Source organism: Musa acuminata, chromosome BXJ2-4, assembly GCF_036884655.1.
Source record: "Musa acuminata AAA Group cultivar baxijiao chromosome BXJ2-4, Cavendish_Baxijiao_AAA, whole genome shotgun sequence".
Classification (NCBI taxonomy): domain Eukaryota; kingdom Viridiplantae; phylum Streptophyta; class Magnoliopsida; order Zingiberales; family Musaceae; genus Musa; species Musa acuminata.
The window spans coordinates 40,819-166,741 of NC_088341.1; the positions used below are offsets into that span (position 1 = coordinate 40,819).

At 36.9% G+C, this 125,923-nt stretch overlaps 5 protein-coding genes across 17 annotated transcripts; 3 read left to right on the plus strand and 2 right to left on the minus strand.

Moving 5' to 3' along the window:
* The first annotated feature begins 3,303 nt into the window (after nt 1-3,303).
* LOC135609328 (uncharacterized) lies at nt 3,304-46,856 on the plus strand. 9 transcript variants are annotated; one of them, XM_065102446.1, is made up of 16 exons: nt 3,304-3,486; nt 4,634-5,064; nt 26,440-26,612; nt 26,694-26,776; nt 28,645-28,912; nt 29,212-29,555; nt 33,710-33,995; nt 34,713-34,780; nt 37,237-37,488; nt 40,156-40,231; nt 40,679-40,755; nt 40,826-40,875; nt 43,030-43,114; nt 44,958-45,056; nt 45,599-45,811; nt 46,538-46,856. In XM_065102446.1, exons 3-15 carry the CDS (start codon nt 26,465-26,467, stop codon nt 45,797-45,799), a joined length of 2,037 nt encoding a protein of 678 aa, XP_064958518.1. In that variant the 5' UTR covers nt 3,304-3,486; nt 4,634-5,064; nt 26,440-26,464; the 3' UTR covers nt 45,800-45,811; nt 46,538-46,856. The 9 variants fall into 9 exon arrangements, 7 of the variants coding, with proteins under 7 accessions (XP_064958518.1, XP_064958517.1, XP_064958521.1 ...); XM_065102445.1 differs by lacking the exon at nt 46,538-46,856 and adding an exon at nt 45,974-46,220; XM_065102449.1 differs by lacking the exon at nt 46,538-46,856 and adding an exon at nt 45,974-46,220 and having other exon boundaries at nt 26,440-26,588.
* A 3,409-nt stretch (nt 46,857-50,265) lies between these two features.
* Nucleotides 50,266-58,675, plus strand: LOC135584634 (E3 ubiquitin-protein ligase At3g02290-like). Of its 2 annotated transcripts, none has more exons than XM_065102456.1 (6): nt 50,266-50,410; nt 53,067-53,287; nt 53,367-53,497; nt 55,215-55,650; nt 56,228-56,337; nt 58,472-58,675. In XM_065102456.1, exons 3-6 carry the CDS (start codon nt 53,378-53,380, stop codon nt 58,496-58,498), a joined length of 693 nt encoding a protein of 230 aa, XP_064958528.1. In that variant the 5' UTR covers nt 50,266-50,410; nt 53,067-53,287; nt 53,367-53,377; the 3' UTR covers nt 58,499-58,675. The 2 variants fall into 2 exon arrangements, with proteins under 2 accessions (XP_064958528.1, XP_064958527.1); XM_065102455.1 differs by having other exon boundaries at nt 53,067-53,270.
* A 1,448-nt stretch (nt 58,676-60,123) lies between these two features.
* On the minus strand, nt 60,124-68,406 carry LOC135581333 (glycine--tRNA ligase, mitochondrial 1-like). 2 transcript variants are annotated; one of them, XM_065102452.1, is made up of 9 exons: nt 67,891-68,406; nt 67,202-67,584; nt 66,976-67,093; nt 63,591-63,785; nt 61,979-62,203; nt 61,625-61,684; nt 61,360-61,440; nt 60,859-61,264; nt 60,124-60,543 (listed from the first exon to the last, which is right to left on the minus strand). In XM_065102452.1, exons 1-9 carry the CDS (start codon nt 68,389-68,391, stop codon nt 60,308-60,310), a joined length of 2,205 nt encoding a protein of 734 aa, XP_064958524.1. In that variant the 5' UTR covers nt 68,392-68,406; the 3' UTR covers nt 60,124-60,307. The 2 variants fall into 2 exon arrangements, with proteins under 2 accessions (XP_064958524.1, XP_064958526.1); XM_065102454.1 differs by lacking the exon at nt 61,979-62,203.
* A 14,051-nt stretch (nt 68,407-82,457) lies between these two features.
* On the plus strand, nt 82,458-104,576 carry LOC135609329 (ADP-ribosylation factor GTPase-activating protein AGD3-like). Of its 3 annotated transcripts, XM_065102457.1 has the most exons (19): nt 82,458-82,886; nt 85,731-85,807; nt 87,734-87,834; nt 88,303-88,373; nt 93,748-93,810; nt 94,061-94,105; nt 94,584-94,649; nt 94,769-94,816; nt 94,929-95,024; nt 95,102-95,143; nt 96,901-97,116; nt 97,234-97,365; nt 97,485-97,709; nt 97,952-98,038; nt 98,120-98,461; nt 100,678-100,820; nt 100,898-100,994; nt 102,834-103,333; nt 104,100-104,576. In XM_065102457.1, exons 1-19 carry the CDS (start codon nt 82,842-82,844, stop codon nt 104,215-104,217), a joined length of 2,514 nt encoding a protein of 837 aa, XP_064958529.1. In that variant the 5' UTR covers nt 82,458-82,841; the 3' UTR covers nt 104,218-104,576. The 3 variants fall into 3 exon arrangements, with proteins under 3 accessions (XP_064958529.1, XP_064958531.1, XP_064958532.1); XM_065102459.1 differs by lacking the exon at nt 88,303-88,373; XM_065102460.1 differs by lacking the exons at nt 82,458-82,886; nt 85,731-85,807; nt 87,734-87,834 and adding an exon at nt 90,657-90,817.
* Nucleotides 104,577-105,602: 1,026 nt separating this feature from the next.
* Nucleotides 105,603-119,887, minus strand: LOC135609330 (coiled-coil domain-containing protein SCD2-like). Its single transcript, XM_065102461.1, has 16 exons — nt 119,319-119,887; nt 118,942-119,111; nt 116,356-116,431; nt 116,175-116,216; nt 116,034-116,096; nt 114,799-114,848; nt 114,697-114,724; nt 112,448-112,522; nt 112,215-112,325; nt 112,059-112,119; nt 109,179-109,295; nt 108,933-109,054; nt 108,684-108,753; nt 108,506-108,546; nt 106,449-106,575; nt 105,603-105,960 (listed from the first exon to the last, which is right to left on the minus strand). The coding sequence occupies exons 1-16, from the start codon at nt 119,691-119,693 to the stop codon at nt 105,872-105,874; spliced, it is 1,617 nt and encodes a 538-aa protein (XP_064958533.1). The 5' UTR covers nt 119,694-119,887; the 3' UTR covers nt 105,603-105,871.
* Nucleotides 119,888-125,923: the final 6,036 nt, after the last annotated feature.

Below are 125,923 nucleotides of genomic sequence, written 5' to 3' on the forward strand. Positions count from 1 at the left end.
CGGTTCAAACGGGCGAGAGAAATAGTTAGATGAGGTCGAGTTTTGCCGGAGCCTGGATGAGATGCGGGAGCAAGCTCAGAAGCAAGAAGATCGACAGAAAGGAGCGTTTCTAAACTCTCCAACCGATGCAAGGAGTGTCTCTTTGGCGGATGAGAAAGGTGGAGCGTGAAGAGTGGCAGCTTTTCCACAGAGGAAGGGGAAGTTCAAGTACACGATTTATGGGCTGGATTTGTCGGACCCCCAAATGGGCGGAGTTGGTATAAAGGTGGCGGAGGCTGAGAACCATTTTGTGACACACAAGCTCAGAGAGTCTAAAAGCAAAGAAACACTGTTATAATTTTTTTAGAAATTTTCTCCTCCAAGTCTAAGTATTAGAATTCTATTTAGAGAAGAGAGTGAGTGCTTGTAAGGGTTATCTCTTAAACCCGGTAAAAGGAGAAGAGGGTTGTAAAAGGTAGTTTGTCTTTGCCTATTGAAGGAAGACACATAGTGGATGTTGGTGGCCTCGACGGAAGAGGAATCAGTGGAGTGGATGTAGGTCACGACGATCGAATCACTATAAAAATCTGGTTTGCGTTTATGTCTTGAGTAATTTACTTTAATTGCAAATATGTTTAATTGCTTACTGCTTTCAATTCATTTACGAACGTGTTTCAAGTTAAGTTCTTTACGAAAAGATTTTTGTCGAAACCGGTTTTATCGTACGAAAGTTTATGAAGACGTGATTTTTACCGCTGCACTAAGTCACCCCCCCTCTTAGTGTCGAACCCATTCCTAACATTCTTCGAACGACATCGGTGAGTCGCATGCCCGAATTACTACCACCAATTTCTTGTATTTATCTCTTAGGTTATTGAGAGTATAGACTATTGTTGGGAAATCTGGAGGCGATATCACATGCGCAGCGAAATAACATAACAAAAATAAAATCCCCAATTCCTAAAGATGTGTTCGTCGTCGTGCGAAGATTGATGCGCAAAATCCGTGAAACAGAATACTGTGTATATTAAAGATTGTATTACCTAGGGAGATCGTATATCCTTGAATCCATACAGATCTTTAAGAGATGGTGAAGGAGGTCAAGCATCCTCCTCTTCAGCGGTGATTCACACAGCAGGGCTGTGCTGATGCTCTTCAAAACTCTAAGCCTACTCTAAAGTGGAGAGAGGGTGGAGAATAGGAGAAGCAACTAAAAAACTTTAGCCTATGACTCATCAGTTCCCTCCTATTTATAGAGACCCCTTGTCAACTTAACCCTAATGATTAATGCCATATTGGGTATTGGATCTTGATCCAACTACCCAAGCCTCTTAGATTAATGGATCTCTATCAAATAATCTCTCATTGTTTCTTATAGTATCTCACCCTTAGGATCCAATAATTCAGAGGCTTATTAAATATAAAATATGATAGCGGCTCCATCGGATATCTCATATCTGAACTTCTACTCATCGCAATGCCTACCATATATATGTGACCCTCTAGGCCCAATATCGAGCTGGCCGTGAGTCATACCTATCAGAACCCCTTCTAGCTCAGTGTATTATTATCTCTATAATAATTCACTCGACTCATCGACTACGGACGTAGTAGGCCACTACGTTGTAGTCTCCAAACGATATAGAGGAATATAATCTATTAGACATATCTATTCTTAGTTACCGTATACCTATAATCACTCATAAATGTAGTATCTCATAGATCGTATACCTGGCATGGTGCTGTCAAACCTATACGGTTTCTACTATGGTCTCGCTCTAATCCAATTCTCCCGAAGAACTCTTTTTCTTTCAATTCGAATGACTCTAACCAAAGATTTATTTGAGCAAGAACATATGAAATATTCCTCTCATGACATCGAGAGTTGATGATTCTATATCGAAACTTAATAGTCCTCGTAAGGTTGGCTACCACTCTCGATGACCGGTCGTGCTAGATTTGGAACCTTCAGACCTATAAGTCTGGTATCAAAGAATGAAGTACTCATACATGATATCTTTAGTGTCTCAAGTCTAAGGACTAGACACTCCATTCGGACTACGAAATCACTATATGATAATAAGACATCATCAACCATCAAGCATTCCGTAAATGGATCAATTAATGAACTCATTCTCTAATGAGCATCTATACTATATCCCTAGTGTCTCCACATGAGCAGCTATGAGACTTGTTGCATCTATCATATGGATGGGTATACAACACACTAGTATTTCCGATTATCTCGATCTCCCTCTCAAGTAACTTATAATCGATATTATTTAGAATATGTATTTAAAGGCAAGTCGATCTCATTATCGTGATCTTATCACGATTTAATTCTCATTGCACAGATCCATATACATCAAAATATATTCAAGCAACATGCAATATATAGTGATAAAATACCAAATAATAATAATAAGAAAAAAATTGTATGTTAAGTCACACGTGTCATCATTCACGTGATTGGTTTATAGGGCACCTATGACTAACAACTACGACTTGTTCATCACTAAGGGAATGACATATGAAAGCTAAGTCATTGATGATAATATTGCTTCTCCGGCAGCGTACCACTCTATTGACAGTGGTAATATTGCTTGTTCCGTACGTGCATGCAATTAAACGAGATTTTATACGGTCAATATTTAAATTTGGTTCAATCGAAAGTAGGATATAAAGTCGCCCGATAAAGTTTTAACCTGTAACGATTGAATCAGGCCGGTGCCTGAGCCGAGCCCCTTACCCACCGCCCAATACACACCGGGTCACCCTAAACCCTAAACCCTAAAACCCTAAAACCCTAAAACCTAAACCCTAAACCCTAAACCCTAAGCCCTAAACCCTAAACCCTAAACCCTAAACACTAAACCTAAACCCTAAACACTAAACCTAAACCCTAAACCCTAAATCCTAAATCCTAAAACCCTAAACCCTAAACTCTAAACCCTAAAATCCTAAACCCTAAACCCTAAACCCTATTTTATTTTAAATCTCAATTAGTTAAATCTTAATTATTTTTTTTATTGCCAATGTGTCCTGTATCAATTATTTTAAATCTTAATTTTTTTTATTATTTAGTAATATCTATTTTTCAATTGGAAATATGATGTCATGGCGAGGAGGGCCTCCACTGGGCAGGGGCGAGGACCTTTTGGCCGTTAGGGCCCATGCAGGGCTCGGCTCAGGCACCGACCTGATTCAATCGTTACCGGGTTAAAACTTTATCGGGCTAATTTATATCCTACTTTCGATTGAACCAAATTTAAATATTGACTGTATAAAATCCCGCCCCTTACCCACCGCCCAATGCACACCGGGTCACCCGTGCCCTAAACCCAGCGACTCTTTCTCCCGTGCGACGACTGCGGCGTTTCCTCGGCGATCGTCTGTCTTCCTCCCCATCGGCGAACAGCGGACGCAACGGCGGTGTCTTCCTCCGCTGAGTTCCTGTCGCTGCGGCGTTTTCCTCTCCATCGGCGAAACAGAGTCTCCGCCTCCCCGGTATCTCTCTCTTTCTTTTCCTCTTCCTCCTTCGCCGTTGCAGCCCCCCCTTCCCCGATCCCTCCTCTCTCCCCCTCCCTCTTCCATTGTCGCAGCTCCGCTCCTTCCGCCGACACCTTCCTCCCCCTCCCTTCTCCTCCCTCTTTACCCTTTACCCCTCTCTCGCTGCTCCTCCCTTCGCCGGCAACATCCTCCCCTTCCCTTCTCCTCCCTCCTTCTTCTCCCTTCGTCGCGGTTCCTCCCCGATCCTCGACACCATCCTCCCCTCCCCTTCCCATCCCGGACCACAGCTCCTCCTCCCTCTTCCATCCCTTCCTCGCAGCGCACTCCCAACACCACACACACGGCGGTGCCCCTTCCTGCACCCTTAGCCGATAGAGTTGGTTGCTGATGATGAAAATCTCGATATTCTAGGTTATCGTATGCGATCTTGGCAATTGTTGTTTTTCATCTCGATAGAGTAGGTTATTTTTTACATTCTCTGATTCCTGGTAGAATTTTATAGTTATTGGGTTTGCTGATAATCTTCTTGACACCATCAATTTTAGTGTAGTATTACTTATTGATAATTTGGTGAATAAATAATATGTTGAAAGTCCCTGTGGTAGCTCATAGTTCTTTTTAAAAGAACTAAAATCATAGAAAGTTTATACATTAAAGGTACTATCTGATTTTTTACTTAGTATTGTTGAAGCATCTGAACACATATTGGATTTTAACTTAACTACAGTTTTTGTAAACTAATTTTTGTAATTTTGGGTTTCATATTAAGTGTTTCTTTGCACATATGGCTAACCTACTTACACAGTATCATTGTCATATGAGTAAATTAAGGTATTTTACATTTGTTAGAGTGTTTTTAAACTGTTCTGGGTGACTTGATAAAGTGTGATTGGCATTAAACACTAGAAGCAAGTCATTTAACTGAGATTTATGTTTCTTTTTCTGCGTCCTTAATTTGCCCGTCTTTTACTCATTGTGCATCTGACATTATCCCTAAACCCGAAAACCATAAACTCTAAACCCTTAATTATTTTAAATCTTAATTATTTAAATTGTCAATTATTATATTATTGCCAATATCGCCTGTTCAATTATTTTAAATCTCAATTATTTATATTATTTAGTAATATTTATTTTTCCATAGGAAATATGATGTCATGGCGAGGATCGCCTTCACTGGGCGGGCGCGGGGCCCATGCGGTCGTTTGGGTCAAGCAACGGTCTGCTCAGTACCAGCCTGATGCAATCATTACTGGGTGAAACCTTATTCGAGTTAGTTTATATCTTTAGTTCGATTGAACCAAATGAGAATATGGACAGCTTAAATACCCGCCCCTTACCATCCCGCACAATGGACACCGCGGGCACCCGTGCCCTAAACCCAGCGACTCTTTCTCCCGAGCGACGACTACGGCGTTTCCTCGGCGATCGGCTGTCTTCCTCCCTATCGGCGAACAGCGGAAGCAACGGCGGTGTCTTCATCCGCTTAGTTCCTGGCGCTGCGGCGTTTTCCTCGGTGAACGGCGGCTGCCGCGTCTTCCTCTCCATCGGCGAAACAGCGTCTCCGCCCCCCCGGTATCTCTCTCTTTCTTTTCTTCCTCCTTCGCCGTTGCAGCCCCCCCTTCCCCGATCCCTCCTCTCTCCCCCTCCCTCTTCCACTGTCGCAGCTCCGCTCCTTCCGCCGACACCTTCCTCCCCCTCCCTTCTCCTCCCTCTTTACCCTTTACCCCTCTCTCGCTGCTCCTCCCTTCGCCGGCAACATCCTCCCCTTCCCTTCTCCTCCCTCCTTCTTCTCCCTTCGTCGCGGTTCCTCCCCGATCCTCGACACCATCCTCCCCTCCCCTTCCCATCCGGGACCACAGCTCCTCCTCCCTCTTCCATCCCTTCCTCGCAGCGCACTCCCAACACCACAAACACACCCCCCCCCCCCCGCCACGGGGTTCGTCCCCTTCCTCCTGCTAAATAGATCTCTAGGTCTTTTTTATCTTTTATATCTCCTCTGACTACTCTATGTTATATTTGATATTACTGATTCTGAGGTATCAAATTTAGTTTATTATTTAATTTTTAAAGAAGAATAGAGTGATTTGCTTAATAAAGTTCCAACAAGTCACATATGTAGTACCTGGTATTGAAGACTTTGACCACATTGATATCTCTGAATTTGTTCAAAAAGCTCAGGGTCTCTTAGTAAGTTTCAGAAAATTAGAACTTGGAGACAGTGACAACTGTGGAATTAGCTGTGGTACCTATTTTGCAGAATCAACTTTCCATGCTTGAACACTGCTCATCTTTCATTCTTCAAATTATATATGGCAGCAAGGAATCTCTTTAAAGCTACTGTTCCCTTCTCTTGTTGTCTAGAGATAACATATTTTATTGTGGTTGATGGCAAGGGATATTCTTCTCTATATGAACAACGACCAAGCATTAAGGGTCAATACGAGGATTCATTAGGAAAGATTCTTTTGGTCAATTTTCGTGGCTGCCCAACCACTTACTCGATGGTGGCGACAGGCTCCTTTTCATGGACGAGGTGGAGGTGGGTTTTCTCTCGTTGCAATGGTCTTCGATGACGATGGCATGCTTTTGCTTGCTTCCATCCTATTGTCATCGTTCCGTCATAAGTTCTTGATCCTTGGTCCAAAGATGGTTCGGTACAGGGATTCTATGGGAAAGATTCTTTTGCTCTATTTCTTGACCGCGCCTTCCTCGACGATGGTGGAAACCTAGCCGTAGACAACATCATCAGCTTAGATTCCTTGGTAGAGGCTAGGGTTTAGGGTTTAGGGTTTAGATCAAAATATTGATTTTAAAATAAAAGAACAGTATTTTCGTAGTTTATAAATATATAATGTATTCATTATATATAATGATTGATTGACATGTCAGTGTGAGATATAATGTAGAACTTCCAGTTTAGCAAAGACGAAGTTCCATTCTCTCACACTGACATGCTTACAATTATGACTGATTTAATCCTGTGCTAATTTTTTACATCCTCGTCTTGCCAACCTCCCCATGTTGGCATATAAATATCACCACACACACGAGCTCTCACAGCTGCACTACTCTCTCATGCACCAATAATTAACATCTAATCCTTTTTCTTGGTTTCTTAGACAACAATAATTAACATATTAGTGTTAATTATTGGTGCAAGAGAAAGAAATAAAGCATTAGGCGGAGGATGATACTGAAACCCTAAAATTTTCGAGCTTGCAGGAAAATATCATTGTCGTCCCGGAGGGGAAGGGTAGGGAGGAGGATGGTGTCAGGGAAGGGGAGGAACTGCGACGAAGGGGGAAGGAGGAGTGAGGAGAAGGGAAGGGGAGGATGGTGTCGGGGAAGGGGAGGAGCTACGACAAAGGGGGGAAGCAGGAAGAGGGAGGAGAAGGGAGGGGGAGGATGGTGTCGGGGAAGGAGGGGAGCAGCGATGGTGGATGGGGTTTAGGGCTTAGCCTAAACCCTAAACTGTAAACCCTAAACCCTAACCCTAAACCTTAGGGCTTAGCCTAAACCCGAAACCTAAACCCTAAACCCTAACCCTAACCCTATATCCTAAACCCTAAGCCCCAAACCCTAAACCGACAATTAACTAGGTTGGCGTTCGTCCTGTGCGCTAGTTTGGGCCCAAGCATTGCTGGGCTTTTGTTCCGGCGTGATTCAACTATTCTGAGTCGAACTTGAGTCAAGCTAAATTGGCAATAATCACCCTGAAACCCGCCCCACAACACACTTGCTGGTCGTTCCCGTGCCCTAAGCGGTGGTTGTTCTCCCACCGGGCACTCTCTCTCTCCCCAGCGGCGATTGCTGTGTTTCCTCAGCGAACGCCGGCCATCTTCCTCTTCATAAGTGAATAGCGGAGCAACAGCGTTGTCTTCCTACCGGGGGTTCTTGTCGCTGCAGCTTTTTCATCGGTGAATGGCAGTTGCTGCGTCTTCTTCTTCATCTAACGACAGAGTTGGGTGGCGTCTTTGCCCCCTGGTATCTCTCTCTTTCTTATTTTCTTCGTCCTTCGTCATCGCAGCCCCCCCCTTCCCCGATTCCTCGTCCCTCCCCCTCCCTCTTCCACCTTGTCGCTAGGCAAGCTATTAGGTTTCTCCTCGAGCGTTTCTCTTGCTCTTGGCAGCCCCCAGCTCACGGCCCTGTTGTTTCGGATCAATTGCTTCGGTTCGTATTCAATCTTGTTCTCTAGTTTTGATTCATGATTGGGTTTTTTTTGTCGTCTTCAATCTTGCCTTAGCTCTCGGTCGCTCTCGTTTCGGATCAATTAGTGCTACTTAAAGTTATCCTTATCTTAAATTGTATTATTTGTCTATTTTGTAAAAAAAGAAGTGACACTATGCACTTAACAGTATACATGAAACTAATTGGATTGTCTAGTCTCATGATTGTGTCTTGATCTTTTGAAATATTGCATAGTTCTTCCACTTTGTTTTAATCTTATTCTATTTATGGATACTAACGCCAACCCTAAATCTGTATTTGGGTCTCATTACTAGGGTCTTGTGGTTCATATGGCTTTAGAAAATGGTGGAGTGTTGTGTTCTTTTCTCTTCATTATTTCTCTGTGGAATTGACGGAGGAATTAGATTGTGATGAAGATGGGAAGTAAGGTTTCGATACTTGATTCTTGGTTTTACTCTAAGCTGATCTTATAAACATTACTGCATTGGTGTTGTTGTTGATCTTAGAAACTGTGTGGGCATGCTTTGTTTTTGATAATTTTAACGAATTATAGATAGAATGGAAACAGACCTTGGTGATGTCCTTATTAAATTTATTCATGTTTTAGCAAGAGTAGAGTTTTGTATTCTCCTCTTCCTTCCTTTTTGAAAGAAGGAAGCGGACAATTTGTAGGGCATTTCTTTGGTTATGGGTTGTGTAAAGAAACGGATCTGCCAGCCATGCCAAACAAGGAACATTAATTGACTATGTTAGGTTGTGCTTCCCAAGTTAATTATAGGTACAAATAGTTTTGTGCTATATTCTGCGTAGACACACATTAAGCAAGTTCAAATGTACAATTACCATGATATGTTATTTTGTAATATTTTTGTTTTGAAGTTTATATTATACTTTAAATTATTCTTTTTTGCAAACTAAAAAGAATTAATATTATGGGTATAAGTCAAGGTTTGCAATTTAGTATCGTACTGGAGTATCGAGATCAGCTTAGTATGGTACGGTATGAGTATGCCGAATGGTATGCTCTGACGTACCACTCGGTATATATGTATGTATGTATATATATAAAATAAAAAAGTGAAAAAATAACAAAATGGCTACGTCGTCAAGGCGACGTCGCCTCGTTTCTTCTCCTCGTGTGAGGAGAAGACATTTCTTTTCCCCGCGAAGCCTCCATGACGTCGTCGCAGAGGTTTCTTCTCCCCATACGAATGAGAAGTCGTCAACGACGCCGAGGCCTCGTTGCCTTAAACTAGGAGGCGACATCGCCTCTGCGATGCCTGGTGAGGGAGGGTGACGACGAATTGGGATCGTCAATGGAGAGTGGCATCAGATCTCCAAGTTGTCCTTTTTCTTCTCTCTCTTCTTCCTTCTCCCTCGGCTAATACCGTCCTGTAGCGGGCAGCAACGATCGACCGTCCCTAAACCCTAAACCCTAAACAAGTTTTGATTTATTTTTCTTTTTTCCCATTAATATTTTATAACTGATCAATTTTAAGCACTTATTTGCCGCCTCCATACAGTAATTGGTTGATCATTTATTGTTTCGAACGTGTGTTGCTTCAATTATTTTAAATCTCAATTTTTTTTATATATTTATAATATTTATGTTTCATTAGAAATATAATGTCACGGCCAGGAGCGTCTCCTGGCCCATGGGCTCGTTTTGGCCAATTCGGCTCACGCGTCTACCTTGTCCGGTTATAACTGGGTTAAGCCTGAGTCGAGCTAGTTTGGAACCTGAACCAAATGAGAATAGTGACCCCTAGCGCACGCGTGCTCTAGACACAACGACTATCTCCCCATCGGCGACTCTCTTTCCCTCCTAACGGCGACTGCGGTATTAACTCGGCGAGCGGCTGTATTCCTCCATCGGCGAACAGCAACTGTGGTGTCTTCCACCGGGGAGTTCTTGTCGATGCGGCGTTTTCCTCGGTGAACGACGGCTGCTGCGTCTTCCTGTCCATCGGCGAAACGACGTCTCTGCCCCCACGATATCTCTCTCTTTCTCCTCCTCATCCTCTTTCGCAGTGGCCGCCCATCGTCTTGCATCTCTGCGCCTTATTGTCAATGTGGTCAATTATTTTAAATCGTAATTATTTTTCTATTTTACTAATATTTATTTTTTCATAGAATATATGATGTCATGGCGAAGAGCGTGTGCGGGCGCGTAGCCCATGCGCTCGTTTGGGCCCAAGCAGGCCTCAACTCACATCGATCTAATTCAATTCCAAACGGGTCAAACATGCGTCAACTTGATTTGGATGTCTAGTTTGAACCAAATAATAATTGTGTTACCGCAAAAACCCGCCCATTATCCACCCCATAACAAATGCCCGAGCGCACCTGTGCCCTAAACACAACTCCTGTCTCCCTCGCGGCGACTCTCTTCTCCCCAGCAGCAACTACGGTGTTTCCTTGGCGAGCGGCTGTCTTCCTCTCTATCGCCGAATAGCGGAAGCAATGGCGGTGTCTTCCTTCGGGGAGTTCTTGGCTGTGTGTTTTCCTCCGTGTACGGCGGCTTCTGCGTCTTCCTCTTCATCGGCGAAACGACGTCTCCCCCCCGGTATCTCTCTCTGTCTCCTCCTCTTACTCTTTCTACTTGAGCGTTTCACTTGCTCTTGTCGGCCCCCAGCTCACGGCCCTGTTGTTTCGGATCAATTGCTTCGGTTCGTATTCAATCTTGTCCTCTAGTTTTGATTCTTGATCGATTTTTGTGTCGTCTTCAATCTTGTCCTAGCTCTCCGTCGCTCTCGTTTCAGATCCATTTTTCATCTTCCCTTGCTCTTTAATCTGGACTTACAGTTTGATTCTAGAAGGTATCTTTTCTCTTGTTGAATCTTGCCTCGACGCCTTCCTTGTTTTCCCGTCATTTCGATTCTTGAAAGGATCTTTAGAAGTCAGTTGGATTCTTGTTTTTCCGCCTTACAGTTTGATTCTTGAAGATATCTTCTCATTTGTTTAGAATCTGATTTTGGTCTTCCACTTATTGGCGATAACAAGAACGATCCAATAGGGTCCCCTACCGAGCCTTTTGGCACAATATGGTCCAACATGGCCCTTTTCGAGCCATCATTGAAGTGCTCCTTGATGGGTCTCTTCCTTCTGGTGATGACCTTATCGGCATACATCTTGATCATAACCTAAACCAGGAGAGGAGCTGCGACAAAAGGTGGAAGAGGTAGGAGGGAGGAGGATCGGGGAAGGGATGTCGTCGTTGTCTTTTCACTAAGCAAAATGTCGCAACGCCAAGAGCTACTTGGAGGATCCAAAATAACCTAGATTGAAGATGAGGTGGTGGAGAGAGGATTCGGGATAGGAGATAGAATCTTCGGAGGGTGAAACGAATCATCGGAAGATCCTAGGAATTCGATTTGGCTACTATTGAATATTATCTACTAATCCACACACAAAACAAAATCTACCGAGGAAAACACCACAGTCGAGAACTCCCCGGAGGAAGACACTGTCGTTGCTTCCGCTTTTCGCCGATGGAGAGGAAGACAACCGCTCGTCGAGGAAACGCCGCAGTCGCCGTTGGGGAGAAAGAGAGTCGCCGCTGGTGAGAGAGTCGCAGTGTTTAGGGCACGGGTGCACCCGGGCGCTTGTTGTGAGGTAGGTAAGGGTCGGGGTTTTGTGGTGTCGTGATTCTTATTTGGTTCAAACTAGAGATCCATACTAACTCGACTGAGGTTAGACCCAATTGTAATTGAATCAGACCCGTGTTCGCACCGAGCCCTGCCTCGGCCCAACTAAATATTACTAAAATAGAAAAATAATTGAGATTTAAAATAATTGACATAGACCACGTTGTCAAAAATAAATGATCAAATAATTAGATAAATGCTCATAATTGAATCAGGCCGATGCCTGAGCCGAGCCCATCTTGGGCCCATGGGCCACGCGCTCACCCGTGCTCGAGATTCCATGGAAAAATAAATCTTAAGCCCCTGAGTTATATAACCCGGATTCCATCGTAGTCACTCACGAACAGCCCATTGCGATTCCATACCCAACTCAGGGGCTTAATATTTATTTTTCCATAGAATATAAGATCTCGAGCACGGGAGGGCGCGTGGCCCATGGGTCCAAGCTGGGCATGGCTCAGGCATCGTCCTGATTCAATTATGAGCATTTATCTCATTATTTGATCATTTATTATTGGCAACGTGGACTGTTTCAATTATTTTAAATCTCAATTATTTTTTTATTTTAGTAATATTTAGTTGGGCCGAGGCAGGGCTCGGTGCGAACACGGGTCTGATTCAATTACAATTGGGTCCAACCTGAGTCGAGTTAGTTTGGATCTCTAGTTTGAACCAAATAAGAATCATGACACCACAAAACCCCGACCCTTACTGACCTCACAACAAGCGCCTGGGTGAACCCGTGCCCTAAACACTGCGACTCTCTCCCCAGCGGTGACGATGGCCTTTTTGCGTTTTGGGATAGAATATATGTTATAAATGACCCAATTATCAATAACCAAATCGTGAAGCAAGGTCATATTCAAAGTATGTGATAATTTGGATTAGATTGTTGATTACATTTTAATTTTATGGATTTTTAGACAAGGTCACACCTCTTGTATATGATAATTTTGGGGGCGTGACAAAGGTGGTATCGGAGCATGATTTAAGGATTACTAAGATATTTGATTCATTTGATGTGTAAAATTATATTGAGGTTTAGTAAATTATATAGAGATCGATGAAAATTATATTTGATGTCTTCTACGAATCTAGGATGACATTGACATTTGGTCTTCTTGCTTATGAATTGAGGATTATGGGTGTGAATTATGACTTGATCGATTTTTGGTGTTCTAAAATTTAGTTTCGATTTTGTATTAGATTGTTGATTAAATTTTAATATTATGGATTTTAAGACAGGTTCACACCTCCTAAATGTGATAATTCGGGGGGCGTGACAGAGGTGGTATCAGAACATTATTTGAGGATCACTATAAGATATTTGATACATTTGATGTGCCAAATTATATTACGATTTAGTAAATTAAATAGAGAGCGATAAAAAATTTCTTTGATATCTTTTAGGAACCTAGGATGCCCAGGACATCTGGTCCTCTTGAGGAATGAAGTAGGAAATGTAATGAAATCGAATTTTTAAATTTTAGAGGATGGCTTATTGCGATTTGGGATATAGTGTGTGTTCGAAATGACCCAAATTATGATTTGAATATTAAGAGAAAAGGGCATGACTCAATGATATCGATAGCTCTATCTATGTGCAATCTGATCTCATTCAACAAATTTAGTAAGGGCAACTATGAGATCCACATATAATCTACTTGAGGAATGAAGTAGAAAAGGAATTTAAATCGAATTTTTAAATTTTGGAGGATGGCCTTTTGAGTTTTTGAATAGAATATGTGTTCTAAATAATCCAATTATCAATAACCTAATCCTGAAGCTGGGTAATAATTCAAAGTATGTGATAATCCGGATTAGATTGTTGATTACATTTTAATTTTATGGATTTTAAGACATGGTCGCACCTCTTGTATGTGATAATTTGGGGGGCGTGACAAAGGTCGTATCGGAGCGTGATTTAAGGATTACTAAGATATTTGATTCATTTGATGTGCAAAATTATATTGAGGTTTAGTAAAGACATCTGGTCCTCTTGAGGAATTAAGTAGGAAAGGTAGTGAAGTCGAAATTTTAAATTTTCGTGGATGGCTTAGTGAGATTTGAGATTGAGTGTTTGTTCGAACTGACCCAAATTATGATTTGTATATTATGATAAAAGGGCATGACTTAATGATATTGATGGCCTCTATCTATGTGCAATCTGATATCTTTCAACAAATTTAGAAACGACAACTAAGGGATACACATTTAATCTACTTGAGGAAAGAACTAGAAAATTGATTGAAGTCGAATTTTTAAATTTTGGACGATGGCTTTTTGTGTTTTGGGAAAGAGTATGTGTTCTAAATGAACCAATTATCAATAACCAAATCTTGAAGCAAGGTCATAATTCAAAATATGTGATAATTTGGATTAGATTATTGATTACATTTTAATTTTATGGATTTATAGACAAGGTGTCACTTCTTGTATATAATAAATTGGGGGGCTTGTCAAAGGTGGTATCGGAGCATGATTTAAGGATTATTAAGATATTTGATTCATTTGATGTGCAAAAGTATATTGAGTTTTAGTAAAGACATCTGGTCTTCTTGAGGAATGAAGTAGGAAAGGTAGTGAAGTCGAATTTTTAAATTTTAGAGGATGGCTTTTATAGATTTGGGATAGGCTGTGTGTTCGAACTGAACCAAATTATGATTTGAATATTATGATAAAAGGGCATGATTTAATGATATTGATGGCTCTATCTATGTGCAATCTGATCTCATTCAACAAATTTAGATAGGGCAACTATGAGATCCACATATAATCTACTTGAGGAATGAAGTAGAAAAGGGATTTAAGTCGAATTTTCAATTTTTGGAGGATGTCCTTTTGAGTTTTGGAATAGTGTATGTGTTCTAAATGACCCAATTATCAATAACCAAATCCTGAAACATGGTAATATTTCAAAGTATGTGATAATCCGGATTAGATTGTTGATTACATTTTAATTTTATGTATTTTAAGACAAGCTCGCACCTTTTGTATTTGATAATTGGGGGGCGTGACAAGGGTGGTATTGGAGCATTATTTAAGGATTACTAAGATATTTGATTCATTTGAAATGCCAAATTATATTGAGGTTTAGTAAAGACATCTGGTCTTCTTGTCGAATGAAGATGGCTTTTTCAGATTTGGGATAGACTATGTGTTCGAACTGACCTAGTTTATCATTTGGATATTATGATAAAAGGTCTTGATTTAATGATATTGATGGCCTCTATCTATGTGCAATCTGACCTTTTCAACAAATTTAGAAACCGCAACTAAGAGATACACATTTAATCTACTTGAGGAATGAACTAGAAAAGGGATTGAAGTCGAATTTTTAAATTTTGGATGATGGCCTTTTTTGTTTTGGGATAGAGTATGTGTTCTAAATGACCCAATTATCAATAACCAAATCCTGAAGCAAGGTGATAATTCAAAGTATATGATAATTTGGATTAGATTGTTGATTAAATTTTAATTTTATGGATTTTCAGACAAGGTAACACCTTTTGTATATGATAATTTGAGGAATGATGTAGGAAAGGTAGTGAAGTCGAATTTTAAATTTTAGATGATGGCTTATTGCGATTTGGGATAGAGTGTGTGTTCGAAATGACCTAAATTATGATTTGAATATTAAGAGAAAAGGGCATGACTCAATGATATTGATGGCTCTATCTATGTGAAATCTGATCTCATTCAACAAATTTAGAAAGGGCAACTATGAGATCAACATTTAATCTATTTGAGTAATGAACTAGAAAAGGGATTAAAGTCGAATTTTTAAATTTTGGACGATTGCCTTTTGTATTTTGGGATAGAGTATGTTTTCTAATTAAAGCAATTATCAATAACAAAATCCTGAAGCAAGGTAATAATTCAAAGTATGTGATGATCCGGATTAGATTGCTAATTACATTTTATTTTTATGGATTTTAAGATAAGGTCGCACCTCTTGTATGTGATAATTTGGGGGGCTTGACAAAGGTGGTATCGGACCATGATTTAAGGATTACTAAGATATTTGATTTATTTGATGTGCGAAATTATATTGAGGTTTAGTAAAGACATCTGGTCTTCTTGAGGAATGAAGTTGGAAAGGTAGTGAAGTCGAATTTTTAAATTTTAGATGATGGCTTTTTGAGATTTGTGATAGACTGTGTGTTCGAACTGACCTAAATTTTGACTTGAATATTATGATAAAAGGGCATGATTTAATGATATTGATGGCCTCTATATTTGTGCAATATGATCTCTGTCAACAAATTTAGAAAGGGCAACTATGAGATCTACATATAATATACTTGAGGAATGAAGTAGAAAAAGGATTGAAGTCGAATTTTTAAATTTTGGATGATGGCCTTTTATGTTTTGGGAGAGAGTATGTATTCTAAATGACCCAATTATCAATAACCAAATCCTGAAGCAAGGTCATAATTCAAAGTCTGTGATAATTTGGATTAGATTGTTGATTATATTTTAATTTTATGGATTTTCACACAAAGTTACACCTCTTGTTAATGTTAATTTGGGGGACTTGATAAAGGTGGTATCAGAGCATGATTTAATTATTACTAAGATATTTGATTCATTTGATGTGCAAAATTATATTGAGGTTTAGTAAATTATATAGAGATCGATGAAAATTATATTTGATGTCTTCTAGGAATCTAGGATGACATCGACATTTGGTCTTCTTGCTTATGAATTGAGGATTATGGGTGTGAATTATGACTTGAACGATTTTTGGTGTCTTCAAATTTAGTTTTGATTTTGTATTAGATTGTTGATTAAATTTTAATATTATGAATTTTATGACAGGGTCACACCTCCTAAATATCATAATTCGGGGGGTGTGACAGAGGTGGTATCAGAATATTATTTGAGGATCACTGTACGATATTTGATACATTTATTGTGCCAGATTATATTGCGATTTAGTAAATTAAATAGAGAGCGATGAAAGTTTTCTTTGATATCGTTTAGGAATCTAGGATGCCAAGGACATCTGGTCCTTTTGAGGAATGAAGTAGGAAAGGTAAAGAAGTCGAATTTTTAAATTTTAGAGGCTGACTTATTGTGATTTGGGATAAAGAGTGTGTTCGAAATGACCCAAATTATGATTTGAATATTAAGAGAAAAGTTCATGACTCAATAATATTGATGGCTCTATTTATGTGCAATCTGATCTCATTCTACAAATTTAGATAGGGCTACTATGAGATCGACATTTAATCTACTTGAGTAATGAACTAGAAAAGGGATTAAAGTCGGATTTTTAAATTTTGGACGATTGCCTTTTGTGTTTTGGGATAGAGTATGTGTTTTAAATGACCTAATTATCAAATGTGATAATTCGGGGGGCGTGAGAGAGGTGGTATTAGAACATTATTTGGGGATCACTGTAAGATATTTGATACATTTGATGTGCCAAATTATATTACGATTTAGTAAATTAAATAGAGAGCGATGAAAAATTTCTTTGATATCTTTTAGAAATCTAAGATGCTAAGGACATCTGGTCCTCTTGTGGAATGAATTAGGAAAGGTAATGAAGTCGAATTTTTAAATTTTAGACGATGGATTATTGTGATTTGGGATAGAGAGTGTGTTCGAAATGATCCAAATTATGATTTGAATATTAAGAGAAAAGTGAATGACTCAATGATATTGATGGCTCTATCTATGTGCAATCTGATCTCATTCAACAAATTTAGATAGGGCTACTATGAGATCGACATTTAATCTACTTGAGTAATGAACGAGAAAAGGGATTAAAGTCGAATTTTTAAATTTTGGACGAATGCCTTTTGAGTTTTGGGATAGAGTATGTGTTCTAAATGACCCAATTATCAATAACAAAATCCTAAAGCAAGGTAATAATTCAAAGTATGTGATGATCCAGATTAGATTGTTGATTACATTTTAATTTTATAGATTTTAAGATAAGTTCGATAATTTGGGGGGCTTGACAAAGGTGGTATCGGACCATGATTTAAGGATTACTAAGATATTTTATTCATTTGATGTGCGAAATTATATTGAGGTTTAGTAATGACATCTATTCTTCTTGAAAAATGAAGTAGGAAAGGTAGTGAAGTCGAATTTTTAAATTTTAGAGGATGGCATTTTGAGATTTGTGATAGACTGTGTGTTCGAACTGACCCAAATTATGATTTGAATATTATGATAAAAGGGCATGATTTAATGATATTGATGGCCTCTATCTTTGTTTAATATGATCTCTTTCAACAAATTTAGAAAGGGCAACTATGAGATCTACATATAATCTACTTGAGGAATAATGTAGAAAAGGGATTGAAGTCGAATTTTTAAATTTTGGACGATGGCCTTTTGTGTTTTGGGAGAGAGTATGTATTCTAAATGACTCAATTATCAATAACTAAATCCTGAAGCAAGGTCATAATTCAAAGTATGTGATAATTTGGATTAGATTGTTGATTACATTTTAATTTTATGGATTTTCAGACAAGGTCACCCCTCTTGTATATGATAATTTGGGGGGTGTGACAAAGGTGGTATCGGAGCATGATTTAAAGATTACTAAGATATTTGATTCATTTGATTTGCAAAATTATATTGAGGTTTAGTAAATTATATAAAGATAGATGAAAATTATATTTGTTGTCTTCTAGGAATCTATGATGACATCGACATTTGGTCTTCTTGCTAATGAATTGAGGATTATGGGTGTGAATTATGTCTTGATCGATTTTTGGTGTCCTCAAATTTAGTTTGGAATTTGTATTAGATTGTTGATTAAAATTTAATGGAATTTAAGACGGTCACACCTCCTAAATGTGATAATTCGGGGGCGTGAAAGCTGTGGTATTAGAACATTACTTGAGGATCACTATAAGATATTTGATACATTTTATTTGCCAAATTATATTGCGATTTAGTAAATTAAATAGAGAGCGATGAAAAATTTCTGTGATATATTTTAGGAATCTAAGATGCCAAGGATATCTGGTCCTATTGAGGAATGAAGCAGGAAAGGTAATTAAGTCGAATTTTAAAATTTTAGAGGATGGCTTATTGCGTTTTGTGATAGAGTGTGTATTTGAAATGTCCCAAATTATGATTTGAATATTAAAAGAAAAGTGCATGACTCAATGATATTGATGGCTCTATCTATGTGCAATCTGATCTCATTCAACAAATTTAGATAGGGCTACTATGAGATCGACATTTAATCTACTTGAGTAATGAACTAGAAAAGGGATTAAAGTCGGATTTTTAAATTTTGGACGATTGCCTTTTGTGTTTTGGGATAGAGTATGTGTTTTAAATGACCTAATTATCAATTACAAAATCCTGAAGCAAGGTAATAATTCAAAGTATGTGATGATCCAGATTAGATTGTTGATTACATTTTAATTTTATGGATTTTAAGATAAGGTCGCACCTCTTGTATGTGATAATTTGTGGGGCTTTACAAAGGTGGTATCGGAACAAGATTTAAGGATTACTAAGATATTTGAATTATTTGTTGTGCGAAATTATATTGAAGTTTAGTAAAGAAATCTGGTCTTCTTGAGGAATGAAGTTCGAAAGGTAGTGAAATCGAATTTTTAAATTTTAGAGGATGGCTATTTGAGATTTGTATTAGATTGTGTTCGAACTGACCCAAATTATGATTTGAATATTTTGATAAAAGGTCATGATTTAATGATATTGATGGCCTCTATCTTTGTGCAATATGATCTCTTTCAACAAATTTAGAAAGGGCATCTATGAGATCTACATATAATCTACTTGAGGAATTGATGTAGAAAAGGGATTGAAGTCTAATTTTTAAATTTTGGACGATGACCTTTTGTGTTTTGGGAGAGAGTATGTATTCTAAATGATCCAATTATCAATAACCAAATCCTGAAGCAAGGTCATAATTCAAAGTATGTGATAATTTGGATTATATTGTTGATTAAATTTTAATTTTATGGATTTTCAGACAAGGTCACACCTCTTGTATATGATAATTTGGGGGGCGTGACAAAGGTGGTATCGGAGCATGATTTAAAGATTACTAAGATATTTGATTCATTTGATGTGCAAAATTATATTGTGGTTTAGTAAATTATATAAAGATCGATGAAAATTATATTTGATGTCTTCTAGGAATCTAGGATGACATCGAAATTTGGTCTTCTTGCCTATGAATTGTGGATTATGGGTGTGAATTATGGCTTGAACTATTTTTGGTGTCCTCAAATTTAGTTTGGATTTTGTATTAGATTGATGATTAAATTTTAATATTATGGATTTTAAGGCAGGGTCACACCTCCTAAATATCATAATTCGGGGGGCGTGACAGAGGTGGTATCAGAACATTATTTGAGGATCACTGTACGATATTTGATACATTTGTTGTGCCAGTTTATATTGCGATTTAGTAAATTAAATAGAGAGCGATGAAATTTTTTTTTTATATCTTTTAGGAATCTAGGAAGCCAAGTACATCTGGTCCTTTTGAGGAATGAATTAGGAAAGGTAATGAAGTCGAATTTTTAAATTTTAGAGGATGGCTTATTGCGATTTGGTATAGAGAGTGTGTTCGAAATGACCCAAATTATGATTTGAATTTTAAGAGAAAAGTGAATGACTCAATGATATTGATGGCTCTATCTATGTGCAATCTGATCTCATTCAACAAATTTAGATATGGCTACTATGAGATCGACATTTAATCTACTTGAGTAATGAACTAAAAAAGGGATTAAAGTCGAATTTTTAAATTTTTGACGATTGCCTTTTGTGTTTTGGGATAGAGTATGTGTTCTAAATGACCCCATTATCAATAACAAAATCCTAAAGCAAGGTAATAATTCAAAGTATGTGATGATCCGGATTAGATTGTTGGTTACATTTTAATTTTATGGATTTTAAGATAAGGTCGCACCTCTTGTATGTGATAATTTGTGGGGCTTTACAAAGGTGGTATCGGAACATGATTTAAGGATTACTAAGATATTTGAATTATTTGATGTGCGAAATTATATTGAGGTTTTGTAAAGACATCTGGCCTTTTTGAGGAATTAAGTAGGAAAGGTGGTGAAGTCAAATTTTTAAATATTAGATGATGGCTTTTTGATATTTGTGATAGACTGTGTGTTCGAACTGACCCAAATTATGATTTGAATATTATGATAAAAGGGCATGATTTAATGATATTGATGGCCTCTATCTTTGTGCAATATGATCTCTTTCAACATATTTAGAAAGGGCAACTATGAGATCTACTAATAATCTACTTGAGGAATGAAGTATAAAAGGGATTGAAGTCGAATTTTTAAATTTTTTACGATGGCCTTTTGTGTTATGGGAGAGAGTATGTATTCTAAATGACCCAATTATCAATAACCAAATCCTGAAGCAAGGTCATAATTCAAAGTATGTGATAATATGGATTATATTGTTGATTACATTTTAATTTTATGGATTTTCAGACAAGGTTACACCTCTTGTATATGATAATTTGGGGGGCGTGACAAAGTTGGTATCGGAGAATGATTGAAAGATTACTAAGATATTTCATTCATTTGATGTGCAAAATTATATTGAGGTTTAGTAAATTATATAAAGATAGATGAAAATTATATTTGTTGTCTTCTTGGAATCTATGATGACATCGACATTTGGTCTTCTTGCTAATGAATTGAGGATTATGGGTGTGAATTATGACTTGATCGATTTTTGGTGTCCTCAAATTTACTTTGGATTTTGTATTAGATTGTTGATTAAAATTTAAAAGTATTTAAGACATGGTCACACCTCCTAAATGTGATAATTCGGGGGGCGTGAGAGAGGTGGTATTAGAACATTATTTGGGGATCACTGTAAGATATTTGATTAATTTGATTTGCCAAATTATATTACGATTTATTAAATTAAATAGAGAGCGATGAAATTTTTTTTTGATATATTTTAGGAATCTAGGATGCCAAGGACATTTGGTCCTATTGTGGAATGAAGTAGGAAAGGTAGTGAAGTCGAATTTTTAAATTTTAGATGATGGCTTATTGCGATTTCGGATAGAGTCTGTGTTCGAAATGACCCAAATTATGATTTGAATATTAAGAGAAAAGGGCATTACTCAATGATATTGATGGCTTTATCTATGAGCAATCTGAACTCATTCAACAAATTTAGATATGGCAACTATGAGATCCTAATATAATCTACTTGAGGAATGAAGTAGAAAAGAGATTTAAGTCGAATTTTCAAATTTTGGAGGATGGCCTTTTGAGTTTTGGAATAGAGTATGTGTTCTAAATGACCCAATTATCAATAACCAAATCCTAAAATAAGGTAATAATTCAAAGTATGTGATAATCCGGATTAGATTGTTGATTACATTTTATTTTTATGGATTTTAAAATAAGGTCGCACCTCTTGTATGTGATAATTTGGGGGGCGTGACAAAGGTCGTATCGGAGCGTGATTTAAGGATTACTAAGATATTTGATTCATTTGATTTGCGAAATTATATTGAGGTTTAGTCAAGACATCTGGTACTCTTGTGGAATGAAGTAGGAATGTTAGTGAAGTCGAATTTTTAAATTTTTGAGGATGACTTATTAAGATTTGGGATAGAGTGTGTGTTCGAACTGACCCAAATTATGATTTGAATATTATGATAAAAGGGCATGACTTAATGATATTGATGGCCTCTATATATTTGCAATCTGATATCTTTCAACAATTTCCAAACTGCAACTAAGAGATACACATTTAATCTACTTATGGAATAAACTAGAAAAGGGATTGAAGTCGAATATTTAAATTTTGGACGATGGCCTTTTTTGTTTTGGGATAGAATATGTGTTCTAAATGATCCAATTATCAATAACCAAATCCTGAAGCAAGGTTATAATTCAAAGTATGTGATAATTTAGATTAGATTGTTGATTACATTTTAATTTTATGGATTTTCAGACAAGGTCACACCTCTTGTATATAATAACTTGGGTTGCGTCAAAGGTTATATCGGAGCATGATTTAAGGATTACTAAGATATTTGATTCATTTGATGTGTAAAATTATATTTAGGTTTTGTAAATTATATAGAGATAGATGAAAATTTTATTTGATGTCTTTTAGGAATCTAGAATGACATCGACATTTGGTCTTTTTGCTTATCTTCTCATGGGTCATATTGTCACCTTCATGCTCTCGTTGCGTGTCGTCGTGTAATTACATCATAATCATATTCATGCAAACCCTAATAATAATAATGTCAGCAATGATATTATGATTATTAGATATAAATTACGATTTGATTATTATAAGAAATGGGAAAGACGTAATGAAGAAGGTGAGAAGGTTTGAAGAATTTGGGTTTTGGGATAGAGTATGTGTTCGAAATGACCCAATTATAAATAACCAAATCCTAAAGCTAGGTCATAATTCAAAGTATATCATGCATTCTCGTAGCACTACGATGTATAGAGCTCTCCAAAGTCATTATTCGTGAGAAGGTTTGAAGAAGGTGATTGCGTGCAAAGTCATTATTCGTGACTTCTAGGCAAATCAAAGCAGAAACTTGCCACAACCAACGTAGGCTTGATAAGAGAAGAGAAGAGGAATTGAAGTAGAATAAGTTTTACTTTGGCTTAATGTTTTGGATCAAATCCTCACATTTGTGATTCAAATGTTTTTCAGGCTAGTGTTAAATGTTTTTGTTGTGTGAGTACACTTTGCGCCTAACTAAATGTTGAAGGTAAATATGAACTTATGTGTTTTGTAGAGGTTTTAAAAGACTTCTCATGTTTAGGATTTTGGAATGTTAAGTTTAATTTGTAAAATCTTATGACCTTGTGATCAATGTCAGTTTTGTTTTTGTATAGATTCGGTTAAAAGCACAATTGGAAGCATTGGAAATCAGAATTGAGAGTCGGTTGTAAGAAACACTTAATGATTTCAAAAAGAGCCTACTAGAGAGTCTCAACAAATTTCAACAATCACGGGGCTCAACTTCTCTGATGCATAGATCTGGAAATACAGGCGCTAAAATTTGTCAAACTTCTACAGTGTTAGAATATTAAAACAGATTTGAACGATTGTCAAATCTAGCCAGAGATTGGTCTGAACGGCAAATTGTAAGTATATTTATTGAACGGCTTAATCCAAATATCCGATTTGAAGTTAATGCTCGTCAACTCCGTACTATGATTGCTACGATATCATTTACATGTTTACTTGAGGAAAAAATTATTAGGGAAAATCATGGAAACAGGAGTGACAACAACTAGATGATCAACAAGCCACCCGCCCCATCTATTCCCAACCAAAACCCTGACACTCAAAGACTAACCCTAGAAGAACTCAAGGAAAGATCAGCAAAGGGTTTGTACTATGATATAAAGTGGAGTATGGAGCACCAATGTAAATAATTGCAACTTCTGATAATTGAGCCAATTGGAGAGGAACCGGAAGCTATGAATGTAGACTCCGATCATGAAGGTATAGATTCTAAAGAAGATGTTGGATCTACCATACATACAATGAATGCATTAACCGGTTACTCTAACCTGCAAAAGTTGGCGAACTTTGGAACATCAGCATGCTATAGTTTTGAATGATACTAGTAGCACTAATAATTTTATAGACAATGAGATTATCGATCGATTAGCCCACCACTTTGAAGGTTGTGACAGATTCGAAGTCAAGATCGCTGATGGACGAATATTAACTTATGATAGCAAATGTTCAAAGATAAAATTTATTATAAAAGGCCAGGAGTTTCTTGCAATGATTACTACACTTAAAGACCGACCTATTGCTTACACTGTCAAATTGTGCAGATAGCCTATGATTGAAGTGCTGAATGAGAAGCTCCTCGTGTTTGATGCTGCTCAACTTTGAGGACAAGGCTGATTTGAAGAGGGAGGAATTGTTAGGACCCTTTTATTTTATGAGTTTTGAATAATATTTATTGAGTCTGTTTAGTTTAGTTTAGTTAAAGTCAGATAGAGTTTTATTTAATATTTATTTATTATTAAGAGTCTAAGTCCCGGTGGAACTCTATAAATAGTGATGTAACCCTTTCTTTTCAGAATAAATCAATCAATGAAGTATTATTTCAGTCTGTGAACAAACCCTAGGAGGCCAATCCCCTCAAAGTGATCAAGGAGGACGATCCCCTCGAAGCGTTCATTCTCATTCCTCTTCTTTCATCCCCGATAAGACCTTAAGGTCTTATCACTCCCAGACGCAGGAGACTTATGTCTGGTGGGATGAACTATATTATGTTATGATCCTATTGCACTTTCTATATGTTTGATATGATATTCAGAGCTTTGGTTATGTGTTTCTATATGTGCTTTAGATAAGTATGATACGAATACAACATCAAATACGACGTTTGAGCTTCTGTTTCGTATTTGTTCTTTGATATGCTTCGAAATGGTTCATATGCCATTGATATGCACTGAAATATTTTATATTCCATTGATAAGTTTCGAAATGTTTCCTATGCCTCTGAAATGTTTATACGTCATTAATACGCTTTTAAATATTTCATATGCCATTGATATGTTTAGAAATGTTTCCTTCGTTATTGATATGTTACGAAATATTTCATATGCCATTGATATGTTCCGAAATGTTTCATCTGCTTTTGTTATACTCTGAAATGTTCTATATGCTGTTGATATGTTACGAAATATTTCATACGCTATTGATATTCTCCAATTACACTGTGCTCCATTTGTTATGAACCAAATGTGTTTTGAATGAAATGACATATGTGATTCTATATCTAATGAGATGATACCCTGGGATTTCTTGTATTCTGCCTTGCATTGTGATACCTTGTTTGTTAGGGCTCTCTTTTCGTTCTGGATATGTTTTGTCTTTTGCTATATTTTTTTAGGCCTACTCCGTTGCTATATAAATCTTTCGGGTCAACTTGTCACTCTCTGAGATGTTTGTATTGAGCTGAGGCTGTGGAGAGCTATTCAGAATTGTAGGTAAATCTTATTGGTTGATATATTGTGGTTATTGTTGTATAAGAAAATTTTGTATGTAATGATGTGTGTCGATGAACCTGAATGAATATAGCGTATAAAAGGTGTTAAAAGATCTCTTTTATTTGGAATTTTGGAATCTTAAGTTTAGTTTACAATGATATGATCTGGTGGTAATTGGTTGGATTTCTGAGTGTATAAATTGTTTAGCTTGTGGATTTATAAGTGTTGTTAATGTTTTGTTAAGTTGGCTTGGATTTTTATAAATGTGAATTATTGAGTGATGTGCTATATGATTATAAACTGCATAGATTATAAACCCCAAATGTTAGTTTGGATCCTGAATTGATTTGTGATGAAAAATTTTAATATTATCGATTCGTGAGACATGACAGTTCTTTTTTCCTAGTTTGAAATTTCCACTGTCAGAGTGTCTCACTCCGCTTGAGCGAGCACTTAGCACCTAGCGCCTCGGTCATTTTGGAATGTGCTTTTTAATTTGTTTGCAAAATAGAAGCAAAATAAATGTTATAGACTTCCACTAGGATCATGATAGGTTATAGATTTAAGTTCCAATTGAATATGAAAGAGGAATTGATGCAAAAACCTCAGTTCAGGTCCCACATTGTCTTATCGGTAGACAAATTTAGTGATCAATAGTTCTTACTATATCTTAGATTCATAGATCATTTATAATTTTGTTGGACGTATCACACTTTCTTCTTTACAGAAATTTTATGAAAATTCAAGCTCCAAAATTAAACCACATTTTATTGGTAGAATATTTTCTCAGTGTTATCGTTCAAAAATGTATATTAGCTTATTGTTGTAGCCTGTAGGTGAAAACAATACTAGATCATTTGTTTTTTGGAAAGCTTGTATTGTAGATTTGAGGTAGCTACTTTTGCTTTTCCTCTCTTGTTGCACTTTTTGTGTGAGAATTCTGACACTTGAATGCTTATATCCAGTCATCAGGATACTTGTGTGTAAAGATCCTTTGCTTATGCTAGGTTCATCTCTGCTGTAGTTAGTACAATAGATGCATCATGCATTTTCTTAAGAATTAAGATTATGATTTAGTGACTTCTACTGTCATCATAACAATTTTTTAAATTTTGAAGTTTTGGAGTGGCATAAGTCAGCCTCATGATGCTTCAAGCTTCAAGTTCCATTCATCGATCTCAGTATCATTTTGACTCTTCACTACCACTCAAGTCATTGATGTTCCGTCAAGCAAATCCAAGCCACACTATTTCAAGGCCACAGAGTTGTAGGTGGATTGATTTCTTATCTGGTGTGTGTAGTGGCAAAATGATAATCCCTTTTGCTTTGAGAATTTTTACTAAAGGTTTTTGTTTGGTCCTTGTACTTTTAGGCAGCTGGAGATCTTCCTGTTCACAGTTCAAATCTTTTTGCTCGCAAGTGCTAGATTCTTGTAATACATGTGATATTAAAAAGGTCTGTATTATTTTGAACTTGATGATTGTAAAATGTTTTTAAAATTGTACATTCTATTTGATTGTACATATTTTTGTTGATTATCATGGATTCTCATATAGTTTGATGAACATTTGAAACTGCTTTCAAAATGATATCATCACAATTATTATAATTTGTGATGAAACCCAGCTTTATGTTGCACCAATAATTGCATAGAGATAAGAAAAGATCTAGGAGTTAGTTGCATGATAAAAGAGCCCAATGTTGTAATATTTTCTTCTTAAATAATAGAGTGGCTCTTATCAACTTGTTTGGCTTGTGCTGAAAATTTACTAATTTGATGTTACTATATGATGGCATATAGTCGGTACTTTAAATAAGTTTTGAACAAAGAATGCTTTGACATGCAAGATTTTTTTGAATTATTCAAATTTTAAAGTAAACTAAGACTCCAAATTGTCAGAAACCAAGGGAACTGCATTCCCTTGCATAGCCTACAGGTCCCATCTAACATTTTGTTGGTGCATTAAAATTTTTATTTTTTTCCCTCTCACTTCTTTACAATTTATGGGTAGATAACCATTTTGTCAAAAAGTTATTGAAGTTGATCGATATTTGCAGACAAAGTTTCAATGTATTGTTTCATATCTTAGATCTATCTTCTTATATTTATTTTAGTTGCATTTGAATCCTTGTCAAGTAGTTGACTCTCCTACCTAAAAATAGCTAATCTGATATGGGTCTTTATGTGAGTTTGACTCTTTTACAATTTTTGATATTTTTAAAATTATTTGATGTTTTTATAGAATATTTAGTTCATATGTTGAACCTTATTGTAAAATAGTGAACATTTTATTGAGAATTCCTTTGTGGGTATGTGCAGCTGCTTGTTATGAAGATTCAGTTGTACTACATAGACTATATAGGCCATCAAAACAGTTATATGAATGCATCAGCATCTGCAGCTGCATGAACTGGAAGCACTTTGTTAAGCCTTCTAATGGAATGTTTTTCTTGTTACTTGAAGTTATACATTTGCCCAGATTTGTCTTTGTTCTCTTGCTTACTGATTGTCATAGTTTAATTTTCTCCAGCTGTATTTTGTGTTATATTTTATTGGATACTCTTAGTTTAGTTGGATCAGTGATTTAAAAAGGCGCTCGGGCGCTCGCCTAGGCGCTCAGGCGAGGCGAGGCAAAGCCTAAGCCCCTCGCTTCATTTCCAGGTGTCTCGCTTCAAAGAGGTGCCGCATAGGTGCTCGCCCGAGCCCAGTCGTCGAGAGCTTCGGGCGAGCACCTGGGTTAAACCAGGCGACCGAACCAGTGGTTTAGGTCTGGTCCGGTCTCCGGTGCTTTAGTTGGTTCAATCGAACCAACTAAAGCATCGATATCAGCGCCACTTCCCCAACCCTAACCTTGCTCCCCGTTCATGCTGCTCGCTGCCACTGTCGCTGCTCGTCGCTCCCACTCTCTCAGCCGCTGTAGCTGCTCGTTGCTGTCGTTGTCTCTGTCGCCGCTCCCGCTCCCGCTTTTCTCAGCACCCTCGGTCTTCCCTTACACTCTTCTCTTCTCTTTCGCTTCTCCTCATTCGAAATTGAAAGTATACTGTTAACAGTATACAGTATGCTGTTATACTATATTACTGTTAACAGTATAACACTATTATTTTGATTTTAATATTATTAATTTTAATATTATTAATTTTTAGCGTCTCACTTCGCTTGGGCAAGCGCATGGGCGAGCGCCTCGGGCGTTTTTGGACCGTGGCGTCTTTTAGCGCCTAGCGTTTTTTAAATCACTGATTTGGATACTTGGATATCAGGATATGTCAGTTTCATTTACTAGATGTTGATTTTCGTAAGTATATAACTGATGACATTTCTTCAGGATAAAGACACCAACATTGATAGATTAGATTCAGTGTTACCTGTGCAAACTCTTCGAAATTTTCCCATTGAGAAACTTTATGGAGAAGTTGTCATGGTTCGGCTTGATTCTGCTCTTCTGCTGAATTTAAGGGTTTCTGATGATCTCTCTTTAAATAGAGCAATTTTAACTATCAAGTATCTATACAATGCTGGGGCTAAAGTAATTTTAGCAAGCAACTGGCCTCAGGCCAATGCTTCAAGGCTTCTTTCAAAAGAGGCCTTTGCAGGTTAGTAGCATTTCAGACCTAATGTATACACTGTTGCTTTTATCATGTTATCTTAAGAGAAGATATTAAGTAACCATACTAGTTCTCTGCAGCATTCTAATATTAGCTTTCAATTTATCATGTATTAGTTTATTGACATACAGGAAGAAAGACAGTTTCTTAATATATATGCACTAGACTATCTTGCTTCAGTAGTTTAGAGATTTGGTCTCTTTAATTGAAGTTCTGCTTGAATGATGATGGTTTTCCGCTGTGGTCTTTTAGTTAAGTGTTCTGCTTGAAATGTCATTGTTGAACAGATCACTTGTCAGCGCTTCTCAAGGTTAAAGTTGTGCCTGCAAATGATGCTTCTGCCATCTTGCAATTCAAGATGAAAAACGTGGAAAATGCAGATGTACTTCTTCTTGACAACTTGACAAATAATAAAGAAGAAGTTGCAAATTCCTACGAGTTTTCCAAGACATTGTCATCTGGTGTCTCCATCTTTGTTAATGATGCCTTCTCACTATCACATAGGGTTCTTGCTTCAACTGTTGGTGTTGCCCGCTTTTGCCATGCATCTGTTGCTGGTTTTCATTTTGAGGAGGAATTGTTGCAACTAATGAAGATCAGTGAGACCAAAAAACAACCTTACGTTGCAATAGTATCCTCTTCTATCCTATTTCTGTTTGATGCTACTTTCATTTAAACTCTTCAGGGATAATCTTAAACATGTTTCTGATGTTTTTTCCTAATAAGAAATTATTACAACATGAGCTTGGTTGTTATTCAAGTTGGTGCAACAGTGTACTGTATGTAATGGATTTATTTTGCAAGATGCTAATTTGATTTTAAAGAAGGAATTATGAAAAACTTGGACTATTTTATTTCTTTTTTCAAATTGGTGGTGTTGGAGATCAATCTGCGCCTCATTTATTTAATTATCTGATGGATATGGTTCCTGCTTTTGATTTGCATCAAGATGTATGTCTTTATTTGTGCTAAACATATTAGGAATAACTTTGAAGTGCTAAATGTGGTGAACTGTAGTTTTTTCCTGTTAGCTCTTTCTCATAATCTTAGCAGATTTTTTTACGGACTGCAAGTTGTACATGACATATGGTAGGCATTTGATTATTGTAGTGATCATGTCCACATAACAAGTGTTGTATTGCTAGCAAGGTCAAAAGCATTTGTAACTCAAATTGTTAGCTTCCTATGTATTTGTTTCACTTTGTTATCTTCATATTTTAGTTGGTAGTATGCTCCCATGCAGCTTAGGTTGTGGCCCAAGCCTTTGTCTGGATAGCGCATTAGTTGGTGATGGCATGAACGTGTGCCTATTGGAAATGCTAAGTAGTTTTATAGGGGTACAATTAAAGAAAAGAATAAGAATAGCAGAAAGATGAAAGTGAAAAAAGGCGTATCCATAATTTTATAAAATTTTTGCTTTGTCCTTAAAATCACTTGAGAACTGAAATGTTGATCTAAATTTTCCAAAATAGTCAAAACATATATACAGTTGTCTTTACTTTAAGGAGTTTTGCATCAAGTAATGAGCTCGACTTCAACTCAAATCCAAGGAAGATATATTACATTTACTATAAGAGGAGTCAAATAGTGTTGTGCAAATCAGATTGAAATACATGAAAAGCAGGTGCTAATATTTTTTTTTCTAGGATGGATATATTCTTTTGCTTCTTCATTGGTTTCATGATCTTTGTAGTTTTTTCCTGAACATCTAGCTATTTTAATGGGGCAGTCTTAGTAGTAGCTTATATAACAATGAATGAAATTTTGTATCATACCGGAGTTTCGAGCTTTGTTCAGTATGGTACAGTACAATGTATTGGGCGGTACGCCAAGGCATATAAGCGGTAAACCTAATTTAGGCATAAAATCCTCTAAAAACACTTCAAAATAAAAAAAAAAGTTATAATAGGATTTTTAAGTTTGAAATAAATATAGTAATGGTATAAATTTAGCAAAATCAATGTAAATTAGGTAAGAATAGTATCATAAATCTTTTTCGGACTTTGAGGAATAACCTTGTGCAAGTTTCATATTTTTGTCCGTTACGTATTGTCTTTCTGTAAATATTAAAATATCTACAGAAAAATTATTTGAATTATTAGATTATTTTGTTATAATATAAACTTTAAAATTCAAATGAATTAAATAATCGCATATATATATATATCTGATTGCAGATTCTACCACCAAAATGAATGGTAGGCCTCCACTGGTGGTGAATCGAGTCCTCAATCCTATACATCTGCATATTAATATGATATGCTTGTTGAACCTAATCATGAAATTTATCCCACGACTTAGTGTATTGAGCATAATAATTTATACAATTAGAACTCCAACCATTTCTACAAGTTCATATTATACATTTTATTACATACAAAATACATTTATACAACAATAACATCACAACCAACAAAGACTTGCCCATAATCTAAATAGATTTCCACTGCCTCAGCTCAATTATAACATTTCAGTGAGTGATAAACTAACATGAAAAAGGGTTATATAGCAACGGAGTGAGTTACAAAGCTCAGCAAGTGGGAAACATATTCAGAATAAGAAATGGTAGTTTCAAACAAACTTGGTATCAAAATACAAGTCAGAGATACAATAATTCATGGATATTAACTCATTAGATACAGAATCACAAATGTCATTTCATTCAAAACATATTTCATTCATAACAAATGGAGTAAAGAATAATTGGAGCATATCAATAACGTAAGAAGTGTTTCAAAGTATATCAACGGCCTATGAAACATTACGAAGCATATCAATGACATATGGAATGTTTTGGAGCATATAAAAGCATATGAAACATTTCGGAGCATATCAATGACGTGTAAAATGTTTCGGAGGATATCAAAGGCATACGAAACATTTTGGAGCATATCAGTGACGTATGAAATGTTTCGGAGCATATCAATGGCGTTTAAAATGTTTCGAAGTATATCAAAGACATATGAAACATTTTGAAATATATCAATTACGTTACATTCATTTTATTTTCATCCAAAGCGCACATATAAACACAGAGGGTGCAGTCGGATCTTGAACAAAATATAGTCCATCTATTTCTGGTTGACCACCTAACAGAAGTCTCCTACGTTTGGGAGCTCAATCCACCCACGTCTGGGTGAAGTTAGAAGGGGCCGGCAATGCATCACAGGCTCTAAGCAGGTACCCTTTACCATTTCTAACGAAGGTCCAGACAATCCCATAGCCACCAGAGTACAAAAGGATATGTGAACAATAAAACTCGTATATATCAGAAAGCACATGTGAAACAACGAAATATGCATGTGCTTGTACGAAACAATATAATTTAAACATAAACGTTACATTACAGATTTATATATACAAATTATTTTGGGATAAGAGCATTTAGGATTTCGAAATAATAATGTGCAGCTCAATAGAAGTAAGGATTTCAGCTAAAATATACACCGTATGCCATTGGTGCATCAATATGGTGATGATTGTAGGTTAATCGTGATAAATCACATTTGTTCGAGGCGGCTCCTAAGGTATATATTGGTGAATGTCAGAGCTTCTACTTTCGCTACTAATCTGCTGCTTTGTATCATACTGTTGCTCGGAGAAGTATGACCAACTATCACCGTACTAGTGATTTAAAAAGCGCTAGGCGTCAAAAGGCGCCAAGGTCCAAAAACGCCTGAGATGCTAGGCGCTCGTCGGAGCGAAACGAGGCGCTAAAATATAAAAATATATAATATAATTAATAAATTTAATTATTTAAATAAAAAATATGCTACTAAATTAAAAAAATTAGGTACAAAATCACATTAAATAAATAAATCATAATAGTATATTTTTTAATTTTAAATAAAAATTAATAGTATTAAAATCAAAATAATATATTATTAATCTAATAAATAAAAAATACTATTATTAGTATACAGGTAGCAGTATACTGTTAACAGTATAGTGAGAAGAGTGTGAGAAGACCGAGGTTGTTGAGGCAACGGCAATGGTAGCAGGCGACAACCGTAGCTGGAGCGGGAGCGGCAAGCGTCGGTGACAGCGGGAGTGGCGAGTGATAGCGGGAGTTGGAGCGAGGAGCGACAACGAGAGCGGCGAGCGATGACAGCAGCGGCGAGTAGCGATAGTAGAGAGTACCAACAACGAAGAAATTGCGATCGCGAGTGTTAGGGTTGGGGAAGTCGGGGAAATCGCGAGAGGGGGCCTAATATCGATGATTTAGTTGGTTCGATTGAACCAACTAAAGCATCGAAAACCAACTAGACCTAAAAATTTAGTTTGGTAGCCTAGTTTAGCCCTGGGGCACACCTGAAGCGCCTGGTATTGGGCGAGCGCCCAAGCAGCTCGTCTTTGAAGCGAGGCGCTTGGGCCTCACCTCGCCCGAGCACCTATTGAAATCACTGTGTCGTACTGTTGTTCCCCGTATGATTCTCCATAATACGATGTTTATGAGAGTGAAATGGAGTGAAATATGGGGGAGTATGGGTTTAAAAACCTATGACAAAATATTCCAACGGTCATTTTGACCGTTGGAGCACTATTATGGACTGTTACCGATCTCTTCATTCTACGCAAACCTTTTGAGTTGGAGCAACATGTTGCCAAACTGGTGCTAACTAGATACGTTCTGCTTTTATTGCATTTGAATCATAGTCTGATTCCATTTTTAGATAATTGATTTAAAATAACAGTTTCATTGCCCAGATTTTCTTGTTTTTTTAATTCTAAATTTTTGGCATTCTGCATGCTGTTTCCTTCTGATGGGAGCTAAATATGTTGCAGATTGGAGGGAGTAATTTCCTGAAAAAAGCTAATACATTGCATGTTTTAGCTTCTACATGTGATGGACTGATTTTCATTGGAAAGCTAGCATTTCAGATAATGAATGGTTTCGGACTTTCGGTACCTACCCACTTAGTGGAACATGATGCTGTTAAAGAAGCACTAGAACTGATCAAACTTACACAACAAAGAAAGATTCCAATTTATTTTCAGAAAGATTTTGTGTGTGTCAAAGTTGGCAAGCCTGAGCTGGTGGAGATATACGCTTATAATGAAATCTTGGCAGGTTAGTATGATGAATTGTACATGTAAAATCATTTGAAAATTAATTTTTAAGCTTGGATTGGCCCTTTTGAACCTTTGTCCTTTTAATCTTTCCCTTTACTTTCCATTTGTAGTTCACACTTTCATTTTGGCTTATCTGAGTCCTGGAAAGCATGCTAATGCTTTCCTATTTATTTATTTTATGTATTATTATTTCTTAAATTTTTTTCTTTTTTTTTTCATAAGCCACAACGTATTCTTTGTTTGTTTCTTTCTTTCATTTTAGTTTTTTCTAGTGAAACTTCTTAAATTTTTTTTATGAATTTGTTAAATTTTATAACATGGACTTGGTACAAGCTTTGATTAGAATCCTAATTAATCGTGTCACAAATTATATGTGTTCTATCACTTTTCTCTCATCACTTGAACATATCAAGATCCATTTTGGACTTGGCCTTTTGTACTCAACTTGGTCCTGGTCCCCTTATTGTTGAAAGGAGAGGGTCCAAGTCCAATTTCCTACTTGTTGCCTATACCACGTCTGTGGGTCTAGGATAACTGGTAGCTGAACCTAACCTGGCTATCATTGCTGGTTATAGCTCCACTTACATCTTTCCAAATGATCCCTTGATGATCTAATGCATTAAAAGATTGTGAAACATATGTAACTGGATCTTCATAGTGTAGGCATTTCTAACCTAAACAGTGAGACATTTTACTGATTATCTTTAATATTCAGGTTGGGTGCCTGTGGATCTAGGGCCAGTTTCAATGAAAGAAACCTCTTCTATGCTCTCAACATGCAAGGTCTGTGGCATCATAATTTACTTTCTGTGCCATGTTTGAAATCTAATTGAGGTTAAATGTTTGTGTTTTACAAGGTACTCTTTGTCTTTCATTAACATCTAAGCCATAACCGGTTCAAAACCAAGTGACAAATGCATCTCAGAATGTCCATTAAGCCATTATGATAATTATATTTTTCTTCTGTTTCTTCTATAGATAAAAATGGTCAAGTACATGCAGCTATGGAAGATCAACTAATAGAAAAAAATTGTTTATTGGATGGTATTGCTTGTTGTCCCCCGTTTTTTATCATAAAAGTGGTCACTAAGTTCTTTATATAATAGAAGATCATGAATATCTACTTTAAAATATCATTTTAATATTCCCTAGTTTCAATCACTGATTACAGCACTAATGTATCCAATCAGTGGTCCATGCCAGCATAATGAACAGATTTAACATCTTAGTTGCAAAACACTGAAGTAAAAAAGAACTATCATAGTCGATATGCTTGATTTCTCCTTGTACAGCTGCATCAACTCTGAGATAGGTTGTGCTACAATTTTATTGAGAATGAAATTTAATTTGGCATGTTTTCATTCTTATTAAGTCTGTTAGTGATCATCATGCCGCAAGTGTAGTTACTTTAGCAGACTGAGTTTTGGTGGAGTATATAAATGTATCAAGACATAGTTCAGTTTAAGCTAAAATAGTAGATCAAGTTAGCATTTTTCCTCTTAGCAGTTTTGTATGATCATTTTTAGTCTCGAGGTCCAAATAACTTATCAGACCAATATGTACTGATTAGTATTTACTCATCTGATTGGTTCTGGCACGTGGACCGAGTGATTTTGCTCGATCTGGTTTGAAACTAGTTGTTTTAATTTTTTTATTTTTTTAAATTTTAACAGCTTATAACAGTTGTTCAAAGCTGTTGTCTGTTTTAGATTACAAAAAAAAAAAAACAAAAGGTGTCAGGGACTGCTCTCTTGCATTTGAATCCTTGCATTTGAATCGATCAATTTTGGCTTCATTACCTGCTACAATGATGTTTGGTTGGGCAAATACTTTCTCAATTTGGTATGCTTATCTTTCTTTATCTTTCACAAACTTGAACTTTTAATTCAATTTATTAGAAATCAATCAAACAATTTCTTTATCTTTCACAAAATTTTTGTTGTTGTGGTTCTATTTTCTGTAGTCTTGGTTTAACTTTCTGATTATTGTGATTTTTACTTTTTGATTGAATATGTTGAGTTTGGTGCTTAAGCAAACCAAATGGAGATGAACTAACTTTCATGGCGTATACACTGCACATTATGTTTTTATTTGAAAATATGGGATGTTCATTCAATATTGTATCTATCATAGAGAGCATCACAATATTAGTGACAACTTGTCGTATTAACACAAGGCAGTTGACTTAGATGTGTTTTGCAAAAGTTATCTGGTTAATGCATGTCCTTGACATGTAAGTATTATTTTTTTTCGTGGTTTAGTGATTTGATTTTTTAGATAATTAAGAAGATTTGACCAGCCAACCCAGTATTTGTTCTCTGTCATTTTCATGTCCTAGCATTCTTTTCAGAACTAGCTATCTTATACAATATTGTTAATGCCTTGATATTTGAACTGTACCTTGTTCATTGAATTATGGTGTAACTTTTGTCATTTTATGTGATTTGAACTTGCTTTTAGAGTAACAATGAACCAACTATAGATTATTTAATGCAAGTCCATTTTTTGCTTATGTTATCTTTGTTTGGGATTACTTAACAAACTTAGAGGGTTTCCTGGTTGATTTGTGATCTTTAGCTGATATTGATGAATGAGGACTTTAAAAATGATGAGTAACCAATTAGGTAATCAAAATAATGCTGAGCTGATAGAATGCTATGCAAAAAATATGGCTTGCACAAAGAAGAAGATTTTCAGGTTTATGGTGGGTGAGTGGTGACTTAGAAAGTAGCCAAAGATACTATGACTATTGTCACTTTAGGGTGATGCAATTGCAACCAAATCTGACCTTTTTAGATGGGTAAACATGACAAAGCTTTATATATAATGACTTAAGTAGATCATGAGAAACTTGGTCAGCAAAGTTGCTCAAATACTTGCAGAATTGATATTTTAGCATACTGAAAATGTCTAGCTACTTAGTTATACGGATGAAATTTATAGTATTGCTAATTGGAAAAGACATCTACATTGCGAAAGATGGATATTTTTGTGATGCTTGATGGCGCTATTATTCAAAATTTCAAGCAAGGTTTCTTTTTTACCTATGAACCCTAATTGTTAAACTTGAGTGGATATTTTTCTTTGTTTAGTTTTTTCCTTATAGTAGTGCTTCTTAACCTAGCTTTTATATCTTATTGCTTTTTTTTTTTTTTTTATGCCTTATAATTTGACACTTTTGTGTTTTGTGAATTATTTTGTACATATCTGCTTCCGTAATAAATATTCACATCTTACAGAAAGTCATATTGATTGGTTCAGTAAGTTTTGGTTCTTTAGAGGAAGATAACGTAAGAACATCTCAATTGGTATCCGTACTTGAAAGAATAAGCAAAAATGGCAGTGAGGTGATTCTTATTGGGAATGCAGCCTGCAAAGCGTTTGCAGGAAAATCAAGTTATTCTAATCAGTATTCAGTGTTTAGAAATGCATCAGTTGCTTGGGAGTTTCTCAGAGGAACAAAGTTGCCAGGTGTGGCAATATTAGATAAAGTATGCACACCTCTACTCTTTATATTTGAATTTCCCTTTTGGTTTTTTATATTACTTGCCAATTATATGAAGTCAAACATAATCAATTATCTGTAACCTTGAGGCTGCAATTTGTAACTTTTACTATAATTTGTGTGTTTACATACTGTTGTATCCAAATGTGTGAATGCTTAGATTTATTTTAGTTTTTTTCCAGCATATATATTTTAGAAACTCATGCTATATGTATATATCCAGTTAGTAATTTTCCATTTATGGCTGTTTAGATTTATTCTGGTGCCTTGTTTATTCTAGCTTATGCAATTAAAATGTCCTTGCTAATTGTTCCATTTGAATATTCATATTGTAAGAAAATGGTTTCCAAAATGTTGTGATATAGATCTAGATTTAACCGAACACACTCTGCTAGTTGGTCACTGAAGGGTCACTATTCTTGCTAATGTATTGGGCTGGCTGGGATCTCTACCTCTATAAGGCTCACAAACTGCAGAAAGGATTGTATATAGAGGATGAGCTGAGGCCATATTAGGTGTCCAATGAATACTATAGCCATCTTCATATGGTGGGTCATGAGGGCTTATTGTTGGTGTTGTTAGGTGAGTATTCTGTACAACAATGATCACAAATGGCATATCTAATGCATGGTGGCTATAGGTTATGTCACATACCTTTTGACAAGAAACAAGAATTTTGGAAATATAAGCACACATGCCACTTCCATAAAATGTTACAGGGGCATTAAAACTTTATCTATATCTTTTTGGTCAATCAATCACTTCTAATCATCTAACTGGCCATGGTAATATTGTGATATCATTGAGATGGAATATCCAATTCTCAGTCAGATTCTTCTTTTTCATGGATTTCTAATTGTTTAGGTCAATCCAAAAGCTAAAGTTTATAAATCTTGTTGAGTTAGCTTGTGATTTAACTTTCATATCTAACATTATAGCCACGCGATACAACACATGTACTAGCCTTTTTATCTTTAACCTGGCATCAATTATTTTCCATAAGTAATCCACTATGCTTGTTGATTGGCAGAATAGTTTTTCTAGAGAACTTGGTTTAGATAATAGTTATGAGGCATGGAAGAGAATTTCTTGTTTTAGTATGAAGCATGAACAGATTCTCTGTTTGCTGCATGATAAAATTTGTCATGTAATCATGAACGTTAGATGGTGTAGCTGATCATATTGTGATCCTTGCTCTCTTGTTTTCTCAAATGGTTTAATACATGATAAACTAGAGAAAGAAAGCAATTGTAGCTGAAGGAGAGGGAAGGATGTTGTGTGGAACTTTATAATCTGAGAATTAGCATGGAAAAACTTGATGGAAATGATGATTTGACAATTAGCTCGGGGTCTTTGGTAAGGATTTCTATTTTCTATTTGTTTCTAGGAATTACATTTTCGCCATCATCTATTTTTTGTCCTTGTTTCTAGGATATCATATTGTGACATATCAGTTTCTTTTTTTTTTTAACAGTACAACTTGGTTTTGCAAAGTGTGTCCAGTAAACAAAGTTTTGGTCTTTGATGGTCTTGATTAACAATGTATTTCTGTTAATTGTCAAAAACACGATAAGTGTCATTGTAATATGTATCATCTATGAAAATGTAACTTGGGCATAATGTCTAATAAAAATAATAATATTTGTTTACTTAAATGAGTGAGGCAAAAAATTGGTTTTGAATAGTAACATAGAATTTATGGTACTTGTCTAAAAGAATATTATCAATGGTCTCAAGAAAACAATCATGTGTTATGTCATGTTGGTAGACCAAACTGTGGACAAGCTCCCAATAGAGTTGTTGGCCAGATCTATGACTAGCTCATGTAAGGTATTGGTCTCTATCAACTCTTATCGAATTCATACCAACCCATACCGATTTGGAGCAGTCGACATACCCATCTATGAAAATGTAACATGGGCATAATGTCTAATAAAAATAATAATATTTGTTTACTTAAATGAGTGAGGCAAAAAATTGGTTTTGAATAGTAACATAGAATTTATGGTACTTGTCTAAAAGAATATTATCAATGGTCTCAAGAAAACAATCATGTGTTATGTCATGTTGGTAGACCAAACTGTGGACAAGCTCCCAATAGAGTTATTGGCCTGATCTATGACTAGCTCATGTAAGGTATTGGTCTCTATCAACTCTTATCGAATTCATACCAACCCATACCGATTTGGAGCAGTCGACATACCCATGGTTTAATTCAGGATGGGCTGTACCACTGTGTCAGGCTAACTGTCTACCACTGTTTCGTTGGATAGTACATGTCATACTGGCTGGTTTGAATTGTTATGATTATCTGTGGGAAAGGGTTTAGCTTATTTGCAACCTACAGTAACACCAACAAAAACAACAACACATGCAAGCCAAATTAGGAAAGGCAAAACATGATCCTCATTATTTCTTCTGATGCATTTGTGTCATTTCATTCTTTGGCATATGCTACATGCTCTTCATTTGTTTAGCTCTATATGGCTGCGTGTTTGATTTAATTTCGTGGATACTGCCGCATATTTGCTTTTCCATTTATATGCATAAGAAACCTTCAATTTGAATTATATATTTCAGATGATCGCAAGTGAGTTATCATTCATATTTAGCATATATTTATTTGTTATACTTCAACATGTTCTTCTTGTAGGCCTTTCAATACAATCTCAATTGGCATGCCATATTTGCAGATCCCACTAAACCTATAGCAGTCGATATTGGCAGCGGTACCTTTCTCTTCCATTACTTATTTGAAACAGGTTTTAAGTTTTACCATCTTGTGGTGTTTTGGATCAAGTTTCATCAAATATCATATTAGAAGAAATACTTGGACATGTTATTTCAGTTACATACCAAAAAATTTAGTTATCATCAGCACTGTTCAGTCCCTTTCCTAGTAATGCTTAGGAGCATTTGGGCTGCATCAAGTTATTATGATTGCAGTTGTTCAAATATTAACTTTAGAAATATTGTGAAATAGCTGGAGCATTAAGAATCTTTAACTAGTAACATGAGTGGAGGAATAACATTAAAGTTATAAGTGATTTACTATTAAAGATGAATGACACCATGAGAATCCTGGCTGCGCTTCATTTTCTTATGTCCTAGCTTATGATTCTGAAGTTATTTCCATAACGTATACATGTAAATACTTAATTTTCTTTCCTTGATAGGAAATGGCTTGTTTATTTTGAAGGTGGCTAGAAAATGCACAGATTTAAACTTTCTTGGGCTTGAGATTAACAGGAAGGTAATCCTCATTTTTTTTTATTGCATAGAGATGTTTGTAGTTTTGCTAATGTTTTCTCAATTGTCTGCAGCTTGTTCAGAGATGCTTAGATAATTTGCATCAATCTGAGTTCAAAAATGGGTGAGTGTCTTTAATGCAACTTGCAGTTACACGTGAAAGTTACCTAGTGTTAATAGTTCTAGTTCAGAAACACTTGTTTGAAGTCTTGTATATTGGTCATTTATCTTAAATAATAAATTTATCTTTATGCATGCAAATGTTTCTTAAAATTTGTAGTTCTATCCAAGGTTCGCAATACCGTACCGTACCGGTATTTCGACCTGGGCTCGGTACCGGTATGGTATGGTGTATCGAGTGGTACACCCAGGTGTGTCGAGTACTGTAGTACTGCTACGGTGCACTGCTATAGTGCTACAGTGCACTCGGATCGGTAACAAGCGGTCCGCGTACCGACAACCTGTCGGACCGGTACATACCGCCCGTACCGGGCAGTACGGTTCGATACGGCAGACCCTACTTCTATCAAGGATTAAAATCTTAATTCAGTATGTGCTAGGACAGACTAGTATGGTGCCATTATGTCTCCATTTCCATGTGTTGGTGTAGGTTTGTATTGATTGATTGGTCAGACCAATTTCAAAAGTTACTTTTAATTTTAAACTAATTAAAATTTTTGTCTGCCCCATAATGCATCAAAATAAGCTTGTAGGCCCTATCTTAATGTTTATATATCAAGAAGTATATGTAAACAAAGCTTGTAAAGGTTCTGAGATAAGGAAGTACATGTCAAAAATTCAATAATTTTAAACTAATTAAAATATTTTTCTGCCCAAGAATGCATTAAAATAAGTTTTTAGGTCCTATCTTAATGTTCATATATCTTGAAAATATATATAAACATATCTTGTAAAGGTTCTGAGGTAAGGAAGTACATATCAAAAATTCAATTATAAGTGTCATACTATTATTTGGTAGTACCAAAAATCTTATCATATCAAGTGTGTCACATGTTGAGGTTGCAATTGTTAGACTCTTATAGATAGAAATTATAAGTCCGCAGAACCCACTGATAATATTCTTCCTGCAGCACCCAAAACTAATATATTATGTGTAACATGTGAAATAAATTTGCAAGTGTTGCAAAGATACATGGATTAAGAACAGCTGGCATATTAGTCACTATGGGAGAAATTGTTCTGGGATTGGGTAAGCGCAACTGCACAAGCATGACTTTGTCGCTGTTAAGCAGTAGAACTATTATTGTCATCACTATACTAATATTGAGTTGTATGGAGCCTTGAATTCGATGAACTGGGGCTAATCATCAACATTATATTGTGACCCATGAAATTTTGTTGGTAATAAGGCTGGAACAACAAGAAACTCCAATATGACTCAATCTTATGTAAGCTCTCTCTTTGACTTTAATACATCAATTGTCTTTGCCCCTTTCTTTTTGGTCATAAACTAATAAGGTGAGCTTCCTTTGCCCCTATCTTTTCAGTATGAATGAGAATTTGATTTTCGTTATGTTCTCTCTTTGCTATTTCTACATACTAGAAACATGACTTTAGCCACTGTTATTGTAAACACATTACTACCAGTCTCACTGTAGTTTTTTGCAGACCTCTCAACGAGCAAAATATGAAGCCTCGTCATCATTAAACTGTTTCTCTGGCCAGACATGATTAAAGTCGAGCTAATTATTTTTCACCATATTTTGTTTGACATAAGTGATGCATCTTTTATGTTACACAGCTCAGAACTTGTTTATATTCTCAAACTTACACGAATGTAGACCTGGGACCTTAACTGCTTTGAATATTCTTTTCCACAAATATTAGTGACAATATACCTTTTTAACATTGTTGGAATATGCTGGTTGAACTTTCTGGACAGACCAAGCCCCACACTCACTGTATTTGCTTTGACATAAGTTAGTGTTTTTTAAATTATAACTTCATTTGTTTTGGATAGACCAAGCCCCACACTAAATTAAATATATATACATATGAGATGGGAGCTGGACATGATAACTAGTTTGCGAAGTCTATATGGCGGTACTTCTAAGTTCTACCATTGATGCAAAACTATTTTGGTCCATATCGAGTAACTTTATTGCGAGTCTCTGTAGCCTACAATGTAGGCTTACTCTCCTGATGGTTCTTTAGAGAGTTGTGATTTGTTTTTGACTTCATCATTCTTGAACACATTATTTTAGGCCTTCTTTTTCTCTGTGGTTAATTTTTCTAATTTTGTTTGCATTCTTACTAGATATTTTATATCAACAAATGCAACCTCTACATTCCGTTCTATAGTTTCTAGTTATCCTGGAGATTTGGTACTTGTCGCAATACAGGTACAAGTTTCATACGCTAAATCTTTCCTGCAATTATTTTGTTGCATCTTCTACTGTCTGGAACTGATCTATAGTATGAGATGCCCGTTAAGTGCATTTCTTAGGTCGAGTCAGGAGTGAACTTGATTGATGGACCGAGAAAGTGCAATTCTAAAATGAACATTGAACCAAGTGGATAAAAGTAATAAAAGCATGAAAGTAAGAATTTAATGTTCATGTTACGGAAAAGAAAATCAGTTGCATGACACACCCCATGTTGTTCACCGGCTGTCATGATACATACTGTCATTATCACAAGGTACACTGTCAAACCAACATGGGTGTGCTGGCAAATATGTAAAACAAAAAGAATAGGGGGAGAGACAGAACACAGAAGGAAAGAAAAATGAGTCATTTGCAACCCGGCATCAATAATTCTTTTCTTAGCCGACCATATGTGTTTATTTTCTCCTACAATAACCTGACATGGTTTCTGGTCGAATCCTGAGAAACCTTAAAAAAGTTAGTCAACTGACCTTGCAGGTTCAGTCTGTTGTAATTGTGACACCTTGATTCCACATTTCTTGCTCCATGTTGGATGCCACACATGGAACAGCAAATGTGAGGTGTCATATCCTTGATCGAGATAATTGTTCAGGATAACACTTCAGTTGGCAGTCATCATCATTCTCTACTCAATTTTACTTGGTACAACTAGAAGTGCTAGCAGTCAGTCATAGTTCTCAACTCAATTTTACTTGGTGGTAACTAACATGCAGGACATGCTTAATGATTTATTTTCTCTGTCACTACAACTCAAATTGGCATACTATGTCAAGAAAGCACTTCATTGGACGGATCTTGATCATTGCTTGTTATAAGGCATGTGATTGTTATGACATTTTCCATGTAACTCTGACTGAAGTTGACATATTCTACATTACTCATAGTTCAAATCGTGGTTCATCTTATCAGCTCGTACTAGTGTACCGACCGATCATTCGTATGGTACGTACCGACAGACTAGTTTGTACCACCCATAACAGGTGATATGTTGCAGTACGATGAACATTGGTTTAGACTTTGATAATGCATGTTAATGAGGTAGATTCGTTTATTAGATTATTGGCAAAGATGAAAATGTTACATCGTATACTACAGTATTTAATTTTTATGATGTTCCACTACCTCAAACGTTGTTAGTAAAATTTTTAGAATTGGGGAACCAACATTGTAGGCCTATACGCAAGACTTAATAACTAATAAATTAGAAAATGAGTTTACTGATCGCCAAATGCTGCTGCCATGGTATGGATAATGTAGCAGCGGTAAGTTAATGTACTTAACTATGCTTTTGTACTCATTGCCAATCTATCAAAGAATAGGCTTCTGTCCTTGAAATTTTTGTGATGTAAATTAATGTACTTAACTATGCTTATGTGTTTTCTCAAGATCTGATTTATATCTTATGTGATATATGGAATCGAGTTAAGTTGGTTTCTGACACCAATTTGTGCTTATTTAGCTTGTTAGTTTGATTTGCAGTGATATAATTCTTCAATAATCATCACAAAATCCATTTGTCCTTGGACATGGTACTTTGCTGCATGCATTAAACTCATTGACCATAATTGATAGTGATCTTTATCATGTGACTTAATTCTAAAACTCCAATATGCATCGTTTTTCAATAGATAGTGGCATCGTAAATCATTCTCAATTTCTTCATAGGCTTATATTCCTTATCTTCAGCTATTCCCATTTATTTATGGATATTCTACCTTATTATGTGCATAGCATGTTTACAAAGTATGCAGATAACATTTATGAGATACAACTTGCTCAGCAGCATCCTTTTGTCTAGTGCCCGAATCCTGATTTTAACAGAGAGGACCAAAGATGGAGGATGGTACAGAGAGGACTTGTTGAAGCAATCTTGGATCTGCTTATTACAAATGGAAAGGTACACTCCACATTTCATGTTTGGAGTATCTTTACCTGCAATCTTTGTATTTTTGCCTACATGTTGTTAAGTTTTAACTTTTGAGAATGTGTTTATGTTCATAGGTCAACCTTTTTAATCACCACTAGTTTAACTGCCTCTTCACAGTGATCAACATGAACCTGATAAAACTAGGAAGCAGGGTTTGCCGTACCGAGCCCGTACCACTGTAGCACACTGTAGCATTGCTACAGTGCTCGGTACACCCGTACCGTACCGTACCGAGCACGAGTCGAAACGCCGGTACGGTACGGTACGGCGAACCTTGCTAGGAAGACAATTGCCATGCATTTGCCTAGTCAGAAATAAAGCAATCAATTGAAAATGGAAACCACTACTACACTATGATCTAGTGCTCTAGTCAGAAATAAAGCAGTCAATTGAAAATGGAAACCACTGCTTTACTATTATCTAGTGCTTTGATGAACACATGTAGACTTTCCTGGTTCTGTTGTTTTGATAATATAATGCATTCCGTGAGTCGGCTCTTTGTGGTGGGGCAGGTGTTTTTACAGTCTGATATCAAGACTGTTACAACGAGAATGAAACATCTGTTCATTACTTATGGAAAGGGTAAACTAGTAGTGGATGGGGATGACAGGGATTGGATGGAGGAGAATCCTTTTGGTGTTCAGACTGACTGGGAGCAGCATGTGATTGAACGTGGAGCTCCTATGTATAGAATTATTCTCAAAAAGGTTTGATCGCTTGCAAAGGTACCAATCACATTTACTCTTGTTGCCTTTTCTTGCCCTTTTATTGGAGCATGTTGGATACTTGGCTATGACCAATTGGCTTAAGCAGTTCTATAACTGCTTAGATGCATTTCTATAACCAGTTTCTACTTGATAATTTTGGATGAATCCAAATCATTGCAGGTGGAGTATCCTTGAAATCATGGCAGCTACTTGCTATCAATTAAAACTTTGGGTAGTCTTTAAATACGGGCGTCTACCAAGATTGAAAAAATCAGAGACTATCTTTACCTTCAATTTTTGTATTTTGCCTACCAAGATGGCTTCCACATTATGACATCATGGTCTGACTCTTTTACTCAAGTTTGTGTTACCATAAACTAGGACAAAATATGATCTTAATTATATGGAATAAGCTGCATTTGTCATATCTCTAGGTCAACCTTTTTAATCGCCACTAGCTTAACTGCCTCTTCACAGTGATCAACATGAACCAGATAAAACTAGGAAGACAAACTTGCCATGCATTTGCCTTGTCAGAAATAAAGCAGCAATTGAAAATGGAAGCCACTACTTCACTATAATCTAGTGCTCTAGTCAGAAATAAAGCAGTCACCTGAAAATGGAAACCACTGCTTCACTGCTTTACTATGATCTAGTGCTTTGATGAACACCTGTAGGCTTTCCTGGTTCCGTTGTGTTGATAATATAATGCATTCCGTGAGTCGGCCCTTTGTGGTGTGGCAGGTGTTTTTACGGTCTGATATCGAGACTGTTTCAACGAGAATGAAACATCTGTTCATTACTTATGGAAAGGGTAAACTAGTAGTGGATGGGGATGACAGGGATTGGGAGCAGCATATGAATGAATGTGGAGCTCATATGTTTAGAATTTATGCTAAAAAAGGTTTGATCGCTTGCCAAGGTACCAATCACATTTACTCTTGTTGCCTTTTTTCTTTTTTTTTAACTTTTAATGATGCATGTTAGATACTTGGCTATGACCAAATGGCTTAAGCTATCACAGCATTTGGGGTGTCTTTAATTTATTCAAAGTTGTTTGAAAGTGACCAACTTATGGGAATTGGGAAGCTACTTGCTATCATGAGTATCCTTGAAACGTTCGGCAGCTACTTGCTATCAATGAAAAATCAGAGAGTTGTCAAGTGACAGATGAGTCTGTTTATAAAATAATAAAATCATTTTTGTGGGAAGAATTATAGCAAAATATGTAACAATTGGAATGATTAAACGTTTTTTCCTCTTAATAGGTAAGTAAAAGACAAATTTTCTTTGTTTTCTTAGAAGAAATGACATGGCTTTTCATTGGATGTGATAAAATAATCGGTGACGGACAACACAAATAATTTTGCAGTAAATTTTAATAATAAAAATAAAAAAGAAGAGAAAAAAAAAGCGTAAAATTAGAATTGTAGCAACAGCATCCCTAGTTATGATCCTACAAAATGATATTGTAGAGGTGAGATTTTCGTAGAATAATCGATCCATTGTTCTCATGAAGGATAGAGTGTATGATTGGGAAAGGTGATCAACGAGATGAAAATTTTAAAACCAAATATCGAGATAAGATCAAAAGGCAAATTTAAAAAAAAATTTCTTATCAAGATAGTTAAAAGTATGAGATTTTAAGTAGATGCATAAGTACTCGATCAAGAAATGAAATAAGTAGTGTATGGTGTAATACTTTTTTTACTCCAAGGAGTAGTGGTAGAAATGATAAAGTATGAACCATCCTACAAATTATCAAAACTATCTAAGACTTGGAATCTAAGTTAGGTGTAATATAAAAAGTTTTATTTGAAAAGAATATAATTTCGCTCTTAACAAATTCTTGCAAATGCGTTTTCGCAGCTACCCGAGCAAGTTAAAGTTTTGGCCATTTCACTTCCGACCAGCGATTTCCTTGAGGATATTAAAATAAAATGGCAGGAAGATTCAGAGACTAGTAAGATCATAAAAAAATTGGAGGAAGCATCAAGTCTCGTGGCTCATTACAGTTGCGACTTAAAAGAATTATACTATAAGGGTACTAAATTCAAAAGGAGTACGATATATCACCTAAAAATCAACGATCAGACGGAAGTTGTAAATAGAGACAGTCTAAAGTCACCCACCAAATATGACTATCCAATGAGAACTCCAGACCCAGCCAAGTGTCATTATTGATCGACAGATCGTGACTCGCCGATAACGACCCACTACTAAAGTGCTAATACAGTGGATGAACCTACCAACAAAAGATATCACTTGGGAGAACTATGACGACTTGAAAATCAAATTCTCAAAATTCATGAATCGTCGGCCTCGAGGACAAGGTTGATTTGAAGAGGGCGGGTTTGTTATGACGACTTGAAAAGAATACAATTTCGCTCTATGTTACTTTAGGAGGAACAACGTGGCTTATAATTCCCTTTATTCGGAAGAAAAGGAGGATCCGAACAAAATAGATGAAATGGAAGATATCCAAGTGAATCGAAAGTAAAAAACAAAGCATGAATTTCACTTTCACTTTAAAGACACATGCGATAAAGATAGTTGTTTACGAAGATAATTGTTTACGAAGATTCTTATCTTGATACCTATCAAGATAATTGGGAATTGGGAAGACAAAGAAGAGAAAAATGAAAAGATTTTTTTCCGCTTTGACTTTGATAAACCTATTGTAACTTTTCTTTTCAATTATAAGCGATGGAATGGTCCATTACGATATATAAAAAATAATTGATTTGAAATTAGTGTACAAAATGAAATGTCACAATTTTTTTGTGTTTAGAAAACAAATAATATCTTTTACATATCCACTTAGTTTATCAATTTTTTTTTAAAATGATAGAACGCAAAATACCTTTGTACATGATAAAAAAAATTTCCCATGAAGTCCTATATGATTAAATACCAATAAGCAAAAAAATACAACTTGAGCAATGAATTGATAAGTCGAATAAAAACTCTAGAAGAAGAGGAAGAAAAAGAAGAGGATATCTCTTACTCTAGATATTCTTGAAAAAAGGACCATGCAACGATGAGAATGAGGAATACTTGCTAAAAGCGTACTATCCTTTTTTGAATGGATCATACTGCGGAACAATAAAAAAATTCTTTTTACATACAATCATGATTGATTTAATTACTTCTAAAGAAGAAGAAGATGTAGATTCCATAGAAATGTTTTGGATAAATAAGATTCACGGGCTCTTTCCTATTTCTAAAAATTCTCGAGAATTTGAACATGAAAAGAATTTGTTTGATGAGAAATCATCATTTAATTATATTGTTAATTTCTTAACGTCAATCTGTGAATCTTCTTTATTTTTATTGGAAGAAGAAGGAAGAATTTAAAGCAAAATCCTTGAGATTTGTATTTGATATAATTACAACCAATCCAAATGATCAAACAACAATTGAAAAAAAATCTATTGAAATAAAAGAAATCAGTAAAAACGATCCTTGATGGTCATACAAATTAGCCGATGAATTAGAACGACTGGATTAAGAAAATAGAGAACATAAGGAAGATTATGAAATTAGTTCAAGAAAAACAAAATGGGTGGTGATATAATGAAATTAGTTCAAGAAAAACAAAATAGGTGGTGATATATACTGATAACAATTCGGATATCGATACTAATTAGAAACAACATGCCAACTATTAAACAACTTATTAGAAACGCAATACACCCAATAAGAAATGCTATGAAATCTTTCGCTCTTAGAGGATATCCTTAGCGTCAAGGAACATGTACCATGGTGTTTGTGCGACTCGTTACCAATGAATAGGGTAAATAAAAAAGATTTATCATATCCTTAGCTCTTAGACAATTTTTTCAGTGTCAATGATCGGTACCAATGAATAGGGTAAATGAAAAAGATTTATCATATACCTATATTGTGTATGGAATTTATGGTTTGCATTGGTGCACATCCAATCACCTAGATTTCAGATGAAAAGTAATTCCCCATTGCTAGCAAATAGTTATCCGAGGAAATAGTATTATAAGAAGCAAAAAGATTGTGCTGCTATTGTTAAAAGTGAAGAGGGTCAGCTACCTAGCCAACTTTCCTAATTAAATGTTATCACTGTATAGATCATTCTTATTGTGAAAAGAGTTATTACATGGGTAGAGCCAAGAGTGTGAACTATACAAGTTCACAAGACAATTTGGTTGAATGAAGAAGAGGCTCCGGTGTACAGAGAGTAGGCTGTGATGAAATAGTCGGTGACGGACGGCACAAATAGTTTTGCAGCGAATTTGATTATAAAAAAAAAGGGACAAAACAAGAATTGCAGCAGTGCACACACCTTGTTCTCACTCAACCCACGCATAATTGCACGAGTAGGCGACCACATGATCCACAGCTCATCTCATCCCGCGTCGCGTCTCTCGCCCTCGCTCGATGCGCCACGTCGAAGGAACGAGTCGACGTATTATGCGGTCGTACGGACGGCCATGGGCCCTTCGCGGAAAGGAAAGCGACACGCCACCAAGACCCACACCTCCCCTCCCCCATCTTCCCCTCTCTCTCTCTCTCTCTCTCGAGTCCCCTCCTTTCGCCCCAATTTTGAGGGTGATCAAGCCCGGCTCCGTTGCTCCTGGCCAGGTACGAATCCTTTCTTCTTCAGTTCTTCTGCACCCGAGACCTCCACCTTCGTTTGACGCTCGCTCGATTGCTTGAAGACGTTATATTATCTGGCCGCTCGCCGTCTCTTTCTGTAAATTATGAACGATCCTTGCGAATTCGTGGAACGGATGTTTCATTTTTGGCGTTTTGGGTAGTATAATGGAAAATGACCAGTTTCTTCTGTGCTTTGTTTTTCCTGATTGGAAATATTGGATTGGGAAAACGTTATGTTTTTCGCTAATCACGTTTGCTTCGTAACAGAAGTCCCTTTTTTATCATTAATTATATTATTGTTGAAAAGGGATCGATGATGTTTTGTTCATGTCTTTCATTTGGTGACGATCTCGCGCTTAAATTTGGAAGTCGAAGAAAAGGTCTGCTACTTTGTATGTCATGGTTATAGAATAATTAGATCGATGACGATCAAAACTAAATAAAAAATTGTATTAAATTATCTCAGATTTGGAAGCTGAAAATTACACTTTGACGCTTTTTTTTCTTTTATCCCTGCTTCTGAACAGAATTTGTTTATGTTGCACATTTAGGAGATTGTGACAGAGGAACCATGCTGAGCCTTATGGTCGACTGGATTTCTCGACTAGCTGAAACATGGATTTTAGAGATAGCTAGCTGGTCAACAATTTAATTCTTGGGAAAAGCTTCTGGCAAATGGTGTCAAAGGGATAAGATAAAAACAAAAGAAAATTATTATAAATTCATAGTGTATCTTGTGCTGAAAAATTGGAATGAATGCTGTGAAAAGATTAAAAAGGTGTGAAACGTTAAGAAGAGCATATTTGGCATGGATGAGAGCTAGATGAAGTAATCTTGGCTTGCAGCTGATCTTGACTACAATGGGTAGACAATAATGATAGGGAAGAGAAAAGCAATTGAAAATCGATCATTTAAGATTACTTGAGTAACTAATTGTCGTTTAGCCTACTGGTTGGTAGCATTGAGTTGTGGAGAATTTCAGTGAGTTTCAACGATACCATAATAACATTGTGATGGCAAAAGTCCATTTCATTCCAATGGTGTTTTGACACGCTCTTATGTGCTCTATTTCTTTTTGCTGGCCTGGAACCCTATGATATTGAGCTTTTTGATATATATTAGGTTACCATGCCATATAGTTATCAGCTTAGAGTGTACTGGCAAAATAAAGATGCATACATCCATACAACATAAGGTTCCATGTTTAAAATTTGTTGAGGTGTTTCCTCAATTATTTGGTACTCTTAACTATATCTTGAACAATTCTCCTGTATTCAAGTATCAGCACCGCCCTTTTTTATTTTGTTGGTTCTTATGTATCTTGGAGGTGACTGTAGATACAATTTCCTTTTCTACAAGTTTCTATCCAACCTTATTGAAGTGTTGAAAGCAAGGATTCCAATTTTATAGCTGGGTACTATACCCAACCTTTATGTACTGACCAGTTATTGCATACCAACACATGGTACACCTATGTGTAGCAAAGAGGAAGGAAGAAGAGCAGGCAATGGAGAAAAGGAAGAAACAGGAGGAAGAAGAGGATTTGCTGGAGGAACCGGAAGGAGGAAGAAGAGAAGTGTACTCCATCAGTGACACACTGAGCTGGGAGACGGGGAGGTCGCATGTTGAGGTAGGCAACGATAGATAGCATGTTGGGCAGCAGGGAGGTAGTCAACGGCGGGCAGCAAGGAGGTCACACATCGAGGCTCATGATTAGGATGAGTCGGGCTAGTGATTAGGATGATTAGGGCGAGATTATTCTTTCTTTTTATTTTTTAATATATGACCCAGTTTGGACCACCCGAAATGGGTTGGGGTTTACACCTGGACCGATAAATATCGATCATCAGTAAATAAGATCTAGGCGAAAAAGAGTTCCTTGGTTGAAACTTGAAAGTTTATTCTTTAGTTGAATGAATTTAAATGGTAGCAAGTTGGTTTCCATATGCTACAATATCAGTGTTGCTTAGCTATGCCTTTAATAAGAATTTACTACAATTGGATACAAGTTCATACAACTATTGGTAGAATCATTGCTGGTTGTGAAAGTCTCTTAAGTCTTTGTTGGTGTGTTTCAGTGTTATAGTTTGCACCAGAGCTGATTCTGTACTGGTGGATATGATGAAAATGTTTATGATGACTTTGATAAGCTTTTGTCCTAGATTAACAATGTGAGATTCATGTGACTGCAGTCCTTGGTTCGAACCCCGACACTTTTCTAATGGTGATTCTGTAAGTTCAGACCAGATGTTGATGTTTATAGTTAACCTTGCCCATAGGATTGATCGAACAGTATGGTTCCTGAATTTGTGGTCACTTGATTTTGTTCCATGCTTATGGAGAACATCTTAAACTAAATGCTCCTGGTAAAATTTGTGCATGATGCCACTGTAAATAGATGTCCAATTTAAAACACATGAGCAAGGTAGTGAACTTTGATGGTATGCATATTTTCATTCTAACCATATTTGGTTTGTTACTATTGTTCTTTTTTCTTTTTGTAGTAAAGCAGTGTATTTTGGTTTAGGCTCACATTCCATTGTCATGATTGTCTGATTACTATATTTTGCATATTACTGTATTTTACTGTATTTTATTTTTCTTCATTTGCTTAACTGAATTTTGCATTTTTTTTTTACAGCCAGGAGGAGCAAATACCACTGTGGTGCTTTTCCATTATGAATAACAGAACATTTATTCTCTTGTAAATTACCCAATGGATATGATGTCATGATTTCATGGATGCTATTAGGGCTTTTTTTATTTTAATCACAGTTTGAAGATTCTATTGGAGGATGCAGAAAAGTATTTGTCCTTGATAAGTTTCTATAAAGTTTTAGCAGGAGTAAGATACTTTTGCAGGTTTGACAACCTGCTCAATTAGATTCTATTTAACCTGTCTTCGAACTCTTAACTATTTGTGTTTTGCCTGAGTTGCTAGGAACCAGATTTATGGGTGCATTCTGTTGCTGTCTATGTCCAGAGGACTTTGAAGAACATGCCTACTCAAGCAATTCCATATATCGGCACTGCATATGCTTAAGATATTTCTTTCATCGGCTCCTGGATGGGGTAATATTGGACTTTTCAGTTTATTATACTTCTTTGAAAAAAACATATAAATCTCTAATTGTATTGCTATTGGAGAGCTATGGAAGTGATGCCATATATCCTGTGACAGAATTGGTCTCTTTGTGACAGAATAGGCCTCTTTGTCTCAGCAATTCAAAGAGAGTTTAGTGTCACCAAGAGAACAAGATAGGGAAAGAACAAACCAAGTTATATTTTATTGCAAACAAAGACAAGGGAGCTAGAGTTGATTATGTCACCCTACAAAAACTCATTAGAAGAAGCATGCAGAATTTCACAATAGGAAAAGACTTGCCCAACCTAGACTATAACCACACAAGGACTCTAGGATGCTATTAGTTCAAAATAGGATTCTTCTGACCAACTAAACTATATACTATAAATAAGGACGAATTTCTATCTAAAATGTTTTTTTCTTAAAAGAGAATGTAGGGTTGCTAGAAGTGGGACATAATTAGAAGGCCTGGTCAGCCTCTCGTTTCCTAATTTGACAATAAATGGGTTGGGGAGGTCTTTTCCAACTCCTCCTTCGATTATAATGTTGCAAAAGTTCCCTTGTTTAGCTGGCTTCTTACCTCGACCCTCTTTTACATCTAGTAGGACTCTTTCTTGAGCTAGAAAGAAGGCTCTCCAAGCTTGACTGGACCTTCTCCTTGCTGTTCTGGACTGATCAAAGCTTCAATGGAGATGGATCAATGCATAAACAAAGATGAACTTGTCTGTCGTAAGCTGTAATAGGTTCAAGTATGCTCCAACAAGCTAATATGAGCTGCTTTGGGGCATATGGGGATGTCACTTGAAGTTATATAGGTTTTCATAGGTGGCCAGCCAAGATTTGTCTGGAATCGACCAAATATGGACCAGTGCTGATTGTATGTATGTTGGGTCAGGTTTGGTTTGCAGTAGCTTGTTTTGTGAGAATCAATTGGCAAGAGAGTGTGTTAAGATGAAATAATGGTTGGACGTGTATTTTCTTTGTTTTCCTCTATAGAAGTTGCATTTAAAATTGAGATTAGGGTATTGCACTGGCCTAACCAACTTTATATTGCATCACTAATTGCATACATTTTTTCCTTCAGACTAGGACTATAAAACTTCTAAGGATTTCATAGAACTTTAGCAAATAATGCCTAACTAATTTCTTATGAGTTATACTTCTACCCATAATCAAGGTTAACTCGAAACAGTCAAACTAACATCTGAAACAGCCACAAACAGATTATCAAAATACGATGATGACCACCATCAGAGTACCCAAAAGAAAATTTTCAAAATAATATTTCATGTACCATTCCGATGGAAAAGTGACTCAATGTGCAACTAATCTAGCCCTGACTAACTCGAAACTTGGTCAAACATAACTGACATAGAAAAATCTAGAATCTGTGGTGTAACTAGACTCAGTTTGATGTCTCACTCTCAACAATGGGACTCCTGCTGTTCCACCAATCCGAATCATTGTCTCAGATTTGAGGATCAATTTGAAGCTGCCTCATGCATCTTTTTTTTTTTAGTTAGCATTATTTTTTAATGTTAATACAAATCTTTTCAAGTTAAGCATATTAGCGACTTCCCTTGGATCTCTGAAATTGCCAACTTTAGTGGAATACTAAGTCTTCCAAATAGTCATAATAGTTTTGGTTGTTGTTAATGCTTATTTGATGGTGAGTTCATAATCAAGTTTCTTTTACCTTTACAGTATGGTGCAACATTTCAAAGACTTGATGGACGCTCGGTACCATCCCAGATTCAGATAACAACTCCATCGTCGTTGTCGACAGCAACTGGAAATGCTCCTGATAATTCAGCATGTGAGACTTACCACGTTGTGCCTTTACCTCAACCATATGATGCAGATCCTAGGTATTCCCGCTTACAGCGTGAAGGATTGGTCTCGAGACGTGAGAAGTCTATGAACCACACACAAGAAGAGCTGCACACTCTTAGAAGAAATGGTAGCAGTTCTGCTGTCGAAACCTTGGGTGCCATTAAAAAGCGAAACATTGCAGAATCTGAAGAAGGATTTAAACTTACCCATCCTGAATCTGAGAAATATCTGTCTGCAAAAGCATGTGATACAAGTTTTGTTATTACAACCTCAGAAGATGAAGATGTCTGCCCTACATGTCTGGAGGGTAAACTCTCTACAGACCGAAACTCAACCTTTCATCATGCAGCTTCACTCTCCACATTCTAAAGTTTCATTTTATAATAACCAATGCAATGTGCTAACCTCAAAAGCTACCATTTTTACTTTACATTTCAATGGTTCAAAAGACTTTCAATCTTTTGGTTGATCAATATTTGAAAACCAAAAGCCATTTCTTCATTTCATTTTCTTCCAATTATGTTATATCTCGCACTTAGTTGAAACCAATTAATGTTGACATAATATTCCAAAAGAAAGAAAAAAGAAAAACCTGAATTAATGCTCTAATAAAGGCTTTAAAGTTTAAGCTGAAGACCAAACTTTGATGATGGTAGGAGAACCGTAATTAATTCTCTGGAGTTGATTTTGTACAAGTATGATATAAAGTTTAAGACAAAGGTCACCAAGCATGTGTAGCCATAAGTGTTACAAAGTATAAATTATTTTTTTGCCCTTTAATTCTGGTAATTCCTTTCATTTGTTGTGTGTTTGCAAGAGTACAAAATTTATACCCGTTCACTGTCAGTTGGAAGTAATCTAAATGTATTGGCTGCTCTTTGCAGAGTATACTCCAGAAAATCCAAAAATTGTGGCAAATTGTTCTCATCATTTTCATCTGAGCTGTATATATGAATGGATGGAAAGAAGTGACACTTGTCCAGTATGTGGCAAGGTATCAAATAATTTCTGACTTCTCTACATTATGCTACCTTTTCAAGATACAGTAATTTGCTTTTGTAGATTGGAGGAGTGATTTTATACAAAGTTTAGGAATTTCTTATTTGTCATTTTAGGTTGCCAATATTATATATATATCCATGTACATTGTGTTAGGATCAAGTCCGACACTAAGAGGGGGGGTGAATTAGTGCAGCGGTTAAAAATGACGATTTCATAGATTTTGGAAAACTGTTTCGATGGAAGATTCGTTCGACGATTAAATCCGTATCGGAAATATGTTTAACTTGAAAGCGTTTGTAAGTGAATGATGTAGAGAAGAAGTAGGGCAGTGGGCAAGTTAAATGGTTTGCAGCAAAGATAAACAGCAAAGTAAAATGCAAACCAATTTATAGTGGTTCGGTCGTCCGACCTACGTCCACTCCCGATTCGTCCTTCATCGAGGCCACCGACTTTCACTATTAGTCTTCTTTCAACCGGGTGAAGACTAACTACCCTTACAACTCAATTCTCCTTTTACAGGTTCCAGAGTTAACCTTTACAGGACCTCTCACCCCTCTCTTAGACTAAACCAATACTAAACTAGAGGGGAGGATTTCTCAAGTGATTACAGTAGAATTTTTCCTCTTTTTGTTCTCGGTGTATAGTTTAACCATAGATGAGATGGGTATTTATAGGCCTCAAGATTATTCAAATTTGGAGCCCAAATTTGAATCACCCCGGTTTTCAAGGTACTGGCGGTACCACCACCAGTTGACTCTGACATTGGGCGATACCACCGCCTAGTTTAGTGGTACCACCGCCCAGGCAGAGTCTCGACTACTAGACTTAGGCGGTACCACCGCCCAGACTCAACCTTGGAGGCTGAGCCTTCAAGCGGTTCCATCGCCAACCCTGGTGGTGCCACCACTTGACGTGGCACCAGGGCATTGTTTGGGCCTTTCATCCAGCCCAACATAGCCCTAATTCGAGCCCAGTTGGCCCCTAATTGAGTTGGCCCAATTTCAACCCAATTAAACCTAATCCGACTTCGATCGATACCATTATTACAAAGCTTAATCGAATTTGTTGCTCGACATGTCATTGGTCCATCGACGCTTCATCCGATTCTTAGGTGCATCGTCCTCTCTTGCGGCATGTTGCCCAATCGGTAGTTGTCCTCCGCAACTCCGATCTCCTTGCCTCCACTCTTCTTGGCTCGATGCCCGAATCCTTTGTTCGAAGTCTTCTGCCGATACGTCCATCGATCATCTGGCTTGACGTACAATCTTCTGACATGTTCTCCTCCGGCGTAACGTCAATTCTTCCTGCTTCAATTGTCTAATCCTGATCGAAGGTAGTCCTGCGTCACTCAAAACGCAGTTAAATCATAATCATTATCAATTGGTTTCATCATCAAAATCCGAGATTCAATACATTGGTACCTTGAAATATGTCCATGCCTTTAACTCTTGTCAAATATCATGTTCTTTGAACCTAATAGTTATGATTAAAGTATGGATGAATGTTTGACATCTTTCTGAATACACAAAAAGGCACATTCATCCTATCCTCAGTTGTTGACCCTCTGAACTTCCCGTTGATCTATTCTCTTGAAGTACCAAACAGAACCAAAGAGAGAAACAATTACAAAGGAAGACAAAAGAAAGGTAAATAAAATGGGAGAGAAACATGAAAAGTAATGTGAAAATGATAATTTTGTTACTCACTAGCTAGATTGGAACTGCTGAAATACTTGTAGAATGCTTGCATAAGTTAAATGAGTTTATACAACTATGTGTGATGGTTGCCAGTTGCCACTATTGGAGATGAATTAGTTAAATAAGGATTATTGCAGTATAAGATATGCAATTTTCCCTAGATTTAATCTCTTGTTTCTCCTTTTCTGTGCCTGATCCAAAAAGGTCCCGTCTATTGCATTCAAATAGTTGGAACTTCATTGAGTTTGTTGATACTGGTTTCACAAATCTTGCTTGGGTTTATTCTTTACTCTTATTCCTTCTTTTAGCTACTTGCACAAAAATAATTTCAGCAACGAGTTATTAAATAGCTAAACTTAGTACAACTTATCAGAATCCATGGTATCATGCAATTTGTTACTTATTATCTTTGTGGGTTATCAATCTCAGGAGATGGAATTTTGTGAGAGCCCGTGATAAAGACAGTATATATATTCTGGAGCATGCAATACTGGACAATGTTTATAAATAAATTTTATGTCACCACTGTAAGAACTATCAACAAAATGAGCGCTGTATCTACCCAGAAAGTGTTTGAAATTAAAAGATCGTGTAGCTCAAAAATAACAAAGTGTTTTATGATTTTGTTTTCTATTTTGCTGTTTTGCATGATGAATTGAGTTAGAGACTTCTGCAATATCTCCCACAAGTCTAATGGTCACTTGCTGCTGCCTATTGCATTGATGTACTCTCTAAGAAGAACGAAATACATTCATCAATTACACATACAGCTAATGCGAAAACTTGGATCAGGGATTGGTTATGATTATGGTCATGTTTCTACTTTGTTTTCAGTTCCTAATGCTTTTGAGTCCCCAAAAAGTGTTTAGTTTACTCACGTGTTTATTGTGTATTCTTGCGCTGTCAATTTCATATACAGTTAATGCAAGCTTTTGAGTTTCTAGCATTTTGAGTTTTCTAAAGGCGTCTAACTTACCAGTGTAGTTGATGAAATAGTTCTATCTGGGAATGATTAATACATATGCTGTTGATATTGTATAATGAACTGTCATTCTATCGCCTTTACGGCATTAGAATTACCTAATCCTGTTTCCCTCTACTTTTCCATGTTTCGGCATCTTGTGATTGTGTTTTCTTATTGGCTGCAATGTGAATGATTCAAAGCTTTCAAAGATGTGCATATTCATGGCGTCCAAATCTCATATATTAGTGTCTCTACAACCAGAATTCTGACGTAGACGTGCATCAATATGCAGCCATTTTTTTAGGACTCAAGTTATCCTCCCACTGGAATTAGGGAGCAAGAAGTGGGAACTCCATCCGCTTCAAAGGATGGATCATGGATAAATGTTGAGCCTTTCATTATGAAACAGTGGACGACATCAACCAATACAAGGAGGATTCTTCTAACCGGTACATGTAAATTAACACAAATCAAAAACTAAATCGATGCCGAAGAAAAGCCAAAAAACACAATTTTTTTCCCCTCGAGTTCCAGCAGTAATCAAAGAAATAAAACACGACCAGATCTCATTTGTGTTGAAGTGTTGATATTAAGGTTGGGACACTAACATTTCTCCACAAGTTCAAGCCGATTTCCCAGCAGCCTTGTGCTTATGAATGTTGTGGTCTATGAATCAAGAATCAAAAATTGGAAACTGCTGCAGAACATATTCCGCAAGCTAGCAGAGCAAAGCAAGCAGACATTGAAACATCCTGAGACGGAAAAGTCTTGAACCTTTTTATCATGCGATTAGCATCTCGCATGCAGTCTTACCTTTTAGGATGAATACTGATGGCTTACCGCTGTACCAAGATACATCCTCACTTTCACAATGACCTGGAGCATGCTGAAAATTGGGGTGTTAATGATAGGTTTTGATATATGAGGAAGGCCGACCACAATTTATATGATAAGTTTGAAATATGAGAAGGCCAACCACAATTTATAATGATCCATAAGTCCAAAGCAAATGTTTGTAAATGAATACTGATGGCTTACCGTTGTACCAAGATATGTCCTCACTTTCACAATGACCTGGACCATGCTGCAAATTGGGTTGTTAATGATAAGCTTCATATTCGAGAAAGCCAACCACAATTTATAATAATGATGGCAGCAAGTTATGTAATCCATATGTCCAAAGTAAATGTTTGTAAATGTCAGCGGTCAAGCCATCTCAATACTTGATGCAATAAGAAATTCCAAGTTTAGCAATAATCACTCTGGTAAAAACACAATGAACTGAAAGTGTAATTACTGGTTCATTCCTCTTCAGTATGTGCAGCCGAATGTGTTGGATATCTCCACATCACATCGCCCCAGGTGCTCTGTCCATCTGTTACCTCCTTCACGACCGAAGCTACCTCATCAATGCTTACACGGATCTGCTGCTTACTATCCCTCTCTCGTATCGTCACACTTGTCGTCGAGTCGACAGTAATGGCAAAGGGGACACCAATCTCATCTGTCCTTGCATACCTTTTTCCTATGGAGGTACCTGAAAAAATCCCAACAATCGGCAAATATATGAAACTGATTTTAATGTCCACCCATATGATCTAAAATTACTTGAATCACCATGCAAAACAGTGGTATTTATGTGATTGTCATGTTATCGATTTCATGTATATATGATCAGAAGATTATTCTAGCCAGCATAGATAAACAAACACACATCTATTATAACGAGTGAACAGTAAATTCTTCAACCAGTAGCTGACCAAGATGTATGGCATGTGAAGATAAATTTAATCAAAACTGAATATGGTGGACCTAGTTTGTTTTATTTTGATATTTTTTCCAATAAGCATACCTGTGATGTCAATAATATGAGAAATCCCAGCTGCTGTAAGTGATTTTGCAATTATTTTGGCCACATCATCAAACTTTTGGGTCTTGATCAATGGGAAGACGGTGCACTTGATGGGAGCCACAAGTGGAGGAAAACTGAAGACATTCAGCTGTTCATCCTCTGCTTTGCTTTGTCTTGTGTAAAAAGAATGCTCAAACAGACAGTATATTATTCGTCCAATGCCAAAAGATGGCTCAATAACAGATGGTGTAAAGACCCTTTGGTGCTCCTTCTTCTTGTCCATACTAATTGACACCATTTTTTTCATAATGGAAACAGTTTTTCCAAGAGTGCAGACATGGAAATCCATTTCACCTTTAGATTCCAAAGTGGCCTTCATTTCCAGTGCTTCCTTTTCACTCATAGCCTGTCCATGGAGAGATGTGGCATAAACAAATGCAAAAATAAATGTCTGTCACAGAAATTAACAGGTAGTTAGAGGCAAGCAATCTTTGCACTCACCTCCAGTGCTTCAACCACCATCTTTTGGCTGCCCTTAAATGCAAGACCAAGTTCTTTCTTTGATGGGACAATAACTAGTTTCTGAGATATAAACACCAACAATCAAACAAACTTTCTATGAAAGCTTGAGTGGCAGCATCTAAAGGAAGTATATTTACAAAAATATTATAATTTCCATACTTCTCTTGGTGGCAAAATCTCAAGTTTTCATACGTAAAATTCCAAAAGAAAGGGAATAAAGACAAAGTAAAACAAAGAAGCTTACCTCTACCTCCCTAGGTTCTGGGAACTTCTCGTGAGCAACAAGAGGAACACCACTTTTCTCCTGTCAACAACTCGGGATTAAATATCCATCCATAAAGTTTGTGTTTGATACTAAACCTTGAACAAATAATCAAAATGAAGCAATATAGTTGAATAAGTATTTTCCAAGTACAGTCAGACATGCATTGAGAATGCAGTTGAGACAATACAATATCAAAATTCTTACTTTCCATTAAATACCTCTTATGAATTGTCTTAAAATAGGTAATGGTTATGACAAATATATAGCACGTAGGAAGTCTATTATTAGAACTTGCTAGAGCAATTATGATTAAATGAGATATACGTAACTTACTGAATGAGCCCGTAAATCATAAGCAGATCTATCAGCAATCCCTACACATTCAATCCAGCCATAGGAGCACTCTATCTCTGCATCCCAACAGTCGGCAGCATAGTGAGCCATCTCATTTGGCAAGTGCTGCCTGAAGCGCAATCGATCTTTATCAATTCCAAGCCGTGTCAAAAAGAGGAAGACTCTCCCTATGAAATAGCCCAGTGTTTCATTGTTGACAACTCCCTGTGTAAATGGTATTAGATACTTCAGATGTAAGATATCCAAAGATGGAACAAATATATATATATATATATATATATATATATATATATATATATATATATATATATATATATATATATATATGTTGGACCGGTATGTACCGCCCAGTGATTTCAATAGGCGCTCGGGCGCTCGCCTAGGCGCTCGGGCGAGGCGAGGCGAGGCCTGAGCGCCTCGCTTCATGTCCAGGCGCCTCACTTCAAAGAGGCGCCGCCTAGGCGCTCGCCCGAGCCCAGGCGTCGGGCGCTTCGGGCGAGCGCCTGGGTTAAACCAGGCGACCGAACCAGATTTTTAGGTCTGGTTCGGTTGTTAGTTGGTTCAATCGAACCAACTAAACCGATATACCCCCAACCCTAACCCTTACCCAACCCTAACCTGCCGCCGCTACCGCTGCCGATCCCGATCCCGATCGCGATCTCCCTGCTCGTCGCTCCTGCTCCCGCTACCGCTGCTCGCCGCTGTCGCTGCTCGCGCCTCCCGCGAGCCTTCCCGCTGCTCGCGCCTCCCGCGAGCCTTCCCGTTGCTCGCGCCTCTCTCGAGCCCTCCCGCTGCTCGCGCCTCCCGCGAGCCCTCTCGCTGCTCGCGCCTCCTGCGAGCCCTCCCGCAAGCCTTCCCGCTGCTCGCGCCTCCCTCGAGCCCTCCCGCTGCTCGCGCCTCCCGCGAGCCCTCTCGCTGCTCGTGCCTTCCGCTCCCTTTCCCTTTCCCGCTGTCGCTGCCGTCGCTCGCCGCTGCTGTTGCCGCCGCTCGCCGCTGTTGCTGCCGCCGCTCGCCGCTGCTTCCTCGATGATTAATTTTTTGTTAATAGATTAATAATATATTATTTTGATTTTAATGTTGTTAATTTTTATTTATTTGAAATTATTAATTATATTATATATTTTTATATTTTAGCGCCTCGCTTCGCTCGGGCGAGCGCCTGGGCGAGCGCCTAGCGCCTCGGGCGTTTGTGGACCTTGGCGCCTTTTGGCGCCTAGCGCTTTTTAAATCACTGGTACCGCCCGATACGGGCGATATGCTTCGGTATGACGGACCTTGTACATACATATGTATGTATGTACATACATATGTATGCATGTACATACATATATATATATATATGTGTGTGTGTATGAATACATATATGTACATGTATGTATGTATATACTTATGTATGTATATACATACATATATATATACATACATATATATATATATACATACATATATATATATGTACATGTATACATATATATATTTATACATGTATACATATACATGTATATATACATGTATATACATATATATATATATATATATATATATAATCTAGAACAGGGAAGAACTCATAATGATAGCTAAAAAAACAAACCTTCAAGACTGCCTCACCAAGAATCATTGGTTTGGCAGATTTTCCTGCCAATTGCTCCTCCCTAGGGAACATCAAAAACTCCAAGTTGGCAACATCAACAAATTTAGGGTGAGACTTGTCATCAGGATCCACAAAATGTTCAATCTCCGCTAGAGTGAATTCACGGACTCTTAGAAGACCTTGGCGAGGTGAAATCTGGTCACCATAGATAAGCAAATAGAATTAGATTGACAATTCAATTATAATGAAAAAAAAACTCATGCAACAAAATCGACATGGAAGTTCCAACTATTTGGCATGGACTATTTTATTCAGTGAAAGGAACCCTCATGCAGTGAGCAAAATAATGATAATTAGCCAAAGATGAAATTCCTACTTATGAAAAAGGAACAATTATAGTCAATTCTAGAAGTAAACTGGAAAAAAGTGAATCATCACTGTAATCACCAATAATTCTTCTCCCTTAATATAAATTAATTAACATAAATAATGCACTGCTTTATTTACATTATTAACTTCCTTGTTTGTGTAGTATAGTTAAGGAAATGAATAAAATTAATTACCTTAGTTACGTGGACAAATTAGAAATTTCATCAATCAATTAAATTATTAATTGATTTATTTCCTAATGAGTGATGTGGATTTTAAAAAGTAAATAGTTTAAATTTCATTTTTGTGTACGAACCATAAGAAATAAATATTACAATTCTATCTTTATGTGTGAAAGCAAAATAAAAATAAAAATTAAAGCATTGTTTACCTTTCAGGAAAAGTTCATCTTCTTCTATATAAGGGAGGTTTCTCCTCTCTCATTCCTCAAAGTTTGAAAGCGGGAGAATTGAGATTTGAGAAAAGGATTCCTCTATTCTTGTCTAACCAACTTCGATTTATATCTTGAAATCTTTGATATTGGGATTATTAGGAGATGTAGGATCCTCTATTCTTGTCTAACCAGCTTTGATTTATATTTTGAAATCTTTGATATTGGGATTATTAGAATTTTATGATACATAATAATATTTTAATTTCAAAATTTTATGATTAATAAATAATGATAATTGATTTATAATGTTAAAATGATTATTTGACTTATAATGATCTCATAATCTTAAATGAATTTCAAGATTATTTAAATTGTTAAAATTCTTATTTTTGGATCAACATAGTAGTTCTGATTCATTTAATTAGATATATCTATGTTTCAAGAATTATATGTGAATTTTTATTAATTAGTTAGTTTTAAATTTAAGACCATAAATCAAAATTATTTATTTCATGAATTTAAGTTATTCTCTAATAATTAAAAATATTAAAATCTAATTTAATAAGAGGGGTCAAATTAGGTGGTCTGGCGTGAGTTAAGTTGATTAACCAAACCAACCAATGTGGTCAAGTACGACCTAGCACATATGATCAAGCAAAACCGAGCTCATGTGGCCAGAAATGATATAACTCATGTGGTTAAACATGACCCAATCCATGTGGCCAAGTATGGTCCAACCCATATGGTTAGGCATAGCCCAGTCTATGCGGCCAGGTACGATCCAGCTTATGTGGCCAAGCATGACCCAACCCATGCAGCCAGGCACAAATCAATCCATGTGACTAGGCATGACCCAGCCCATGTGGTCAGGTATAGCGCAACCCATGTGGCCAAGTACAACACAACTTATATGGCCAAGCACGATCCAGCTCATGTGACTAGGCACGACCCAACCCATGTAGTCAAGCATGGCCAAACTCATATAGCTAAGCACGAACTAACTCGTGAGCCAAGCGTGGTCTAGTTCAGTGGTAAGGCTCAACCAAACTTGTGAAGCTAGGCCGTCAGTTATGCAACTGGCATTAAACACATAGTCACCCCTCCATCCAACCCCTCAACCCAAACTGTTACCTGAGACAAACATATGCGATGCCCATGACCCATCCATGACTCTGGTGGGTCGGCTCGTCTGGGCTAGCACTATATGACATAGTCCAATAGCCTCAGCCTTCATTGATTTGAGCTTGTTAATTAACTGAATCAGATAAATTTGATTGGTTTAAGCCGATTTAGGGTGATTCCATACCAACTTAACTAGTTCAAACCTACTTAACCAAAATAAAATCAATCAACTCTAAATTAGACCAATCTAAGATGATTTCGGACCGATTCTATAAGGATTTGAGGTTGGTTCCATTAGGTCCAAATTTATTTGAGTTTCGTTTAAGTAAATTGAGTTATTGCAATTAGGGTTCTAGTTGATAGAGGATTCTTGAAAGATTAATGTCTCATGTTTTTATGATTTGATTAACTTAAAAATTTTATATGAATGTGTCGTTTGAAAATGATTATTTAAAATGATTAGTTATTTTCTATTATTTCTTTTAAATTAAGTTTATGATATTAATGTGATTGTTATCATGTAGTATATATGCCTATGCTAGTGGTCTACATTAGAAGTGCAACTTATGAAAGGAGCTACGAGTCCATCTCTATGTGGAGCCACTAATAAAGATAGTCTAGCAGATTATATATACATCAAGCATAGTCCCTAGTCTTAGGTGGAGGACACTTTTTATCACCTGTGGTCCTACCAAGAAGATATGATTCTTTTTTAGTAAAAAATATTTAACGTTGTAAATACAAGAATTCGAATTCAAAAATACAAAAAAGATTCTTTTGTAAACGAAGTTAATGGTTTATTTTTTTAAATATGGGATGTGACAATCATATATTAAGTAACATGTATGATAAAAGAATGGTGGTTGAGATATAAAATTTTGTTTATGCTTTCAAGTCAATCTTATACTAAAGAAATTAAGATAATTGACTAGATCCATATATCATAGACCATATATGCAATAATAAATGCTTTGTGTATGGCATTAATTATGTTTTGTTATTCAACTGGAGAATCATGATTAAAGATTGGAAGTTTGAAACCTTGACTGTCAGAAGCCCCTTAGTTTTCCACTTAGATAATGCCTACAGGTGATTACTGAGACAGATTGTCTATCCACAATATAAAAAAAACAGGCTCAATTATTACTGACTGGAGTTTGTAACTTTTTACCATTGAATCAATCAGCATTGAGCTTGATCAGAGTAGATTAGGGCCATAAGATAAATTGTAACAAAACCATGTCTCTGAATCATGAAACTTAATCAGGTTGAGCTAAGGCAAACCTGGCAATTCCAAGGAAACCAAACATAAATTTGGGAGGAGCCTTCTGAACTAGGTTTGATCTTTAAGGGAAAATACTGAATGTGTCTTATAGGGACAATTTATTTAACTTTGACCAAAAACAAATACGATGAAATACGGATGTTGAACTTCTGGTGAAACAATAAAAAAAAGAAGCAACCAAGACCATTGGCAAAGTAAAAGGGGGGGAACCACACCTCATTTCTAAATGCCTGACCAATCTGAGCTGCTGCAAATGGAAGTTTATTCCCGTTATAATAGTACAGGTCTTTAAAATTCACGAAGATGCCCTGTGCTGTCTCTGGCCTCATATACCTATAGCCATAGACGATGCAAAGTAGAGGTAAATTTAAAAAATCCTAATTGATAACCTAGAAATCTACAATCTACATATTCATTTAAAATATGTCAATTATATCTCACCCAGGGCTCAGGCCTGATGGGCCAATGGAGGTCTGAAACATAAGATTGAACGGGTACAGATCAGAGAGAGGGTTCTTGGTATCAGGGGCTGTGATCCCGTACTCCTTCAGTTTTGCTCCCAATTCCTCAGCAGATAGGTCATCCAACACCATGATAACATGCTTGAGCTCTGCGGCTTTCTCAGGTGATAAAGTGAGGTCCTTCTCGAGCTTCTCCTTGCAGAAATCCTTGAGCAAGTGATCGGCTCGGTAGCACGTCCCCGTCTTCTCATCTTTAACCATCAGATCAGTGAACTTCTCCACGTGCCCAGATGCCTTGAGGACAACCTCAGGGGTGACACAGGGACAATCGACCTCCAACATGTTCTCCTCTAGAACAAAATGCTGAGACAAGAAACAAACAGATGGAGATAGTAACTGTTAGAATAAATGTCTTTGATCATTACCATGGCTATCATTATGAAATGTAAGAACTTTACCCTATAAAGCATAATTAAAAGCAAAAGAGTGACATATATCTGAGTGTAAAGATCTAAAATTGCCTCAATTCTTTATTGCTGGAAGTCCTCAATTAAACTTATCTGGAAGAGAATGTCAGAATAGCATTGGGTTATGTACTTCCACAGATCAGATCAATATGGGATCTTCTACACCTTCTGCTGCTAAAGATCAACGGATGTGGCTTCTCACCTGGCGCCAGAAGGCAAGCACGTTGGACTTGACAGCGCACCCGGGCGGGCCATAATCGTAGAGCCCAGCGACGCCGCGGTAGATCTTGAAGGACGGGATGTAGAACAGCCTCCTCTCGAGGGTGTTGACGACGGCCTGGCGGAAGGCTTCCCTGCTGCTGGCGGCCGCCCCGTCGCCGTTGTTGGAGAGGGCGGCCTGGAGGCGCCTGGCGGCGGCGCCAGCATCGACCTTGAGGGCCTTGAGAGCCTCGACGGCGGCGTCGATCTCGGCCTGGGCGGCGCCGCCAGGGCGGGCCTTGAGGGCCCGGAGGGCGTGGGCCTGAGCGTCGACGGCGGACTGCTTCTCAGCCAAGGCCTGCCGTAAGGACTCCTCGGAGGCGGCCATCGGAGGAGGAATCCGGGCAGCGATGGAGGAGGAGAGGAAGCGGCGGAGGTGGAGTAGGGTTTTGGGACGGGCAGGCGATATCGAAATGGTGGCGAAGCGTAGGGAACGGAAGCGCATAAGCTATCGGAAATAACGGAGTGTAGAATATAAAGTATTTATTGCATCCTATGTCACGTTACCGTGTGACTGGGTTGGGCTCGAATGTTAGACTGCGGAGTCGGGCTTAACGAAGGAGACAACAATGAGCTGGTTCATTTTGACGGGGGAACAAGTCAAACCCTGTTTGACTCCAGCGCTTGTGAATTTGGATCTTCAATATGATCATCCGACTGTCAGTGCATGATTTGAAGATTCGTGTCACAAGAACAATTCCACTGAATCCACGCTTAAGCTTTCCTATCATGCAAGGAGGTTATGAAAAATGATTCAAGTTAAGTGGATATGAAAAGAAGACACTAGGTATGAAGCTTTCTTAACCATGGGTCAAATAATTAGTTGCCTTTTGATTTTTTTTTTCAGATAATAAGAATGGCGATATTTGAAAGCAGCTTCATGCAATTTTCTTAATCATTACTATCGGTGTAAACAACTTTTTTAGCCGTGACCTCGGGATCGACGCGGCTTGTTCAAGGGTCCGAATGACAGGGATCTTGCATGGCGTCCCTCGAGGCCTCCTGGTGGCCGATTACGGTGGTCTGGTCGGGATGTCCCGGCAGGAGGAGAGCTTCATCGCAGCGCCGGGGAAGAGGCGACCTCGTCTCGCACCTGCACACAGGTCGGGTCGAAAGCTCGGCCCGACCCCTCCGACGATCAAGTCAGTGACATAGAGGGGGTTGTGGAAGAGGGAGTGCCTCTGTGTGAGTTCGTCCTCCCCATTCGTATAGAACTCTAGGGTATTTATAGATGAGTTTGATGTTACCTGATGTGGCTGCCTGCAGGAGCAGGACTGTACCTCCGATGGCATCTGACATTGCCATTGGGGTTGCGTGGAGAACTGGCTGCTGCAGGGTATGGGCGAGCCTCAGTCGACGTCCTCCTCTGCATCGGCTGAGCGCGCTGTCATGGACTTAGTGTACAAGGCATGAACATGACAAAAGACACGGACATACATAAGCATTACATCAAACATCTTGTTTCGAAGTTTGTTCGTGACAGCGCGGGGTCAGCCGGTGGAGTCGTTGACTGGGAGCCAGTGACGCTGGCGCATATCAAGTCGGCGTTAATGCTTATTTCCTCGGGCAGTGTGTTGTCCAGGCATGGCTAACGTCAGGACGTGTCATGTTGCCATTTTTATCCTTATCATATTCCCCCCCCCCCCGGAAAGGAGCTATGCGTCGGTTGTTGTACAAGGGGGGACCGATGCATGGCTTCTGTCTTCAGGCGGGCGGGTCACGCGGACGCGGTCTCGGGGAACATGGAGCCGAGGAGCACGACGCAGGCGGGCTGGCCGCGCAGGTGTGTCTCGGGAGGGCACAAAGCTGAAGGGCCGAGGAGCACGACGCAGGCGGGCTAGCCGCGCAGGTGTGCCTCGGGAGGGCACAGAGCCGAAGGGCCGAGGAGCACGACGCAGGCGGGCTAGCCGCGCAGGTGTGCCTTGGGAGGGCACAGAGCCGAAGGGCCGAGGAGCACGACGCAGGCGGGCTGACCGCGCAGGTGTGTCTCGGGAGGGCACAGAGCCGAAAGGCCGAGGAGCATGACGCATGCGAGCTGGTTGCGCAGGTGTGGTCTCGGGCACCATGCTATCGAGGATCACGACGCAAGCGAGCAGACCGCGCAAGCGTTGTCGCGAGGGCCATGCGGCCGAGTAGCACGACGTAGGCGGGCAGGACGCGCAGGCGTGGTCTTGGGCACCATGTGGCCGAGGTGTTCGGCGTAGGCAGACTGTGGCCGCGCAGACGCCGCTCAGGCGGGCAGGCCACGCTGAGGTGGGCTCGGTCATCTATGGCTGAGGGATATGGCAAAAGCCGGGGGACTCGATTCAGGCGGGCAGGTCGCGCTGTACCTCTCGGCGGTGTGGCCGAGGGACTCCGCTCAGGCGGGCAGACCGCGCTGAGGTGAACTCGGCGCAGGCAGGCTGCGGCCGAGGGACGTGACCCAGGTGGGCAAGCCGCCTTGAGATGGACTCGTTAGTGAATGGCCGAGGAGCTCAGCGCGCAGGTTGGCCACGCAGGCGTGTCTCGGAGAGTATGGAGCCGAGGGGCACGACGCAGGCGGGCTGGCCGCGCTAGTGTGTCTCGGGAACATCGAGCCAAGGAGCACGACGCAGGCGGGCTGGCCGCGCAGGTGTGTCTCGGGGATGATGGGACCAAGGAGCATGTTGCAGGCGGGAAGGCCGCACAGGTGTGGCCAAGGAGCACGACGCAGGTGGGCAGACCGCGCAGGCGTGGTCGCGAGGGCCATGCGGCCGAGTAGCACGACGCAGGCGGGCAGGACGCGCAGGCGTGGTCTCGGGCACCATGCGACCGAGTAGCACGACACAGGCGGGCAGGCCACGCCGAGGTGGATCTCGGCAGTGTATGGTCGTGAAGCTCGGCGCAGGCAGGCTGCGGCCGAGGGACACCACTCAGGCGGGCTGGCCGCACAGGGGTGGACTCGGGCAGTCTACGACCGAGCCATGCGAATGCAAAAAAGAGGGGGGTTAGGCCGAAGCTAACCGTGAGCCAAGAGGCGGTCAGGTAAACATGGAGCCTTCGCTTGGAAGAGACTAAGGTAGGGGCTAGATTCCTTGCACGAGGATTACACCGGATAGCAACCGCGGGTGCTTGACCGCTGCTACGGGGCCCGCCGCCCAGAGTCACTCCTCTTCCTTGCGGTCACCCAATCTTCCGCCGTGATGTACCGATTAGCTCGCTGGAACATATCTGGTACTGTGGTGGGGGGTCACTCTACGAGGGACCAGTAGAATCTGGAAGGTCGCAAGCCTACCATAAATGCCTACACTAACAGAGAGGGGTGAGTGTCCGGTAAGCTCCGAATTTGCGTGGCAAAGCGATCCACGAAATGTGAGAGGGGCTCGTCCTCTTTTTGTTTGAGTCCGAGGAGCAGTGCCACGGAGGGCTTTGGCCGGGCATGGGCAACGAAGTGGAACTCAAAGTCCTTGGCGAGTTGGCCGAAGGAAGTGATCGTTCCGGTCTTCAGGCCGCTGTACCATGTGCGGGCCGAACCCCTCAGGGTCGTGGGAAACGCCCTGCACATTAAAGTGTCAGACGTTCCGTACATTGCCAATTGGGCACGGAAAGCGGCGACATGGTTCGCTGGGCCAATGGAGCCGTCGTATGCGCCCAAAGAAGGGAGCTAGAAGTTCAGGGGAACCGTGTGATCTCGTATCTCTGGTGCGAACGGAGATCCTCGATATGCGTTCATCCCGAGCTCTCCCTTTGAGTTGCGAAACTCCTTCTCTAGTTTGTCGAGCCGCTGACTAAGAAAGCATAGTTGGGCTCGTAGGGAGTCCATTGACTCCGGAGATAATACCTCGGGCTTTGGGCGGCCGCTCGGGTCTACCATCACTGGATCCCCGAGTGGGGTCGGTCGGACCCGAGGCGAAGTGGGAGGCTCCGGAAGCGTCATGTGGGCCCGGGCGGGCGGCTCTTGTTGCCGTAGCGGCTGAGTCATAAGCGGGGGTGTCGGTTGGGAGACGAGCGGGATGATGGTTTGCACCATATCCGTCAGAGCTCGGACTTGACGAGCGAGGCTGTGAAAGACCTCGGATGACACCGGTGAGGGGACGTTCGGAGCGCCCTCAGGCGGAAGCAAATCCGGGTTGTCGAATGAACGCCAGTAGCGTTCCGAGGTTGCGGGGAGGTCGTCAGCCCGCGGCCCGTCACGCAAGGGACGCACGGCCTGCGCCCCTGCTAAGAACGATCCCTCGGCAGGGAGTTCGTCGGGATCAGTCTGAGGATCCCTCGACATTCGGGCCCTCCTTCTAGCGCCAATCTGTTGGTGTAAACAATTTTTTTAGCCGTGGCCTCGGGGTCGACGCGGCTTGTTCAGGGGTCCGAATGGAAGGGATCTTGCGTGGCGTCCCTCGGGGCCTCCTGGTGGTCGATTACGGTGGTCTGGTCGGGATGTCCCGGCAGGAGGAGAGCTTCGTCGCAGCGCCGGGGAAGAGGCGACCTCGTCTCGCACCTGCACACAGGTCGGGTCGGAAGCTCGGCCCGACCCCTCCGACGATCAAGTCAGTGACGTAGATGGGGTTGTGGAAGAGGGAGTGCCTCTGTGTGAGTTCATCCTCCCCATTCGTATAGAACTCTAGGGTATTTATAGATGAGTTTGATGTTACCTGATGTGGCTGCCTACAGGAGCAGGACCGTACCTCCGATGGCGTCTGACATTGCCATTGGGGTTGCGTGGAGAATCGGCTGTCGTAGGGTATGGGCGAGCCTCGGTCGACGTCCTCCTCTGCATCGGCTGAGCGCGCGGGGTTAGACGGTGGAGTCGTTGACTGGGAGCCGGTGACGCTGGCGCATATCAAGTCGGCGTTAATGCCCATTTCCTCGGGCAGTGTATTGTCCAGGCATGGCTAACGTCAGGACGTGTCATGTTACCATTTTTACCCTTATCAATTACTATATTGGACGATCATTAATATAAAAGATTAAATTATTAAGAATAAAAAAAAATTATGCACAATGAAAAAAGAAAACAGTAGATATGACCAAATATGATATCGTCTTAAATATTGAATTAGGTGACCGTTAGCCTTTGAGCTTGATAAGGAGGATTGGCATGTGGACAAACCGATATGTCATATCCAACTAGGCACTAAGCACTAAGCACTCGAGCTAATGTCGACTCAACACCAATATATATACTCACTTGAAAATATGAGACAAGTTGGAAGCAAGTGTTTGTAGTCCCAGCATCTAAATATTACTTGACGGAGAAGTGCCACTAACATATTCAAACACAATAGCGTATTCCCACACAGGTGTAACACTTTCTTTCGGAGTTGGAAGCTTACACATCACAGTTATAGTAAACTGTGATTATGATTCCACTACTGTTAATACAAGAATTTATTAACTTAGTAAACAAGAAAGAAAACAAGAGTAGAAAGCACATCTCAGCACAAAATATAATAAAACAGTGACTTATTAACTTAGTAAATATCAGTAAACAGGAGTTTGAAAGCACATCTCAGCACACAGAATCTTAACACAAATACCTATTATCAAATATTTTAATTAAGATATAACAAAAGAGTACCTTTGATCAGTAAAATCAATTGCTTTAAGATAAATAAAATTAAATATATCGTTTTCATAAATGTCAACATAAATTTATTAAGTCCAAAGATCAAGATATTAAAGGCATCTTTAGTTAGATAATATATACTTATCTCACAAAACAATTAGTAATCTTGATTGGGCATTGAGACATAGGCAATGCAAGAAACGTGGAAGCTACCTTGGGAGTCAGACCTCACCAAAATCAAATGGCTTCGGAAGGCCTTCCAAGTCTCCTTGCATTTCATCAACTAACCCTATAAAGACATGTGTATCCTACAATGTCTTTCTTGTTTGTAATCAGGTGAGTGAGAGTTAATTCTAATAATTTATCATTTCTTAATATTTCCTTTTTTCACTTTCTTGTATGGTTGTAGCTTTACCAATAACACAAAATTTAAATGATCTTATTTTTATTATTCTAATATTATCTTATGTTGTGGACTCAATTTATCTTACCTAATCTAGATACTTATGACACCTACTTGTAAAGTGTTAACCTCCCTGACATTATCTCATGTGGACTTCTAACAGCCCCAAAATAAAGGATCAATGAATAAGTGAATGTATGACAAACTTTTGTTACCATTTCACTGAAGCACCACTTTGGATCACACCAAGCACAACTCAACAAAACACTTTATTTAGTAACTAAGATATGATTTGCTCATTCCGAACTATCATTCGAGAAAGGGTCCAATGCTACCTTGCCACACGCAAAATTCCTATATTGAGTGCTCAGACTATAGGATTAGATAATCATCCAACCCCAAACATTGTCCTGGAGTTCCATCCCCATACTGATAAGTTATTGGACTAATGTAATATCTGTATGATTCGAATGATACAGTAGTTTCAATCCCATTAATACTTTAAAGCTCAAAAAGTTTCACGTGGTCGACTAACACAAAAACCAAAACCAAAACCAAAACCAGTAAAAGCAAGTAGTTTAGTCAACCAGTACTAAACACACCGTCATAGCACAGAAATCGAGAATTTTAATAGGTGATAGGCACCTCTCACCTGGCATCAAGGAATAAGTAACACTATGATACCAGCTACTGCTGCTACTAGAGCTGCTAACCATGGTTTGCTTTTCGGTGAGCATGCAACTGTTGGCTTGGTTTCAGCGACCAGACAAAGAGTGTTTGGGGTCACAAACTGTTGGCTTGGTTTCAGCGACAGACAAAGAGTGTTTGGATACACAATGAGTTGGTGGATCATAATTAAACCTAATCGTCATGTGATCAAGAAATCAATGCGGCAGTAATGAAGCCGAACAAATAGAGAGAGAGACACTTCATGTTTGAGGAACTCATGGTGTGACGAATATTTCGTAGGCCATAGCTTCATAGACAAAATTGTTTGAGAGTAGGCCAGACGGTGGCCATGGATATGTCACTACAACAATTTTGGAACTACAATATCTTCTTTTCTTCTACTTTTTTTTTCTTATTTTTTGAGGCAAGAAATATTTGATCTCCAATCCTGGATTGATACCGGACAAGGTTCTAACGAAAATCTCGATTTTCAACTATGTGCCCTATAAACGCATCCGAAGTCTCTCTCTATGTTTTCCAATTTATTCTTGAACGTTATGAATTGGTGATGATAAATGTTCTTGATGGGAAAACATCTATATAAATGAGGATTTTGATCCCCGGGCTCAATCATCTCTTTGGAGCAAAAAGACTTTCCTACATCATTTAAAGCGAGAGTTCTGAGTTGAGAAGTGCCAAAGTTCAAGAAGAAATCTTTGCAGAAATTCTTGACAACAATGGCTGGAGGTACGCTATTTTGTTTCCGCATTAGTTTTTATTGTGTTTCTATTATAATGATTTAGAAACACAAGTTGGTTTCAGTGATTTCTTACATTTAGTATCAGCCTTTTGACCTCTTCCTTGATACGAAATAGTTTTCATTTTTTTTTTGTCATGAAAATAATTTGATCTTGGTTTCTTCTTAGAAACTTCTTGATATATTTTATTAAAAATCATGAGGAAATATCATTTTCAACATTTTAATCGGTAAAATGCTCATATTATGTGTGCATATTTAGTTATATAAAATTATGTTTATGAGCAAATTTTTTATGTTTAAAATGTCTAGTGATCCATATAATCTTAATTAATTAAGAATTAGTCACAACATCCTTAATTAATTAAAATTATATATAAAGTTAAAATAAGGATCACATAAGTAATTAGACAGCATATTGTGATTGATTATATTTTATATAATAATTATTATCCCACAAGTTCTTTTATTATATTTAATATAATTAATCAGGATAAAATATCAGATTATTTTCATAATTTACCCACGGGGATTATGAAATGGAATATAATTTGATAGTTTTATCATAAAGATTATATCAATCTATTTGAATTAAGAATTTAGCCCATAGGCAAATTTTATGTCATGAGATTCATATTTTTTTGACATGTTTCACATTGGTAAAACATGTAATTTAGTCTATTAAGCTTCAAATTTTGACATAAACATATTTAATTTTATGTAGTTTCTCAAACTGTTAATTTCTCTTATATTCGATGTGATATTCCCGAACTTAATGGTGATAACTATAAGATATGGAAAGAGAAAGTTCTCCTCGATTTAGGGTGGATGGATATTGATTATGCTATTAGGAAAGACGAACCACCTATAGTCACTAATACCAGCACTCCAACTGAGATCGCATTATATGAGCGATGGGAGCGATCCAATCGGCTCAGCATGATGTTTATCAAAACTAAGATGACTGCTGGCATACGTGGTTCTATTGACCAGCATGAAAATGTCCGAGACTTGCTAAAAGTTATTGATAAACAATTTGTCACTTCGGATAACGCACTAGCAAGTACCCTAATAATGAAATTATCATCCCTTATACTCACCAACATAAAGGGTGTGCGTGAGCACATAATACAAATGCGAGATATTGCAGCTCAACTTAAGAAATTTGAGGTTAATATGTCAAAATCCTTCCTGGTGTACTATATTCTGAACACCCTTCCACCTCAATATGGCTATTTTAAAATTTCATACAATACACGTAAGGATAAATGGTCAATCAATGAATTAATAATCATGTGTGTTCAAGAAGAAGAGAGGCTAGTAATGGAATTAGGTGAGAATGCATCGGTAGTAACCACTCGCGGAAAGAACAAAACTAACAAACATCAAGCTAATCAGAAAGCTCATCAGTAGGGAAAAAGTAAAATACCACCCCAAGCTAATATCAAGAAAGAAGCAATGTGTTTTTTTTGTAAAAAAAAGAGACACGTGAAGAAGGAATGCACGAAATTTCAACAGTAGCTTGAAAAGAAAGGTAAACCAACCTCATATGTATGTTATGAATCTAATATGGTCAATGTTAATATTAACACCTAGTGGATTGACTATGGATCAACAATCTATATTGCAAACTTTTACAAGGTATGCAAAACCTAAGGAAGCCAGTGGGAAGTAAGCAAAATATTTTATCAGGAAATAAGATGAGCTCACATGTGGAGGCAATTGGAACATGCATTTTAACTTTAAGTAGTGGTTTTGTTTTAAAATTAGAAAAAATCTTTTATGTACCAAGTTTCTCATAAAACTTAATTTCTGTTTCTAGACTCGTACTATTTGGATATTCCTTTAATTTTAAAGACACATCATTTCGTTTATTACATAAATCTGATTGTATTGGGAATAGGATTTTGTTTGATGGTCTTTACCGTATTTTATTACAAAATGATAATACTCAAAGTTTAATGCATGTTCATGCTGGCATTAAGAGGTGTAATATTAATGTTGACTCTTCTATATTATGGCATCGGAGATTATGACATATCTCCATAGAGAGAATTAAGAGATTAGTTAAAGATGGGATACTTAGTACTCTTAATTTTACTAATTTTAAGACTTGTGTGGACTGTATTAAGGGAAAGCAAATCAATAAGTCTAAAAAAGGTACTAATATGAGTTCAGACTTATTAGATATAATTCATAGTGATATATGTTGTCCAGAAATGGACATACATGGTCAGAAATACTTTATCTCCTTTATAGATGATTACTCACGATATATGTATATATAGTTGCTTCATAACAAAAATGAAGCATTGGATGCCTTCAAAGTCTTTAAGGTTGAAGTTGAGAACCAATGTGGTAAGCAAATTAAAATTGTGAGATCAGATAGGGATGGAGAATATTATGGTAGATATACTGAAAATGGATAAGCACTTGGTCCTTTTGCTAAGTTTCTTCAAGAATATGAGATTGTTGCCCAATACACTATACCTGGTTCTCCAGACCAAAATGGTGTTGCAGAAAGAAGAAACCGAACATTATTAGACATGGTGTGGAGTATGCTCAGCAACTCCAATCTTCCTAAGTTCTTGTGGACCGAAGCACTAAAGACGATTGTGTATATATTAAACCGAGTTCCAACCAAGGCTGTCCAAAAGACACCATTTGAATTATGGAAAGGTTGGAAACCGAGTTTGCGACATATGTGCATTTGGGAATATCCGTCTGAAGTCAGGATATATAATCCACAAGAGAAGAAACTGGACCCGAGGACTATTAGTGGGTATTTCATTGGATATGCGAAAAGTCCAACGGTTACAAGTTCTATTGTCTTTTACACAACTAGGATTGTGGAATCAAGAAATGCTAAATTTCTTGAGGATTATGTAATTAGTGGGAGCGATCATTTCAAGAACATATTTTTCGCACATGATCATATAGAATCTCAACCTTCCACATCAAATGATAGATTGATTATAGTTCATAGCACTCCTCAAGTACAAACTAGTGCTGAACAACCAATCATTGAAATTCCACAAGTTGTTGATAATATTCTAATAGATCAAGCAGTTCAGGAATTACAACAAGCTCAACAATTAGTTGAACCACAAGTTTCTTAAAGAACCATTGGTACAACATTAAGAAGATCTACTAGAAATAAAAGATTAGTAATTCCTACTGATTATGTTGTATATTTACAAGAATCTGATTATAATATTAGAGCAAAAAATGATCCTGAAACATTTTCACAAGCCATGAGTTGCAAAGAATCAAATTTGTGGCATGATGCCATGAAAGAAGAGATGAATTCCATGATGAGCAATGGAGTTTGAGATCTTGTAGAGTTGCCTAATGAAGCAAAGACTATTGGTTACAAATGGGTCTTTAAAACTAAGAAAGATTTGTTATGCAACATTGAGAGGTATAAGGTAAGACTTGTTGCAAAGGGATTTACTCAAAAAGAGGGAATCGATTATACGAAGACGTTTGCTCTAGTATCCAAGAAAGATTCTTTACATTTAATTTTGGCATTAGTTGCTCATTTTGACCTTGAATTGCAACAAATGGATGTGAAAATAATATTTCTTAATGGAGATCTAGAGGAAGAGGTTTATATGAAACAACCTGAAGGTTTCTCCTTTAGTGCTGGTGAACACTTGGTTTGCAAGCTTAGGAAGTCTATATACGGCTTAAAACAAGCCTCCCACCAATGGTATTTTAAATTTCATGAAGTGATTTCTTCATTCGGATTTGTTGAAAATCTCATGGATCAATGCATATACCAAAAGGTTAGTGGGAGTAAAATATGTTTCCTTGTTTTATACGTAGATGATATTTTGCTTGCAACCAACGATAAGGGTTTGCTATATGAGGTGAAACAATTCCTTTCTAAAAATTTTGACATGAGGGATATGGGTGAAGCATCTTATGTCATTGGCATTAAGATCCATAGAGATAGACATCGAGGCATTTTAGGTCTATCACAAGAAACCTATATCGATAAACTTTTAGAAAGATTTCGGATGAAGAATTATTCACCAAGTGTTGCTCCTATTGTGAAAGGTGATAGGTTCAATTTGAACCAATGCCCAAAGAACAACTTTGAAAGGGAATAAATGAAAAACATCCCATATGCTTCTGTCGTAGGAAGCCTTATGTATGCTCAGGTCTGTACTAGACCTGATATTGCATTTATTGTACGGATACTAGGTCAATATCAGAGTAATCCAAGTATGGACCACTAGAGAGCTACAAAGAAAGTGATGAGATATCTACAAGGAACCAAATATTACATGCTTATGTATAGACATACAAACAATCTGGATGTGATTGGTTACTTAGATTCAGACTTCGCCGGTTGTATTGATTCTCGTAAATCAACATCAAGATATATTTTTATGATGACTGGTGTAGTTATTTCTTGGAGAAGCGCTAAGCAAAACTTGACTGCTACTTCTACCATGGAAGTTGAGTTTGTCTCATGTTTTGAGGCTACTTCAAATGGTGTATGGATTAAGAGTTTCATTTTTGGGCTTAGAATCATGGATTCTATTTCTATGCCATTAAGAATTTTCTGTGACAATTCAATTGCTGCCTTTATGGCTAAAAATAATAAAAGTGGAAGTCAAAGTAAATATATCGATATTAAGTATTTAGCTATAAGAGAACGTGTAAAATAAAAGAAAGTGGTCATTGATTGATGATTGCTGATCCTTTGACTAAAGGCATACTACCTCCGAAGTTCAAGGATCATGTAGAGAAAATGAGACTTGGTTCCACTTTGTAATGATATTGAAACTCTTATATATTGTGAAATTTTCTCATTCATGTGCATGTTATTTTGAGAAAATATATTGTTACTGGACAAAGAATAAACATAAGGTTTATTCATTAACTAATATTGCCTCATTAAGATTAAGAAACTAAATACATCGTGATACATGGAAGATAATACTCGCTCTTAGAGGACTTATCGCTATGATTCGTGTATTTATTTCTTAAGAAAGTTGTTCGAGAAAAATTAATTCAAATTATTAAGATAAACGTATGGACCAAATGGGAGAATGTAATCGTTATTATTAAATATCTAATTTAATAATAATATAACTGTTCTCATTAAGATTCATAATTCATTATCATGAATTTCTTCATTTATTATGATTTAAATGATTTCAGTTTTTTATTCTTTATACATGAAACCGTTATTATTAAATTAAATATTTAATATCATTAAAGTTATTCATTATGGTCCAACATTATAAATTTGAATTAATTCTTGAACGTTATGAATTGGTGATGATAAATGTTCTTAATGGGAGAACATCTATATATATGAGGATTTTGGTCCCTGGGCTCAATCATCTCTCTGAAGCAAAAAGACTTTTCTACACCATCTAAAGCAAGAGTTCTGAGTCGAGAAGTGCCAAAGTTCAAGAAGAAACCTTCGCAGAAATTCTTGACAACAATGGTTGGAGGTACGCTATTTTGTTTTCGCATTAGTTTTTATTATATTTTTGTTATTATGATTTAGAAACACAAGTTGGTTTCAGTGATTTCTTACATAATCCTATCAATTCATATTCATATCCTTCACCAATCAAAAGATAAATGGATTCTAATTTTTTTTCTAGAAAAATGATGAAAAAAGAATTCGAATCTAAGATCTTACGATAAGTTATCAAAGTCTTTATCAGTTAAACTAATTGATATATTCAAAAAATTAATCTAATCATGTGATGTTGCCAAAATAAACTAATGACACAGGCCATATTAGTATTGAATTATAACAGAAAATATCATTTGAATAAATAATAATATGGTGAATATTCTTTTTAATAATATATGGTTAAGATCAATGCATATTGAATAGAAGTTTCTCCTTGTCCAATACAAGTTCTTTCTCATATTTAATATCTCACTCTCACATCTAATGTTTGCTGATTTAAAACTTTGTAAGAACCTCTCAAGTTGGGCGTTCGAATCAAGATAGACATCAAGTTTGCATTTCAAATATAATTTCATTTAAAAAAAAAGAGATCAGAACCGATCAATTTTGATACATTGGATTTATGATCCGATTTGTTATTAACATATACGTATTTTTTTCTGAAGTATAAGAATTAGAAAAAATTCATTTGCAACTTTTTCTCTGGAGCCAAATGGAAGCTTCACCCTCAATTATACTACTCAACAGCGTGGTCAACCCTAGCTAGCTGCAATAGCCACAGCCCATAGGGATCAATAAGTAGGCTCTTCACCACATGGTTCAAATTGCGTCTCTCACCTACTTAATCCAAGGTGCTCCGCCATATATATATATATATATATATATATATATATATATATATATATATATATATATATTCAACTATTTTTTTGTTTTAGATATTGAAAGCGACACGAAACATTTTGTTTTCTTTTGAACTATCAGCATCTTTCTTGTACTCCTTTTTGTTTTTGTACCATCAAACTTTTGTTTGTTTCACTCCTGTAAGAGGGTCGTGTATATATATAAATATAAATATAAATCATATATATATATATATATATACCTAAAAAAACCATATATATATTTTTTTCCTTTTTTACTACAAAATAGTACTGCTATACGATCTGTGCTATGGTCCATTGCGGTGGGGGCGGATAAACGGACAGTCGTGATCCGCTCTTCTAATCACAATTATTGTTGACACCCAATGATTCCTGTCCCATCGCGCTTAAAGGGAGGGGAAAAAGATCCGAAAAAAAAAATTATAATAATATACGATAATCATAAGATTCGTGTTTTATATTTTCGCAACTTTTTATTATTATTTTTTAAAAAAAATTTCGAAAAATTGAAGGAGAAGACAAGGAGGTCGGATCAATAAAAAATTAACATTTTAAAAGATTAAAAAAATTTATGATAGACAACAAAAAGAAAAGGGTGGGGCGGGCGGGGGCGGGGGGGGGTGCGAAAACAGTAACAGTAACAATGCCTTTTTTTTTTGGGTCTTTTTTTGTTTATTTTAAATGACCTTAAAATCGGCTCATAATACTACTGTTTTCTCACAACTCCTCCCTTGTATTTTCTTTTTGTTTATTTTTAAATCAACTTAAAATCCGCTCATAAGACTATTAATTATTTTCTCGCAAAAAAATATAAAAGAGAACTCTTTCCTTTTCTTTCTTTTTTTTCTTTCCCTCCCCAAATCCCTTCGATCGAGTCCGCTTCGCTTCTTTGTTCTCCGCTTTTCTCGTCCAGTCTCCCGACGTCGTCTCCCTTCTCTCTTCCAGTCTCGGGTAAGAGCTCGCTTTCCAGGGGTGGGGAGATCTGGCTGGTCGCGAGTTGCAATCGTCGGATTCGCCGGAGGAGCGTTTGGAAATGCTCGGAGATGCGATCTCTGAGCGCGTTCTGGAGAATCTTTTATGCCCAGGAGAGGCGGATCCATGACGTGGGAGACCGATCTCGCTTGATCCTCTGTGTTCTTGGAGAATCACGGGGCGATCGGTGCGGGAGAGTGTGAGGGTTTGGTGCGGCGAGGGAGGGAAGATCGCGGATTCGCTATGTATTTCGCCAAGCTCGACGATTCTCCAATGTTCCGGAAGCAGGTGCGGGCCCTTTAGCTGATTCCGCCCATATCTTTTAATGCTACATGTCCTTCGTACTTTAGGGAAATGCATCTATCTTGCTCAACGGGATCCAAAACTTCATTGGCATTGACAACTGTATAGATGTGTCCTCTGCAGTTGGTTTTGTTGTCGAAACGTAAATAAGCAGCTCGTAGTAAAATTTGGGCTAGATTTAGATGTTTGCGACTAGGTGTCATGCATAGATTTGTTGGCAGTATATTTGCTTTGGTCTGTTGTATGTTACCATGTCAATCATAAGGGAATGAGATGAACAAAGCAATGTCGATGCTGGTGAGGACTGAGGATAACGTTTTACCCTTTATAAAGCATGTCCCTGTTCTTCTATCTACGTCAGGATGCTATTCTGTTCCTGGTTGATAATGTTCAGTGCCAAGCTGACCCTAATTTTGCAGTTGGATTTTTGACAATATCACCTTTCCTATCTATCTTTTTTTTCCGTCATTTAGATGGTCATAAATGTATCTCGTGCAAAGTACACCAACTTTCATATTGTGCATCCGCATTCTGCATTTCATTCATTTATATAGGTTAAAACTCTCTGAGTTTGGCATGCACCTAAATGTTTTATGTGTTTATTATGTAGTGAACCCGTAGGTCCTGTGTTTGCTGTGTCCTCTGATTCATGAAATTAAGAGTATGCTTATCTTAGGTCTAGTTTAAGTCTAACTTGGCCAAGTTGTCAGTTCTATCTGCTGTTTCAAAAGTCAAATTGGCTGGAACCCTTGGAAATTTATCATGCATCCAAATTAAAGGGGCCCATGTGCTTTAAATTAATTTAATGGGAAGATGATTTTGCGTAGAGTCCTTATTTTATCCATAGATCTCTTTGTCCATGGGCAAAAGAGTTTAAAGAGGATTAGAAATATAAGGCGAGGCTGATGCAGAATCCAAAAAGTCCAGATTTAACAAATTATCTTATTTTATCAGTTCTGAATTCCCAGATTGGTTCAAGGATATTGTGGATATTGATTTGCGGAGGCCTGTATGGTTGTGATGAAAACTGAGAAGGTTGTATAACATTTTTCATAGATTAAAAATTTCCTAGTTGACCACGGGCTTTTTCCTTTATATTCTCTCCTCCAATCTCGAAAATTGTTCTTTGTGTTCTCGTCTAATCTCAATACTGCTTTCTCTATCGTGGAACTGTCAAGAAGCTGGTTAGCATCTTGTTTCAGCTGAAATAGCTCTTATCACTGATTATTGTGTTCGTTTCTGCTTGGTGTGACCTTCTGAAAGCCAGGTTATTCATATTCAGATTCGTGAAGTTGTGCATCAGTTATAAATTGTCACATGTTCAATGTTATATTTGACCATCTTGCCTGCATATCAATTCTGGCATTGCTGTAGAATCAAACACATTTAGAGAAATGTTGTTGAAGATACACAAAATTATGAATATTTATGACTTGTTGTTGTTAGACAAATTATTAATATTATGCATAAATATATAATCCTCTGTTGCTAGCTTCAGATATGCTATAAAATTTGCTATTCCATCAATGAACACTTAGTGGAGAACATAAAAGCCGATTAGTTTGTCAGGTTTGCACAAGCCTATAGAGTAGATATAATACTTTCAGAATTTGGATATCTCCTTCAGTATTTCTGCTTTGTTCTAAATGTTGTAATCCATGGAGATTTGTCTGTCTATGGCTGCGAATAAAATACACAAAAATCACCTTGCTTATGTGAATAATCCTCTAATGTGGCAAAAACATCTGTCGGACACTTGTATGCAAGACACAAGCCTTTGGAAACATTTGATTGCTATCCTATGCCAAAAAAAACTGGTCATTAGCAAGGTGTGTTAGTCAACATTTGAAGAACCAAATCGGTCCTTTGTAATCTTTGACGTAATCTTATTGCAGGTTACCGATGGTCCATCATGGACTGGTAGGTACACCTAGTATGTAACTGTACAACCTTCCTTGGTTGAAGATTTTAGACAGAACATGTTGAAGAAAATGAGGAAAAGGCATCAACATATATAAAAAAAATGTAACCAGATGTGCCAGTGAATCTATAGAGAACCAAGTTGCATTATTTTTGCAATGGACCAGCAGACTTACAGATAAGAATCAGTACATGAACCGTCGGGTTCTCGCCTGGTCTGGATCCATACTAGACTTACTGGCCGGTATGGTTACGTTTCCATGCCTACCTCTGGTTTTATTAGCTAAAACCAGGGATACCTGATGCTATCCTGTCATTTCCTGGTAGTTATCACTTATCAGTTCTTTTTTACTTTCTCTTTTGTCATGCTCTCTCTCTTTTACACAAGTCTCTCTCCCTTCATCGTTCGCTTCCTCCTCATCATTTCGCCTGCCTCCTCAACCCACTGTGTTGTCGCCGTTGCCACCTCATCCTTGTAAGGGTTGCCACTTTCTCGGCTTCTGGTACACCTCCTCCTGCACTTTCTCCTCCTTTGCTTCTTCCCTTCATTGAAAATTGACATCCATGGTAGAACAACAAGGTGGGGGTGAAGTACCTAGTATGGTACTATGGTTATGCAGCATTATATTCGGGTATGAAATTATTCAAGTTATTTGGACATGAAAGAAAAAAATATTTGGTCTGCATAAGCTATAGTTTGATCTTCTGCCATCTTTTTGGATACTAAGCTATCTTATCATGTCTAATATGTTATATCTCATTAGAGTTTTATTTGTTAGATCTTGTGATAGAAGAACTTTCAACCGTCTTCATATATATGCATTAGGAAACATGAGTATGTTATTCATTTTTCTCTGATTTGTACTTTTTTCTTCTCATATCTGGTTTTTCTCTCTTCATGATAAACAGATTCAATCACTTGAAGAAAGTGCAGAATCATTGAGAGAGAGATGTCTAAAGTTTTATAAGGGATGTCGCAAATATACGTATGTTGAGATTTATATTGCTTTCACTTTTTTTGGTCCGACTGCTATCCTTATGAATAATTTACATGAGAAAACACACATTATGCAATCTTTATGTTGGCTGCATTTTTAGACTGGTAAGACTTGTCTTAAGAGAATATGATCAATTAGTTTGATTTAATAATTTTAGAGAAATATTGGATATATATCTTTTCTTTGTTAGCCTATTTTTTGAGTTGTAACGAGCTTAGTGTACTAAACTTTCATATCCCTACTTTGTTGATAGTCAGTTTTTCGGATATAATGAGTCAAATACCAAATAGCCTAATATTAGCATTAAAATTTATTACCAGCTTAATATTTGTATTTTAGATTACTTCATGAAGTTTGTTCTGGATTTATTGCTCGATTCTGAAATTTGCTTGAAACCCTGATTGATATATTTCACACAGCGAAGCTGTTTGTTAATCAGTACCTGTATCAAGATGCAAGATTTCAGTGTAATACTGATCTGCATTGATGAGGAGGATATTGTGAAAAGACAAAAGATGAATAGTTTATGGAGAAAAAGAACTTGCCAAACAAGAAATGCTTGATGGCTGATGGAACTTGGATAATGGTTGAGGTATAGGTTCAAAATCTGTTGTTCAAGTAGTTCAATGAGAGGATTGTTTGATAGTTCAAGAAATTGATATTGGTGTTACTATAATGAGCCACTGCTATTGCTATCCAAGCTTTTGCTATCGAGGTGAGTGTTAGCGTAGAGACATGAGGAGAGCGAGAAAACGAGACTGGTTGAAGAGAGAGTTTATGGTGGAGATGGATGGACAATTTAATAAGTGCCCGAAATCTTTATCCATTTTCAACATTTGAGTGTGAACCTGATCACTAGATTTAGCATCGTATCTCATATCTATTACTAAATCCAGATTAGGAATCTAACTTTGGTTGGAAAAATGAATTGGTGACAAGGCAAAACCTTAAATAAGCCATACAAATCTTTTTTATTTTACATTTTTATTCTGCAAGCAGCTTTAATGCTATTTGAATTCAATCAAGTAAACATTTAATATCATAAGTGAAGTATACTGACTTCCAACAGGGCTTTTTATCTTATATTCAGACATTTATCTGTTTATTTGTTTCTGTCACAGAGGTACTTTTGCTCCTGGTCATGATTTAAAATTGCTGAGTAATACACCATGGTTAACATTTAAGGAGCCACAGTGACCAAAACTTCCTAAATTTAAAATTATAATCTTTGAGTTGTAAAATTTTCCAACTAGCTGATATATAGCTCAAAAATATATATGACATAAGCTATGGCAGTGAAGCTGGAGCAGAAACAAGATAATGGATAATGACTTTAGGGTCTGTTTGAATGTTTGAAAATGAAACACATTAATACCTTGTGACAGCTAGGAGGATTGGCAATAACCAAAATTTGATTGATACTGGGAAATCAAGTCACATTATTCCAACTTGTGGAAATTAATATTTACCAAAACCTGCAACTAGGTGTGGTCTATGATTTGTGATTTCATTTCATATGCTTCCATCGTTTTGCAACCATGTGCTAAAGACTCCAGTCTAAAACAGAGAAAACCCTCGGTGGACTGTCAGTATGCAAAGATGCTCTTTAACTTTCCTAATAAGTTAGAGGATTTGTCATTCTGTCATCTTTGTTTTTGCCTGAACTGAGGAATTAAATCTCAATCAGATACCGGTTTCAGCAACCAGAGGAACTGGTACAGCACCAGTAACCTTTCTTTGGTAGGATCTGTAAATTCCAGTTGTTTTTTATTGGTTTTAATTGGCATTTGAAACATAGGTGTCAATGCCATGATCTAAATGCAATGTGACCTAGTATATCTATGACCAAGTGAAGCCCTTGTGTTGCTTCTGTCATGCTGTCTGTTGTGTTATGAGGTTGTTATTGATTTGCAGGGAAGGACTTGGAGAGGGATATGATGGGGATATTGCTTTTGCAAGCTCTCTTGAAATGTTTGGAGGGGGGCATAATGACCCCATTAGTGTTGCGTTTGGAGGTTTGTCCATGTTATTGTTCACCCTTCAGTATTTCTTTTAAGCAGCTGATGGTTCTTTTTCATTGGTGGATATTTTGCTTTGGGCGTAGTACACTGAGAAAATAACACAACAATATTTTTGCCACTCTTTGTACAAGTCAATATCTTTTGAGTTTACAGCTACTATTCATTTATGCATCCTTTTGGATGGGAATGTGATGTTAACTGAGTGAAAGTATGCATATATTGCTTTCTTACCCGCTTTGGCGATATATCATCTCTTCCAGCTAGTTTGTGCTATAATTATGTCTCATTACAATTTTAACATGACCATGAAATTGAAAATGAACTTGGTTACCCTGGTTTTATTCTTCTGGTGACAAGATTACTTCCAATATTTTCCTATGATTTTGTTGTTTGTACACTTTAACATACAGATTGAGAATCAGAGCTTATGTCCTTGATTTTTTATGAGCTATTCTTTCATAGGGCCTGTTATGACCAAATTTACCATCGCTTTGAGAGAAATAGGAACCTACAAAGAGGTATTACGTTCCCAGGTAAGATGCATATTTTTGTTTACTATGCGATATGCACATTGTATCAAGAGGTTACAATTGATAGTTTGATCATCCGTGATATTATTTAAACAAAAAATCTTACATGTACATCTAGATGATATTGTGCACTTCTATGTTTAGACTTCTAAATGCCCGCTTAACTTAGAAATATGTTTATGCTTGTATTTGCTTTCAGTAGTCATATGAACACCATAACAGTATAATAGTATATGAAGTAAGCGGGCCATATATTAGGGGTATAATAGTAATTTAAAAAGTGCTAAACGCCAAGGTCCTAAATTGCTCGAGGCACTAGGTGCTCGCCTAGGCGTTCGCTCGAGCGAAGCGAGATGCTCTGAAATATTAAAATATAAAAATATATAATATAATTAATAAATATGATTATATAAATAAAAATATAATATTAAATTAAAAAGATCTAAAGTACCAAGCCACATTATCTATCTTCTAATTACAAAAATATCAAAATACTCAAAACAATAAAGTTTTACATTAAATTCATTCATCATTGTAATCAACATTCGTTATTCTCAAACATATCATCATCTTTCTCTTCCTCCCATCCTTCTTCATCAAAATATGTTTCCTCCTCTTCAACAATGTCAGGAGATGAGCTTGAGGCTTTTGCACTTATTTTTCCCTTCAACAATGTCTTGTATATGTCTGTAATTCTCCAATACCTGAGGCTCTTGTCACATCTCCTCATGCTCAAGTTGTCAAATTTAGATACAAGCTCGCCTTTGGTATCTTGCAAGTTCGCAATCATTTCTACCAACAACCACTCATTTGAATCATCAATGTCTTCTAATGAGATTGGATCAATATTATTTCGCAAATCTTGACAAGCTTTCAATGCTTGATTATACTTTATATAAACAAGATCATATGATCATTGATGCTCTAATCGATTTTTTTTCTTTGTGTGAATTTGTTATGTCATATAATTTAAAAATATATTAATACATCTATCTAAAAATGAATATATTAATTAAAATAAAAATGTTTTGTGATACTTACATGCTTAAAGACATTCTAGTCTCGCTCATAACTCGTAGCACTACATACCAAACTAAGAATTTTGATAATCAATTGCTATAAGTTCGAGGTGGAATTTCCAAATAGACTCCATCATTCACTTGTAAAACTTATTTTATTATTAGCAATAACATAGTAACCAGTGATTTCAATAGGCGCTCGCCTAAGCGCTCGGGCGAGGCGAGGCGAGACGAGGCCCGAGCGCCTCGCTTCATTTTCAGGCCGCGTGCTTCAAAGAGGCCCTTGCTTCATTCTAGGCAGCGCGCTTTAAAGAGGCGCTGCCTAGGCGCTCGCCAGTTGGTTTGATCGAACCAACTGTCGCCGCTCCCACTCCCGTCGCTGCTGCTCGCTGCTGTCATTGCTGCTGCCACTGTTGCCGCTCCCATTGTCGTTGCTCGCTATTACCACTGTTGTTGCTTGCTACTACCGCTGCCACTTTCGTTGCTCTCGGTCCCATTGTCGTTGCCACTGTCGCCACTCCTGTTGCCGTTGTAGCTGCCACTATCGCCGCTGTCGCTGCTACTGCTACCGCTATCGCCGCTCACTGCTCTCGCTCCCACTGCTCACTGCTACCATTGCCGCTACCACTGCTCTCAGTCATCACCCTCGGTCGTCCCTTACACTCTTCTCACTTTGATAACACTATTAACAATATGTTAACAGTATTTTTATTTATTAGATTAATAATGTTTTTTTTTTTTTAATTTTAATACTATTAATTTTTATTTATTTAAAATTATTGTTAGGTTTCAGGATAAATGATATATTTTTATTTAAATAATTATATTTATTAATTATATTATATATTTTTATATTTTAGCATCTCGTTTCGTTCGGGTGTGCGCCTAGCGCCTAACGCTTTTTAAATCACTTATAGTAACATACTATAGATGAAATTAATTATATCAATTTATTAACATCTCAGTATTCTTATATAAAGATAATTCACGTACGATCTTATCTTGCACTCAAGGCTTGAAACCAATCTTGCAATGCACTGATATAACCCATTTATAACTTATACATCAAATCCAACGAAGGTGTTCTTATAAAAGAATTTCGGGTTCCAATAATGTCCTATTGCATGTAATGGACGATGAAGTTGATAATTTCATCTTTCGTCAATGATTGCAAATATTTTCTTATACTTTTCTTCATTTCCATCAAAAGACTTTTGAATCGTCTCATTTGCTTTATCCATAGCCTCATAATTATATCTCATTGCAGGCTTAGTTTTATTATTCGTCAACCGAAGGACTTGAACAAGAGGGCTCATTACCTTTAATATATAAACTACAAGATTCTAAAAGGAAGACATTTAGATGATATCATTGGCCCTCTTGCCTTTCGCTTCTTTTGCTCATTTGGTTGTCACTCATTTCTTCAAGGTAAATATATTTCTCAGATTAAGTTTTTGATGATGCATGCTCTGTAATATCAAGAAGGAAGCAGCAAATCGGGTGACATCATATCTCACAAATTCTTTGTTGCTTGTGAATTCTCTCATCATATTTAAAGCCTTAGTATGATTATAGAGAAATCCAATGACAAAGATTGCCCTTTCTAAAGTCTTCTTGATTTCAGGAATCTGTTTAATATCTTCCAACATTAAATCAATATAATATGTCGCACATAGAGTCTAATATAAGTGGTCTTTTTGCTTCAAGTAGTTTACTTAAGACAAAGGATAATAAAATTGATAGGACTTAGGAGTTATATAATTCTTCTATTCAAATTGGAGACAAAGTAATCGAAATATTAAAATATTCAAAAGATAAATCTTACTAGCTAATACGTAGTTACTTCCATTGTTGGTTATAACTTAGACGATATTTTGTTCATCAATTTCTTCCATAAATTTGTCATGTAAATCATATATCTTTTCTCTAGATTTCACAAAAGATGTTGCATCTATTGACTTTGCAAACATGGTTCCTAAAGAACAGTTGACCATAAAATTAATTATACTCCTATATCTCCTGTCGGTCCAAGCATTTGACATAATAGAGCAATCGTGCTTTACTTATGATTCTTTGTGGCTCTTTAATAAATCATTTATATAATCCAACTCTTTTTTTAGTAATGGAACTCTCATCTTATAATAACTTAGAGGCTTTAAATCCCCATCATGTCTTCTAATAGCTTCAATCATCTCCTCAAAACTGTCTACATGAGTTGTACTAAGGGGAAGGCCAGCCTAATAGAAGAAACGAGCAATGTGCGAAATTATTCTTCCCCTTATTTCCTTATCACAAGCATAACTTATATTTGTTTGTCTTTTTTCACTTGATATATATATAAGTTTATCAGTCCCTTTTTTCCCTTCTTAACAACTATTGCTTCTTTTCCTTTTCTGTCACATGCTCTTTTTTCATTTGGATGGATACTTTTAGAATAATCTTCTTTATCATCTCTAATATATGCAACATTATCCTCTCGTAAAATCTCATAAGATTCATTCTTTTGTATCTTTTTTTCAGTCATATAAGCCAACAGTTTTTCTTTTACATCAGGTGGACACTTCTCGTAGGCTGATGCATTCTTGAAATTTTTTACTAGATGCTGCTTTGCACGAAAAATATCACCTCTAGTAGTCTTATCACAAAAGATGCAAGTAACTGCATTAGAATCTTTAGGATCATTCAGAAAATTGTATTTTCAGACAATATCCTTTTTTGAAGTTTTTGAATAATCTTCTGAATTGCTTTGTGCACTTGTCATTAATCCTAAAACCTTAATAATAATTTTAAATAAATAAAGATTAGCAATGTTAAAATCTAAGTAGTATATTATCAATCTAAATATAGATTGCTTTGTACAGTAGTTAACAATCTACTATTAATAGTATATTATTTACTGTTAATAATAGTTAGTGGGAGAGAAAAGAATTGTTAACAGTAGTAGAGGAGGAGAAAAGTGTCACCGATAATGGAAAGTGGCGAAGGAGAGGGTAGCAGTGATGGAGGAAGCTATAGACGACAACAGTGGCGACAGAGGAAGCTATGGATGATAGCAGCGGTAGCAAAAGAAGCTGCGGATGGCAGCAGTAGTGACGAGGTCGGAAGTTGCGGACGGCGATGTCGTGGGCGGAGGAAGCTTAAGAGTTATCCATCGGTGGAAGAGGAAGTTGCGGTCCTCTCCCTCGACGATGAAAGGAACTGAACATGGAAGCAACTGCGGCGAAAGGAAGGTACAGACAAAGGCTAGGCCGTCGGACCTGTATATCGATGACAAAGGAAGCCTCGGTCCACTGCGTTTACGATGGAGGCAGTGTTTGAAAGCGTCAACGGCGGAGGCAACAACAAAAAGCATTGGCGGCAAAGGCAGAAGCAGTGCTAAGGTTGATGGCTTGGGCGTGTGGGGGTGGCTTTTACGGGTTAAGAAACCAGTTAGTTGTTAAGCACTTAAACCAAACCAGACTTCAAAGTCTGGTGCGGTTGCTTCGTTTAAACCTGGTGCTCACCTAAGGCGTTCGATATCTGTGTTTAGGAGAGTGACCAGGCAGCGCTTCATTGAAGTGCACCTCATGGTCCACTCTTGAGGCGCTCGGGCCTCGCCTCACCTCACCTCACCTCACCTCGGAGCGCGTAGGCGCACCTGAGCGCCTATTTAAACCGCTGGGGTACAATTGTTTATCAACATGAAATTAATTTAATATGATTTTCATTAAATAGTCACTTGGTCCACCCTTGAGGTGCTTGGGCCTCGCATTGCCTTGCCCGAGCATGTAGGCGAGCACTCGGGCGCCTATTTAAACCGCTAGGGTACAATTGTTTACCAACAGGAAATTAATTTAACATGATTTCCATTAATGTTCTATATGTCCTTGATAGAAAGGAATTGAGGGACATTATGTTTAATTAATCTGTTTGCCTAACTGGGATTAAGTGGACAATCTTGCCTGAAAAGCTGATATAGTTAGTTTGTTAACAACTTTTTAGAGTAATGGCTCTTTGTAATGCATCTGGGCTTACACAAGCTGCTTCATGCTGCCTAGCATTCACATGCTAATTATTTAATAAATTCAAACTGAACTTAACAAACTCTTTTTGTTAATTCTTAACCAAACTCTACCCTTTATCTCCTATATAGAATGTATTTCTCCTTATTCATATGATGGTACTTGAGGGTGAGTTTGGTGTCACAGTAAGGTTGCTCCTTTGTTATCCAAGTTACTAAGGTTTGAGTTGTAAGGGTAAGACTGTTTATTGATGCCTCTCAAGCCCTGCACTGGCAGGCGCTTTGTGCACCAGGCTGCCTTTTCTTAATATGAAGCTTTTATTCTTTTCATGCTGACCTTTTCTCCCCTTTGATCCAGGTTGAGCAAATGTTGAATGAGAGATTACTCCAATTTGTAGACACAGATTTGCATGATGTTAAGGTACTTTTATTTCCTGCTACTTTCCTTTAAATTCACATTTTTTCTAAGCTCTTGTAACCAAGGTTCAAGGTGTTGTTTCTTTTATTCTGGCATTCACTCTGTTGTTTGACATGCCACATGGTAACTTTTATATGCACCATGCCTTGTCGCACAGTGACAATGTATGCACTTTTGTGCTTGCTGTAACTAAATGGTATGTACCTTTAATTTCTGCTTCTATTATAGTTTAATGGGTATCACCTTGCTGCAGGATGCTCGCAAGCGGTTTGATAGGGCTAGTCTGCTATATGACCAGGTGTGTATTTCGGATGACATTGATATATATTAAGACCTCATGGCCTTGTGAAGATAGCCATTGCTCCAGTTTGATATGAAGAGCTTGCACATCCATACAACTAATTGATAATGTCTTAGAACTAATATTTTGTGTATAGTTGTTTGACACTCTGATTCTGATATTTTATAGGATTGGTGATATCATTTAGCTTGGTGTCTATGTAACCATAAATTAGGCTAGTCATTGAAAATATCTTGGTTCTTAAGAACCATTCCTCCATCTATAATGTGGCCTGTGGCTGGTTGTATATACATAATATGTATATGTCCCTGTGTGTGTACATATAGATATGGTTTGTATATCTATATGTGTATATGTAGATATGCTATACATATGAAAGTAAAATTAGTAAATTTAATGGACTTATCGATGGTTAATTATTCTTGACATTGCATCATTACTTTGGAAATTGACTACTTGCTTTTTTTTGCCACAGGCACGTGAGAAGTATCTAGCGCTCAAGAAAGGGACAAAAGCAGATATCACAACAGTTTTAGAGGATGTAATCATTGTCACCTTTTTTGTACTGAAAAGATTTTCTAATACATGATGATCTATTCATTTTGTGCATAGTTTTCATCTGAGTGGCCATAAGGTAGTACCTCCATTTGTGGGTTGCAGGAGCTCCATAGTGCAAGATCTTCATTTGAGCAAGCCCGTTTCGATCTGGTAAAACGTCTTCATACATTTTTTTTTCTTTTAATCCTCATGATCATGGATTGTTACCATGTTTTTATTTATAAATGCATGGCATCATAACATGAATTCTTATTATTTCCAGGTTACTGCTCTTTCTAACATAGAGGCAAAAAAGAGATATGAACTTCTGGAGGCTGTTAGTGGAACTATGGATGCCCATCTTCGTTATTTCAAACAAGTAATGAATATGATGGTTTTTTATTTGATTTTTCATCATATTTATAAATGGTTAGATTCCTTCTGTGGTCATTTCAGGGATATGAGCTACTGCATCAGATGGAGCCATATATCCACCAGGTTCCTCTATATGATATACCTTCTGATCATAATTGTGCTTTTTATTTGCTTTTGCATATTCTGTTAGCGATCTATGCTTTTAAGAAAAATACACGTACTGTATTATGACCTTCACTGTGGACCATCTTCAACATTTATAAAGTTGTTGATGATATTGAAGTCTATTCATGTGGTAGAAAACACATTTCATTCAAAGGAAGTAAAACAATGACTAATTTTCTGCAGGTTTCATGCTAAATCTTTGAAAGGATAAGTAATCTATGTTAAGAACTGCATGTCCGTTCCCCTTCTAGGCCTTTCTGAAGAGTAGGAATATTGTTTTTTCCTGCATGAACTTGAACTACAGCAATTAAGTTATATTTCTCTTCTCACCAACTATTCTTCTATCATATTCAAGGTAAGCCTCCATCTTTCATAAACTTGTTCTCAGTGAGGATTTCAGAACCAAATAGATGGTTAATCCCAGATATTTCGAAGTATTAGTTTTTGTTCAAAAGTTTCTTGATTTGAAGACTTATCTGTACCTGCCTTTATTTGATGGAAAAATAAAATGAACAATAGTAACATTAAGATCATGTATATCTGCAATTTGTTTTTTAATCTTTGGTGTAGCTATTAGTCATGTCCAAATTTATTCAAATTACACATCAAAGTCAAGGAAATTGTCTTTTATGTGTTTTATCTTTGGCTACTTTTGATGTTGACTCTCAAATCTCTGTCCTTACCAGTAAGCTTAACACTGACTTCTGCCAAGGGATTTCTTAGGAGTAGCATGCAAGTTTCTGTCATTCACATCATTCAAATAAAGTACTGGTTCTCATTGTTCTTAATTATGCTTAAAAGAATTACTGCTCATCAGTGATGGCAATTTCACCTGGTTCAACTTGTACCTAGCTGCTTTTACTGGTGCAAGGCCAAGCCGAGACATGGACCACCCCTATTTCAGGCAGTCTGGTTCATTAGGAAACAATTGTTTAAAGAGAAGTCAGAATTCATGATTAGGGCTTGTGACTTCTCCCTCTCCACTCTCAACTTCTCCCTCTCCACACACCCAAGCTTGTCGCCTCTTCACTGCCCACCATGCACTGCCAGCATGGTTTCAGCCTTTCAGGTACACTTCCTCTTCTCTTCTCTCCCTCGTCCTCCATTGCCTCCTCTTCTTCTCCTTCTTCCTTCTTCCTCCTCTTCTTCCATCTTCTTCTTCTTCTTCCTCTGCTTTCTCTTCCTTTTTCCTCCCTTTCTCTCCCTCCCCCAACTTTTGCGGTTCGTTCGGTGTTTGTGCATTATGTAATTTTGGTTACCAGACCCGTACCAGTCTGGCCATAGACCGGCACGGGCCTGGTAACCTAAACTGCAAACCTTGCTGCTCATATTCCTTGCCATAAATTTATGGACTTTACATGTATCTCTTGGACATCTATTTACTTTCTGGTCTATTGCATGGTAAAGATAAAAGTTTTACTTCAACTGCCCTTTGTAGCCATCAACTCCTGATATCTAAGATTATATATCTATCAATGTTTTAGATACTGATTGGTATATACTGACAAGTATTTGCTAGTCCAAGTACCGGTATTTAAATGTACAGCTCGATACAAATACATATCAGTTCACTTTTATGTTTTTATTATTTTATTTGATGGTATACCATCCATTATACAGGTACTTACATGGTTACTGATCTGACCAGTACTTAAAATCCTTGATATCTATTAGCTGAAATGTTGATGACACCCTGATGTACACTTTTTTTGAAGGTTCTGGCTTATGCCCAGCAATCAAGGGAGAGATCTAGCTATGAACAAGCAGCGCTTATAGAAAGAATGCAAGAGTTCAAAAGACAGATTGATCGAGAAAGTAGATGGTCTGCAAATGGGTCAAACGATTCTCCCAATGGAGATGGCATACAAGCTATTGGAAGGAGTTCTCATAAAATGATAGAGGCAGTGATGCAGACAGCTGCAAAAGGGAAGGTAACATACTTGATTATGTTCCATTTTGCATAGCTTTATTTATTAAATTGTAGAAAATCGAGAGCAACTTTTGAAACTTATGGATTTTAAAGATTCATGTCACTTTCCTGTTCTCAGGTTCAAACTATTAGACAAGGTTATCTCTCAAAGCGCTCTTCAAATCTAAGAGGTGATTGGAAGAGAAGGTTCTTTGTTCTTGATAGTCGGGGCATGTTATATTATTATCGTAAACAGTGGAGCAGATCATCTGTAAGTTTATCTCAGTTGAATGTAACACTGAGAACAGTGGTTAAATTAGCAACCATGTGCATAACTTGACTAGGGTGCTTTCATTTGATCTTACCCTTTGAATATGCTTCATAATTTAGGGAGGTCACCATCCTAACCAGAGAGGTCATAATTCCTCTGAACATGGTCCCGGACTGCTGAGTCGATGGTTTTCTTCTCACTATCATGGTGGTGTACATGATGAGAAATGTGTTGCACGTCATACTGTAAACTTGCTAACATCAACAATAAAAGTTGATGCAGACCAGTCAGATCTGCGTTTCTGCTTCAGGATTATATCACCGACAAAGAATTACACTTTGCAGGTAGATTGTTAGACCTCCAAGAAGAGTGAACTTGTAATTCAATTTCATTTTCTTGTGACATTTGCAAAACGTGCCTCAAGCAGGGGAGTTACATTGTGTAATGTGGTTTCTTAAAATGAGCTTTTTTCGCCACTTGTTTCTGAACTTAATGTCTAGGTTGTTTTTATCATTGTTATACATCAAAAGCTAGTTTCTCTTGTGGACTACTCAATACATTTTCTTTTTTTCTTTGGTTACTACAGGCAGAGAGTGCCATGGATCAAATGGATTGGATTGAAAAAATAACTGGTGTTATTGCTTCTCTGCTAAGCTCTCAGTCACCTGAACAGGTTGGTGAGGAAACATTTATTTGCTAGCATGTCTGGTAGTAAATGGGTTCATCTATGAAGTTGCTCTTGAATTTATTTCAGCGCCTTCTCACAAGCCCCATGAGCGGTGGCCACCATCGAGCAGCCAGTGAGAGTAGCTCATTTGGTAGCTCATGTGATCTTGATCATTTAGCAAATGAAGAATCATCATTGGAAAAATGCAGCATCGGTGGCCATTTTGACTGTTCTATTAGGAGCTCACAACAGTATAGGTTCAACTCAAAGCATGAGAAGCCAATTGATGTGTTACGAAAAGTCTGTGGAAATGATATATGTGCTGACTGTGGTGCTCCTGAACCTGACTGGGCATCCCTGAACCTTGGAATTCTGCTTTGCATTGAGTGTTCTGGGGTTCACCGCAATCTTGGTGTGCATATATCAAAGGTAAGCCTTCGATTGGTAGTATGCCTACATGTATGACTATTCTGTCTTGCTATTTTGGATGCAGAAACCTGTCTGGTATCTCGGGAATTTGTACATTAGAAAAGCATGAATTTATTGGCACACTTAAATGTCTACATGCTTTAGTTGTTCTTCTGCTGAAATTCAAATTATTTTTTACTAGGAAAACTGTTACTTTATCTTTATTGGTGAAACTTCAAGGAACTCATTAATTTTCTAGAGAAAAGTATTTAGTGGCTAATCCATGTGAAACTTGTGTCATATATGACTCTTGGTTATTTAGTTGCTTTGAGATGATCAGTGCCCCTAATAGTAAAGCATACCATTTCCCTGTTCTGGAACTTTTTATATGTGTGAAATCAGTTATGGAAAAAAATAATGGATAAATAATTGAGGATCAATTACTAATTTATTAAGTCATGAAAAGTACATTGGACATCACAGAGGGACAAACTGTCTGACCTCATAAACCAAATCCAACTTGATTGTTTTGTTTGAACAAAAGACAAACACATCTATTTCTATAATGATTAATGTCGACTCTGGTCCTGAATCTGAAATTCGAACAACCTTTGGACTAATTTTGACTCCTTAAACTTGAGTTGTGTTTTGGATCATGATTGTGCAAATTCTTATGCATTATATTATCATCTCAACTTTCATTTATACAGTTCTGTTTTTCTTTAGTTTATTACACATTCCAAATCTTAGAGAGTTAAATGGTAGCATGGTACAACTCAATTACTCATGAGGATCTATAAATTTTTCCAAGAGCTAATGCTTCTGCCATTTTAGAATCGCTTGTCTGGGAAAATCATGTGCCTACTGCATTAAGAGGAATTGAATAGTTGGAAATTGATTTTATGACGATCGCTTGCAGGAGTCATCTTGACTGATATATACAGTGGTTGCTGATACATAATAGCAAGATGTATTTGGGACCAGCGTTAATGGGCTCGCTCCATGTTAATGACAGTTTGTAAAATTATGTTTTCCATGGATCCTATTAACTTTGAATTTTGCTAGATGACTGACCACATATGAAGACTATGATGATGGGTCAAATACACCAACACCTAGTGATTTTTAGTTTACTAGGAGCTGTAACAATGCGACTGTAAACTACTTGTTCAACAATTGATCATTGTAGATGCTCATATGTGGAGGAGACTTTGACCTTATGTATTAAGTCTTTGTCGGAGACTGATAATTGACAATTTTGCTTGGAGAGTTGGATAAGTAGTGATCCTTGTGGAGATATGATAATTTTTTTTACCATTGCCTATTTATATGGATTAGTGGGCTGGTTGGACCCCATATATTTGCAATTGAAACTTGAGTGTCTAGCTTTGCCAAGCCAGAATGAGTACATAACTATGTTATACTTGGTTATTTTTATTAGATGGAACGCTATTTAACTAAAGCCCCTTAGAAAATTGTATGTTATGAACCAACCTTGCTTTTTGGGGTTTGAGGCTTGGCCTATGGGCAACCCTGACTGCAGTATATTTTATTTTGTTCTGCAACATTTTGTAGGTATCTTTTCCAGGCTAAATGGTTTTAGTAAGTTCATTCATTTGCATGTTCATGGGTTTTCACCAAGGCACTGCAAAGTGACAGTGATTTAACAAATCTGAAATTGCACATTTCAATTAGGCCAACTGCAACTAGCTATGCTCAAAATTACTGTGGAAGCTTTTAAAAGTCCAAATACTTGTGAATACTTGCAAACACCATAAATAGAGATGCCATATATAAAGGTCCAGGCCTTGACCACCTCACAATGAAGCTCTGAATAACTCAATCCCTTTGAGTAATTGATTATCTGAAGTTACACTCAGAACTTGTATTTGAACATAATGCACCTAGTTAGAAACTTTGTTAATGCAACAAATATAACTTGCTTTTTATTGTCTTGGTTGGAGGGAGTATGAAATTTACCTTGCCTAGGAAAATAGATACTTTGTCAATTATATCCTCTGTGGTTCCTTAAATTTCAATTAGGACAAATACTATGCAAGAAAAATAAAAGAAGAGTACCTGCAGTTAGTTTTGATCTTCTTTTAACTGTTAATTAGCTTATGCTGAAGAATTTAGGTTAGCTGATTTCTGATTAATCATTATAATGTTTGTTGTCAGTTTTCTTTTCAATTTTTGGATAGCTTTAAATATTTATAATTATGTTCTGTTTCTTACAGGTGAGATCTCTAACTCTTGATGTTAGAGTATGGGAGCCTTCTGTTATCAATCTATTTCAATCACTGGGCAATACGGTTGCCAACACCATCTGGGAAGAATCATTTCCATCGACAAGCAACGGCAAATGTGAGAATGTCTCAAGGTACCAATAAAACCTGGCAGAAATTTTCTAGCAATTCTTGCTTAAATTTTAAAAACTTGTAAATGTGTGTTATGCAGTTTCTGTATTGTTGACAAGACTCAAGGATATTACTGTATCAATAAGCCTAAACATTCAGATCCAATTACAGTGAAGGAGAAGTTCATTCAAGCAAAGGTATTATACCATTTATTTGTCAGTCTCAGAGTTCAATCAATCAAGGCCCCTTTGTGTTTGTTGATGACAAACAGCACAGATTATTGGAAGGAGGCTTTGTGTTCTACCCCTTTTTTGCATATGTTCAAATCTTTGAGGCAAATGCAAATTTTTCTTTAATTTAACTTTGATCTTCTGGAGAAGGCAGAGGTTGTCTGTGGGAATTAGCAAGAACATGAAGCTTTTGGGACATGCTGACGAAATATTAGATGATGCAAAGATGTTAGTTAATCAGCTACTTTTTAGCAGATAATAGATTTACACTATGATGATGGGACTGAATTATTTTTATGTTGGGCATAATCAACAACGCTTCCCTGAAGTAATTGCATATCTTAAAAGAAGTTGGAAGTTCACTAAAATCTTTAACATCATCAGCCTTCGTTAAATCAGTCTACGTTTTGTGAATTATGTAATAATGGATTGAGAAATTCCATCAACGTACAGAGCAGTTGTCACGATTAGATGTGACTTGGATAAGCAACATCCATATTGATATCTCGTATCAGTAAGGATTTGATATATGCTATCACATTGTTCTAATAGTGTATAAAAATGAATGTTATTCAGATTGCATAAGCAAAGCTTTTGAGTAATTATTTTCTTTTGACAGCATAATTAGTCTGGAGGCGTGCAAGAGCTAAATTTTCTTGTTTTTGTGTGTTGATATATTTCCATGGTACATATTACGTCTCTGTGTTCTGTGCAATAGACCATTTAGCTTGGAGTCTATTTGATTGCAGGGAAAATGTTGAAGTATGTCCAAACTCAAAAATAAATAAGTGTGTGAAAAGAAAAGGAAAATTGACTTTAAACTTCTTCTCTTTTCCCTAGTAGGAACTAGTACAACTTGATTTTTCTTGTAAAAGTGGGTTGAAAATTAATGCAAAGAGGAATTTGGTGAACTTATATCTTTGTGTGTTGCTAGCTTTTCTAGAAATTCTGGAACTCTTTTTGGTTCTATTTTTTTGGTTTTCTATCACACTGATATTGGGAAAAAAAATTTGTAGGAACTTTTTTTGCAGGAAATCTGGCATATAACCAGATATGAGAAAGTTGGTCTCCTTAAAAATGAACTTTTTCCAATGAAAAGGAGAAGAAAAGGAATAATAAAAAAGAAAAAAAAGAAAAAGGAAAAACGAAAAGGGTTGGGGGGATATTTGCTTCTCAGTTTGTATGCCAAGTAGCTTATATTGCATTTCTGATCTTTGGAGTCTAGGAAAAGGTGAAGAGTTTACTTTGTTGCTTTTATTGCATGACATAATGAAGCCTGATGATACACTGGTACTTGAAAAGAATTGTCAGGAAAATGCCAGATCCTGAAGACATCTCTGTGCAATTCAATAAATGCTATGCAGAGGCTGCTGCATCTGTGCAATTCTATAAGATCAACTTACTTCTGTAATTGAGTTTTCTGTAGCAAGACATCATTGTCTAAAGCCAATGTTGTGTGTGCTCAGTTTATGTTCATTGTTCATTTACTTTCTTCTCTTTGTTGCTCAGACATGTTATCAATAGTAATGGTTTAGGTCTATATGCTTGTGATATTTGACTCAAATTTACTTGCCCTTTTATAATCTGATGTAGCTTTCACATAAAAGATTCTCACAGAATATGATTGATGAAGATCTATGTGCATACAGTAGGGTTTGTCAATTCTTGTATTGTTCTTTGTTTCGTTTCAAATATCTATTTCCATGTTTAGAGTCTTTAGACTACAAAATCTAAATCCAACCAAAAACCTGTGATTTGACTTTGGAGATTTGTTCCTTGGATACTGAAATGTGTCTTTTCTCCCAGTACGTGGAGAAGCTTTTTGTTCATAAAACAGCAGCAGATCAGCTTTCAGTTGCACAAAAAATGTGGGAAAGTGTTCGTGCCAATGACATGAAAGCAGTATATCACCATATTGTGGCATCGAATGCTGATGTCAACATCATCTATGGACAGGCATCCGTAAATTCTTCTGTAACTCTTGCAAAAGCTATGCTTCTACAAGATCAGCCAACTGCAGTGCTCGATTATAGTTCTAGCTGCTTATTAGGTGATTCTTTGCAAAAGTCTTCCACCATGAGTTCATTTAGCTCAGTGGGCACCAGCGACAACATAAACGAAGTGGATGATTGCTTTGAAGGCTTCACTCTACTTCATCTTGCTTGCTTGACTTCAGATATGGCCATGGTAGAGCTACTCTTACAGTATGGTGCAAATGTAAATTCTATCGATTTGAAGGGAAGGACACCACTTCACCATTGTATTCTCAGAGGCAAACATTTATTTGCCAAACTGCTGTTGACAAGGTGATTTATCTTATCCATATACTTCAGCATGTTCATGGAGGAAATTTTATTTAAAGTATAAACTCCATGCAGATACTTGTTTTTAGAAAGTAGTTCCATTTTGTTTTGTTACTGACTGCAGAGACTAGTATCCGAACTTGGTTTTCTGAAAATGTAGGTGTCCTAAGCTTGTTTTACTGACTCAAAAAATTTGAGCTGAAATCCTGGGAAAACTTTAAGAACCATTTTCAAGATTGTTTACAACTTTGCAGATGCTATGCACTGTTTTTCTCCTACTTCCCCATTCCTCATTTGGCCTTCTTTGCACTCACTAGAAATAGCATAAACATTTTCGAATCAGAGGGTTCTTTATTAAAATTGTTTTCACTGGAATAGCCAAATTATATATATATATATATATGTGTGTGTGTGTGTGTGTGTGTATATATGTGTGTATATATGTGTGTATATATATGTATATATATGTGTATGTGTATATGTATATGTATGTATATATATATATATATATATATATATATATATATATATATATATATATATATATATATATATATATATATATATATATATATATATATATATATATATATATATATATATATATATATATATATATATATTGGTTACTTGGATAGTAAAATGGGTTTACATTATCCATCTAAGGTTTTTCTGCTTATGCTACATGTTAGTTTTGGGCTCTAAGGCAAGTTTCACGACTAACTTTTTGTTGACACAAGTTCACTGTTGTGTGCAACTCTTCATGTAGGGGTGCTGACCCACATGCTACCGATGAGGATGGTAAAACTGCCCTACAATATGCGATAGAAGCTGGTAACATCAAAGACGAAGAAATTATTGTTCTCCTTGGGGACCCTAATAGATAGTTAAGATCAAAAGGGAACGAAGCAGTTGGGAACTTCTAGCGGATTGCTGTCTTCATGTTCCAGCTAAAGTATCTATCATAACTGATAAATTATTCCTTGTACCAATCGATGCTTGCGATCATGAGCCAGAGACAGGTTGATCCTTTTCTGAATCTCAATAGTGGTGCTTTTACGTTATCTGATATCTGCCTATTTATTCAGTTTGATGGTGCTCGGATTTATATGAGTGGTGTCAGTTTTGTACAATTTCTTCCTGTTATTTAAAAGTTACTGCTCCCATTTTATTAGAGATCATTTTGATCATGGAAGTTGTATATAGATCAGTTCCATGAAAATTTTAGATTTCGAGTGGTGTAATATATGCCGTAACTTGGAGAACTATTTTGCACGAAATACCAGCTTTACAATATTCCTCAAATACCATGTGAGCCTAAATTTCTTGAAGGATAGTATCTGCCAGGCCATCCTTCTTCTTGCAAAGCCCAAGAAGAAAGATGAAATCTGATATTAGCATTTTACTCTCAGTAGTTCAAATTTATAGATTGACATTTTCAAAAAAATTAGTCAGATGAGTTGAAGAGTTTTTAACATTTGGTAAATGATTTTGAACCATGTCATTTTTTTAAAAGTTCACTTATTTTTTGTGATCGAATAGTAAGTACTCTAGTTGATTCTCAAGAAAATTGAATACTGTAGAGAAAAAGATAATAATAAATACATTGCTTTCTTACCAAAAATCTATTCTGCCTGTAAGAAAAAAAGCTTTGTACCTCGTAGCTAAATAGAAATGGCTGACTACCGAAGGTAATATAACTGCGTGGGTTACTAACGACCAACAGCTAGTGTGATGCCAAATTGATCGAAGGCTTTGAGGATGTTGCAAGGAATTAATGTTTCCCAAAAGAATTCATTTGGAGAACCGATCAAAAGTTGAGGATGCAACCAAAAAATATGTTATTTAATGCGATATGTAGAATTTATCCTGTGTCGTAAAAACCATATAAGCATCGTATATAATAAATACCACATCAAAATATTGGTCTATGCTGATACCACTTGTTAAGAGCTTGACGATTCAACCAAGCATGACATTTAACCTACTCACAATAAGACAGCCTACTTAATTCTCGTATGACTGCGAAAAGGGAAAATTAATGTATCACCAATGGCATGAATAAGTTACCGCTAAAAGGCTTGATGCCATCCAACAATTAACACACAACGCACTGAAAGCTTTACTTAGGCAATATAGTACAAGATCGATGCAAACAAGCTCACTTGACGCCTTTTCACTCATGGATGCGGTATTGTGCTTATGCAGATTTTAGAACGATGATGTTTAGTCTTGGGCTAGAATTTGCAAATGATTTAAAAGACAGATGGGATGGAATACAGCAAAGCAAAATACTCTTGACAATCTACATTACAAACCAAAGGTCGGACCACGTTCCAAACATCAATGTTTACGCTAATAGATAAATCACCAGAAGTACAGAAACTATCAAAATCATACAAAATCTGCCTGCAGCTACACATGACAAGAACTTAGTTGGATGTACTTAATGAACTCAAAACACTTGATACGTAACAAGAAGCTTAAGCATACAGCAACAGAAAGGTTTAGTGGCCATTCCTAGGAATGCTCTCTTTTGTTCTATGTATCCAGCTCTATCTCTCTCCGAGATGCTTCCCATAGTTGCTGTTCAATACCCAGCTTCTTAAGCTCTATCAGACCTCTCTCCACTGCGGTAGCATAGGGTACACAAGTTTTGCATTAGATAATAGTACTTCAGCTTAATTTAAACTTATATAAAACAATCAAAACCCAAAACCAGGGCAATAATTATAATAATTTGCTAGACCACCAAACTAAGCAAAAAATTGTAAGCAGTTCTTGTGTACAGCATATTTCCTAGTGAAATGGATAAGTTATTTGGGGCTACTAACAAAAGTTGAAGCTGGAGGCTCTTTCATTTGGAGTTATTTGGGAAGCTACAAAACTCCTTTTCCATACCATATCAAAGTGACAGTTGAGATCACAAACCACCAAACTTCAGGAATTAGTAGGAAATGAACTGAAAATGAAGCTTTCTAGAATTTTTCATCTTTCCAACTTTTATGTAGCTTTCAGAATTCACAACTTCCATTTTCCTTGAAATTACAGTTTATAGTGAAAATCCAAGGGAAGCAATTCCTGGAATGCATTGGTGTGGAACAGAAGACCAATTTACCATCAACAACATCGTGAGAAGTTGGAGGTTGTCCAATGCGACCAATCCAAGACTGCAGCCGTTCATCAGCAATATCTTCTTCTACACCATGAGCTTTGGCTCTTCTCCAGAAATATATAAGCCACGCCTGCAAAATATGTATAATCTCTAAGATCTGAAAGGATTCACTTCAATGAAGTACATGAACTTAGCCCAAAAAAATGCTTTTGGTCTTGAGCTCCTAGAGGATAGAAAGTGCTTAGTTACGGGACATCCAAAGTAAGAATCCAGTTAAAATAAATGATGTGATTAAATACCTTCTTATGGGTCGATGATCACAAACACTAGGAAGTATACATAATATCTGACAAGAAGTAAAAGAGACTACATACAGATAGTTTGCGCGATTGGTATTATGATTAGGATCCAATAGGAATGATATGACTAGGATTGGCAAAATCGATCAGATTGATAGGACTGAAATCAACCTAGAAAATAACTTTAAAAAATAACAGAAAATTAAAATTAAAAATAAAATTTAAGATACAATTATGATATTATATGCTAAAAAACCTTCAAAGAACACCAACATATGCATTCATCTTTTGCAGTCTACCATATCAGGAGTGATAAAAATATTATTGATACTAGAATGCGGCAGGTTCTCTGTTTTATCAATTTAAACTTTCCGATAGAACAGATTCTTTCAAGCTTTTATAATTTAAACCTAGAAAAGATGTATAATAGCCACATCAGATATCAAAGGCCCTTATAATTGGATGAAAGCCTGAGCAATGCATCACAAGCAGCCATCAACGGTTCAAGTTCAACCGGTGGCATAAGCAATGCTGAAATTTTCATGGAGAATTCATTGTTCTCAATGATGGAGATGAATGTTTGATCCCAAGTAGAATTAATCATAAGCAGAAAGTGAATTCTATTTTTGCATTAAAGAGTACTTCAGATTATCAGAAATTGCAACTAATAAGCACAATGGAATGTTTGTATGGTACATATACTTCAGATAGATAATAACCAAATAACAATCACCAAAACATAAATCTAGGGCAATAAATACATTAACTGATCATAGGCAGAAAAGTGAATTATGATGCTTTCAAAATGCAATATGAAAAAAAAATGGTCGGTCATCTTCCATGCATACATTCATCGGCAGAAAGGTGAATTCTGATATTTGTTAAAATGCAGTGTAAAAAAAATGATTGATCAAGGTTCAGGCATAAATTCATGTCTCACCAAGCGCAACATCTTGCACTAGATGTGAAACTGGAGGAGAAATGAACATTACAGACTGGATATTAGGAAAGACATTTGTATCTAATCAGTGGACGCATTCCAATATGGATATTATGCAGATACTATATTGTAACATCAGTTGTTCATAACAGATCCAGATACAGGTACAACTATGAAATATGATGAATGCAATTCAAACAGGATTTCAGAAAGATATCGATGCCAATATTGCATTTCAACAAATAACTATGACACTAGCTCATACTGATATAATTCATTTATAAGAAAACTTAAGTGTGATTAAATAAAAAGCAAAGGGGTGGAGAAAAGGATATACTGTCATTAGGAAAACCAGTAAAATGAAATATTTTCCTTATGTTAATACAAATCTTTTGATATTTTGGAAAATATTAGAATGTTTGAATATCTGTATAAAGGTAAAACTCGAACTATCTCCATACCATATCCCATGGATCTCAGCGAGATTCAGATATGAATACAAATATGTGGTGCATACATATTTATGAAAAAGAGCACATGAGGCTCATGCCAATGTGGAACCTGAGGAGTTAATATCTGTACCCTTATATTTAGAGATGTTGTTTCTATTACTCAAACCCTACGCTACCAAGTTGCAAAGAAGCAACCTTATCATATTTATGCGATCAATACATATTTATCTGATTAAAAAATGAATCAGATGGCCTTCACCGCCAATCAATTGCGAACAGAACTAAATGATAGTTTGTAAACCAGGAGTAAACAATGCCATAAACAAAAAGACGCATTCAGTAAACACTTCTAGAAAAACTAAGACTGACCTGCTTAAAGGTAACATCTTCTATCTCCTCTTGGCTTAGTTCTGCAAGAGCATAAACTTAAGCTGTGAGGGTAATTATGCAAAGTAATATAAAATAAAATTATCAAAATTATTCAAGAACATGAAAAATTGAAAAAAACAAAAAATTATGAGGATATCAAAACAAGGTAGTTACAAACCTGAAGAAAATTGCCGAACAAAATTTGGTCGCCAATGTTGAGCTAATGCAAGGACAACAGCATCCTCCACCTTAAAGTATTCACCAAGGTATTAATAGATGGCTACCATATTCAGCTAAGGCAGACAAATAATTTAGCATGGAAATAGAAAGAGTTTAAGGGGAAAAATGAGAACATAAAAGGAAGTGTAACAAAAGACAATGACAGACAAAAAGAACAGCTTTAACGAAGTAAAGATGAAAAAAGAACCTTCAAAGATGCTAGTTCCCTTAGGCCCTTCTCAACCGAAAGCATGCTCTCTATGTTGCCTTCTCCAGTTATATCACTTAAATCACGCACAAACTTATTTCTTCTTTCAGATTCATGATTTCCTATTCAACATTCAATGTTGAAATACACTAAGCAACAGGGATGAATATGCAAAGACGGACTATTTGCACAATTTTATGATCATATCATTGGCATATGGTCATATTAGCAGTATTTATCTCTTGCCTCGGTTTCTTGATTCTTCTTTAGCCTTTTGACCAGCAGAAATAACAACCTCGAGAGGAAGAGGAGCTAATGAAGACCAGTGCTCATGTTTCGTAACAGCAATCTCCGGATAGATTCCTATAAGTGGAAACATCTAATTCAGATCAAAAGACATGAACAAAGTAGTACAGTTTATGTAGATTGAGAAATAATAAAAATGAATGTAAACTATTTGGTGCAAGACATAAAAAATGATGAATATTGAAGTTACTTGAGCGTTCATTATCAAACATAAAAAAAGTGGGAATGAGGATCACTATATCAGTTTGCTTCTTCATTGTCTTATGAAGTTAATTGTAGAAAGCAGAAAGATTGCACGATGATGTCAGATTAAAGATCCTCCAAAAGCTTGATTACCTACAAGAATTTTCTTTCATGCAATTGTCCAAAAGGGTTTCAGTCAAGGAATACAGTTTCGAATAATACAGGACGGTATGTACCAGTCCGATAGGATACCGGTACACGGACCGCCCGCTACCGGGCGGAACGCATAACATTGCCCCATATTAGACGATACAAGGTTATATCGGGTGGCAACAATCAAAATTTCGACCGTTACCGCCCAGCACAGCTTGGTAACGGCCAATTTCAACCGTTACCGATTGGTTGACCGTTGGAGCCCTTTCACATCTGTTTTTAAACTCTTCTTCCCCATTATTTCATTGCATTTCACTCTCATACTTCTTAAACTATCTCAAACTCTCTTTTTCTCACATTTGTGCTCTCCTAAACTCTACAAAACAACGATTTGTGAATTGAATCGAAACTAATTTGGGATGACTAAGAGGAAGAAGTTTCTAATCAAAAGATATGTATTCTCTTTCTTTAATTAGAGAGTAATTAAGATCTTTAATATTATGATTAGTGTGTTTAATATTGATTAATTCGAAATGACACTTAACAGATCAAATATTTATATTCCATGCATATTAAATATTGAAAGATATTTATGATAGTAAAATAAATTTAATTAAGTTTTATTAAAGTTATTGAATGCTACGATTAGTCATTTTAATAATGATTTAATCAAAATTTGATCGTATTATGGAGAATCATATGGCCAACAGCAGTTCGATGATAGTTGATCATACTTCTCCAAGCAACAATATGATACAGAGCAGCAGATCAATAGCAAAAGTAGAAGCTCTGACATTCACCAATATATACCTCAGGAGCTGCCTCGGACAAATGTGATTCATGATGATCAGCATACGATCATCACCACATTGATGCACCAATAACATACGGTGTATCAATACACTATGTCGTGGGATCAATTTCATGATTGGGTCCAACAAACATATCATATTGATATGCAGATGTATAGGATCGAGGACCCCAATCCACCACCTGTGGAGGCTCGTCGTTCGTTTTAGTGGTAAAATCAACAATCAAATATATCTACATATGTGATTATTTAATTCATTTGAATTTTAGTGTTTATATTATAACAAAATAATCTAACAATTCAAATGATTTTTCTATAGATATTTTAATATTTACAGAAGGACAATCCGTAACGTACTGAAATATGAACCTCACACAAAACTATTCCTCAGAGTCCTGAAAAAGATATATGATACTATTCTTACCTAATTTATATTGATTTTGCTAAACTTATACTATTACTATATTTATTTATAACTTAAAAACCCTATCCTAACTTTTTTTTCAGGTATTTTTGGAGGATTTTACTCCTAATTTAGGTGTACCGCTCGGTACATGGTACCGTACCATACCGAGCCTATCTCGAAACATCGGTACAATACGATATTTTAATCCTTGGTTTCAGTAATATGATATATGGGCCTATCTTTGCTGTTTTTCAGTGTTATCCGTAACTTAATACCTAATGACAATAAAACCTTATCTCTTATGCAAAGGATTAAAATCTAATGAACTAAATGTCCATAAAGATTGCTTCCCATCCCGCGGGCAAGTTGGCAATCCTGGTTCAGTAAGTATTAGCATCTTTATAAAGGATTCTTTGGCCCATGAAAACTAGAAGATTAGTTCACAGCAAGAAATCCTACCAGATATCCAACCGTATCTCATGCAACTGAGAAACATCTGCGATTTTATATTTTTTGTAGCATTTGCCATGCTACAATAACAAAGTAATCATCTGATAGGATGCTGTCAAGGTCTCTGCTTATGTCTATCAAGTTTGGCAATTTCATGTATGGTTATGTACCAATAACCGCTCGGACCAATACCGCAGGTCCCTATGGGTGTATGAGTGTTGATAATGTTGGTACATACCCAGTTCCAAAAAAGGCACAAAAAATATTGAAACAACAAAAATATGCACAGTATAGAACCTGTACCATACTGTACCGCACGATATAGGCCCTGTACGGTTTTTCCTGGTTCACGTATCATTTGTCGGATCGGTAAATTAACGCCCGAACCATACTAGGCGGTATCGCGAACCTTGATGTCTATGGTGCAAACTTCCCAACTTGTGTCATTCGCTAGGGTTGACAATTACTGTGAGATTATGATGATCAAGAATGATAAGCACGTACAGATATTATCAGTATAGAGAAATAGCTGTAAGATGCCTAAATGATAATCTAGTCAGAAAAAACAACAGGGTTTATGGTAACATATAAAATGGTGTAAATGAGAGCATAATCTTGTGCATACTATGAAATGGTGTAAACTAGATAAGCCCTTGTTCTTCAGGTTTTATACAATATATGTGTATATATATATATATATATATATATATATAGAGAGAGAGAGAGAGAGAGAGAGAGAGAGAGAGAGCAAGCTCTCAATGTGAAGAGTCAAAGAAACAAACAAAAACAGATGTACAAAATATGAAAACTATGTTACCATGATGAACTGCTAAACCCCAATAACGAGCAAGCCAACACCTCTTCAAGACAACCTCTTCCTGTAGATATGGAACATGCATACTGATGTGATCCTATTATCTCATAATGAATCACAGACACCATCCAACATGCTGGCAATGTTCAAAATGCATACCATCTCCTCCTCGGATAAGATCATCCTTTGTGTCATTGATTGAAGAGCCTTTGCGTCTGATTCAGCTTGCCTGAGCTGCTCTACGGCTGCCACAGCCTCTTCTTTAGCAGACTATTCCGGACACAAGCCAAGAAATAAAAAGGCAAGTTAATAGCAAAATCACCATGACAGGATACTAAAAGAGTTCCCAAGAATGTTTAAAACAAAGTGATCAATGAAATCAGTAATAACACCTCTACTTCTTTCTGGAGTGTTGCTATTTCCTCATCTTTCCCATCCTTAGTTTGTCTTGCAGCTTCAAGAGCAGCCTTAGGTAAAAATCAAAGTACTGCATCAGCAGAAGTATAACAAGAACTATGATGTTGCATATAGCCTACATGACCATGGAGATTAACCAAATTTGATAGTCATGGCCTCACGAATTGCAGTACAGCAACTTCAATAACCAGCGTCAATTCTTGAAAAGTAGACAAGATATCTGAAGAATTGTTTAAAAGAACAGTACAGAGAATATGGAAGTAATAAATAGCCCCAAAGCAACAAGTTAATTGGAATAATTCTTGCTGTTTAATATCTTCATGCAATAACCCTTCCATGCCCATAGTCCTTCCAGTCACATTAAGTCGTGAACCAACTGAAGTTTAAAATGCCAGTACAATTATCCATACAAGATCTTTTTGGACTGGTATATACCAACAGGTTTGGTATGGTACACCATGGTATGTCAAGAAAACTTAATGAAATTTTGTTTATTATGTTGGTACTGACTAATACAATTAAGACCGATTTTACCAGTGCATAATATGACCTGTATATTTTGGTTATTATACTACAATAATTCTTGCTGTTGTTTAGCATCTTCATGCAATAACACTTCCATGCCCATAGTCCCTCCAGTCATGTGAACCAACTAAGTTTTATATACCAGTACAATTATCCATGCAGGATCTTATTGGACTGGTAAATACCAATAGGTCTAGTATGGTACTCCTTGGTATGTAGATAAAATTCACTGAAATTTTGTTTATTATGTTGGAACAGACTAATACAATTGAGACTGGTATAACAGTGCATGATATTTGAAAGCTAATCATATGTTTGAAAACTATACAATTGCCCTGTATACTTTGGTTGTTATACCACAATATTTGAAATCTTATAACCAACAAAACTCTACCAATTTCCCACATAAGAGGAAAAAGTGCCATGCAAATGGAAAAGAAAAATGACAAAACAAGTACTTTCAGAGATATGACAGATGGGGAAAAAGTTATCTAAAAATTAGCCCTTCAAAGGTTCATGCTTTAATGTATCTATTCAGAACAAAAACCAGGAATTTCAAAGAGCACTTGAACTTAGTTGGAGATGGCCCTGCAGATAATTATTCATTGCTCAGATGTGGGTCAAAATGCAGAAATAAAGCAAAAATTAACTGAACAAGTTGTTGGGTTTGAGTTGAGCTCTGAATTTCAATCAAATCAAAACAACAGAAAAGCTATTCAACATTAATTTAATTTGGAGCTTGTAGCCAAATTTAAGGTGTATGTTGCTTTTCATTTCAGAATTCGTCATCCGATTTTAAAATCAGTCCGGCAAGCAATAAAAGAAAACAATGGAATTAAAGGTTAACAGACATAAAAAAGTGTGACCAAGTACAAAAAGAGCATCAATTAGTCTAGCTAAATTATACCTGCAGCTGATGATAAAGGACTAAGAGCAGAAGAAAGTAAAAGACCACAGCATGGATAACAAGAAACTAAAAATTGACAATAGGACAATCACTGTGGTTCTCAGGAACTGCAAATAGATTGCAATAATCATTGATACATGACAACAGAAAAAATGTGAATTATGTCAAACCATATAGCTGTCAACCAAGAATTAAATTCCTCTGTAACTTATACAATAATAGTTTTTGGAAATATATTAAAAAAAGATGGTTTCTTTTGCATATATACCCTACAAAATGGACAAGTTTGCACATTGTACACCCCTAAACTTGGTATTTTTCACCGGTGCCCTCCAAAATCCTTCATGATTATATGAATACCCCTTTGATCTACCTTACACTCCCAAGTGCTCAGACCATTATGGCCTGCTTTTGCACAAATACCCATCAGAATTTGGCACAAAATTCCCATCTCCATTGATGGTTTCTTCAATGCTAGGCCAACTGTACATTGGCCTATTTATCAAGACTAAGACTATAATCCACGCCAGTGAAACTTTATTAACAGAATTTGCATAAAGGGGTATGCATGCAAATATGATAATGTTGGAGGGTATGATGCAGATACAAGGTTTAGTGGTGTATATTCACAAACATAAGTATTTGAAAGGGTTTATATGCAAAGAAAAGGACTAAATCCAGGTTTCCATTTAAATTAAGCTCATAATAGAAACGGAGGGAAAAAGAAAAGGGAAACGAAAGTTGGCAGAAAAAGGGGAATAATCTGGAACATCGCTAAGGCAACAAAGTTACCTCTCTTTGACGGAGTGCTGCCTCCTTCCTGCAAATCAATTACCTAAACAGTTATGATTTCAACATTGTGGCCTTGGTTATAAGGTTAGAAGTATGGTCTACCTGCTCAATAACCGGGCCTCCAAAGATACACCTTCTCCTAGAGCAGCAACCTACATTACAAAGGTGATAGACATAACCAGATATTCAACATGGTCTCCAAAAATTGGCATTCATACATAGGGAAGGTTCAAATAACACAATAAAGAGGCATTCTCCAAACCACAATCGACCCAACTCTTTCCTCACAAGGTAGCACAATGCATGAGGACATTTGGTGTGGAAGGTCATTACAATAAGCAATAAGGTTATGATTTCAAGTAATAAAGATGACAGTCATCTTCCCATGACATGTGAAAAAAAGGAATGTCCTGTGATACCTTGGAGCAAAAACAATAGAAATTAGATATAGTGATCTGCCTGAACTGGATACAAGCCCAAGTTAGTAAAGTGATTTGAGAGATTTGGTTATTCTTTTTTTTTCATTAATTTCAGTTGATTTTAATCATTACTCTTTATGCAATTTGTAAAACTTTTATTATAGTTAATATAAATCATGTTTTAAATTCATGATGAAGTAATCGAAGCCATTGTAGTTTCAAACTTCCAATTATAAAAATATAAGAGATCCTGAGGGGTGCCTATGCAAGTCTTAATTGAAGCAAAAGTCCTATATTTGGACTATTTTTTTTTTTATGAAATCAAATTATTATTGACAAATTAAAATCAAAATACAAAAAACTGTAAGTTGCTATAATTCAGAATACTTTGCAGCTCAGGAAGATTGAAGTCCTCTTCGAGAAAGAAATGCCATACTGCCAGAAGAAAGACCACCAGCTTCTCTTACAGTTTACACTTTCTATTCATTGTTCTGTGACTTGTGTCCACCTTGTTCTTCTTATGACCTGTATTCTTATCTGTCTCTATCTTCTCTAGTGTACATATTTATTTTACTGCATTCCAGATTGTGTCACCACTAAACAAGAAGTTTATACTTGATATCATAAGTTTTCAAAAGTACGTGATCCTTTTACCATTGACTTGCAGATAGTCTTATTATCTCAATATATGTATGCATATGGAAAGAAAAAAAATCAACTACTCAAACCATTTTGAGTTCCCAAAATGTGTTACAGACAGTCAGACGCCACACCTCATGCCGTAACAGAGATGACAGATAAAGAGGTTTAACAATTGAAAGGGTCCAATTCTTGTATGTGCAAGAGGAATAAGAATAAACATCATTTGTTATCAGCTAATAAAAAGAAATAAAATGTATTGAAGAAAGATTAAGTAACCTGTTTCTCAAGCTCTCTTGCCCGGGCCTCAGCTTCTTCACGTCTCTCTTCTGCAAGTCGCAACTGGATGACAAAGTTAAATAGAGTAGCTCAATGCCACAAAGAACATGAAAGTATTTCTTCCGATTTAGAGAAGCATACCTTCTCAAGAATACTCTCATTTTCTTCTTGTAGCATATCCAGCTGCAAAATATGCAAAGTCAGCCCAACAGATTATTCCAAAATGCTGTCTTAAACATGAAGAATTTGCTATCTTATTTTTAAATGCTTTATTTCTTACATCAAACAAAAGAACAGTAAAATTCACATAACAGCATGATACCTCATCTTGGAGTGCAGAAGCTTGTCGCTGAATTCCTGAATCTCCAGAGTTTAGATGTTTTATATCTGATGGAAATCTGTGGCATACTTTAATCAGCTTTTGCATGACTTAACACATTATACTATTAACGGTATTAAGTACATCAAGGAGAAGCAAAAATAGGAGGCCTAACATATTTATGCATCGATCTTAAACCATATTATTTCTCATCACTAACCAAGAAAACCCTTTATCTCCTCTTCAGTTAAAGCTTATGGGATTGGTTCAGCAAGTCAATTTTTCATATCTACTCAAATAAGTTAAGAGACATCATATCTCTAGTCAAATTAATAAAGATGTCTTACATGCTTTGGAGCACCATGACAGTAGTTCTTATGCAATAATAAAATATTTATGATTGAATCGCAGATGTTGTTCACAAATATATAGCAAATAGGCTCTAAAAAAGGAATTTAAAGGCTGGAGTACAAGAGGTTTAGAAAGGTCAGAAGGAAGAAATCACACGACAAAGCAAGCCACAAGAGAAAATAAGGCTTGTGGGCAAACTCATGTTTTCCATAAAGAATCCACCATAAACCCTTTCTTACATGACCAATTACACCATTCATTTAAAGACCAACCGAACTTCCAAGATTTAAACTAGGGCACCAGATATAATAAGATAATTGTCCTTACTAATCTTAAAAACAGATAAGACCTTGTCCACCTAATACATATCTATATCTAAGTTGATAACGCCCAGCCTATTGTTTGATTTACATATATCTTTCAAGACACTTGAAATAATTAACCAAGAAATAAGATGGAAAAATACATCATGACTCAATCAAACCAAACATCAAATAAATCTTGACACTTAGATCAAGATCAAATACTCACTAACCAAAACCTATCCAATTCAGCTGCATACCACAATTCACCAGTATATCAGGGTGATTTCTTACTGTATTTTTAGTGCACCAGGTCATAGTCAACCTAGAAAAACTGAATCATTAATTCATGTCCAAATTGCCTCCTAAATTGTCTTGATCAGAGTTCACTTAATAAGGATTTAGCACAACTCAGTTTGGGAATCCCGCAGATGCTAATGTACACCCCCTAAAGCATCCCTGCATGATATAAAATTCCACAGATCTTAATGTACAACTCCTAAAGCATCCCTGCGTGATAAAAAATTCTGCACCTACTAATGTTCGATCTGCAACAAATCCCACAAATACTAATGCTCGACCTAGAGAAAAATTCTGCATTTTCCCATGCAGGTAATCCCTCATTTTATTCTATGTAATGTTCAGTGATGCTTTTGGAGTATTTCATTAAATTTAAGTAAAGTTTATAATGCATATGTCTGTGTTAAATATATCAAAGGTTGACAAAGCTAAGAACTATGGATTCCAACAAGAAGATAGGGCAGGGAAAGATGATGACAATCCAATCCCTTGGATTCCAACGCAAGAAAATATGAAGAGAAAAGATGAAGACAGACTTAAATTTAACTGCAATAAGAAAACCTAAAATGTTTTATTCAATGTATCATTATAACAGAAACCTACTTGAACATAGATTTTATTACAAGAATAGGGAGAAATATAGGCCTCTTTTTCCCTTCTGTCTTCCTTTTCATTTTTCTCCTCTACTCTACCTGTTTAACTTCATCCGATATTGGTTTTATGACAAACTTTTCCCCTCTGCTTTCTTCTTCACTATGCTCCTGTATCTACTTAACCTTTTATCACTTCTTTATCTCTCTTTCTCATATGATATCATATTTATTCCACCATACTGCTACTCTTCGATCATTTGCTGCTCAAGACCTGATGCATATTTTAAGGATAGATAAAACCAAAAAGTTAACTCTGATGATCATACAAAATGTTTGAATCAGGCAGTTTTAATAGCAGCAGAGAATGAAGACTTGTACTTCATTTCATCCAGTACTGGCCTACTTTTGCTGCTTTGTTGACTAACCGGATCATTCTTACTGCTACTTAAGGCTTGTTATACCTGTTGCATTCGAGTACTCTGCATTGAATAATTCCAGATCTTGTAAGTTAGTGTAGTCCATTCACATCTTTCTAGCATATGTACATTGGTTATCTAATCATGATTCTTGTGCCTATACAACATGTACGCCATAGGAATTCATCATCAAGCACATTGTTCCTTTTAAGCAAAGACAGGCATGAATATATTGATGCACTTGCATTGATGCACTTGCACCTATGCCTTTTTCTAATTTATACCAATGGACTTCAGTATTCTTATTCATGTAAGGGCATGTCAACATGAGAAGTTTGTACAGAGGTTTTATTGTGCCAGAAACTTTTAATTGCATTGTCTTGCTTTGGGATGTGAAACATCTAGTGATAATACTCAGTAGATGCTGATGGAATAATAAGATAGCACCGCCAGTTTGATATGTGCTCGTAAAAATTCTATAACAGGTGTAAAAAATATTAAAGATTATACAATGAGTGGCATCAAACTAATCAATAAATAGAGATACCAAAATCATCAAGATCTATAACAAAGCTAACTTGTGGGGAAATTTACCCAAAAAATAAATAAATAAAGTAATGCCATGACCTTTTCTCCCTGCGTTTATCAACAGGAGGTTCTATTGGTGGAATAGGAGATGGTGTCCACAGAGTTGTTTTGCTAGGGGGCGCCAAGGGTGCTGAACGAACAGAAATTGATGGTCTTCCAGCTGAAGAAGAACGAACTGATGGAGTATGTTCTACGAGGTTCCGAACTAACTAATTAATGCAAAAGAACATCAAATTAGCTAGTAATAATCATAAACCCATGCCAAAATGTAACTCTTAGTTGCTATAATAATCAGTTTAAACATTTAAAACGAAGAAGAAAGGCATATCCAACAAAGTCGGTCACTTTCATTCGTTAGAAAAAGGGAAAAAGTCAGTGAAATTTACTGCAAGCGCACTAAGCTGTCGCAAAATTACCGCAGGGGAAGGAGATCTATTAGCCTTCGTCATCAGCGAAGCCCCGAGAGCGGTCCCATTGCTGCCGGCCGCCAGCCGCGAAGCGCCGTGCCGGAACCCCACTCCGCCAGCTACCGGGATCTCGTCCTCGTCCTCGTCCTCCTCAGCGGTGGCGCTTTGCGACGCCATCACCTGCGCGAGGCGCGCGGCGGCGGCCCTCGCCGCGACGTTCTGCGTCCTCCTGACGCCGGAAAGCCCTGACGCTGACGTCGAGCGGTGGTGCGCCGGGGAGATCCCGGGTGACGACGACCCCGTGCTGCTCGACCCCCCGCTCCACTGCCGCCCGTACACTGGGCTCCCCGCCCCGCGCCTCTCCATCGCCACTTCCCGATTCATCAAGAACGTTCGCCAAGAAGCAGGGCCGTCGGTCGAGCGACTCAGTGGCGAGGTGGGAAGGGGCAACCCCAAGAAGAGGGCTAGACTGAAGTGGGAAATGGCTAAAGATCGAGAGAGAGTGAGAGAGAGAGAGATGTTTTCGCTGTCGCTGCTGCCGCCACCGCTGGTGAGAATAAGACTGGGAGAGTGAGAGCGAGACAAGTAGATCCAAGAGCGTCAAAATTAGTAACTTGTTTTGTGTTACTTATATTGGACTCTATGATTTCAACATGAAGTCATCACCTTGGTCAACTTTCTTGGTGTCGGTCGGTCGATCGACTGATTTATAACTAGCTAAAATTACAAGTTCCTCCCTCCTAAGTATATGATTTCTCTTATGTAAACCCTCTAATTCTAAATTTACATCCTCATAATCATATTTCTATTATTCGATTGTTATAATTATAAAATAAACATTAAAGAGATTTTAGTGGAAATTAAATATTTCGAGGGACATATATATTGCATTAAAAATTGCAGGGGCATGGTCGCTTGTTACACGCCTTGCAAGGATACCGATGTAAATAACAATAATAATATTATTAATAAATAATAATAATGGTTACTTTATAATTTCGATGTCAGACGAAGGACCGGACCCATCCATGTCTGGTGGTGTGTAATGGTCAGAATAATATACATTAGCTAACGCTAGACAAAAGCTTCAACATGATCATGTTAAATTTGAAATGAATACTATCATCACCGCCGATCTGTGCCTTACCTATCGGAATGTGAGTCATTGTGATGCACAGGGTTGGACCCATCAATAATCCGAGCCACATTCTTGATCATAGTCCAAATCATCTGCAGAAGAAAAGAAATTAGATGAGGGAAATGATTGCTGTACAATAAATAATAGGAAATGACAGCCGAAGAGTAGTACAATTGGACACAACATGTTCTCAGGAGCAGAAGGTAATTTTATTTCACTCCCAACTCCCAAGCTCTTTAATGAATCTTTCAGCTGCACATGAAGGTAACATGTCTTCTCTTTCACACGTTGATAGATTGCATGGAGTTAACATGTGCAGAAATCCTCAATCCACAGTCTTCAACAAAATGTAATGATGCTCAACAAAGTTTATACTGAGTAGCAGATAAAAACAAGAAAAAGCTTCATGTTACCATCCAATATGCAATGATGACAAGCCAGCCAGCCATGCCCATCTTCTTCTAGTTTGGCTTGGTCAAACCATGGCGGTTGTCATGTCCCACAGTACACACAGTTGAAACATCAATAAATCATGTCATGTCACATGCTAGCTTCAACCGAAGCAGTCCTACCTTCACCTGTCCAAACAAAACCATCACACTGCATTTTGTAGCCCTTCTCCTGCCCTCTCTGTTGCTCCAGCAGTGAGAAACTAAGAGTCAAATTAAACAAAGATTCTTTCTGGTTCAACAAATCTTACTAATGCTTATCACTATAACCGTAGTTGTCACTGAACTAACTAATGCTATCAGTGGGATGCTCTCATGGAAATTGAGCAACTCAATTCCAAGTTAAAAATAAATGTAAATTATTTTGAGCCTCTGGTGACAACAGTTATTCCTCGCTTGAAAATGTATCTCTGCCCACTGTTTCTGTCGGCATTAAATAACAATATACATACTGGCTTAAGATGCAAGACTTCAAAAACAAACAAAAATCATTCACGCAGGCCTTCTGGATAACAATTTCAATGAGGTGAACCAAGTTTCTTCCCACCCAGAAATCCTACTTATAAAAAGATAACAAGTAATATATTATCTAGTTGGCCAACATGACAGCACAAAAGGAAAGAATACCAAGGTCGATCGATGACTTCTGATTGTGGCCATATTCCCTGTAGAGGCCTGAACCACAGGCATCTTCTTTTACGAGAGACAGGAAAGGAATCAATATCAACACAGGTTAATTAAATAGCAGGAAATCGCAAGACACAGGTTATATCTTGATGAGAAATATACCTGTGACTGCTACGTCTAAAAACTTGGAATACAACAATGAAGTTCTTGTTTCAGAGCCCCTGCTGCTCGTGCTTCTGCTTCATCAAGACCAACGAGAACAAGTCCAAAAAGAAGGAATCAAAGGCAAGATAAAGATGGTGTATTCCTTTAGTTTCACAAATGTAAAAAAGAAGGATGGTACCCGTTTCAAATTCCCATAAACTGTAGATATGTTTTATCAGTCTTAGATTGGTGTTGGAATAATGGTGCATAAACTGTTATTTCCTTTTCTCTTTCTCAATGTGTTTCTTGTTTGAAATACTCATCTCTTCCATTTGCTAATCAACTGATAGTACACTAGTCTGTGCTAGGGATATGCGGAAAAAAAATCCTCAAAGATGTTAATCAAGTTTTTGAGATTTAGATTTCCCTAAAAGCCACAAGGCTAAAACAAATTTCTAAAGCAATATTCTGTTCTATGTGATCGATAGTGAAATGAGAAGGTTTTCATATCCAAGCACTCACCGATCAAAAGATGATCAAATTTTCATTTAAGATATTTCTTTCGGTTTTCCTATAAGGTGAAGAAAACAGATTATGAAATATTGTCATATGTTGCTTCCCAGTTGCATGATAATGGTTCTAGCACTCATATCATGCACAAAACCTGTATACAAAAACTAAATCAGGAATCATCCATGCATGCTGTATCTACCAAAAACCCAGTGGTTAAAGCTGGAAGAGAGAACCAAAATCATCTTTTTAAGTAAGGCTATAGAACTAATAAAACTGTTAAAATATCCTAAAATCCTAGTGAGATGTCAAACAGATCTTATTGATTAAAATTATCAATATCAGAGCAGTTGAGAAACAAATATAAATATCACATGTATGGGACATAAGAAATGCAAGCTTACTAGACTTGTCATCATTGCAGGTTAACTATAGTGGATAAGAAAAGCATATAAGCTGCAGCAACTCCAAATAATTAATGACCAAAGCAATAAAAAGCTCAAGATTATCTAAACTTAAAAACAATCGCTAACTCTTTGGACTAGAAAGAAAAAAGTACATTTACTACTAATTGCATAACAAACTGGCATGATAATTGACCATTAGAAACAAAAAAAAAATCATGAGCATAAAAACCATCAGTACGTATGGTCACAAGCAGCAAATATTTTAAATTTCCAGCCAATTTGTCTTCAGTCCCCAAACGTAACAAATTTATACATCACTAACAGCCTAAAGTAAGAAGTAGAAAACAGTTAAGCTACATAAGTCGATTGTAAGGTACTAAGGTAGAAGCTTGATAAGTCTATAGTCAGAATAATAGCTTGATAATTCTATGATTATTCTTTAGCTTCTTAATTCAAGTGCAAAGTAACCTACTTTATGTTTAAGACTCTTATTTGTTAAGATCAAGTCTACTTAATTGATAAGTAGCCTGAGACAACTGCAAAAATGAAGCTGTATAAAACATAACAAAATTTTCCTGTAAAGAATAGTTAAATTCCTAGTGTTGCTTCTACGTCACAGTGTTTTTTCTAATTTCAAATAATGGTAAGAAACATGCAGGACACACCATGATATCCAGAAAGTGGTTAACTTCAGTAGTGGCAGCAGTGATAAAATCATCAGACTACATGAATAAAGAAAATGGTCAATGAGCAAAACAATACACAAAATTGCAGATTAAAAGATGCCAACATGTGGATCTCACCTGAACCCTTGATACTATATGTCAATGATCACCATCATCTACAGGTTGATAATGACTACAACAAAAATTCAAAATTGCAGACTAAAAGACATCTGTAAGGTGCAGCAATAACCAACAGGTATCCAGTCTTCAACCATGTGCAGAGGTTAGCCAGAAAACTCAATTAAAATAGAATTGGTAGCAGATTTTGGAAACCAGTTCAGACTAAGAAGAATAACGGAGAATGAGAACTTCCTCTTGAGTAGTAGAAAAACAGTTGTTTCTGTGGTAACAAGCAAAAAAATGTGGCTAACGTAATGAATTCACTTGATGAAAATGATAGAGAAAACAAAGCTCTAAGACATAATCCAAGCAGCAAGAATGTAATCTTGAGCAAAAATCATGTCGGACCATGCATACAAAGCGGAAATTTGAATTGGATAGTTAGAACCATACATGATTGTCAAGATTTCCCAAACGTTGCAAAAACAGCTTAAAACAGAAAGAACTTCACTAGAAAAGTTAATCTAGCCACAGAATACATGTTGACGCTGGGACCTAATGCGCCCAGCAGTACAACTTTCACACATGACATGTGGGAAGTAAATGTCTCCATCTTCAGATCATATTGAATGAACTGAAAAAGAAATCATGAGTTCAAATACTATGAAATTCAACTTTAATATGTCCATTTTCCCACAATTTAAACTGGTACCAAATAAGCATACAGTGCTTGTATAAGTCCAAGATATTATGGGATGACTCAGGACAAGCATCGCAATATTAAAAACCATCAAATATGTTTTCAACTTATGCATGCCTTGAAAACAAATGCACAACTAGAGGGATAGCAGTATGGAAATAATTTGAAGGCCTTCTGATTAACAGAAGTTACTAACAACTACGTTTATTGGCGAAATTACATACAGAGAATTCCATGCATGATAATTCCATAAAATTCCATCAAGATCATCAAACGAACTTCTGAAACCACTTGGTAATTCACGTTGATCCAAGTTCACGATGTTCCACTTGGAGTCAAGATGCATTCTTGAACCCGAGTTCGTTCCTTTGCATTCTATCCAACTTCGGTTCATTGGAACTTGTCGTATGTACCTGTCTTTTCTTGCGTTTTTTGTTTCAATTGGCTTCAAATTAACACTTTCCTTTCGCAGCTTTGATCAGAGGATTTAGTAATCCGCTCCTGAATTCGAATAACAATAACAGAAGGGGAGGGGGAAAAGAGTTCACATTGAAGCAGATATGACTTAACCAGAAGAAACGCTTTCCGCCAGCCTGATCAGAATCCACTGTACTGTATATTTCAATGACATCCTTTTCCTTTCTACCATGATACTTATTTGGCATGATGACAAGTCCGGTTCCTCACTCCGTCCGTTAGGGTTCCGCTTTTCTGAGCGAATGAAGTGCAAAACCAAAGAAAGTCTGCCGTTGTTGATATCGTTGTGGCGATCATTTCCAAAATAGACAAACCAAAAGGCCGAACAGCCAGCAATTCCGATTCAGCGCTTCGAAAAAAGACCCAAGAACGTAAAGGAAGGCGGAGAGATGAGGGAGGACGCAAAGAAATTTTCGGTGCAGCGAGCGAAGAGATATGAGGGTCGATTGCGGCCGATCGATTCAATGCCGTATTATTAATTTGAATTGCGAGCATTTTCCATCAAAATCCCTCCCATTGTCCGTCTTCCCATTTATTTATTAGGCTGCTGTCGATGAGTAGATTTAAAATAACCACATTTTCGATTTTTCCCGATTAATACTTCTAATTTTACTTTTTTTAATAGTATCTTTAATTTAAAAATATCTTCTAATATTTTAGTTTATCACAGTATTTTTGAACAGTTACAGTGCTTCAACTGTCATAATAAAAATACTGTAAAATTTATTTAAAAATATTTTTTTTAAACTTATAGTTATTATAAATATTATTTAAAAATAATAATAAACGGTGGGTTCATACCTAAAATATTGGCGCACAAAAGAGGCATTTTCCAGAAAAGCCCCATACTTATGTGTTTTTCTGGGATCAATCCTCCTCTTATTTTCTCCATTTTGCTTATAGAAGTCTCTCTGTATAAAATGATAAATAAGAACCCTTATTATTTGAAAAAAGATTTTTGTTTGGTCCAAACCTAGCAAACTTTTCCGAATGTTGAATATAAATCTATTCCGTTTTGATAATAAAATTATTTAATCAAGTCATTCAATTTTGATTTAATAATAAAATAATATAAATATATTAAAATAACATAACTCGAGTTCAATTAATTGAAATATTTATCAGATGTTTTATTATGTATTTTGGGGTTTTATAAGATGATTTATCTAAGATATTTTTATTGATTTTGTAATAAACTAGCAAGGTGTTAACATAATTTAATATAAACTTAAAATGTATGTTTCCTTTTTTTTTTAATTTTATTAAGAAACAACAACAAAAAACACCTGAGAACATTGTAGATGATTCAAATAATCTAATAACCTCAACCAAACTAATTACATATTTAAAAATATAATATCATAATGATCTATGAGT

What these genes read in the sequence shown, in the direction of transcription:
- LOC135609329 (XM_065102457.1), top strand. Translation starts at nt 82,842, where the DNA reads ATGTATTTCGCCAAGCTCGACGATTCTCCAATGTTCCGGAAGCAG. An exon ending in CATTAGTGTTGCGTTTGGAG is followed by an intron (nt 87,835 to 88,302) that starts GTTTGTCCATGT and finishes ATTCTTTCATAG; the next exon opens with GGCCTGTTATGACCAAATTT. An exon ending in GCCAAACTGCTGTTGACAAG is followed by an intron (nt 103,334 to 104,099) that starts GTGATTTATCTT and finishes CTCTTCATGTAG; the next exon opens with GGGTGCTGACCCACATGCTA.
- LOC135609328 (XM_065102446.1), top strand. Translation starts at nt 26,465, where the DNA reads ATGATGCTTCAAGCTTCAAGTTCCATTCATCGATCTCAGTATCATTTT. An exon ending in AACAACCTTACGTTGCAATA is followed by an intron (nt 29,556 to 33,709) that starts GTATCCTCTTCT and finishes AATATGTTGCAG; the next exon opens with ATTGGAGGGAGTAATTTCCT. An exon ending in TGCTTATTACAAATGGAAAG is followed by an intron (nt 45,057 to 45,598) that starts GTACACTCCACA and finishes GTGGTGGGGCAG; the next exon opens with GTGTTTTTACAGTCTGATAT.
- LOC135609330 (XM_065102461.1), bottom strand. Translation starts at nt 119,693, where the DNA reads ATGAATCGGGAAGTGGCGATGGAGAGGCGCGGGGCGGGGAGCCCAGTG. An exon ending in CTTCTGCACTCCAAGATGAG is followed by an intron (nt 116,217 to 116,355) that starts GTATCATGCTGT and finishes CATATTTTGCAG; the next exon opens with CTGGATATGCTACAAGAAGA. An exon ending in TCTTATCCGAGGAGGAGATG is followed by an intron (nt 112,120 to 112,214) that starts GTATGCATTTTG and finishes CCATATCTACAG; the next exon opens with GAAGAGGTTGTCTTGAAGAG.
- LOC135584634 (XM_065102456.1), top strand. Translation starts at nt 53,378, where the DNA reads ATGGGTGCATTCTGTTGCTGTCTATGTCCAGAGGACTTTGAAGAACAT. An exon ending in CTGCCCTACATGTCTGGAGG is followed by an intron (nt 55,651 to 56,227) that starts GTAAACTCTCTA and finishes TGCTCTTTGCAG; the next exon opens with AGTATACTCCAGAAAATCCA. An exon ending in CTTGTCCAGTATGTGGCAAG is followed by an intron (nt 56,338 to 58,471) that starts GTATCAAATAAT and finishes TATCAATCTCAG; the next exon opens with GAGATGGAATTTTGTGAGAG.
- LOC135581333 (XM_065102452.1), bottom strand. Translation starts at nt 68,391, where the DNA reads ATGCGCTTCCGTTCCCTACGCTTCGCCACCATTTCGATATCGCCTGCC. An exon ending in TTGGTGAGGCAGTCTTGAAG is followed by an intron (nt 62,204 to 63,590) that starts GTTTGTTTTTTT and finishes CCATTTACACAG; the next exon opens with GGAGTTGTCAACAATGAAAC. An exon ending in TGGTGGTTGAAGCACTGGAG is followed by an intron (nt 61,265 to 61,359) that starts GTGAGTGCAAAG and finishes CTCCATGGACAG; the next exon opens with GCTATGAGTGAAAAGGAAGC.